This window comes from Nyctereutes procyonoides, unplaced genomic scaffold, assembly GCF_905146905.1.
Source record: "Nyctereutes procyonoides isolate TBG_1078 unplaced genomic scaffold, NYPRO_anot_genome, whole genome shotgun sequence".
Lineage (NCBI taxonomy): Eukaryota > Metazoa > Chordata > Mammalia > Carnivora > Canidae > Nyctereutes > Nyctereutes procyonoides.
This window is the reverse complement of record NW_026575052.1, coordinates 19611976-19756154: the sequence shown is the minus strand read 5'-3', so window position 1 is coordinate 19756154 and position 144179 is coordinate 19611976. Positions and strand designations below refer to the sequence as shown.

The 144179-nt window shown below is 43.5% G+C and overlaps 3 protein-coding genes and 1 long non-coding RNA gene across 4 annotated transcripts in view; 1 reads left to right on the top strand and 3 right to left on the bottom strand.

Annotated features, from left to right (window-relative positions):
• The window catches only part of CUNH16orf78 (chromosome unknown C16orf78 homolog), a 14930-nt gene extending 190 nt beyond the window's left edge, over nucleotides 1-14740 (bottom strand). Inside the window, exons 1-3 of the mRNA XM_055332642.1 lie at nucleotides 14591-14740; nucleotides 10995-11121; nucleotides 2304-2562 (exon numbers count right to left, since the gene is read on the bottom strand). Coding sequence (XP_055188617.1) covers nucleotides 2304-2562; nucleotides 10995-11121; nucleotides 14591-14740 — 536 coding nt within the window. The remainder of the gene's footprint in view (nucleotides 1-2303; nucleotides 2563-10994; nucleotides 11122-14590) is intronic.
• Nucleotides 4819-5236, bottom strand: LOC129514008 (short transmembrane mitochondrial protein 1). The gene has a single exon (XM_055332524.1). The coding sequence runs from the start codon at nucleotides 5201-5203 to the stop codon at nucleotides 5060-5062; it is 144 nt and encodes a 47-aa protein (XP_055188499.1). The 5' UTR covers nucleotides 5204-5236; the 3' UTR covers nucleotides 4819-5059.
• A 39138-nt stretch (nucleotides 14741-53878) lies between the features above and the next one.
• LOC129513787 (uncharacterized) lies at nucleotides 53879-108234 on the bottom strand. The gene is made up of 4 exons (XR_008665300.1): nucleotides 108080-108234; nucleotides 91802-92006; nucleotides 82094-82192; nucleotides 53879-54071 (listed from the first exon to the last, which is right to left on the bottom strand). It is a non-coding gene; the product is annotated as an uncharacterized LOC129513787 (long non-coding RNA).
• A 617-nt stretch (nucleotides 108235-108851) lies between these two features.
• On the top strand, nucleotides 108852-112309 carry CBLN1 (cerebellin 1 precursor). The gene is made up of 3 exons (XM_055332090.1): nucleotides 108852-109115; nucleotides 109255-109374; nucleotides 110654-112309. Exons 1-3 carry the CDS (start codon nucleotides 108852-108854, stop codon nucleotides 110849-110851), a joined length of 582 nt encoding a protein of 193 aa, XP_055188065.1. The 3' UTR covers nucleotides 110852-112309.
• The last annotated feature ends 31870 nt before the right edge of the window (nucleotides 112310-144179 follow it).

Below are 144179 nucleotides of genomic sequence, written 5' to 3'. Positions count from 1 at the left end.
AGTCCTCGTAGCTTCAACCTTTATTGAAAAGAGCTTAGATTTAAGCAGTGTGGGGTCTCTAAAGAGAACTGATTCTGTAGATGTTTCTGGAACTGACAGAGGTCTTATCAAAGAGTGGGACACCCCACAGAGTTGGTAGGAGTTTTTACCGGTATAACTCTTTTGGAAATTAATTCGGCAACATCTGTTCCAGGCACCGTCCCCATCCCCACAAGTCCCCCCAAAAAGTTCAGTATCTTTGACTCAGGAACTCCACTCAGGCCTTCAACTAATCCCAAGAAAAGAAGCCAATGGAATGAAAAGCTATATAAATGAAAGTGTTCGTTTCGGGGTTACCAACAACAGGAAAAGAGGAAATTCCATCCACAGAGGAGTGGTTAAGCAAATAATGGAATATCCATCTCAAGGACTCTTCTGCCAGCATTAACATGGCATTGGAAGAAGCAGGTGCACTATGGTGATGGCGATGCATTATGCCACATGGGGAGAGATGCAGTGGTCAGGGCTTCCATCACTGCCAGGTGTGTCTAATCTCAGTGATGCCAAGGCCTGGGCAAAATACAGAACAGTGGCAATAAAAGCTGAGTAAAATTGTAGGAAAGGTGAGTATTTTCTTTTAATAATATTCAAACAAAAAATTAGGCCGTTGATTTAAAATCTTAGCTAAAGCCCCACAATCCTGACTTGTACTGGAGAGAAGTGATGCCGTCAATGCTGTGTTGTCCAGAGAGATGCTCTACCATCATATCCTCAGAGCTCCTAGTTCTACAAGGGGCTTTGACCTCGTTCTCAGCTCTAAATAAGGAGACGGGTCTCCTACTCAGGCCACCTGCTGCTTAGTCACTTTGCTACAGACGATGGAGGAGGAGCTGCATATTCTACCCACTGGGAATGGTCTCCTTGTCATTCAAGATCTGCCCAGAGCTTACCTGTTCTTACAGACATCTTACACCCCTCTCCACAGCCCCATGTCTGGACTACCTTTCCCTGATAGCACCAGGCAGGGTCTGTCCCGTTCCCTTCCCAGCCAACCCAGCCCTACAGGGTCTCACACAAATGTACACGTGAGCACTCACTAGGATCCCATTCTGGACGATTTCGTCTTTATCTTGAATGTTTTTCTTTCTTTTTTTTTTTTTTTTGAATGTTTTTCTAATGGCTCATCAGAGGCCATCTTTCCCAATATTCTCCCTCTCTCCTTGGTGGGCAGGGGCCCTGCCCAAATCTCTTTTCTGCCCACCCTGAAGCCCAGGTAGGCTGTCCATTGGCCGGAGTCAATGAGAATCACCCCGTCAAAGTGAAAGCCATAACCAAAGTCATCCATCCATGGAAAGGTCAAGCAAAAAGCTCCCTTCAGGGCAGCCTGGGTGGCTCAGCGGTTTAGTGCCATCTTCGGTCCAGGGCATGGTCCTGGAGACTTGGGATCAAGTCCCATGTCGGGCTCTCTGCATGGAGCCTGCTTCTCCCTCTGCCTATGTCTCTGCCTCTCTCTCGCTGTGTCTCTCATAAATAAATAAATAAAATCTTTTTTTTTTAAGCCCCCTCCTGCTAGGGAGGTTGCCACATCCATCTCTCAGCCAGTCAGCAGAGTAGGACTTTGTAATGGGGTCACCGGATGCCTGGCATCTGAGGCCATCTGAAACCTACAGATGAGCTCACTGATGTTCAGTCTACAAGGACATGCACATCATTGTGTTGTCTGTTTCTTCTACTGAAGTTTCTGAGCCTTGCTAGCATTGGGCTTGGGGGGGGGGGTCCTGATAAATAAGACGAAGGGCAAGTGAGGAGGAAGACCTCTGGTAAGAGCGGTAAATACCAAAGGGCTTCACCCGTAGTACCCTGGGGAGTCTAAAACCCCACACATAGCAGGTAGCCATGTGTGGGTGGATGGTGGCCACAATCTGGGGGATGGTGGCTACAATCACCAGCAACTCAACAACACCAGCAACCCAAGGCCGCCAACAGCTCAACCAGCAAATCATAGGGGGATTTTTCTCTTAACACTAGGCCACAGACAACTCATTTTTTCTTTTTGATAATGATGTCTATTGTGAGACATGTGGAAATACTGGAAGGGTGGTGCACGGGTCCAACAGTGTGGCATCAGAATGGCAGGACCCAAATGTCATGCCCATCCCAGAGCTCATCCACCAACTAGCAGGCGAGGCTGCGGGGAACCCACTGCTTCAGCCCTGGAAGGGCCCCTCGGGACACAAAGAGCGGGGTCCGCCAGCCCCGGGGGCCCCAGCCCAGGCTCAGCCCAGGCTCAGCCCAGGCGTCTGGAGCAGTGGGGACCTGCTCACCGGCAGCTCAGCACCTCCTCAGGCTTCAGCATCCTCACGGCCTCGGCCTTGGGCTCCACGCCCTTCTCCATGAGGCTCCTCAGCTTGCGCTCGTAGGACACGTCGGACGTCCTGCTCATTACCCAGTCTCTCAGGAGGGTGGACTTCCGAGCGCTGAAGGCAGGCGGCTCCTGCAGCAGGGAGTCCGCGATGCTTTGGTGGCGGTAGGACAGGGGCCGCTGCGTGGACTCCAGGGCGATGGCGTCCTTGATGTTGATGTCTGAAACGGGAGTTAGAGCTGGCCTGGGGGGCGGGGGGGGGGCCACAAAGCCCTGTCCCGGGGCCCCTGTCCGCAGGGTTCAGCTCCCGCAGCCTTTTCCTCCCTCCCGCGTGGCCCCAGCTCCCCGCCGCCCCGCCCCTCCTCCCCCAAGGAACCCCCAGATGGACTTGGACCTGGTGGTTGTTTGGGTGGTTGCTCGACATGCGTTGTTGATGTTTTATTTTTTTTTAAGATTTTATTTATTTATTCATGAGAGACACGCAGAGAGAGAGAGAGGCAGAGACACAGGCAGAGGGAGAAGCAGGCTCCATGCAGGGAGCCCGAATGTGAGACTCGATCCAGGGACTCCAGGATCACCACCTGAGCCAAAGGCAGATGCTCAACCGCTGAGCCACCCTCGTGCCCCAAGATGGGGTTTTTAAAGGAAAAACAGTTTATTGGATGAAAGAGGAGAATAGTAGGTGCAGGCAGGAGGAACAGCATGTACAGGTGTGAGGAACAGCAGGTGTAGGCAGGAGGAACAACATGTACAGGTGTGAGGAACAGCATGTACAGATGAGAAATAGCACCTGTGAGAAATAGCAGGTGCAGGCAGGGGGAACAGCATGTACAAGTGTGAGGAACAGCATATGCAGCCAGGGGGAACAGCATGTACAGGTGTGAGGAGCAGCATATGCAGCCAGGGGGAACAGCATGTACAGGTGTGAGGAGCAGCAGGTGCAGGCAGGGGGAACAGCATGTACAGGTGTGAGGAACAGCAGGACAGCTGCACACAGACACAAATATATGAACTGTGATGGTGTCTGATGTTACCCAAATACGGGACTTGTACTGAATTAAACACTGTAGGGCTAGTGGGTAAAGAACTTAATTTTTTTCTTCTTTCTAAATTTACCACTAAGTATTTTATAAAATTTTACTGATAAGAATGTGATATTTCGTTCCCATTTCCATTTCTAGAAATGGTACTAGTACAGAGAAAAGGCTATCGTCTTTCAATGTATTTTTTCTAGTACACTAACGACAAAACCATATTTTATTATTTCTTTACTAGAATTTCTTGAATTTTATGGCTGTGTAATCATATCAAGGGAAAAAATGAAAATATCTTCCTTCTAACATTTAGGAAAATGATATGCTCTTCTTGACATACTGCATTTGACAGACTTTCTAACAGTGTCAATAATGATGATAGCAGTCATGCCTCATTTTGTTCCTGATTTTAATTAAAATAACTAGTATTTCATCATTCAGAATGATACTTGACACTACTTTTGGTATGTTCTATAATATTTAGCAGCTTAATTCTTAGTTTTTATAAGCAATAATTGCTTGATTCTACTTTTTGCTTTTCTGTCATTTACTGACAAGCTCTTATGGTTTTTCCTTTACTTTCTTGATGGAATAAATTATGTTCTTAGATATTCTGATATTGAAAACCTAACCATTCCTAACCTGCTATAAGAAATCCCATTTGTCACTAAATTCTACACCTGAAACTAATACTGCACTATATGTGAGCTAACAAATTTATATAAAATCTTGAAAATAAATAAATGAATAAACATCATTCTCTTCAAAAAAAAAAAAAGAAATCCCATTTGGTCATGGCATGTTATTGATTTCATACACTGATGTATTTTCATACATGTATTTAGTATATTTGCTAAAATTTTTAATATATTTTTTGCATCGGGATCCCTGGGTAGCGCAGCGGTTTGGCGCCTGCCTTTGGCCCAGGGCGCGATCCTGGAGACCCGGGATCGAATCCCACGTCGGGCTCCCGGTGCATGGAGCCTGCTTCTCCCTCTGCCTGTGTCTCTGCCTCTCTCTCTCTCTCTCTCTCTCTCTCTCTCTCCCTCTGTATGACTATAAATAAATAAAAATTAAAAAATAAATATTTTTTGCATCTATATTATTTCTTTGCAAATATTTTAATATTGTGGTTCTGATGGCTTGTTGGATTAATGCAGAAGTGTCTGTAGTTTACATGGTCTGGAGTAGCTGAAGCAACATTAGGGTTGTTTGTTCCTGAAAAGGCAAACAGAACCAGGTGTGAAGCCTTTTGTCTTGGTGACTTGTTTTTTTTTTTTTTTTAGTACCAAATGTTTAAACAGCAATTATAATTGCTAAACTGTGAAATTAGCATTATTTATGTCTGATCAGCTATACAAAACTCATCAATTTTTCTTTAGAAAAGAGTAGAAATTCCAAAGAATAAAGAAGAGACTACTAATTAAAGGTCACGTTTACTAATCTAGCACCATGATTCCAGTCAGGCCTTCTCAAGTGGCTGGGAGGAAGAAGGGATAAGGTGAGGAAGATGGAAAGGGTGGTTCTTAACATCTGGCCCCATCTGTGCTCTCAGGCAAGGCAGGATCTAGCAGAGAGGAAAATGGTTGAGGCTGGAATTTAAAACAAAAGCTTCTGGTTCAGATAAGGAGGCCCTCAAGAACAGCAGAATCAATGTATCCAAAAGGCAGTGCTGGAATTCGCCTCATGAACTAGGGGGTTTCTTCTTGGCATCCAAGTCCTTTTTAATTTCTTCTAGTTTTTTAGCCACGTTTGGTATGTCATAGTTCTGAGCCAGATACATTCCAACCACGTTGCCAAAAGTAAATCCAAGCAGGAACTGGAGCATGGCGTCGGCGCGGCGGGCGGCGCAGCTCGGCGGGGGGGTGTCTTGGTGACTTGTTCAGTGATAAAGCGACAATCACCTTTCAGTTTTTACTTCAGAAATTACTGTCTTCAAATTTCTTTATTCTATCGATTTAAATAATTTATTGTGGGAGAGGAACTTATCTATCCTAGGTTTTCAAATATATCGTAGAGAGGTGCATCTAGTGTTCTATTATAGCTCAGTTAACATATTTCTCATCTTTGCTTATGTATTCTTTCTCATATCAAATCTTGGATTGATTGATTGATTGATTGATTGATTTAGCATGAGCAGGAGGAGGGGCAGAGGGAGGGAATCTCAAGCAGACTCCCTGCTGAGCTCAGAGCCTGTTGCAGGGCTGGATCTCACAACTCTGAGATCATGAGCTCAGCTGAAACCAAGAGCCACCTAGGCACCCCTTTACTCTTCTTTTGAACAGTTGTCATGAGGTGTTTATACTATTTATCACTTGCTTTTCAAAAAGCTAGCTTTGGATTTATCCTTTTGACTACTTTTTATCTTGGGTTTCATTAATCTCAGCTGGTATTTAATGTATGAAAACTCTCTCATATTATTTCTCCTATCTTATTGTAAATAAAAAATTGCTAAAAGTATTCATTTTTTCTTTTTTTTGTATTATAAAGACAAGAATTATTCATTTTAGTTGTTACCATAAATTTTCCTCTGAGAATAGATTTTGTCTTTGTTCTCATAGGCTTTGGTAAGAAACAGGAGCATATTTATGAGCTTTGTTTTCTCTGGTACAGGGTATTTTAGGAGTTTTTCCTTAATTTCTGACTGTTAAGTTGGGAATATCGTTTAATTTAAACAGTATTTCTAGTTATTGCTTTTTTTTTTAAAGATTTTATTTATTTATTCATGACAGAGAGAGAGAGAGAAAGGCAGAGACACAGGCAGAGGGAGAAGCAGGCTCCATGCAGGGAGCCTGACGTGGGACTCGATCCCAGGTCTCCAGGATCACACCCCATGCTGAAGGCGGCGCTAAACCGCTGAGCCACCGGGGCTGCCCCTCTAGTTATTGCTTTAAGACAATGTAGGTTGCCTTAAAATCTTTACTTTCTCAATGTAAATATTTTCTTAGTGGTAAATATGCGGATGAACTTTGTAGATATTCTTTGGCCACACAAAAATGCCTTCTGTATTCAAATATAAAGTTATGTCTATTTGATTCTAAAAGAGGTATATTAAAATCTCCCACTATACCTGTAGTTTTATTAGGTTCTTTTTGCAGTCTCAATAGTTATCTACTTAATTACTGTATTTTTTGGTATGTGTAGGCTTATGATTATTACTTATTCTCCTTAACATTTAAAAATATCCTTCTTTTACTCTATGTGTTTCCTTTATCCTTAATTCCACCTCATGTGTTTGCACTTCTTGTTAAGTCTTGGCTTATCCTTTTGTTTTCAAACTTTCTATACTAAATCTGATTTTAAGTGTATCTAGATTCTGATTTTTAAACCAATTATTTCTAGTTTAGTACCTCTGCTCTCACCTAGAGCATTTGTTTTCCCTTTGTAAGTAAGTCATTCTTCCTGTAAGGCTACAAGATTTCATCAATAAAGTTCAAGAATTTTACTGAGATCTGTCTAGGGGGAATGAGTCTAGACCTCCCACAGTTATATAAATGGAGGAGTAGCCACCTGGAAAGAGGCTGTGATTTGCCCAAGGTCTCATATGAATTAGTGGCTGAATTGGGACTCTGTATACCCAGTTTGGTGCTCTGGACTGCCAGCAGGTCCCTGGCCAGGGAGCCTTAACAGATTCTGTTTATACATAGTGAAAACTGGTGCAATGTTCCAGAGGAATCATGAGCTGCCTATCCTGATCAACACAAACGGAAAATCCCTTGGAGAAAGAACCATAGCTTTTTCTGAGATATCTGAGCATCGCCTGCGTCCACATAGGTCTCATGTAGAAAAGAAGAACACTACTATAAATTGTAATGATAATTAAACACATGAACTAATATTTATTGAGTGACTTGTGTGCCAGGCAGTGCTCAAAGAGCTTTCCAGAGAGGGTGGCACTACAGTCTCACAACCATATCATGCCCATTTAACAAATGAGAAAGTGAGGATCAGAGAGATTAAGTCATGTGCCCTAGACGCCAGAGCTGATTAGTGGTGGATCCAGGGAAATGTGAACATAGGATATGGTCCCTTTTTCTGGGCACCCATCCTGGGTACTGTCTGGGCAAAAATGACATATTCCTGAATCTGCAGCTGAATAGTCGGCTGTGTTTGAGACTCCAGAGGCTGACTGTGCTCATGGAGACAGAGGATATTATTGCCCTCTAGACCTTGGCAATAGGGATGCACTCCTGCTCTGGCATCTACAGAATGACTTTCTCTCCCTGGGCATAGGTACCCGGGGAGAGAAAGCCAAGTGAATTCCATTTTTTTAGTCCAGCTTCTCAGACTTTGCCAAGATTTACTTTGGAAAAATGTTCCAATTGCTTTCCCAGGCTCTTCTGCTGGCCCAAAGATGGAGTGACCTTTCACGAATTCAAAATCAACATGGTGGCCCTCAGAAGGGCCCAGGAGGGTGGTGAAAAAGGAAGGGAAAACAGAAAAGACTGTTTTCAGGGAACTAAAGGGAGGAGAGGCCGCAGGGAGAGGGCAGTGGCCCTGGAGCACAGTGTCAGTGTGGCAGCAGGCTGTTGCCTCCTGGATATGGTGGTGTGGGGGTCAGTGGCGGGATGTGGGATGTGGTGGGAGGTGGCATTTCAGCTATTAAGAGAAGTGAACGGGAGGTTTGTGAAAATGAGGAGGGGGACAAAGATGAAATGGTCAGCTTCGAGGAGCACTGTGTTCCACATCGGGGCTGTCACTGCTGTTTTCAATTAGCTTTGGGGTTCTGGAGCTGGAGACACTTATATGTCACTCATTTGGGACACAAGAGTTTTTCACACAGATTTTGATTTTGTGGCCGTCACAACACTAAAACTGTGGACGAGTGGGAGTTGTTGTGTCTGTACAGATGGAGGGGTCACATTCAGTGTTGAGGCTGATGGTCATTCCTCACAGACTCTTGCTCACTGGATCACACAGAAACTTGGCATCGAGAATGCAAGGGGCTCACTCTGCTGAGAGGGAAACCTGGACAGGCGGGGGATCCGGCTCTTGACAAGGACTCCGATGGTTCCAGTACTGACTGGGGCGGGAAAGGCCAGAACTAGGAGTCTGGTCTAGAATACCCTTCCTTGATCCACGGGTATCTCCACTTGGACTCCTGCCATCGCCCTTTAACTGGCTCCTGCCCTTCCTAGGCGCTGCCTTGTGTTGAACTTGACTCCCACTCATTGTAGGCCTCTTGCTGGCCTGCACAGGAAGCTCCCCTTGCTGTGCTCAGACTCAGCCCTGACCCAGTTCCTGGGTCCCCCACTCGGATGCCCAGGTGGTTCCTGGGTGCCTCCGAGCACCTGCGGCGACTGAGCACCTGCTGCCCTCCAGTGGCTATTTGTTGCGTTACATTAGGTCGGACAAAACCGACCCTCTTTGAACCGGGTGGACCTGTCTTACCTGTCTTGGGGGAGGGGGGGTACTGCAGAGAAACCAAAGAACTGCTAAGTCAGTCCGCCCCGCTGGCATTTTTGTGCAGTTATGAAAAGGATTATTTAATCAGCTGGTACGTGAGTTTCTCTTAGGGAAGGAACTGCCTTTGTTTAGGAAAATATCTTGATAGACATCTTTTGAGGGTCTAAGACAGTGGAACAAAGGAAAGTAAGTGGTCCTTCCAGGTAGCAAGCCGGTGGGAACCGTGGCGTGAGGACAACAGAGCCTGGAGGAAAGGGAAGAGGAAGAGAGAGGAAGATGTGGAGAGAGGCAGGCCCAGGACACCAGCCAAGCGCCCAGGGGGGTGCAAAATTTAAGGAGGTGTTCACCCTGAGGCTCCCACAAGCGCAGAGTCCAGAGGGGGAGTGACTCCGAAACCTTGCGCCTTGGGTGCCTGGCTCGGCTCCTTCAGGTTCCTGTGCTGGGGCAAGGGAAACTCCGGGAGGTCACCCCTGCAGGCAAATGCAGCCAGGGAACTCCTGGTGGCAGGGGAGGAAGGACTCGAAGAACCCTTGAGGGGGTTTTGTGATCAACTTCTGTTTTTTTTTTATTTTTTATTTTTTAAAGATCTTATTTATGTATTCATGACACTCACAGAGAGAGGCAGAGACCCAGGCAGAGGGAGAAGCAGGCTCCATGCAGGGAGCCCGACGTGGGACTCGATCCCTGGACTCCAGGATCACACCCTGGGCTGAAGGCGGCGCTAAACCGCTGAGCCACCCAGGGATCCCTCAACTTCTGCTTTCTGTATAAATCTGCCACGAAATTCTTTCCCTCTGCTGCTCCAAGCCTTCAGTAAAGTCTGTTTACAGACAAAGGCTTCACGTGAGAGGTTTGGGGGGAAATGAAGGGAACGGGGCTGTGTTCTGTGTCTGTGTCTGCGGTGGCAAGGAGCAGGGAAAAGGGAACGACCGCCGGAATCCAGAGCCGCAGGTGCTCAGAGGCTCAGCCGAGCTAGGACTTGGGAGCCAGACTTGCGCCCGGAGTCACAGAAAACTTGGGAAAGGTGTCGGGCCCCCGTAGGCCGTATGTCAATCTATCTGTAACTATATCTAAACTTTTTATTTTGGGGTAATTTTAGATTTGCTGACGGGTTGCAAAAATGGTTTCCCGAATGCTAACATCTTACGCAAGCAGAGCGCGTTTATCAAAACTCAGAAATTAACACTGGCGCATAACAGCTTTTTTGGATTTTGCCAGTTTTCCCACTAAAGCGCGGTTCCAGGATTCAGTCCAGGACCCTGCGCAGCATTCAGAGCCAATCATTTTTAAATCTGACAGGCAAGTGAGCGTAGTTTGGTTTCACTGGCTTCGGTGTATTAAATGAGAAGGAAAGGAAAGGACGTTTTGCTGGGCACAGTGGGAGCAGTTCTGCGCAGGCGAACTGGCAGCGGCTGCTCAAACGCTTTTGCCCGCTCCCCCTTTGGGCTAACTGGGATCCCTTCCACCGTTCTTTAACCTCACACCTCGCTCCCAAGAAGCCAGGCACAATTAAAGCAATTGTCTTTCCAGCACCAGGGTCCAGCCCACCTGAGCATTTTAGCAAATTTTTCTTTTCTTGGAAATTGCTATTTGCCCCTGTTTATTGAGCACCTAGTCTGTATCAGGCTACATGCTTTATATGCCTCATCTCACGGATACGCTACTGCGAGGCGAGTCGTGTTTCCGTCCCATATTGTAGACGTGAACGCTGAGCCCCGGAGATGGAGCGGCTGACTCACCCCAGATTGCACGACTCTGAGTTCGCTGCAGAGTGGCAGGGCCAAGGTTCGAACCCGGGCAGCCCTGGGAACCGGAGATCTAGCATGACCTAAGCTTGCCTCTTCTTGGGTGTGAGCAACACCTGGTAGGTCTCGAGTCAGCAGGTGAGGTCCCTTTGTGCTACTCTGATGTTGCCACGTACCTAATTAGAAAATTTGGAGCTCACGGACTGGGGCAGGCCCACGAAGTCTGGCCTCCTGAGCAGAGAGCCCCAGGTGTGGGCCGAGCCTAGACATCCCCTCGTCTGCTGCCTGGGTCATACCCGGCTGGTGGTGTCATCCCTACAGAGCCGTGTGGCCTCTACGACCATCCACAGTGGCCAGGTTGTCGCGGACACTGCTGCCCTAAGGGCAGAGTGAGCCTCACGTCCCTCTGAGAGGCAGGTGATCGTGGGGGACGATCCTGGCACTGCAGGACCGAGGTGCGTCCCTTACCGGATTTCCTGGGGCCGTCCTTGGTGTAGTTGCCAGGAATTATGCTGAGGCGGGGTCCCTTCGGGTCTATACTGTAGAGCCTTCGGTACATGATGGGGTCCCCGTTCTTGGTGACGTGACTGGAGGGCTTGGAGGGGAGCGGGGGGAGAAGTCAAGGCATGAGGAATAGGACTGGGCAGGGCCCCTCCACCCCCGAAATGAGTGACTGCAAGGGTTTGCTGAAAGGCAAAGTGGCCCAAGGAGAGGCCTCTCTGGGCCCTGGGACAGGTCAGGGGGGCAGGGATGGCATGTTGGTGGCTGCTCAGCCACGTCTCGCTTTCCGGTGTGCTATCTCAGAGGGGGGCAGGAGCAAATGGACCGCACCTGGGAAGAAGGCCCCTAAGCACAGGAGTGCCAGACTCCACGGGGTAGGCAGTTTTTTGGGGGGAGATGCGAAGCGGGGTGGGGGGTGCGGTGACTCATTTGGGTATTCCTGTGGGACAGGAGCAGACTTCAGAGCCTTAAATTTAAGAAACGCAGCCCGGCACTGTGCAGGAGCAGAGCAGGTACCCCTCCTGAATGTGGGGGGGGGGGGCCCGTGTTACCTTCTTGATGAATGCCCCCTGGGGTTTTCCTTTCTGCTGTTTCTGGATGTTTTGGGTTTTCTTTTCTTCCTTTCCATTTACTTTCGGTAGCACTATCCCCTTGGGTTTCTGCTTTTGAAAAAAGAGGATTGCCCTGTGACTGCCAAGTGGTCAGAGGCCACCTTCGGCCCCCACAGAGGGGTGGCCCCCTGGCCAGCGGGCTGCCCCCTCCCACCACCAGATTTGGCCCCCACTCTGGTACTTCGGGCCCCCTCACCATTGTCTTGCTTCCAGACATGCCCCGGTGTAATGTCACTGCCCTCCCAGAACAACCTTCTAAACCTCAGGTCTGGCTGTGCCTCCCAACCTCAGAAGCCATCACTGGCTCCCTATTACCCTCTACACAAGGGCCCCCCTCTCCCCAAGCTGGTGGGAATTCCATATGGCCTGCATAGCTGTTGCCATGGCCTGTAGTCTGAAGCCACAGGAGGGCTGCCCTGTCTCAGAGTCGGGCCAGGACACTCCCTCTGTCCCCAGAGCTCCCTTCTGGACTGACCTCTCCCCATCCAGCCCGTCATCACAATTCATCCTACCTTTCTCTTTCCCTAGGTGCTCCTCGGGGCATATGTGACTTTCTTTCTTTCTTTCTTTCTTTCTTTCTTTCTTTCTTTCTTTCTTTCTTTCTTTCTTTCTTTCTTTCTTTCTTTCTTTCTTTCTTTCTATTTTATTTATTTATTTATTTATTTATTTATTTATTTATTTATTTATTTATTTATTTTATTTATTCATGAGAGACACAGAAAGAGGCAGAGACACAGGCAGAGGGAGAAACGGGTTCCTCATAAGGAGCCCGATATGGGACTCGATCCCCAGACCTGGGATCACGGCCTGAGCCAAAGGCAGATGCTCAACTGCTGAGCCTCCCAGGTGGCCCATATATGGACTTTCTTGTGCACCTGCCTGGCCCTCTACTCCCACCAGGCAGGCAGGGAGGACGCATTTGTTAGGGAGCTCCAGGGTCCAGGGGGGAGGGGCCGCAGAGGGCATCCAGGCCAATCTGCGAGGGCTGGGGGGACAAAGCCCCTCAAGGAAGGCTGAATCTACATGGTCTCTGCTTAGGGTGTGCTGCTTGTGGTTGTGTGAACATGCTGGCTGGGACTGGTCTCCAGGTCAGGTGCCTGGTGAGGATCCTGCTTGGCTGCTTGGTGGCAGAGGAACCGTGGCTTGGTTTCCTCATCCGAAGATGGAAGGAATAGTAGGATCTACGTCCTAGGGTTATTTTGAGAAATTAATGAATCACTATGTGGAGACCAGGAGAAGGGAGAGGACACCACAGACAGGCTCCCTCCAACCAGCTCCACTAAAGGGCACCCTCCACCTGTGCTGCCTGAGAACTGCCACGGAACCATTGACTTTCTCAGGAGCTTCTTTCATTAAAATAAAATAAATTAAATTAAATTTGCCAACATATAGTATAACACCCAGTGCTCATCTCATCAAGTGCCCATCACTCAGTTACCCCACAGGAGCTGCTTTCAAAAGCCAGGTGCCTTTGGGAAGGATAATAACGCCTGAAGATTTCATTGTATTTTCAATTTAAATTTGTTCCCTCCCTGAGTCCAAAATTATTTCCAGTAAAAGCCACATAAGAGGGAAAGCTGTGAAAACATTATTAGAATATGATCTTCGTGAGAAGAGACGCATGTTAATCACAGAAGTGAATATAAAATTTCCGTGATTGATACTGAGTTCCAAGCGACTTAGCAGTTGAAATGGGGGGCAGGGGGTAGCCCATCCATAAATCATTAAATTCACCTTAATGTAAAATATGTTTATCAGATGTGTTTTTGTATGTTTGATGGAACTGGCACTCCAGATCTCTCTGAACATAAATTTCAAGTAAGCATATAAACAGATGGGAGCTTTTTGGAAAGGCAGGGGTACGATAGTGGTTGGAGCAGAGAAGGTGGGGGTGGCTATGGGGAGTTGCTCTGACAAAGCCCATGAGCTTGAGAACAGGAGAAATCTGAGTTCGAGCCCCGGCTTGTCCCTTTATTAATTCTATGAGCTCAAGCAAATGACTACTCTGCCCCCCACTCAGCTTCCTTATTACCTCACTTGAGCTGAGGGGTAAGAATGGTGCCTACCTTGTAGCCCCGCGGGGAGCAGCCAACAAGCTAGCTCAATGCGATGCTAAGCTCAGGGCCTGGCACACAGTAGATGCTTAATAAACATTGTCATTAGGAATGCCATGTTTCACCCATTTTTCTCAGGGGGCTGGGGAATTCAAGGTCCAGTGGCATCCTCTACAGAGGGGACCATTTTCTAAGGACATGGCTTGAGTTTCCATAGATGATGGGCCTGGGGATCTCTGGGGGAAACTGAGGCAAAACTGCCATAGTTCCTCGAGAAAGAGGGAAGGGCAGTACACAGACTGATAGTTTGTCTCCCCCCACCCCAACTCATATGTTGAAATTCTAACTTCTAGTGTGATGGTGTTAGGAGGTGGGGCCTTGGGAAGGTGGTTAGATTGTGAGGGGGGAGCCCTCATGAATGGGCTCTGTGCCCTTATAAGAGACCAGGGACACTGGGTGGCTCCATGGTTGAGCATCTGCCTTCAGCTCAGGGCGTGATCCTGGGGTCCTGGGATCGAGTCCTGCATCGGGCTCCCCACAGGGAGCCTGCCTTGCCCTCTGTCTATGTCTCTGCCTCTCTCTGTGTGTCTCTCATGAATAAATAAATGAAATCTTAAAAAATAAATAATAAAGGAAAGAAATGTAGTCACCTGGAAAGATAGCATCCGCTTCTTCAGGCTCTGTGGGAGGGTAGGAGCCTAACTACTTGAGCGACAGCTGGCAAACACAGCCCGCCCCCATGGACAACCTCCCCTCTCCCCGAGGATTATTCTTCCCATTTACTCCCATGCTTAAAGCTCCTCCCACCTCCTGGTTTCTGGGAATCAAGTTCCATCTCTCCCTTCTTGTAATAGTCTGGAGTCCATCTGCCCTACAGTTTTGCTTGGACAGCACACACCTGGAAAATGAGTCTTTTCTTCCCCTGTCTCCGCTCCAGCCACTCCAGCACCCGGGTGAGGTCGGACATCCGCCTCTCCTCGGCGGTCCTCCACATGGACTTCCTCTCTGTGGGTGCCACGTCCTTTAGGTGCTCCGATTTCTCTGTCATTTTGAAGTCCTGGCTGTGTGTTTGGTGGGAAGGTGGCACGCTCTGGCTTGGCTGACCCCTGTGTCTCCAGAAGCTGGCCCGGAGGGCCTCAGATGTGACCTTTAGGATGTGAATGTAAAAGGCAGATGTAGGCCAACAGTTGGAATGATGGCTTTCAAGGGTGGGAGGACTGGAGGGTGATTGTGAGGTCACTGTCCGGCTGGCCCGTGGGGTCAGAGTGGGGCACAACATCGGCTTCCCCACATGGCCACTGCCCCTCTGTAGGCACTGTCCCTCATCTGGAACCTACCACAGCCTCCCTTATGGCCTCTCCACCTCCACTTCCATAGAGATCTTAAACAAAGGTCACGTATCTCCGTTTCTCAAAAAAACTTCAGTGGCTCCCTGCAGCCTATAAAAAAATCTAAATTCCTCAGTTTGGTACCCAGGCTTTTCACAATGTGTTAGAATGAAGATTTTTATAGTCTCAATAACTTTCGCGTTCATTGAGCAGATAGTTATCAGATATCTACTATATGCCAGGCACAGTCTTGGCGACACAATGCAAAATAACATAGCCAGACTTCCTAAAACATACAGGCTAGTGGGAAAGAGAAAGCTGCTGTCAAATGACTCTATGAATCCATAATGGCAAGTGAAAATGAGCACCCTGAAGGAAAGAAATGTGATTCTGGAAGCTAGGCCAAACAAGAGAATTACATTTGGATGTGTGGTGGGTGGGTTACCACTCAAGCTCTGAGCTAAAGGGTAAGTAGGTCTCTCTGGGGCCTCAAGCACATGCAAAGGTCCTGTGGCAGGATGGAAGCACAACAGACTTGAAGACTAACAGAAGGGCAAAGTCTAGAGCACCAGGTAGTGCTGGAGACGTGTGCAAAAGCCAGAGAAGATGACCTTGGAAGCCACAGATGTGCTCAAATGGTGAAGGAAGGGGAAAACAAAAAAGGGGTTCAAAAAGAGAGGAAAAGAGTGATAATACCAATCTTCCTTTTTTTTTTTTTTTTTTTTTTTTTTTTTTTTAGTAAACTTTTATGGAAGGAAACAATGTACACAGAAATGTTCCAGAATCAGGGACACCTGGGTGGCTCAGCGGTTGAACATCTGCCTTCAGCTTGGGCGGTGATCCCAGGGTCCTGGTCATGATCTCCCTCTAAGGGTAAACACTATCCTCACTGCTAATTTCATAGGTTTGTTTTGTCCATTAGAGTTTTACAAATGGAAATGTTCACATGTAGTCTTTGGTAGCTGGCTTCATTCATTTTACAAATATATCTTCAGGGTTTTAACAATGGATTCTATTAGCCTTTATGTATGTGGAAATGTCTATGTTTTATCTTCATTTTTGGAGAAAGATTTGCTGGGTAGTAGAATTCCTGGTTAACAGTCCCCCAACCCGCCAGCATTTTGCACATGTCATTTCACTGCCTTCTGTTCTCCATTGTTTCGAGGGGGAAGTTCGCTGTTAATCATGTCACTCCCCTGCACATGCAAGTAATTTTCCTTTTGCTGATTTTTTCTCTCTGTTCTTGTCTTTTAAATTTTACTATGGTGTGTCTGGGTGTGGCTCTCTTTGTGTTTATTCTCCTTGGGGCTTGCTGAACTTTTGGGATATGTGTTTAATGTTTTCCATCAGATTCTGGAAAACCTTGGCCATTGTTTTTCCCCTTATTTTTCTCTGTTCCTTTTCCTCTCTACTTCTGGAACACTCATTACATATCTGTTGATGTGCTTAATGTCCCATTTTGGGGGGACAAAAAATTAAAGTTTTCTTTTTTCTAAGCTTTAAAAAATTTGATACTGAGAGTGATAGCAAGAGAGCATGAATGGGGGGAGGGGCAGAGGGAGAGACTCTCAAGCAGACTCCCCACTGAGTGCAGAGCCTTACAAGGGGCTCGATCTCATGATCCTGAGATCATGACGTGAGCCGAAACCAAGAATCAGATGCCTAACCAACTGAGGCACCCAAGTGCCCCTGCGCTCTAAAGTTTTGTTTATTTTTATTCAATAATTTTTCCCTGTTTTTAGATTTTTCTAAGATAATTTCTATCATCTTAGAAAGTTCCTATCAATCTATCTCCAAGTACACTAATTCTTTCTTCCTAATATAATCTTTTGCTGAATCTTTATAGTATAATTTTCATTTCAATTTTATTTTTCAACCCCAGAATTTCCCTGTCTTGAAAAATAATTTGTCCTCTTATTTAGAATTTATGTTTATTCATTGTTGTCATACTTTCATTTAAAATTTTAAGCATCATTAATTTTAATTCTTTGGCCATATTTATAAGTAGTTATTTGAGGTGTTTGCTAAATCCAACATCTGAGAAAACTCAGAGACAGTGTCTATTGACAGATGTTTTTCTGAGCATGTCTCAGACTTTCCTATTTCTTTGCATATCTTGTAATTTTTTTTGTTGAAAACTGGACACTAAAAAATATTGTAGCAACTTTGGATTCTGATTCCTGCCAGGTTTATCATTGCTGGGTTTTTTCCTGTGTTTATTTATTTAATAACTTACCCAGACTCTGTGAATCAGACAATTCCTGTCTGGGAATCTGGGAATCCTGTCTTCCTCATGGTGTGAAGCCATTAAAGTTTCTGATTAGTTTTTTTTTTAATTTTTCTTTTTATACTTTAGTCTGGCTTCCTAAGCATTGTTTCCATGTCCACATATCTGACTGGACATAGATTGTGCTCAAATACCTCAAGCCACTAAGCTATCTGTCCTTTGCTGAGGAATCTGTGTGTGGGTAGGGGAGCTGTGTCAGTCATCCTATTGCTGTATAACAAATCATCCCAAAGTTTAGTGGCTTAAAACAAAAACATTGATTTTTGCAGTTTCCATGGGTCAGGATTCTGGGTATACCTTAGCCAGGTGCTCTGACTCAGGCTAAAATCAGGGTGTTGGCCAGGTTGCAGTTATCTGGAGGCTTGACTGGAGGAGGATCTTCCTCCAAGTTCCAATCTGATCTGGTGGTCGGCAGGCCTGGGTTGCTTGCAGGTCACTGAACTGAGTTTGTTCTTCACTGGCTGTTGGCAGAATGCCACATTCACTGGCTGTTGTGACATGTGACTCTCCATAGGGAGGCTCACAATATGGCAGCTTGCTTCATCAGAGCAGCCAAGGAGAGGAAGCAGAGGGAGAATGAGGGTGAGGCGGAAGTCATTTTTTTTATAACCTAGCCTCAGAAGTGACACCCATCACTCTGCTATGTTCTGTTTATAAGAAGCTGATCACTACGTGCCGGCCTCACCCAGAGTAAGGATTACACAGGGCACCAATCCTAGGAGGTGAGGGTCAGTGGGAGTCATTTTAGAAGCAGCTGATTAACAAGAGCACACTCCAAATGCAGGCCATTTTCATGTGTTTCCTACCGTTTACTTTCTGCTGGACTCATTCCCATCTTTGTGCACATGCACAGCTTAGGGGTTAGCCAGGAGGGCGTGGCTGGGTTGGGCTTTCTCTAGTTTCCACAGCACATGCTTGCAAGTTTAGCTAGGGATATATTTGCCCCCACAACTGGCAACCTGAATCTGGGGGAGCTGCTGGCCCTCCTGCGTTTCCGCCTTGGAGATTTTCATTTAAACCTATAAGGCTGCCAAGAGCGGGGCTGCCTACTGCCCCAAATCCAGTGATCCCCTTGTAACCAAAGCAGAGAAACTTCTCCACACTAGCGGAAGCTGTCTGCTGGGAGCTAGGAAGAGAGAATGCCACAGATTCTCACTGTTATTGCCCAAATTTCTAGCTTTCAAGCACAAACACTGCTCCCATTGTGATATGCCTTTGGTTGGTGTCCAGTGTGCGACACGGTTGTTTTGACCAATTTTGTCCAGCTTTATTATTGCTTTTAGGGAAGAGGACTCATTATCTCCTTGATCAGCCATTGGCAGAAGTCTTCTGCCAATACACTCTTATATGTTCTGTTAAGACCCCCTTTGCCATCTTGACATACAATTCATATACAACTTAGCCTGTTTGCATACATGTATTTTTAAAAGTTACTGTAATCCTCCAAACTAGTATAAAGGGGAAATTTTTCAAAAACATACAGTCTCCCCTTGGGTCTATCTCAATATTTTAATGCTTGGTCACAACTAAAATAGAAGGCAATCCTTCAAATTTTCTAAATGCCTCTTAGGGAATGGAACCACCCCATTAAGAACCAATGAAATAATTAATTGTAACCAATTAAGGGTGGTTGGGATAGTGGTGGTGGTGTACAGTCATATGGTCTGTCCCCATTGAGGAGGGACTGTGTGTGTATGGGCGGGTGGCAATGATAAATAGGCATCAATACAGTGAGTAGGTCAATCAGTGAGTGAGTGAATGGACAATACATCGGGGCCTCCTCATCTCTGGATTCTTATCCCCAAATCTGCAGTGGAAATCAGTGTCTACATTCTTGAAGCCCTCTTCTGGAGTGGAAATTGATACCCTGCGTTCCCCAGGCTGGAGTGATTGATACAAGAGGGACCCAATAGGCAAAGAATTGGGAGCTTCTGCTGGCAATGTGAGGAAAAAGCCTCCTCTTGGGAATAGTGGGGCATTTATTTGGATGTGAAGCCCGGAATGGTGGTGGTCATTTTGCTCTGATGAGGGAGGGAAGCTATGGTGAAGATGAATGCCGTTCAGAGAGCAGAGCAGAGCAGAGCCAAGGGACTCACTGAGAAATGGAGCCATTGTCTGAGCTTTTCAGATCTTTAATGAGCCTCGTGTTTTCTCTTACTTGCAATACAAATCTTTCATGTGAAACAGATAGCTAATAATATAGGGGAGATGGTAATGGTACAAGAGTGGCATCACGAAAATGTGCTACAGGAACAAGAGAGGGCACTGTGAAGTCTGCTGGTGGGGGGGGGGGTTGTCAGAGGACATTCCATCGAGAAAGCTCGAAGGAATCAGAGGCTTCGACAATAGGGGAGTGGCATCCACCTGGAGGGAACAGCAGCTGCCAAGGGCTGCAGGTGTGTAGGGAGGAGGAACAACCTGTGTGTTAAGAGTGGAGGCGTGAAAAAAAAAAGAGTGGAGGCGTGGGGACAGGGAGTGGAGAATTAGCTCAGAGCCAGAGAACGAAGATGTTGAGGTGCTCTGCTGTTTTAGAGCTCATTCATTCATTCATTCATTCATTCAACAATCGGCTCTTGAATGCTTCCAATGGGCCGGGTACCTCTGAGTGATGTAAGCAGAAATGGGGGCTGGTGAGGAGGAGAGTGGGCAGGCTGAGCCAGAGAAACACCCAGAGGACTCCATGCATATATATAGAGGCAGCATCAAATAGAGCACTGTTGCTGGCAAGCTGGCATCCCGAGTCCAGAGTAGGGCCTGGGTTTTGAGAAAGGAACAAAGCCGTGGGGGGATATTAAGGTAGAGCGGGGACAGTGTTCCCCTCACCCCCATCACCAAGTGGTACTTAGTGAGACAAACTGCAAATTGAGGAAACTTCCAGGGTCAGGAAAACTTTGAATACACCTGCAACCTCACAGCTCAGGCTGCAGGGACATATGGAGGCAAATCAGTGGGTTTTTCCACTTGGTGCTACATCGTTTCTGTAGAGATGGGCTAGCTGTCTGTTCTCACTTTGCCCTCCTTTCTGGCATTTTAATACCCAGTATCATGGCAGTACTCAAGGGCCATTAAAAAAAATACACACACACACACACACACACATATGATCTTATTAGCAAAAACTCCCTGTGGCTGGTCCAAGTTCCAGAGAACAGCCATTGGTCCCCAGTCTCGGCAGGCTATCCGAGGAGGGTGGCTCTGATTCTCAGAACGCCACATCTGCCCTAGTTTTCCAGGACACTCCAAGCAAATGTCTCAATTAGGCCGCAGGATGGATGTGCTGTGGAGTGGGCTGTGATTTACATATTCAGAGCCCTGCAGTCTCCTGCGGCCTGAGAATGTCCTTCCTTCACTCTGCAGGGCCTCAAGGAGGCTCCAGGGCTTTCCAGGGGCCAGGCCTCAGCCCTGGATGGCTCTGGGGGTGCCCTGAGCAGCATGGGGCTGGGGAGACTGTGCTGGTCAGGGAGCCAGAGGCCCAGGAGGGGGCCCCCTGGCCCTGCTTCCTGGCTGTGTAACCTTGGGTTTGCCCTCTGGCCTCTGTAGTCTTAGAGGGAATAGGGCTCAGGGAGGGGTTGCAAACTGGTGCAGGCGATATTCCGCCCGCAGATGTATTTCATTCAGCCTGCCTAAGTATTTTGGAAATCAGGGCATGTCATAAACAAAATCAGATTTCTGGTCTGTTTAATGAATGATGCAGTATGACAGGGTTAGCATCTTCCCTTTTGAAATGGGGCACACATCACACAGGTAGACCTCCATCCTGCACAGAGCCTGTGTGCTGTCAGGCCCTCCATGCATTCTCTGCATCCCCCACCGGCTTCCCCCACCCCCAAACCCAAGTCACCTGGGAAGCCTACCAGGTCCCAGGTCCCAGGCCCTGTGCCCATGGACGTAACACTCCCTACGCCTCAGCGTCTCTTGTAGGGGCTCCCCTGGGGGCAGCGTTTGCCTCTGTGGACATTTAGTGATGTCTGGAGATATTTTTGGCTTGTCAGCGGGAGAGGTGGTGCTACTGACATCTAGCAGGTAGAGGCCAGGCATGCTGCTGAACATCCTAGAGCACACGGGACAGCTCCTGCACTGAGGGATTATCCAACCCCAAATGCTAATAGTGCGAGGGTTGGGGAATCTTGATCTATCAGGCAACACAGACACGTGAACAAATGGTTAAAATGAAATGTAGTAAGGCTCTGATAGAAATAGGGCCAGAATTAGTTGGAAGCCCAGAGGTGGGAGGGAATAGCTAAATCAGAAAGAAGAAAGAGAAATCCCTGTTTGGAGAAGCCACAACATTGCTATCTTGCTCATGCCTCATGTGAGCTCCTGGTATGCACTTCACTCACCCAGGATGCAACTGCTGCTGCTCTGGTGATTTCACTTGCACCCCTGGATCCAGCCATGCCTGAAGTCTCATACTTTCTGGTTATGTGGCACCTATAGGTTTGCTTTTTGTGCCTTACACTTATTTGAGTTGAGTTACTTTTCATCTATAGGTAGATACCACAGCCACATTTGCACAGTCACAGATCTTGTGCAGACTTCCCCTTTCACCCTTATTTGATGCTTCCCCCACCCCAACTGACCGCCGGGCCTTCTTTTCTCCTTCCTGTAGCTGGCAGGTCCCGTCAGGGCTGCAGCAGTGGCATTTGCCATCCCTGAAGCATCAAAATATCCAAGCGTCAGTTGCGGGATGGAAGTGTTCCGTCGGTTCGGACTGGGGGAGCCGCGAGCTGATGTGGTTCGTGGAACAGCTGCCCGCCTGCGCAGGGCTGGCAGTTAATTAAAAGCCCCATGCACTTAGTGATTAACTAATCACAGCATGATGGCAGTCGGTGACAGTGCGGCGAATTCTCTGCTGGAGTCGGCTGAGAAGCTCTAAATGTCTGCCTTTGGGCGGCGGTGGCAGCGGGAGGCCTGGGTGGCCCCTGTGGCCGTCCCAAGTAGGTTGCAGAGCAGATTCCCAGCTGTCTATCCTGCTTAACGCTTCTAGGAGAAACAGTTGAAAGGGGCCCGGGGTGGAGGGTGAAGACATGGTAATCACTGTGGGGGGCTGCGAATAGGGGTGTAGGGTGGGGTTGGAGGGGGCTGGAAGGGAGCAGAGGCTGTCAGGATTTTGGAGCCACTGTTAGGGCTGGGGGTGGGGGGTTGATGGGACTTCAGGAAGGCGGGGAGGGAGCTGGCCACAGGGACTGGGCAGGTCTGGGGATAGCTCTGTGGTGTGCGGATGATGAGCCCCCTTTCGTTTCAGGCACTGTGGTACCTGGTCAGGTCTGCGGTAGAGCCAGAGCGCTATTGAGTCATGGCCCTGCCACTGATGGGCCCCGGGTGACCATGGACATGATTTCCAACCTGTCAGGCCCAGTGTCCTTCCCTGTAAAATCTAGGATTCATAACCACGCCTATAAGCGCCCCCCGCCCCCACCAGGTTGTGGCAAGGATTAATCCATGTGAACGTTTCCTAACCCAATGAGCACTTGAAAAATACTAATATAATAGCATTAGCTTACAAAGCAGAGGGCTACTGCCTCCGGAGAGATAAAGGGCCAATGCCCTTAGAAGGGATTGGGGCGCTCCGACCCCTCCCGTCCCCTCTTGTCCCCTCCCCTAGGAGAGGCCTTGGGGTTCTCAAGGGGATAGAAAGACAGGCTGGAACTGCCTTCTCCTGTGCTCTGCAAGGACATGGAGCTGGGAGGAGCAGCTCCAGGAGGAGCAGCCTCCCCGCAGTGCCCTCAGTTGGCCCCCCTTGAGCTGCCACTTTACCCTCTGTCATGCTCCGGGGCCTGGCCCGCTCAGGTCTCTGACCCTGCCCATCATGGTGACCTTGCAGGACCGCAAGTACCGAGACTGTGCTGTCTTTAATGTCGGCCCTGGATGTCCGATTACCTCACAGGAGAAACTCCTATGTCCTTACCATCCTTACCTGGCTCTCACACCCCCCACTGTCTGCTCCAGCTCATCTTTCCAGTTCTCTTCTCTCTCTCCTTACTTCCACGCTGCCTCAGGTCCCTGAGTCGCCACCAACCTTGGCTGGTTCCCTTCCCACCGACAGGGGCTTTCTCTACCATCTTCGCCCTTCACCTCTGTTTCCAGAGTATAGCCTGCAGGGATGACCCCTTCAGCCCCGTCTTGCCCTGGTGGCACTGCTTTCAAGCAGGCCTGGGGTGGCGGTGGGGGGGCGAGGTAGAGTTCCATCTTTCGGGGGTCCTGGAAGGCCTCACTGAGAAGGTGTTGCTGGAACTCACACCCAAAGGGTGAACAAGAGAAGCGAAAGGTTGTGGCTCTAGGAGGGGTCCTAGGATGGCAGGGGGCCTGGGGTGCCTGCTAAAGGGAGGAGGCTGGAGTGAGCGGGCACTAGCATGAGGCCAGGAGGCAGCAGGACAAGCAAGGGCCCACAGGGATGGGTCATCTCTCACTGGGGCAAGGTGGGAGACCTCACCAGCCGCTGGCCATCTGTGCGGCCTGCTGGCTGGACATCATAAGGCCTGTGAAAGTCCATGGGGAGGCTGGGTTCCCAGAAATAGATCTGCATCCAGGGTTCCTATGAAAGTGATTCATCAAAAATCCCAGAAAAGACAAGTGGGGTCTGGGGAGTGTTGCCCTGAGAGGGGGGGAGGTCAGGGCGGCAGCTGGAGGGCTTGTGGCCTGTGCCCTGCTGGGAACTCCTGAGCCCTGAGAGTCTCCCTTTGTTGGGCCTGGCTGGGTTATCCAGAAGGTGCTTGGGTTGGGAGCCAAGGCTAACTTGAACCAGGTAGGCATCTATTGGAAGGATCTGGAGTAGCTCTCAGAGTAGGAGGAAGAGGTAGAAAATTAGGTCTTAGGGAGCCTGAGATGCAGGCAGACCCCGATGCTGTCTGTGTGTCCCTCTGCTTGAAGGTCCAGGGGAAACAGAGCTAACTGTCTGGGTCACCATTACATGGCCACCCCTCTGCCAAGAAGTGGGGGCGGGACCCTCGACGAATGACTCAAAGTGTCTCCTGTGAGGAGGGCTGGCTCTCCAAAGCAATCCTGGGGTGCTAGCACCAGAAGAGGGGAGCGGGCCCACATATGCGTCCCCTCCACTGAGCCAGTCTACGTTTCTGGGACGGGCATGTGTTGTCCACATCTGTGAGGGGAGGCGTGTCGGACCCCAGGGAAGTTGCTCTGCCTCGGCCCCAACATCTGTCCAGATCCTCCCCGAAGGGCCAGGTCACAGCTGGGAAAAGTCAGGTTGCCCCCAAGTCTACCGTTAAAGGGCCCAAGGGTCCAGAATGTTCTCCAAAGTCTGAGGGATGTCTAAGGTGCGTCAACGCAGTCTCTCTGGCTGCCTTGTGACCATGGGCAAACTGGCTGCCTTCTCTGTCTCCTTGCTGGGAATAAGGAGCATAGAAGGAAAAGTGCTTGGAGAGACCACTCACGACTGCTTTGGTCTCTGGTGAGGACTCAGGAGGAAGCTGCCCGTTTGCCACCTGACCATCAGCTCCCTTGGCCATCTCTCCCCCCAGGGCCCTCCTCTGCCTTCTCCCTGCCTTCACCCTTAGGGCTCACACCTGCCTGTGTTCCTGTAGGGAGACTTTTCCAGGGTCTTGTCCCTTTTCCCTCATCTGGAGGGGAGAGGTGCTGGGAGTCGGCAGAGTGGGGTGAGGGGCCGAGGTGGCCCCAGGATGGGGTGTGTGGGGGATGTGGTGAGGACTGGGAGTGTGGTGGCAGGTCCTCAGCCACTTCCCGATAGGCTGGTCCCCACAGCTGTGCTCTGAATAGACAACATTCAGGTCACATTCCCTGTAACAAAGTCTGAGGGACCCGATTTCTCAGCCAGAACTTCTGGGAATAAAGCAAATATCTGGGGTTTGCAGTTGATCATTGATCTTTGGGGGAGCTCTTGGTTTTGGGACTGGCCACTCACCAGATAATACAAACAAGTGCCTTGTCTTAGCTCTGGTCGTTATAACAAAAATACTATAGACTGGCTGGCTTAAAGAACAGAAATGTATTTCTCACGGTTCTGGAGGCTGGAAGCCCCAAATCAGAGTGCCAACTTGTTCGAGCTCTGGCGAGAGCCCTCTTGACTAGTTTGCAGACGGTTGTCTTCTGGCCGTGTCCTGCCATACTAGAGAGCAGAGGGGAAGCCAGCTCTCCTGTGTTCTTCTTATAGGGACACTAATCACATCTTGACCTCATTAACTCCTCAAGGGCCCCACCTCCTAATGCTGTCACATTGGGGGTTAGGATTTCAACATAATGAATTTGGAGGTTGGGGGTACGAATACTCAGTCTGTAACCTCCTACGCCTTACAGAATGCATTCGTGTTCATTTTCTCACTTGGCTTTATCTGCATTTTACAGAAATGAAACTTAAAGCCAGAGAGGTCAAGGGATTTGCCCAGGTTCACGCACCAGTGACTTAAGCTTGATAGAAGTTTCTCTGTCATTTATAGAAGTGTGCAAGTTGATGGCCCAGGGCAGGCCCTTAGGCCCAGCTATATTACCGCCCTGCTGGCCTATATCATACAGGCTGTGAAGGGAGGAATGTTGCAGGTTGGGTTCCCAGAAGGACCCTTCATCTTAGACTCCTGTGAAAATAATTCATTAGGAAGTGTTGCTGAAATGATCAGTAGGGGCTGGGGTGTGATCTACATGGAGAGAGAGGACTTGTCCTGTGGAGAGGGAGGCTGGGCACCTCACTTGTGGCCTATGTCCTGCTGGGAACTGAACCTGTGTGTGGGGGGCGTCCAGGGCTGCTCTGGCCTTGCCCCGGTCAGGGACCCAGCCCCCTTTTATCCTGGGCCTGCCAGCCTCCAATATGGCAGCACAGGATCCAGCCATCACACCTGGTCTTCCAGCCAACAGGAGGGAGGAGGGGGTAGAAAGGTGGTGCCACTCTCTGTAAGGTCACATCTTCAAATGTGCACATGATGCTTTGGCTTCCAAGCTTGGGGCCACATCTAAAGTGTGTCAGCACATCCAGCTAGCAAGGAAACTAGGAAATGAATGCTTTTTTCTAGGTAGCCTATGTCCAGCTAAATTTGGATTCTGTTACTGGGCAGGAGGGGGCATAGATGCTGGGGGAAAAGTAGCAGCCATTGGCATACGTAGCTAGGGAGTGTAAAAATAGGCTTGGCCCCTTCGCCTACACTATCTGCCCAATGGCCCTGCCCTCTGCCTAGAGATTTGTCTGCAAGGGGAATAGTAGCTTCAGATGAGGGGTCTCCATAAGAGGAGGGTGGGCTGGGGCTGGGTCCACTGAGCTCCTTATTTGTGGGGTAAGACTTCACCCCAGGTTCAGCTGACTCTGGCAGGATGGTGGTACCTGCAGAGCTCCCTGGAAGCACCTGGCAGGCAGGGGGAGCTGTACTGAATGAAGTCCTTAGCTGGAAGCCTGGGCCTTGGCTTTTGACTTCCTGGTTCAGGAATAATCTTCTAGGGCACCTTGAGCAAGCCTGTTAATCCCTAATATCCCCCAGGCTGGGTTCCTTTGTTGGTAAGATGGGGACAATGTGAAGCATTCAGGGTCAGGCAAGGGTGAGGCCAGAGGCTTTGGACTCAGGCATATAATTTCAGAGGGTGCCAAAAAGCTCGGCAAGTAGGCTCAATAATATTTTAATGCAGTTTTTTATTATGGTAAAATATACTATAAAATTGATCATTTTAACCATCTTTAAGTGTGCAGTCCAGTGGAGTTCAATTCAGTCACACCATCCCCTCCATTCATCTCCAGAATGTTCCTATCCTCCCCAACTGAAGCTCTATCCCCATGAAACACTGACTGCATATTCCCTGCTCCCCCAACCCTGGGCCCAACCCCAGGCAACCTCCATTCGGCTTACTGTCTCTATGACGTCGACTACACTAGGTACGTCATCGTACAGTCTTTGTCTTTTTGTGTCTGGCTTATTTCACTTAGCATGATGTTCTCCGGGTTTGTCTATTTGGAAGCAGGGGTCAGAACTTCCTTCTTTTTTTTTTAAGGTGGAATCATATTTGATTGTGGATATACCACATTTTGATTATCCACTCACCCATCGATGGACACGTGGGGTGCTTTCTACCTTTTGACTGTTATAAATAATGCTGTCATGAACGTGAGTGTACAGATACTGTTTAAGTCCCCATTTTCATTTCTACAATATTTTATAAAAATCACAACTCATGCAAAAAAGTCCGTGATGAATAAACTGTCAACATGTGAAAGACAAGATCAGGATCGGCACTGTGCTGAGCCACGCAAGAGTCTGAGGCGAAAGGAGGTGTGGGTAATTAGCACCTGCCATGAGTCTGTTTGTGGTGCCCCCTTAAATCCTCTCCCCAAACAAGCGCTTCACCTCCTCACCCAGTCCTGGCTCTGGTGGGGATGAGTGGGGCCTGGCTGAGCCCACTGGGCCTGGGAGTCTCCTCTCCCCCAGCCACTCTGGGCTGTTTTAGGAGCTGGAGTGATAGAGGAGCCTCTAGGTTGGAAAGCTGGAGCTGGAGCTTCTTCCCCCATTGGACAGATTCATCTTAATTAGCCCCCTCAGATAGCAGTTCTTTCTGAGGCTGAGGCAGCTGACTTACAGACACAGTTACTGTGTCTTCTTTCCCTTTGAGTTGTTTTGCCAAGTGACAAACCAGGAGACACATGTCCCCGCTAAGGGTTGGCCTGCAGAGCTGGGTTTGAGGCCATTTTAATGAGACAGGAGACGGTGCTCCTGGTCCATGACCTGTTGACCCAGCCAAGTGGGCACCTGGCACCGCACATGGGGGCCAGAGTCTGGGCGTGAGCTCATGTGAGTGTGGTGCTATGGGATCCCACCAGGAGGAAGAGCCGTTCCTTAGTCCCAGCCCCCCAAAGTTAGGGACCATGAATGAAATCCCTAAAAGGGAGTCTCTTACCTTCATCATGTGAGGAGCATTTAGTGAGCACCTACTGTGTGCCGGGGCAGTTAGTAGGTGGGAATGAGGGTTGACAGAGATGGGTCACTTGCGGCCCTGACTCTAAGGAGCTTTTTTCAAAAAATTTAAAAAAGATTTTATTTATTCGAGAGGGAGAGGGAGAGGGAGAAGCAGACTCTTTGCTGAGCAGGGAGCTAGGTGCAGGGCTGGATCCCAGGACCCTGAGATCATGACCCTGGGTGAAGGCAGATGCCCAAAGGGCTGAGCCACCGAGGTGCCCCACTCTAAGGAGCTTATAACGAAAAATAAGGGTTCATGTCAGGAGTTGAGGTATGTCAGGTTACAGGGTATGAGAGAGGACAAACGAAGGAGAGTGAGAAGCCATCTCAGCTCTCCTCCTTGGCTGCTGAGTGTGTGTGTGTGTGTGTGTGTGTGTGTGTGTGTGTCTCTGCCCTGGAGGAGGCCCCGCCTCCCTGAGACCGGCACTTGTCTGCTATCTTAAGACTGACCAGCAGATGGCGGGAGTGCTACGGGAAAGTCAGGGACAGCGGGTGGGGGGTGAGGAGGAGAGAGACAGTGCATTGGTCTCTTTGGGCCTTCACAGCAAAATACCATAGGCCAGCTGGTTTATTTATTTTATTTTATTTTTAATTAAAGATTTTATTTGTTTATTCATGAGAGACAGAGAGAGGGAGACAGAGGGAGTCTGATGCTGGACTCGATCCCAGGACCCTGGGATCAGGACCTGGGCCGAAGGCAGATGTTCCACCCTGCGCCACCCAGGCGCCCCTGGCTGGCTGGTTTAAACAACAGAAATGTCTTACAATTCTGGAGGCAAGGATGTCTCGGGTCAAAGTGCCAGCAAGGTGGGTTTCATTCTGCGTCTTCTCTTGGCTCGAGGTGGCTTCCTTCCCACCTCGTGCTCACAGGCCTTTCTTCAGTGTGTGTAGGTGTGTGTGGGGCATGGGGGAGAGAGAGAGACAGACAGATCTTCCTATTCATATAAGGCAACCAGTCCTTTTGGATTAGGGCCACATCCTCATGACCTCATTTAACCTTAATTACCTCCTAAAGACCCGCTCCCAGAAAACAGATGCAGTCACATTGGGCTTCAACATATGAATTTCAGGGGGACATAACTGAATCCATTGGAGAGAGAGAGAGAGAGGAAGAAAGGGGGAGAGAGAGGGAAGGAGGAAGGGAGAGACAGAGAGAGGCAAAGGGTGGGGGTGGGGTGGGGAGGGGGGAGAGAAGGAGGGAAGAGCCGGTGGCACTGGGTGGAGGTCTGGATTACTGGTCCTGGCTGGCTTTGCTGTTTACCTTATTGCAATCCTGAGTGGTCACTCTTCCCTTTGATTGTCCCATCCTTACCTCCAAAGGGGATCATGGTACACCCCACACCCCATACACACTGAAGTAGTGACAAGGTCACAGAGAGGAGCTCTCAAGAGCTTCCCCCATTTCCTCACTCAGTGATACCGCAACCTATGAGATGGGCATTACATTATCTCCATCTTTCAGATGAGGAGACCAAGGGTCAGGGGGTTAAGTGGCTTGCCTAAGGTCTGAGCTGAGACTCAAACCGGGTCTTCTGACTCCATGGTCCATCTAGTAAGGCGAGAGCCTTGACAGGGTAGAAGATACAATGCAGATGTGAAGGAAACTTGGAACACCTTGGCACAGCCAAGGCTGACAGATTGGTCTCCCATTGGGGGCCTTGTGGGGAGCCTGCTCAAAGCCCCCAAGAATGGATAGGTTTGGTGGGGTGCACTTGTAGGGAACACAGACACTGGAAGGAACGGCCTGGAAGCTGGACCCTAGGCAACCAAAGAAAGCTGTCCAAGAGGGGCATCTATCCTGCTTTGGTTCGCTGACAGTGAAGGCCATGCAGCTCTTAGCTTCCACTGTATGGTGTGTGCAGGGCCGTATGCAGAGGAGAGAATGTACTCCTTTTCTCTCAGAGACACACAAGGGACACCTAAATCTAATAAGTTAATCTAGACTCCTAGAAACAAGATTAAATTTTCAAATAAAAGCAGGCTCTGACAGCTAAGGCATAAATCTTTTATTTAAAATAGAGACTAAACCCATTCAAATGCAATCAGCGATGACAGATGCAGATAGAAACAAGCTCTGATAGAGTAGACGCAGCGTGGAGTTGTTGGCTTTTGGTGACATACTACAAAGGGTGACCTTAAGGACAGTCTGCAAGCGTCAGCAAATAGTGTGGCCTTTGCATCCATTTCCATGTGGTTTTTCAGCCCAAGGTGGTGCCAGGGTAGTTTCTGGGGCACATGGGAAGTTGCTGGCCTCGGAGGTCATGGTCCAGCTGCCATCACCCCAGCTGCCCCAAGAGGGCAGGGAAGAGGGTCAGCAGCATTTGGACATATCTGGAGCATAAGCAAAGCAGCTCGAGGAGGAGAGAGTGGGGAGCTGTCAAGAGCAGGTGAGAGATGGTTGAGGCAAGAGGATAAGGGAGGTAAGAACAACGGGAGAATTTCCTGGAGCTTCCAGAACAAAGGGTAAAGAATCAAGACCGTTTTTTTTTGCCTCAGCTGCTATGGAGGAGCATTTCTGTGTGCCAGACACTGTACATTCAGTACCCGATCTCATTTAATCCTCACATCAGATCCTTTTACAGATAACTGGCAGATGCTCAGAGGGGTTAAGCCCATGCCTTAATTACACAGTCAGTCAGTGGCAGAGCCAGGAGTCTGCCCAAGGCATGCTGACCCCAGCCCCTTGCTCTTTCTACCTGACACTCCACAGCTCACAGATACAGAGATGCCATGGAGCCTCGCAAACATCCTGACACCTCGTTTGTTCTAATTCAGGCAAAGAACAGAGAACGATTTCTCTTAAATATTGCCCCTTTTGAAGCCTTTCCATGCTTGGCTCCCAGATCCCTTCACAGCACAAACTCAAAGCTGCTACTACAAACATACATCCCTTGAGGACAAGGGGGTTCCCAAATGGCTAATCCCATGAGTCCTTTTCAGGGAAATATTTAACAGGATGCTGCAAACATAGCAAAGCCCCATACAAGACTGCTTGTGGTAAGTCAGTCTGGGAAACGGTGCCTGCTACAACCCCTCCTGGGTAGTCACTTGACACATTAGAACATTAAAGAACATTATGACAAGTCCTGCAGAAAAGAAGTCTGTTTCACCCAGCATTTCCCCAACTTATTTGAACATGAAAATATTTTTGTTTCTCTTGCTGGACATAAAATCACATCAACCTATCTTCCAGAGAGCCCATTTCAGGAAATACTGACCTAAGAGCATCATTTCAATTTGGCCCATAGCTTCCTGCTTCTCTAGAATAAGTACTACAGAACATGAAACTTCACCACTAAATACTTGAAACAGATGTCCAGAGAAGCCACAATTGACATTGGTAGTTCTTAAGTTCTTTTTAGGTTAAGTGTCCTTAGGTAATTTGAAGGAAGTTGTGAATTTTTTCCCTTGATAAGGAGGAGAAACACTCACATACTTTATGTCCATACACACACAGAATGTTGAATTCATATTTAGGAGTTCATAGGTCCTCTGTTGCCCATAGGCCTGAAGTCAGAAATCTCTGTTTTAAGTCATTATTAGCTTAAGTCCTCAGTGATGTTGGTAACCAAGCACTAGGCCTTGACTGGGGGCAGGGAGGGGCAAGCCTGCTGGGGGCAGGGCCACTGAGAGGATCTAGGTGAAAGGGCCAAGTAGATTCCTGGCCTTCTGATAAAGAAAGCCTGAGAGTCACACCAGCTTCATGTGTTCAAGCATGGGGAACTCCACAGGGGGTCTGGGATGGGGTGGGTGGAAGGCATCGAGCAGCTTGGTGAGTGGAGGCCCTTATGCAGGTCTGAGGGATTGCTCCTTCCCACAGTCCTTCCCACAGAAGCTCCCACTTCTCTTGGAACCTCCTACAACTTAGTGTATGAGAATCCTGTTGTTGATGCTTGCCTAACATCCCTTCCCTGCCCCCATTCTCTCTTCAGGAGCTACCCCTGCTGCCCACTGGTCTACATTTGTGATATGGGTCTAACCTTACCTTCAGATTCAGGATGGTCTCATGACCCAGGCCTGGACAATCAGAGGATATTTTTTTTTTGTCACAGTGATTGCTTCAGGAACAGGCATGGGATCCAAACCAGGACAATTAGTGCCAAAGGGATAAATTATGGGACTTTTACTGAGAGAGTAGTTCTCATGGGGCTGTTCATAAAAACATATGCCTGAAGCTGCTAATGGCTACCTTGACCCATGACAGGAGATGGCCCAAAACTGGATCCTTTACTGAGGAGATCAGGTGAGAAATGGAGAGCGGGATTGACCCAATGAGACTCTTCATGTCTATATCCATCTATGCCCCAAAGTAGTCCCACCACTGGCACAGTCTCATGAACTAATATATTTCCTTTGGTGCTTAAGACCATGTGAATTGGACTTCTGTCACTTGCAACTGAGTCTTAATTCCCTTATGTTAAAAACACATCCCCAAGTTCACTGAATTAGAATTCCCTGGTAGTTGAATTAGAATCTCCAGGAATGTGGAGGCAATAGATAAATGATAGACAGATAGATTGATCTTTCTGGAGAATCTAATGTTCTAACAGCTCTAGCTTTTGATAATCTCAATTATCAATTACCACGGAAGGATGCAAGATGCTCATTTAGGGAATCTAAAATTACCCACACATGCATCCAATGAAAACCCAGTAGTCAAAATATTTTATAAAATTGGTCCTTAGTTTATTCCCATTCTCAAGCTCTTGCATGGGGCTAAGAACCACGTAATTGTGACAATTTCTCAGCTTTGTACAAGACTGGGAGACTGCTCTGTGTTCCTCAAAGCTTGTTTATCTTCCTGTACCAACAGCTAGACTATACTTCCCAGACCCTTTCTGGTAGGTGTAGCCATGAGCTGGGTTCTAACCAATAGAATGTGAGCAAAAGGGATGTGTGCCACTTCCAGACTTGGCTTATAAAAATCTTCTTGGATATTCTTCATGATTTTTACTCTTCTAGATTGATGCAGATAAACATGAGGATCTTCAAAGCCATGATGTAAGGTGCCAGAGTCACAAGGAGCAAGGATCCTGGGTACCAGAATCACTCTTGGAGGCAAGCTTCATGACAATCAGGAATCCCTGCTTAGGGCACACACAAATGAGAATTAAGGGTCTGTTATATTAAATCACTGGAATTTGAGGGGTTGTTACAGTTGTTTTTTTAACAGTGAATTTTTATGAATTTCAGATAACTTTTCCATTCATTGATTCATCTTTGCTTTACAAAAACTCTGGGTGGCAGTCTGGGAATGGCATTTTACAGATGAAAATGCTTTTCCTAGCTTAACTAGTTGACGGAAGGTTAGAAATCGGTTCCAAAAAGAGCAGTTTGATATGAATGTGAAAGGATTATGATGATGGGCCCTTCCTTGGCCCTGGCCCAATCCTATTAGTTCAGGTATTTCTGTAGTTTTAGCTCTTCTCTGGGATTCAATACCCACCTTCCCACCCACTCTGCCCCCATCCCTTCCCCAGTGAAGACTCTAGGGACTCTGCCTCTGTCCACGGTGCTGAATCTAGTGGGATTTACAGAGCGGAGTAGTGGAAATGATCCTGGACTCAAACATTAGACCTGGATTTTACTTCTAAATATATATTCCCTTGGAAAGTCTTTAAACCTCTGATAATTTTCTTACCTGTAAAATGGGAAATTGTACTTTCCCCATGAGATTCTTGTGGACTTTAAATAATGCAGAAAAACTATTAGTGTAATAGGTGTGGGTTTTTTTTTTTACATCCCCTTTCCCCCCTTTAAAAAAAATCCAACCTTTTCTTTCCCCTCCCTACCAAAAGTAGCAGCTAAAGATGACAATTTCATACTTTTGTGCAATATTGACTTCAAGAGCCAGTTATTCACTGAAGTTTGAGTGAATTAAGAGAATAAAACAAACAGATTCTAGAGATACTAACTCTAATTACTATAGCTGCTACTGGCTATATGGGGTTACAGAATATTCTAAAAGTTTAAAAGAAATTTGAAGCTTGAATAAAAGTCTGGGGTTTTTTGCTCTCCCCCTTAGTTTCTTCATTTACAAAATGGTTGGTAGTGGGATGGTACCTTGGTGGTTTCCAACCTCGTAGAACAAGGGTATCTTTTAGTATTCTCAACACTCATTGATCCCTATCTTGGTAATCATTTTGTCAACTAAATACACTGCACTTATTAAGGAATAACAAATTCATTTCCCCAATTTTATTAATAAAAGACATTTAGAAGTGATTGTGCAATAAAAACAGTATTAAGCTTCCCAGTTTAATGAGGTGGCTGATGCTTTAGATAGTCTGTGTGGCCTCATTATCGGCTAATGTGTGGATTCCCTTAGGTTTTCTGAATTTTTGCCAAGAATTCACAGAACCCGGTGCTACTTCTGTGAACCTCAGAGCAGGAGTCATTGTTTTCTTTTTTTTTTTTTTAAAGGATTGCCTTTAGCTTTGGATGGTCTTTTTTTTTTTTAAATTATATTTATTTATTTATGATAGTCACAGAGAGAAAGAGAGAGAGACAGAGACACAGGCAGAGGGAGAAGCAGGCTCCATGCACCGGGAGCTCGATGTGGGATTCGATCCCGGGTCTCCAGGATCGCGCCCTGGGCCAAAGGCAGGCGCCAAACCGCTGCGCCACCCAGGGATCCCCAGGAGTCATTGTTTTCAATAGACTCTCAGGATCCTTCTAGCTCTGACCTGATTCTGCTGAGCTCTGAAGTACCAAGAAGGGCGGAGTAGAGCAGGCACAGAAGAGGTGAAAGGAGACGCAGTTGTTGTGGGCCAGCGACATTTACCTTGGGGATTGGGACCATTGAGATATCCCCTGGTGTTTGGATTAATCCACACCTGGAAGATGAAATTCATAACCCCCTCGACTCCCTCCACTGTGAATATAGTGAGAGGCATTCTGAATGTGTGTGTGTGTGTGTGTGTGTGTGTGTGTGTGTGAGAGAGAGAGAGAGAGAGAGAGAGAGAGAAATTAACTAGAAGGTTGGTTTACTAATGAAAAACATGCCTGCCAAGGGAAATAATTAGTTGGCCTCATTTCTGTCAACACCTTCTCTCCCTATTGCACATGACATGGGAAACTAATCTGAAACCAGACAAATGCTTGGTGGGCACAAAACTAGAGTTAAATTCATTGGATAGTTTTAATGACGTGGTCTCCAAACTATGATGGCTGTTGGGATATAACTTCCTGGAGGTTTTATTCAGGGCCTTTCAGGAATGATGACCCCACTCTGTCCCAGATAATGCTGGAAGCAATCCACTAACACTTTACCTTTGGGGTCTGCTGCTGACTTGCACCTGTTAGCAATGGGACCTGCCTGAGACACTCAAGCTGCTGCCTCTCTTACCTGCTTCAGGGTTTAGTGGCAGTTGAGAATCTGTTCTCTCAGCATGGTACAAACCTTGGGGTGGCCCTCTAGCATTGGTACAATGGGAGGAACAAGCCCCTTCCTCGTGCTGATGGACTCCTTTTGGAATATCTTATTGGTTGTTTATAGCCTCAGTGGTGCCATCCTCAAGGTAAAATGACAGTCAGGATTTGAATTGATATCATTGAGTCCAGGGCCCATTCTCTGCAGTCAGCCCAACCCAATACTGCTTCTCTAAGGGGTCTTGACTTTAAACTCTGGAGGCATAGTGCCTCCTAGCCCACTCTGTACAGAAAGCTAAGCCAGAGGGCCCAGGGTGCTGGAGCAGATGGAGCTGTCCCCCTGGATGGGCTGACTCTGACCCCAGCTCTACAGGCCCCAACATGTGGGATGATTTACTCTCCTCCTGAGGTCTCAGTGCTCAGCCTTTCCCCTGGTTTAAGAGCTGAGTAGGTGAAGGGCATGTTTGACCTTTTCAGTTACTTCTCTCTGCTCATCACTGTAGCTGCCACAGAGAAATGAACTTCTTTCACGTTTTTCCCACTGCCAAAAACCATGGCAGCCACTGCTGAGGACAAGATGTGTGGCTTGCTGTAAGCCTGGGAACTCAGTCTTCCAACAGCCTGATGGCCATGACAGCAGCCCACGTACCAAGCAGAGGTCTGGGAAGACCTCCCTGGGCCTGGCACTGAGGTTTCCCTAAGAGGGTAGAGGCCGATGGGGCCACATGAGGTCCACAACAGCCAATTAACTTTACATCTGCCTTCAGACCCCGCTCTTCTCCACACGCCCTGCCGCTGGTCTTCCTGCCAACTCCAAGAGCAGGCACATCTCTCCCCACCTCTGTGAGCCCACCTCCCCCTCCCCGCCCCCCCACCTCCGCTCAAGCCTCTTGGCTCAGGATGAACTGCTCTGGCCTTGGTGCTGCTCTTCACTTTGTGTGTTGTGTTGCTCCCTCCTTTACTTTCCATCTGGGGCTCTGTATATTTGCTGGCTTTCTCTCCCCCCTTCCCCTTCCCCCCTTTTTTAGAAAAACAAAATGCCATGTTTGGAATCTTGAGAAATAGACTCCCCTCATCTTTTTAGAACCATTTCTGGTTTCTACCCAAATGAACTGCTAAGGTGAGAATGTTAATTTATCCGAGTAGGAGTATGTCACCATCACCCGGAAATAAAGGTGCCGGCACCCAGAATAAAACCCCAGCTCCTCATGATCTGGCTATGCTCACCCTGACCTCACCTCCCATTTCTGCCCATTACTAAGCCCTAGCCACACAAACCTTGATTCTGGTCTTCAGGTGGGCCAAGCTCCCTTCTGCTCAGGGCCTTTGCACCCACCCTCCTTTCTGCCTCGGGCACACTTCCCTGCATCTCTGCAGCTGGCTCCTTCCCAGGATGAGCAGCATATGGGTCTCATTTTGGCCTCTCCTGATCTCTCCATCTTGCTCCTTACTCCCCAGTACCTCTCTTGTAATAGCTCTCTCTGATGTATTTTCCCTGCTGCACCTATCAATTTCAGAAATCATTGTTTTTTTTATTAAAAAAATTTTAGGGCAGCCCTGGTGGCCCAGCGGTTTAGCGCCGCCTTCGGCCCAGAGCGTGATCCTGGAGACCCGGGATCGAGTCACATGTTAGGCTCCCTGCATGGAGCCTGCTTCTCCCTCTGCCTGTCTCCACCTCTCTCTCTCTCTGTGTCTCTTATGAATAGATAAATAAAATCTTAAAGAAAAAATTTTTAAGTTTTGATTTTAGTTGGTTAGTATATAGAGTTATATGAGTTTTAGGCATACAACATAGTAATTCAACACTTCCATACATCATCCCATGCTCATCACAACAAGTGCACTCCTTAATCCCCAACACCTGTTTCATCCATCCCCCCCCCACTTCCCCTCTGGTAACCAGCAGTTTGTTCTCTAGAGTTAAGAGTTGTTTTTTTTTCTCTTTCTCGCCCTTTCTTATTTTTTCCCTCTGCTTGTTTGTTTCTTAAATTTCACATGCGAGTGAAATCATATGGTATTTGTCTTTCTCCGGCCGATTTACCTTGCTTAGCATTATACTCTAGCTCCATCTGTTGTTGTAAGTGGCAAGATTTCATTCTTTTGATGGGTGAGTAATATTCCATTGCATGTATACATCTTCTTTATCCAGTCATCAATCCATGGACACTTGGGCTGTTTCCATATCTTGGCTATTGTAGATAACGCTGCTATAAACATAGGAGGGCGTTATCCCTTTTAATTAATGTTTTGTATTCTTTTGGTAAACACCCAATAGTTCATCTCTGGATCATAGGGTAGCTCTCTTCTTTTTACTTTTTGAGGAAGCTCCATACTGTTTTCTCACATGGCTGCACCAGTTTGCATTCCCATCAACAGTGCACATGGGTTCCCTTCTCCCCACATCCTCGCCAACACCTTCGTTTCTTGTGTTGTTGATTTTAGCCATTATGACAGGTGTGAGGTGATATCTCCTTGTAGTTTTGATTTGCATTTCCCTGATAATAAGTGATAAGGGGCATTTTTTCATGAGTCTGTTAGCTCTGCTTTGGAGAAATGTCTGTTCATGTCTTCTGCCCATTTTGTAACTGGATTATTTGTTTTTTGAATGTTGAGATTTAGAAATTCTTTACATATTTTGGATATTAACCCTTGACCGAATATGTCATTTGCAAATATGATTTCCTATTCTGTAGGTTGCCCTTTAGATTTGTTGATTGTTTCCTTCACTGTGTAGAGCTTTTTATTTTATTTATTTATTTTAAATAAATAATTTATTTTTGCTTTTGTTTCCTTTGCCTCAGGAGACATTTCTAGAAAGAAGTTGCTATGGCCAATGTCAAAGAAGTTCCTGCCTATCTTCTCTTTTAGGATTCTTATGGCTTCAGATCTCACATTTAGGTCTTTAATAGATTTTGAATTTATTTTTGCATGTGGTGTAAGAAAGTGGTCCAGGTTCATTATTCTGAAGGCTGTTGTCCAGTTTTCCCAACACCATTTGTTGAAGAGACTGTCTTGTTCCCATTGGATATTGCTTCCTGCTTTGTCAAAGATTAATTGACCATATAATTGTGGGTTTATTTCTGGATTTTATATTTTGTTCTGTTGATCTGTGTATCTATTTTTGACTACTATGGTTTTATAATATAACCTGAAGTCCAGAATTGTGATGCCTCCAGCTTTGCTTTTTTCTCAAGATTGCTTTGGCTATTTGGGGTCATTTGTGGTTCTATACAAATTTTAGGATTGTTTGTTCCAGGTCCGTGAAAAATACAGAGGTATTTTTGGTATTTGGATGGGGTTATTAAATGTATATATAGATTGCTTTGGGGGTAGTATAGATATTTTAATGATATTTGTTCTTCCAATCCATGAACATGGAATGTCTTTCTATTTCTTTCTGTCATCTTCAATTTCTTTCATCAATGTTTTATAGTTTACAGAGTACAGGTCTTTCACCTCTTTCATTAGGTTTATTCCTATGTATCTTACTATTTTTCGTACAGTCGTAAATAGGATTGTTTTCTTAATTCCTCTTTCTGTTGCTTCATTATTGGTATATAGAAATGCAACAGACTTCTGTATGTTGATTTTGTATCCTGTGACTTTACTGAATTTATCAGTTCTAGCTGTTTTTTGGTGGGGTCCTTCAGGTTTTCTACATAGAGTATCATGTCATCTGCAGATAGTGAAAGTCTTACATCTTCCTTGCCAATTTGGATGCCTTTTATTTCTTTTTGTTGTTTGGCTGCTGTGGCTAGGACTTCTAGTACTGTGCTAAATAACAGTGGTGAGAGTGGACATCCTGTCTTGTTCCTGACCATAGAGGAAAAGCTCTCAGTCTTTCCCCATTGAGGATGATATTAGCTGTAAGTTTTTTTTGTATATGGGTTTTATCATGTTGAGGTAAGTTTCCCCTAAACCTACTTTATTGAGGGTTTTTTAAATCATGAATGGATGTTGTACTTTGTCAAATGCTCTTTCTGCATCTATTGAAATGATCATATGGTTCTTATCCTTTCTCTTATTGATGTGATGTATCACGTTGATTGATTTGCAAATAATGAACCACCCTTGAAACCCAGGAATAAATCTTTCTTGATTGTGGTGAATTTTTGCATCTATGTTCATCAGGGATATTGGCTTGTAGTTTTCTTAGCAGAGTCTTTATCTGATTTTAGTATCAGCGTAATGCTAACCCCATAGAATGAATTTGAAAGTTTTCATTGCTTTTCTATTTTTTGGAATAGTTTGAGAAGAATAGGTATTAATTCTTTAAGTGTTTGGTAGAATTTGCCTGTGAAGCCATCTGGTCCTGGACTTTTGTTTGTTGGGAGTTTTTTTGAATACTGACTCAATTTCTTCACTGGTTATCAGTCTGTTCAAATTTTCTAATTCTTCCTGTTTTAGTTTTGGTAGTTTACATATTTCTAGGAATTTACCCATTTCTTCCAGGCTTTTGAATTTGTTGGCATATAGTTTTCCATAATATTCTTTTATAATTGGGGCACCTGAGTGGCTCAGTTGGTGCAGCATCTGCCTTTGGCTCAGGTCATGATACCAGGGTCCTGGGCTCAAGCCCTGCATCAGGCTCCCTGCTCAATGGGCGGCCTGCTTCTCCCTCTCCTGCTCTCCCTGCTTGTGCTCTCTCTCTCTCTCTCAAATCAATAAATAATATTCTCTTATTATTGTTTGTTTTGGTAGTGTTTGTTGTTACTTCTCCTCTCCTATTTGTGATTTTCTTTGAGTCCTTTCTCTTTTTTCCTAATAAGTCTGGCTAGAGGTTTATCAGTTTTATTAATTTTTTTTCAAAGAATCACCTCCTGTTTTCGTTGGTCTGTTCTATTTTTTTTCGTTTCTATATCCTTTATTTATGCTCTAATCTTTATTACTTGCTTCCTTCTGCTGGCTTTAGGTTTGTTTGTTCTTTTTCTAGCTCTCTTCGGTGTAAGATTGTTTATTCACAATTTCTCTTGCTTCTTGTGGAAGGCTTGTAATACTATATACTTTCCTCTTAGGACCGCTTTTGCTGCACCCCAGAGGTTTTGGGCTGTTGTGTTTTCTTTTTTTGTGTGTGTGTGTTTTCATTTTCATTTGTTTCCATGTACTTTTTTATTTCTTCTTTTATTTCCTGATTGACCCTCATTGTTTAGTAATATAGTATTTAGCCCCATGTATTTGTGGTCTTTCCAGGTTTTTTCTAGTGTTTGACTTCTAGTTTCATAGAGACATGATCAGAAAATGTGCATGGCATGACTTTGTTTTTCTGGAATCTGTTGAGGCTTGTTCTGTGGGCTAATATGTGATCTATTCCAGACAGTGTTCCATAAGCAGTTGAGAATAAAGAGTATTCTGCTGTTTTAGGATGGAATGTTCTGATGTCTCTTAAATCCACCTGTTCCAGTATTTCATTCAAAGCCACTGTTTCTTTGTTGATTTTCTATTTAGATGGTCTGTCTGTTGATGTAAGTGGGGTGTTAAAGTCCCCTACTATCATTGTACTGTTCCCAGTTCCTTTATGTTTTATGTATTTGGGTGCTCCTGTGTTGGGTGCATAAATATCAGTTGTTACATCTTCTTTTTTGGATCGTCCCCTTTATGATTATATAGAGTCCTTCTTTGTCTCTTGTTACAGTCTTTGTTTTAAAGTCTATTTTGTCCTACATAAGCACTGCTACTCTGGCTTCCTTTTGATATCCATTTACGTGACAGATGTTTCTCCATCCCCTCACTTTCAATTTTCAGGTGCCTTTAGGTCTAAAATGAGTCTCTTGTGAAGCAATTTGGGCATTTGGGAGGACATTCATCATTTTATTTTCTCTTAGAGAAGAGTTGGTGTGTGATGCTGCAGTTCCTACAAGTGGCCACATGAGGGCAACTGCAGGAAAGCCACAGGTGGCCACAGTCCCAGGGAGTGAGATGAGTGAGGATTGGCCTCTGTAGTGCCTGGGGCACTCTCTTTCCTGCAGGGCCTGAGGGCCAACAGGGCTGGGACTTGGATGGTGACAGCTGACCAAGTAGGATGGAGGGAAATAAATAGGTAAATAACTGGTGTGGCAGTAGAGGTGTGTACCTGCTGGATTTCAGCACTGAGTATATCTTGTTCTTCTCAGCCTCTTCACACTGTCTAGGGACCACTAAACCAGTGGAAGTTCATTAAACATATCAATCACAATATTGATGGACATTGGAAAATAATCTACTTTCATGCCTGATTGATACTGATAAGATTTCACCCCAGAACAAATTAGCAAAAGCTTCCCTAGATTCTGCAGAGTATCGTGGGCATTGATTCTCTGCTAGAGGCTCCTGGAAGTTGAATCAACATCTGCTTGCGGGGTGAGGGGTTCTCAGCATGCAGATACATGGTGATTCTGCTGTACAATTTTGGAAGCCAATACAGAATGATAAATTCACTTGTGTTTTGCTTGAACCATTTACTACTTATCATTGAATTAATGTCCACATTAAAAAATAATGAGACTAAAATAAATAAATAAATAAATAAATAAATAAATAAATAAATAAATAAATGAGTCTCTTGTAGGCAGCATATGGAAGTGTGGTTTTTTTTCTAGTTTTGTTTTGTTTGTTTTAGAGAAAGAGAGAGAGCATTAGTGGGGTGGGGAGGGGCTGAGGGAGAGGGAGAGGAAGAGACAATCTTAAGCAGGTTCCATGCCCAACACAGAGCCTGGCCGTGGGGCTTGATCTCACAAGACTGAGATCATGATCTGAGCTGAAATCAAGAATCGGACATTTAACCAACTAAGTCACCCAGGTGCCCTGAGTCTTGTTTTTTTTAATCCATTCTGTCACCTTATGTCTTTTGATAGGAGCATTTAGTTCATTTACATTCAAAGTAATTATTGATAGATATGTATTTATTGCCATCTTATTACTTGTTTTGTGGTTGTTTCTGAAGACTTCCTTTGATCCTTTCTGGTCTCTCTTTCATGTTTTGCTGACAGAAATCATCTTTTTTTTTAAATTAGTGTCAAGGTGCCTGGATGGCTCATTTGGTTGGGTGTCTGACTCTTGATCTCAGTTCAGGTTGTGGGATCGAGCCCCCTGTTGGGCTCATCACTCAGCGCAGAGTCTGCTTGAGATTCTCTCTCCCTCTGCTTCTTTCTTTCTTTCTTTCTTTCTTTCTTTCTTTCTTTCTTCCTTCCTTCCTTCCTTCCTTCCTTCCTTCCTTCCTTCCTTCTTTCTTTCTTTCTTTCTTTCTTTCTTTCTTTCTTTCTTTCTTTCTTTCTTTCTCTTTCTCTCTCTAAAATAAATAAATCTTAAAAAAATTAGTGTCGCTTTATTGTCTGTCTACACCATAGGTCATAAGATCCGCATGAATTGAGGTCTTGCCTATCTTGCTGGATGCTGTAACCTCATTACCTAAAAGAGTGCTGGGCTCTCTTACTGAAGAGTGCAAGGCGCACTTACTTCACATTTGCTGAATGAATAATGATGAGTGGTCACATACAAAGTACTCACATGTGAATGTCTGTCCTTCCCCTGTTTGGGGAATCTCTACTCCACACCCAGTGTCTTGCCTTTAGCATGGAATACACATGCAATGAATCAAAGGACCCCTCACTCACTAGATTATCTGCCTCTTAAGGGGACAGACCAAGTTGTGTTTGTCTCTGGCTCTCTGACATCTTAAAGAACAACCACGCAAAGTACCTGCTGAATTGAACAGATTCCTTTCAAAGTGTTGTGTTGACAATGTGGGTAATTGAAGAAGAGGGCCTGTCTGGTCCCTCAAATGTGACTTAGTGGAAAACCTAACACCTGGAGTTCTTGCTCTCAGCTGTGGGTTCCGGATCATGTGAGTGCAAAGGGCATACGTCACACAGTAGATGTGTTGATGAAAAATGGGGAGAATCTGCGTGAGATGCTAAGTGTCAGAGGAGCGGCGCAATATCCTTCTGACACTTGAAAATTGCAAATTTGAAAGGTTCCTTCTCACTTGTCAGCTGTCCAGGCCTTCTGCATAGACAGATTCCAGGCCTCGCCCTCCCAGCTAGATTTCCCACTGCTTGAGAGCCAGCCAGCCGGTATCTCTGAGATCCACCATGGGCACAGCAACTCAGGTGTCCTAAGCCCTCGGGTTTCAGGGCTCTCGAGGGAGCAGAGGTCATAGACAGCAAGGGGACAGAGTTCCTGCCCTGTTCCTTACCTCGGACCAGCTGCCAAGGTTGGCCCTCCATCCCGGAATATTCCTCAACTCAATGACAGCCACATATAGAATCAATACCAGTGCAAGAGGGAGGGAAGGGAAGCAAAAGGAAGTTAACAGACCATTGCTCATCTTATTTCATAGATGGAGAAACTGAGACCACACCGCAAGGAGCAGATAGATGCAGGGCTAAACTCATAAAAACCAGCAGGGACTCGTTCAGTGACAAGTGATTTTAAAAAGGGAATATATTGGCTCAAGCACTGATAAGATGTGGGCTAGAAGTTGCTTCAGGGGTGGCTGGATCCGGGGACTGTTTGTCTCTGCTTATTCTTCACATGAGCTCTCCCCAGGGGGCAGCTGTTGAGGGCAAGGTGGTCTGTGGGTACCTCAGAATCACCCCTTTCATTGTCTTAACATTCTCTTCACTCCATCTAGCCACCCACTTTTCTCTGTGTTTTTAAAAAATAAGCCAGGGATATTCCTGTCTTGGGAAGTGTGCTCTACTCCAGTGCCTGAAAATCCTTACCTCCCCTGCATTCTCATTTGCTGACCTCCTACAAGACTCTGCTGGAATCTACCATCTCATGCAGGCTGAACCTGACCACCTGATCTAGAAACAGAATCTGTGTCCCCAGCATTCCAGTTCTTACTTTGCTCTTCCACCTTATCAATCATTGCCTTCTAATACATACTATTTACTATCTTTACTGCCCTACAGCCCACTAGAATGGTGTTTATTTTATTCACTTATTGGGAAGAGTGTGCATATGCATGCACGTGTGCGAGAATCAGAGAAAGAGAATATGTGTGGGGAGGGGCAGAGGCAGAGGGAGAAGCAGACTCCTTGCTGAGCAGGGATTCCAACACGGGGCTTGATCCCAGGACCCTGGGATCATGACCTGAGCTGAAGGCAGGGACTTAAAACTGACTGAGCCACCCAGGCACCCCTAGAATGTCTGTTTTATTCACTGGTGTATCATAAGAACCCAGTAGAATCCTGTCACATAGTAGCTGCTCAATTTATTGGATGAACGCATGAAGCAGAAAGAAATTAATTCAACATCCAGACATTAGAAATACAGCAGTGATCGGATGCCTGGGTGGCTCAGTGGTTGAGCATCTGCCTTTGGCTCAGGGTGTGATCCTGAGGTCCGGGGACTGAGTCCTACATGGGGCTCCCTGCAGGGAGCCTGCTTCTCCCTCTGCCTATGTCTCTGGCTCTCTGTGTGTCTCTTATGAATAAATAAATAAAATCTTTAAAAAAATACAGCAGTGAATAAAACAAAAAACCCTCTGTCCCTTTGGATCTCACTTTCTGGTGTGGAAGGCAGACAATAAACGAGATTTTTCAGAAGTACTAAATATATGGAGTTTCAGGTGATGATTAAGTGCCAGGCAGGCAAACACAGCAGATACAGTCAAGACGAGCCCTAGTATCTGTCACATGCTGAGAACCTAACAAAGATGGAGATGATTCTTGTTTCTTCTGCTGTTTTAATTTTACTCTTTTTGAAACTGAGAGAAGACAAGCACACTGCTAATGACAGTAATAAAGCTTCTCCCAGACTTATTTACAGGTTGTGCTTGCTTTTATTTTCCTTCCTTTCTCAATTTGGGAGCAGGCATGGGCAGCCCCCTGCCAGTCCACATTCCCCTGACATTTCCCACTCACATGATATAAATGAAGAAATATGCAGACTGGCTAGGAGCTGGTGGTGTTTGAAAACCCCTCTTGGAGTCTGCTGCATGGAGAAGCAGCAACCCAAACCAATAAACAGGTATTGACTTGCATTGGCATTAATGTCTTTTTGTATCGACAGCAGCATTTTATCAAAACTTGCCAGGGGGGAACATCCATCTTCATATTGACTTAAAATAGAAGATATTACAGGGTGGGTGTTTATCTACACAGCACAGACCTCTGAATACAAATATAGATGTTTAATCAATATTCCATCATCAAATCATGATCTAGCTCTCAATGTTTTGCAAAAGAACCTCAAGATGAATATTAAAGCACAGTAATAATTTTGAAATGCAGCATTTTTTCCACTTTATTTTATTTTTAAAGATTTTATTTATTCATTAGAGACACACAGAGAGAGGCAGAGACATAGGCAGAGGGAGAAGACCGGTCCCTGCGTCAGGAGCCCAACGCAGGACTCGATCCCAGGACCCCGGGATCACGCCCTGAGCAAAGGCAGATGCTCAACCACTGAGCCACGCAGGCATCCCCAATTTTTTTCCATGTTAATAAGATTTGGGGAGCCCCATTGGCCATCCTGTGTGGGCCGCAGAAAAAGACACCCCCCTCATAGGAGGGTTGGTGGGGGGAGGATTTGCAGACCAGAAGGCAGCTTCAGCTTTGCTATTTGTTTGAGAATCAATTGTGGAAGCACCCATAGCCTGTTCATTCTTCTACGCTGTGGCCCACATTTAGATCCTCTTTGATCCCTCTATCATTTCTATGTATCCTTCTGGTAGTGTCACTATACTTTTGCCTCCAGTGGTCAACAGGTGTCCCTCTTGGGTTCCTAGAACCATTATAAGAGCTGAGAGCTGGGAGGAGGCTTGGTGTTTATATTCTCCTGGGATGACCCTCAGCCAGAGATGGAGGAGTGGGATTAGGAAGACCAGCCCCCTTGTTGAAGGTGGAACAACTCAGGAGGAGGGGCTTACACTCCAGAGTTACCTGGGGATCAGGTGAAAGTTGCCTCCAGGGGGCTTTGGTTAAACTTCCTCTCTGTGCTTGGCTTTCCCCTTTTCTCACTTCCTTTTATTAGTCCCCTGGGAGCATTTCCATAACATAGCAGTTTCACAGGAAGCCTGTCTCCAAGGTCTGCCTCTGGGGAATCTGACTTTAGACATACTATTCATTCCACAAGTATTTATTGAGCATCTACTATGTATCAGTCACCAGGGTCAGAGCTAGAGACAAAGCAGCGAAGTCCATGTCTCCAGTGCTTTCCATGGGCTATATAAAAAAAAAGGGACATTAAACAATAACTTTTGATCTACCCTGGATGGGAAGTCTGAGGCCTCCAGGACTGGGTGATAGAGCAGCTCACTCAGGTTTCTGCCTCTTCGCTCAGCCGGTGTGGGGTTGGCTTCACCCTCTGCTGGGAGCAAGTGGCTGCAGCAGTTCTAGTCATCACATCTGAACATAACAACATCCAGAGGAAAAGAGAAGCCATTCTTCTGTGGTTTTAAAGCAAGGACACTCTCCCTAGAAGTTTCTAGCCCCTTGGAGGAACTATCTGGCTTGAAGTGACTCATATGCTCTTTCTTAAGCCCATCACTGTCAAGGGGGTGAAAGTACCATTGGGACAATCTGGTCCACCCTGGGACGTGGGGGTCAGGGTGGTTTCTCCTGAGGCTCAAGGGGATGCTTGAGGGGGTGACCATTGAAAGCAATTGGGGTTCTGTTAGGAAGGAGGAAGGAACGGGGAACTGCCTACTGCTTCCTCCATCACACTGCTCTCCTGGTTTCCTTCCCAGCACCTCTGAGTGCCAGCCAACATTCTCTGATCTGTTTACGTGATTCGGTCTGTGGTTTTTACTACCTGGTGACTCCCTGAGGACAGCAACCTGTCTGTCCCACTCAACACTGTGTCCCTATGAATAGTACAATGCCACACATGTAATTGAGCTCAATAAATATTTGATAAATAGGCAAATGGTAATAGGGAGGGGGATGGACAAATGGATGGGCAAACAGGTGCAGATTCATGAGAAGACACGAAAGGAAGGATAGGGAAGGCGGTGTCCTGTGACAGTGGCAGGGGCAAGGGGACTTCCCTCTCCTTGACGATGGAGCCTAAGGATGAAGCAGGAGGAGATTCCTTCCTGAAGCAGCAGCTTTGGATGAGAAAGACCATGGCTCTGGCTCTGATAGTGACCCATGGAATGACTTTAGGTGTTGACCCCTCTGGGTCTCCCTTCTTTCTCAAGAGATACGGGGGAATATGAACACTTTGCTGAACATCTATTATGTGGAGATGCTAGGGCTGCACTCAGGAAAAAATAGGGTGTTAGGCAAGCATTTATGGGGATCGAGGGTGGGGTTCAGGGCCCAGGCCTCACGCTGAGGTGTAAAGGATGGGGGCAAAGCAGCAGACAACAAGGCAGTCAGACAACAAGGCAGGTTGAGTGGCCCTGAGGTGGGGCCCTGGCTCGTTTGAGGAAAACAGGTTAGCATAGCAGAACTCGGGGTGGGGTTGGGGAGTGTGGTGTGAGAGCTGGCAGTGAGGTCAGTGGGCGCTGGTCGGGGAAGGGTGGCATGGGCCAGAGCATGGACTATACACCTCATTCCAGGGTCATCGAACATCACTGATAAGGTTCGCCTGTTGAGTGCAGGAGGCAAGAACGGAGGGCAGAGGCCATCTAGGACCAGGTGAGGGGCTGTTGCCATGTCCCAGTGAGAGTGGAGGAGGCCAGGTCTGGTACATGACAGTGGCAAAGCACAGAAAGAGGCTGATCCTTGAAATGTTTGAGAGGAAGGTCTGGCAGCCCAGAGTCTGAAATCCTGCCCTGGTGGGGCTTCAAGGATACTTGTTCTCACCTGCTTACTGAGCAGCATAAAGCAGGCCACCAAGGAGGATAAAATCCAGGGGTTTCCAGAGGGAAGCTTTCTTCCACCCTGTGCCAGGGTATGAAGCGAGAATCAAGCATAATGCAGTTAAGAACTACTATGCAATCAATCACGCTAGCTTAAATTAAATGCAAGGTCCAAATACGTTGCCTAGCATTCTTCTACATCAAAGAGAGGCCAAGGAGGAAAATCCAGCATATCTAGAGTATCACTGTTTGAAGCAGGAGAATAGGAGCCTCGTTATTTTTGGTGGATAGCAAGTTGGTAGGGAAAAAAGAAGGGAAGTGTTGAGGGACATAAGTTCTGGAAAACTTAACACTCTGGCCAAAATGTCACAGAAAGTATGTGGAACTTGGAGTTGGAAGACCTGCCTTGGAATCCCAGTCATGCTACTTATTAGCTGTGTGACCTTGGGTGGGTCACTTGGCTTCTCTGATTCTTCTGTTCCTCATCTATACGGCCAGGATGATAACAAATGCTTCAGAAGGTGACTGTGGTATGAAATGAAAAAACATAGGTGGGAGTGCTTTGTTAGCAAAAAGCTCAAATGTCAGGAATTATCAAGAAAGGATTTTTAAAAAGATTTTATTTATTTATTTGACAGAAAGAGAGAGAGGGAGAGAGAGAACGAACAAGCAGGAATGGCAGAGGGAGAGGGAGAAGCAGACTCTCTGCCAAGCAGGGAGCCTGATGTGGGGCTTGGTCCCAGGTTAATTTGTTGGTTTGGCAGGGTCGTAGCAGAGGGAAGAAATATGTCAACTTCTCTCCTACTCCCTCTCATCTTCTCCTGGGCCTCCCCTGGGCTGAACCCTATCAAAAGCCAAAGGGCAAAGTCTGGTGGTGAATCTGTAGATACCGACCTCCAAGAGCATGGAGTAAGGAGCAGGGCAGAAAAGGGCAGAGGATGAATCCAAAGGGGCAACTGGAGAATAACCAGTACCCTCCTTTTGCTGGCAGGCAGAAGCCAAAAATGCCAGATAATACTTGTCCTCAATCTTCCTTAAAACAAAGTAATGGAAAAATGATACCTGGCTAACCCTTCACCTAAAGAGTCTGTGCCTGGCTCTGGCAGATATTTTCCTTTTTGATTGGAGGATGATGTGTGAGGAAAAGCCAATCTCTCCCTCCCTGATTTTGGACATTTTTGTGTGAGGACGTGATGTTAGAAGCCATGCAACCACCATGAAGGACAGAAGGCCAAGAGGATGGCAGAGAGCCCTTTATAATTCTGCACCCAATTTCAACATGTGTGTGTTTGGGGGTAGGGGGCAGCTCCCCCACCAATAAGTAGTCCTCCAATACCAGCTGGCGTCCTACAAGTATTCAACTCAGTTCTTACACATCTACCTGGAGATAGCATCTGATCCCACAGGTTAGGGGCTCAGTTTCCCAAGACTGCCCCTTCCCCTCCCCCACTTCAGATGCCAATTGCATGTTCATGTTGTCACCTGTGCTTGTGATCAATCAGCTACAGACAGGAGGTTCTAAAGATGTTCTCCTCGGGTTCAATTTGTTAGAGCAGCTCACAGAACGCAGAGGAACATTTTACCTAGATTACTAGTTTGTTATAAAAGGATGGAACTCAGGAACAGCCAGATGGGAGAGATGCACGGGCAAGGTCCTGGGAAAGAGTGAGGGGCTTGCATGCTATCTCTGAGTGTACCACCCTCCCTAAATCTCCATGTGTTCACCAAACCCCATCCTTTTGGGTTTTTATGGGTACTTCATTAACAAGGCTGACTGATTAGATCACTGGCCACTGGTGACTGAACTCAACCTCCAGCCCCTTTCCCCTCCTTAGGGCTTGGGGGTGGGGCTGAAATTTCCCCCATCCTTAAGGTGGGATCCAAAAGTTGCCTGATTAACATAACAAAATCACCTGTAGCTCTCTTCAGTTAGGAAGTTCCAAGTTTTAGGAAGTCTGTACCTGAAGCATGGAACAAAGACCAAATACATATTTCTTACTATATAAATCAGAATATCACACCCTTACTAAGAGTCCTGACGTTGCTGAGCAACTGAGTCAAACCTGGGCCACCTGCTGCCCGATTTCTTGTGTTGAGAAAAAGTCTCCCATTACAAGGGCCCTTTTGGTTGGGTGTCTAGTCTCTGGCTGCAGAGAGCATCACAGCTGTGCGCAGGTCAGAGTGGCCTCCTTGTCCCATTTCCCTTAGTGGCACCCTCCAGGCTTCCTTGATGTCCCACACTGATCACAAGAAACAGAAAACAATGAAAACAAGGAACCAGACAGTAAGGAAGAGAAAGGTTATGAGAGGAAATCTACTGAGTCAGAGGAGGGAATGTAGAAACATGATCTATGATTTGTCAATAGAAATACAGGGAGCTAGGAGGTGATGCTTTGGCTGGGGAAGCAGGTAGTTAGCACCCTGCCCAGACCCCTCTGGATCCCTTTATCAGCTTGTGCACCTATCTCCCAGTTTCTGTAGGCTATGCTGCTACCAGCTCCCACCTATGACCTTCAGGGGATGCTCCTTGGGCCTTGGGGTTACCTTTCCTAAAATGAACCCACCAAGCCTCAGATGGCCTTTAGCCGATGCATGGCCCCTTTGGGAGTACACAGACCTCACACTCCTCTGCCACAAGGCTGGACAAGCCCCAAGGTGTAATTTGTGCCCAGGCTCCTCTTGGGACCAGGTTGCATTTGAGATGTCACCTCTATTGCATCCTTGTTTGGCTTCTTCCCCTTCCCTATCTTCTCCCTGCCTCTGATTTGTCCTGGGAAAATGGAGGAGGTGTGAAATCACATGGCATCCCCAAACCCTGGAGCCCTAGCCAGCATTGACCTGTGGTGCCCCAGGCTGCCCTGGATCTCTGCATAAACCTCCCAAAAGACCCTACCTGTTCTCCTACAAAGTGGAGCTTACCAGGCCCACTATCACCCCACTTCTTCTTTTTTAAAAATGTTTTATTTATTCATGAGAGACACAGAGAGAGAAGCAAAGACATAGGCAGAGGGGGAGGCAGACTCCTGACTCCTTGCGGGGAGGCTGATGTGAGACTTGATCCCAGGACACCAGGATCACGCCCTGAGCCAAAGGCAGAGGCTCAACCACTGAGCCACGCAGGCATTCTATCACCCTGCTTCTGATTCTCTCTCACGTTATTCCCTTCATCTGCAAGTGGCTTTTCTCACCATAGTATCATTAACTGGAGGAGGGACCTGCACGACAGGAATTTATTTATCTGAAAGACATGTCTGTCCTGCATGTTGCAATTTCTGCAGGAAATTGCAGTCAAGAAGTCACAGGAGGAAGGGGACAATGGCCCCACTGTGGATATATTCAGTTTTTCCCACCAAAGTGTCTCCCTTGATGATGAGTCTTTGTCCCCTGCTGACCCCCAAATGTGCCAAGACCTTGAACTCAGGGGATTGTGCCATCAATGGTACTTCCCTGGTGACCCATTGTGGTAACTAATCTGGGATGTCATCTGTGGTTCCCAATCCTGGCTGCACGTTCAGGTCCCTTGGGAGCTTTTACAAAGTATGCTTAGACCCAGTACCCCTGACCCTCAGGAATCTGGGCAGGGGGAATCAGTATTTTTTAGGACCTTAGGTGACTGCAGTGTGCAGCCAGTATTGAGATCTGCCACTTCCTTGGATGGAGTGTGTCCCCAGGGAGCCACATGCCTGGGGCCGGCCTTCTTGGTCACCTTCATTTCTAGAGAGGCCCCATTTCATTGCTTCCCTCTTCCACTCTCCCAGGTCACCCCTCTGTTTTGTAAAATATCACTTTCTTTAAGTATTTGAGTATGAGGTTTCTGTGAAACTGAGTGTTTCTCAAGATCATCAACTGTTGGTAACTCAAATCCAAGGAGACAGAGTGGCAGAGTGGATATTTGGAGGTTTGGGTGGCTGTTCCTTCTACCATCAAAGGCGTTCATCTGAGTTTATGCGGTGGATGGAAACTTCAGTCTTCCCTACGAAGAGCGGAGAGCGTGGTAGAGCAAGGGAGGCCAAAGCCTGAGGACAAGACGCTGCCTGCAGACTTCCTGACAACATGATAGCTGACTTTTGTGAAGTACCTATCTGATGGCAAAGACTGCTTTTTAAAACCTCACCTTTCATCACTAGACAAGACAGGAATATTTTACCAATATTTTACTTAGAAGTGCCATTCAGAACAACATGTTAGCCCTTATGAAATCATTCTCACTTTCTTGTTCTTTTTCACCCAACTCAAGGGGGGAACAAGCAAAGCTTGATCTTCAGCTGAATAACCTAAACCTCAATTAATTACTCAGAAAGATCTGCCTTTTTTCCAGTCTAAACACTTCAATGCCCACCATCAAAGGCACAGGCAGGGCAAGGAACAGTTTCAGATCACCTTCACCACTGCACTTCGGGAAATTCTGACCTTTTAAAATCATTTTAGAGGACATGTTAATTCCTTCCCTTTGACGGTTACCCTGTGGATTCTCATATTTTCCTTTCTCTCATGTCTGCCGGTTAGGGAAGACACTATGTTTTAATTAAAAATCTTTATTTGCTAAGGACACAATAGCCAGCTCCTGACTTATAGAGAAAAATAAAATCATCTGCTTGGCCCCATATAGGAAAAATAATCATTTAATACATGGTATTTGCCATTTTTTATCAGTTTTTTTGGGGGGTAGGAGTGGATAATAAATACATGTAACATTTATCTTCTGTGTAACCAGGTCATCTGGCCTCTGGATCCCTAAAAACATTTCTTTCTGAGTTGCAGTTACGCACCAAAGAGAAATATCAGGCCATTGCCTGTGGTTTGCTCTATATACATCCATTCTTCTACTAGATCAGTGGGTCCCAACTTCGGATGCTCATGAGCAGCATGTAGGGTTTAAAAAATATGAATGTGTAAGTCCCTGGGCCAGAGATTTTGAACCAATTGGCCTCCTGGAAGGGGGTTCAGACATAGGTATATACAGGGGACCCCCAGGTGATTCTAGTGTGTGTGTGAGGGGGTGTTTGAGAACCACTGCTATTGACCATCAGCTCTTCCTGGTGGTAGGGAGCAATATTGCCTCCTTCACCTGGTACCCCAGAACCTGCCACAGAGTCTGTTACATGATAGATACTCATAAGTCTGTTACGAACCATATCCTGGAATGAACGTGGGGTCTGGAACCACCACACAACATCACCCTCTCCTGATGTATTTTCCAGATGCTATGTGTTAAGTAAGGATTCTTAGATCATCGATTCTAAAAAGCATAATTGCCATAAAACCCCTTTGCCATGGTTCACCTGGGCCCCCATTCTATCACCAGCAAATAATCAAAGACAGTAACATACCATTTTAGCCTGTAGAAATGAATCAATGCATTGAAAATAAATTTTAAGTTACTTAAAAAGGTATAGCAAGAGATCCTAGACACATGAGCCAAATAGTACAAATATAATGTTACCTAATTACTTTCCTTTGCCCCAAACTGTAGATAGCACTGCTCAGAATGTACACCCATTTCTTCCATGTGGATTTCAGGCAAAATTTGAAAATAGCTACCTGAATAAAAAAGGCAGACATCAAACTGTCCATTTTTACCTTTATTTTGTCTGCTTAGCAGATTGATTGATTGACTCATTCATTAATGCACTCATCTCTTCCTTCATCTTGGGCCTTTGAGACTCTTCCGTGTGCCAGGCACTGCTTCAGGCACCAGAATATAGCAGTGAACTCAGGTGGGGAGTGTCTGGTCTCAGGGAGTGTGTACTCAGATATGGGAGCTACACAAGAAACAAACAAGCAGAGAGCATGCACTTCAGGCAACAGTAAGGACCGTGATGAAAATAAAGCAGGAGGACCTCATAGCAAGGGACCAAGAAACAACTTTGGCCTGCTAGTCAGGAAGGGCTTCTCTGAGTCTGAGGGCAGATTACAGCAGAGGACAGAGCTAGCAGTGAGCAACAGGCCAGGGGTTAGAACTTAGCAAGAGAGAGGAGACTGGTATGAAATGAGAGACAGGAGCCAGATCACCTCAGGCTTTGTGAGCCATGATGAGAGCTTTATTTTTTATTTTTATTTTTATTTTATTTGTGATGAGCGCTTTAGATGCTAGCAATTAAAATGCTAACTAAAGCCATCAGTTTTCACTTTAACAGGACTGCTAGCACAGAAGGGGGCAGTAGTGAGACAATTGCTATTGATAGACTTTGTAGCTCTGGAGAAGTGATTCCATTGGGTAAAGCCAATACAAAGAATTACAAGGACTCCTGTATTCTTGAGAGTTAGATAAAAGTTGAGGTGTTAGACCAATTCATATGAATGAAATACCCTTCCTTGGCCCGAGAGCCATATGGCTTGTCTTCTCTCTTCATTTAAACCTCTGTTCACATGTCACTTCCCCAAAGAGGCCTGCCCCCCTACCATCCATCACGCTCAATGCCCTTCTCTTGTTTTGGTGCTCTTCACGGGTCTTACCACTACCAGATATTATATATCTGTGTTAAGTATTTAGCTCTACATATTTTGCATCATTTCACAGTTCTCCCTCCCCACCTGCATATAAGCCTCCTGAGGTCAAAGACTTCACTTACTTTGTTTTCTGCTGTATTCCCAACACTCAGCACAGCCCCTGGCACACAGCATGTGCTCAACAAACACTTGTTGAATGAATTTGCTGAAATAAATGCCGTTGGCTTTTGCTGCATTTATGTGGGCACGAGGCACTTGGGAGCACCCCAGTGTTCCTGGGCTTCTACTTCCCAAGCACATTCATGTCCCTTCTAATTTTTCTGCCTTAATCACTTTAAATGTACTGACAAGCACAATTGACCAATTAATAGTGCTTATGCTCTTGTTACATCATTTGTAATCCATGGTGCTCCTTCTATTTGTAATGGCCTTTCAATTTTTCATGACTCAAAATGGAGGACATACATAATGAATACAAATAGCAAATTGATTAAATGTAATGCATATTCTACTGCTTGCTGGGTTTATGCCTGTTATTAATGACAGAAATCCAGCAAATTCTCATGAAAACACCGATGACATACAACCTTTAATGCAAGATGTTGGAGCGCTAGGGGTCCTAAATTTTCCTAATTACTGAGCAGCAGCAGACACTAATTTCCCAGACGGCAACCTTTGTAAATAAGAACATCAGCATGGCTGCTTTGTCCAAGTTCTTTTTGCTGAGCACAAAACCCATCATGCAACCCATTTTTACTTCACCAGACTATTTGTGTTGTGTTTCAAAAAAAAATACACTTGAGAGATTGCCTTATGAGCAAAGTATAAAGGATGCCACTTGTGCAAAATCAAATTTATTGTCTACTCAGAGATTGCATGTATTTTGGAATGCTAATATACTGTGATACAGATTTCACAGAGCTTCAGCTGGTGTGCTGAGGATTAAAGCATCACAAAGGTGATAAAGCAAAACAGGAAAGAAGATAGGGATAAGTCTGAAACGGAGAATATGGTAAAGGAGATGCTTTTAAAAGATCCACCTGTCTAAATGTGCAATCTTGGTTTCCAATTGCCAAAGGATGAGCTGGCTTGCAGTAAGAGACCACATGAACTAACCTGTTTTCCCCATTAGCTAGAGAATCTTATAGGAAGCAGGTGTTTTCTTTGACACAATAGTGGGTATGGTGACTGGTTTAGCTAGGTTGGTACTAGAATAACAGCAAAGTACTTGTCTCAAAAGTCTGTCTGCAAAGAGAGTGGATGAAATGGATAGCAGCATTTGCTGAGGCCCACTCATGCTGAGAAACCAGCACTCACAGTATGCTGGATGCTAGAAGCCAGTCTGCTGCTACTAAAATTTTCCTCCCCCAAGACAAATTGGCTGTCCTGCTGTCCCAGTTGAGTAAGTCAATGAGTGGCTATGGTCCTCGCCCACTTTCCAACAGTCTAAACCTTGACAGGTTGGCATCCATGATAAGCTGTTCTCTGAGTGGGTAGAGAATTTCAAACCCAGGGAAAGCAATGGTCTACTAATTGTGCCAAGACAGGGCACAAAGTGGTTTTGGCAAAACCCAATCCAGGCTTAGCAGATGCCCTTCTGCCTTTACAGTGTGTATACCATCTTAGAAGAGACTCAGAGCCAAGGATCTGAGAGCTAAGTGGTTTCTGGGGTGGCGCAGGGAGTTTGGGGGAAGTGAGGGGAGACATGAGACAAAGAAGGGAAGGTGGACAGGGGAAGAGGGACAGTGGGAAGCCAGCCATCCCAGTGGGTGACTCAGAGGGAAACTGGAAAACTGCAACATACATGCCTCAGAATTCCCTCAGCCAAAGTGCAAGGAAGCTGGGGGTATTTACACTCATACCTGGCAGTTGTTGGTTAAAGATTCCAAGGAGATCCTAACTTTGCAGATACTTGCAGCTTCCCATGCTTAAGGACAAAAGGTATTCCAGTAGCCTAGGGGTGGGCTGTCTGACAGTGAATATTAGCACAGTCCCCAAATAGACCACTTCAAAAGATACCCCAAGGATTCTCTCTAATATATACAAAGTCCAAAGCCCACCCCAAACCTCTGAAGGCTGCACATTACTCACGTGGAAATGTCTGGTTAACCTGGATCATGCATTAAGTACACTGTTGAATGGGACTTGAAAGGGGAATGAAATTAACAGACTCTAAATTTTCTACTCTACGGAGACGGCAAGACAGATTTCTTACTGAAATTTAAGAAATACACACCCCTCCTCCCCCACTATCATATGTCTATGTGAGAGAACAAAGAGTTCACAACTAGTTCTAAAAAAAGGGCCAAACTCGGAAGAGAGATACACTCACAGACCATAGAGTAAGAGATAGTGCCAGGAGAGAGAAAGTTAAGACAGGAATGAGGATATCCTGTATTATAATTTGAAAAAAAAACCCACAAAGTAATTTTTGGCACCTTTAAACATTTTCCCCCTCTGAAGCCATTATGTCATATGGGATTTGGTTGTTGGACAGGGCCTCATTCCATACTGGAATTTATCCTTGAAAGCCAAACAGTTCCTCAACATCTCCACTTCTTTTGATACCTTAGCTGTGAAAGTCCTTTCTTCACACATATTAATAAAATCATAATAATTCACATTTATTTAGTGCATATTATTTGTGAATTGTTTTGCACATAACAACTCATTTAACACTCATTATAAATGTGTGATTATCCAATATTTCCCTCCTTTTATACAGAAAGAATCTGAGGCCCAGAGAGTTTAAGTCACTAGCCTGAGATCACTCAGCAAGTAGAACTGGGATTTGAAACGAGGTTGTCTGACTTCAGAACCCATATCTCTGCATTATCTTTTTTCCAAGTACCCTGATTACTTACTTTGATAATCAAATGTTTTTACAAACATAAATCTTGTTCTAATTGCTTCCATCCCAAGGATGTGATGATCTGACATTTAACTCCATGGTAAGTGCAATACCCTCACATGGGGGAACATCCTAGAACAGAGCCCATTCAAGGAGAGGAAAGGCTTCAACTTTCCCAGGACTGCATTTGGTTTCTCCAGCAGCATGTCCAGGTCACTGTACTAGCAAAACCTTTTCAGTCTTAACTTGTACCCCAAAACACTTGTTCCCTAGGTCTGGAGACACTCACTAGGGGATTCAGGAAATCAGTTCTGTTTGCCTCTCTTAGCTCCCAGATGAGACTATTCAACTACTGGACTCCATACAGAGTAAGAGCATGAAACATGCAAATAGCACTACTTTCTTATTAGCTTTTATGGGCATTTACTAAACAAAAGAAGGATGTGTGTGATTATCGGAATCATTGCTTAGAAAGCACTTGAGCCATTGCTTAGATTCACATTTACTATCATGTGATTCTGAGTCTAAAAAGGCACTGACATTTTTTTCCAGTAAGGCTTATAAACACCGAGCCAGAGAGGCCTCTTGTTCTTCTAAACATCAATTTAGGAGAAGATAAGAAGGAGAAGCTCATGCCTGACAACGTTAAAAGCTGATGGTTTGCTTTTCCACAGTGTTTCAATTACAGTGTAAGTGTGTAGATGGCATAAGCATGTATGCACACAAATGCTATTTGCTAAATTCAAAAGAAGGATGATTTTCTCACTTCTAACACTTGGGGATTTATAAAAGATAATGTTTTAAGAGCCAGCAAAATCCACTACTGCACACATATAGAAGATACCCTCTTATTTCTCCAAATATTTAGAGAATTCATCTAGAGAAGGACCACAGTAGGAATGACCAGCGTTTGGCTGGATAAAATGATAAGAAGTGCACCCAGGGAACAGTTCACATACGCAGGTGCGTGGATGTGGGGGAGGGGTTTGTGTGTGTGTGTGTGTGTGTGTGCCTGTGTCCATACACACATACAAGAGAGTAATTTTAAACAAAAGCATTCCAGAATTTCATCATTCTGGGGATGCCTGGGCAGCTCAGGGGTTGAGCATCTGCCTTTGGCTCAGGGTGTGGTCCCAGAGTCCCAGGATCAAGACCTACATCGGGCTCCCCTTGAGGAGCCTGCTTTTCCCTCTGCCTATGTCTTTGCCTCCCTCTCTGTGTCTCTCACGAATAAATAATAAAAATAAAATCTTAAAAAAAAGGATTTCATCATTCTGTCTTGACTCTTCTTTCCACATGTTCAAGTGCAGTCATACCAGCAGCTTTCAAAGTGTCAGGCCCAAATCAGCCAGGAAGGTTTGTTTAGAAACTGTGACCCATCACAATATGGCTTTATTTAATCTACACTTTATCCCATCCTCATAATAAGTACTTGTTATTGCGCAGGGCTGCTGTGTGATGATGTAAGTGTAGCCTGCATAACTGAGGTTCTCTTGTCAGATACCCACAGAGCCTTTGCCATCTACACACTGAGAACAGTGACTGCCCCAGTGGGGCAGGCAGGCAGAAGTATCTGTGATGTGTGTTTGAGATGCCCTTTTGATAGCTGTCAAGTCTTCTGATGTTGGACGGGACTGGGCTGAATTGAAATTAATTCTAATTAGGGGGGCGCCTGGATGGCTCAGTCAGCTAAGCAGTTAGGCATCTGCCTTCAGCTCAGGTCATGATCCCAGAGTCCTGGGATGGAGCCCCATATAGGGCTCCCTGCTCAGCAGGAAGTCTTCTTCTCCTTCCCCCTCTGCACCTCTCCACCACTCATGCTTTCTCTTTCTCTCTGAAATGAATAAGTAAAAAAATCTTAAAAAATTTAATTCTAATTAGGAAACCTTGATTTTAGGCTCATCTTTGTTTCTGTGGACTTTTCCTTGTGGGTCTCCCTTGTCTCAAATACCCAGATAGAAACAGATATAAGGATATGCATTGTGCACAGAAGTCCCCGAAGATGGCATCAGATAGACTGAGATACAGAATAAAAACATAAATCAGTATAAATTTCAAAAAGCCATGAGCTGAGTCATATTTACAAAATAAATTCAATCACTCATTGCTGACTAAGCTTTTTTAAACAACTTTTTAATAATCTGGACAATGATATGCTAGGACAATCATAATGCAGACAGATGGTGCTAAATAATAAAACATATTTAATTAAACATTATTATTATTTATTATTTAATAAAACAAGTACTTTAGATGCATACTAAAAATCATATTATATAAAATAGAGAATATTATACATATTATAATAGCAAATTAAATAATATAACAGATAAATAAGCTTAAAAATGGAAAAGGGATAGTAAATCAAAAGTATGCCTCTAACAACCCAAAATAATGCTGTAAGCCTTAGATACCTGTGAAATCAGAATACCGTAGAAAATAAGGATATTAAATTAGGAAGGAACCCAGTGAGGATGGAAAGCATATTTGTGTTAAAGCATGCCAGGTAATAGCCACATAACAAAGGTGAGGGTAGATTGGACATTATGATGGGAAATCCCTAGCATCTACTTGGTGCTGGGGAGGGGACAGCGCAGAGGTAGAATTTATGGTATAACTGAGGAAAACTGAAGGTCTTGACTAAAGAAAACATGAAGGTACCAAAGAAAGAGCCTGATTAAACATGACTCAATGAAATAAACAGAGACAGGAATCATTGTTGCATAAAAGATCTAGAAAAGGAAATTAGGAAAGGTTCTTTTATCTTCAATAGCCAACTGATTTCCAAAAATGCAATCTATTAAAGCAGGAAATACTTTGATAAAGCACTGGAGTTTTTACCTTTGGGAGAGGTAGAATGAGACAAAATGCTAAATGATGGAGTAAGGTTTTATTCTTATTCTATCTCACTTCATTTTGTCTTATTTTAATTTTCTTACACTTACCTACTACTTGCCATGTATCAGGCACCATTTAAAGCATTTCATTAGCAATAACCATTTTGATTTTTGTAACAACAGAGAATGTGCTATTGCTAGCCCATTTTTACATAAGGTACACTGGGGCTTGGAAAGGTTAAGTGACTTGCTCAAGGTCAGACAGCTAGTAAAAGGTGAAAGTGTACACAAGCAATCGGGCTCCATAGTTACTTGAGACCATGATGCTATGCTACCTTTATAATCCAAGGAATTAAGAAGTGACATACTTAGATGATTTCACTCACATTTCTCAGTTTCTGAGTCTCTGAAAGATTCAATAAGTATATGATACAGTTCCATACTCTTTAGAAAAGGATAATTTGGTCTTAAAATATATCCATTTGTCTTTATAACTATACATTGAACCTTAAGGAACTCTTAAAATATTAAATTGATATTACACGAAAATAAAACAAGCGAATAGATGGGTTGGAAAGATATATTTTTCTGTTATTCTACAATAATTTTCACAGTGAGATCAGATTAGAAAACTACCAGGATTAATGGCCAAGAATAAAATTTCCCCAAGTGTTTTGGACATGTTCCACCAGAACAATGTATGACAGCATTTTAAAGAAGTGTTTCCTGCCATAAAGGCAGAAGCAAGTGCTAATGCTAATGTCTCCCAAAAAGCTGCAGCCTAAAAGAATAATGTTCTGGAGGGTAAACTGCATTTCCCTACAAAGATCTTAACTTACCTGCAGTCTCAACTCCTAATATCTGCAACCTTACCGATATTAAGGATGCTGCAACCTTATAGATATTAATGATGCTGAAGTAACAGCATCATTCATTCACTCACTCATTCAACAAACATCTATAGGTCTCCCATTTAGCACTAAGATAATCCCAAAATCAATGAGACACAGTTTCCACTCTTCAAGAAGTCCATTCAGAGGTTATGAATTTGAATAAATAATTACAAGGCCATGAGCTTGTGTTAATAGAGGCTCTAATACAATAAGCAGCAGCATCCTTTTAAAAAAAATGTGCCCTCTGCGCTTCTGGTTCAATACGGTGAAATGAGTACATGTATTATTTCCTCTTTTGACTGAAACCCCAATAAAATGAGAGTAAATGCCAAATGTCTAGTTCTAACCAAAATGGAATAACAGGAACCTGATTTACCCTCCTATCTAGGACAACCTAGAAAAAATGGACAAAATGTAGGAAACAATAGGATGCCAGACACTAGACATTGGTCAAAAAAAACTAGTGGTCCTTGAGAACAGGGGAACAAATGAGGTAACCCTCTGATTCCCCAAGCTTACTGCCTGGAAGGAGGTTCCAGGCCACAGCACAAAGAGGGTGAACCCAGGTGGGAGTCCTGGAGTTAAGTGGATGCAGATGAATATAAGAACTGACATTGGGGGCAGCCTGGGTGGGTCAGCGGTTTAGTGCTGCCTTCAGCCCAGGGCCTGATCCTGGAGTCCTGATATCGAGTCCCACATCAGGCTCCCTTCATGGAGCCTGCTTCTCCCTCTGCTTGTGTCTCTGCCTCTCTCTCTGTGTCTCTCATGAATAAATAAAATCTTAAAAAAAAAGACTCATTAAAAAAAAAAAAAAAGAACTGACCTTGGCAGCCAGAGCTTACAGAGAAGAGTACCAGAGAGAGAGAGCTGAACAGAGAGAACTCCAAAGATCTTAACATGGTTCTACTTGAGTATTCAGCTGAGGAAATAAAAGTGTGTGCATGGGGAGATGCTACCCAAGGCCAGGTAAAAATCCATTCAAAAGGATAGAGAACAGTGTCAATTGCTGACACAGGCCTGGAAATAATGCCTATTTCCAACCACTGAGATTGGAAAACTTTAAGATTTGCAGTACCTTGTGTACATATGCAGAATGGTTTGCCTCAATTGTGGGGAATAATTACCCCCAAACCAAACACTTCTTTGATCTTACCTAACACATCTTTAAACATTTTATTTATTTGAGAGAGAGAGAAGCATGAGCAGGTGGAGGAGCAGAGAAACAGGGACAAACAGACTCCACACTGTGTATGGAGCCTGATGTGGGGCTTGACCCCATCACCTGGAGATCACCACCTGAGCTGAAATCATGAGACAGACACTTAACCAACTGTATCACTCAGATGACCCTTACCTAACAAATCTTTAGAACAAACTACAAAATCTAAGACAAAAATTACATTGGCTAGGATTAATGGCAGATTAGAGACTGCAGAAGAAAATACTAGTGAATTTGAAGACAAGGCAATGGGAAACATTCAGAACAAAAGACCAGGAGAAAGAGAATTTTATAAAATGAGCAGAGCACCCATAAGCCATGGGATAACTTGAAGCCACTGAATACATGGGAATTTGGAGTTCCTGAAATACAGTAGAGAAAGGGTGGGACAGAAAAAAATGTTGAGGAACAAATGGCAAAAAAACTTCCAAATTTGATTAAAAAAAAAAAACAAACAATAAAACCACGGATCCACAAAGCTCAGTGAGTCCTGAGTATGAGAAACATGAAGAATGAGACAACAAAAAAGTATATCCTAATCAACTTTCTTAAAACCAGTGATGGGAAGAAAATCATGAAAGCAGCTTTAGATAAAGAGACACAATATACAGAGATAATCAAAGGCTAAGGATTATAGTGGCTTTCTAGATAGAAATAATGCATGTGAGAAGACAGTGGAATCACATTTTTTAAGTATTAAAAGGAAAACAAAAACCTGTCAACCTAGAATTCTATATGTAGTGAACCTATCCTTTTTAAATGAAAGGGCAAGAAGAGACTCTGAATGGGCTGGGTGCCTATAGCCCGTGAGAGATCCATGAGTACTGGTGTAGTCCCTTGAGGAAGAGTATCTGGCCATCCACATCTTTCCTCTGCAGAGACTGCTACAGCACCCATGCTGTGACATCTGCAGCTGACTGGCTCATGGAAACAGAACTAGTTCAAGGAAGATGTTCAGTAGCTTCGTGCCTGCCCAGAGCAGGAATCTGTGGAAAGCCTCTGGCTTTTAACAAGTGCTTTGAGTGTCCTTATAGAATTCTTAAATTCAGAAATATTTTATCTGAAGGAAATGAAATGAAATGGCACCAAAACCAACGCCACCATGGCCAGCAGCACCAATCAGGCAGTACCAAAACCAGGAATTTAATGTGCAAAATGGCAATTATATCGGATTGGCATACTTCGCATCCTTATAAAAATTTACATATTTAAGACCCCACTCTTCATCATGTAAAGTGTATTCAAGAAGTAGTTTCCAAAATATGTTCAGTCTTTCTTTTTCAAGTGAGTATTCATGATCAAATAACATTAACCATAGATATCATTATGTGTATTTAGCATGTACCAGGGTTTGTTCAAAGGCTTCACATGTGATTTAATCCTCATAACAACTGTGAAATATCCTATTATTGTTTTTCAAAACTATTTATTTGTGAGAGAGAGAGAGAGCACACACACATGAGCAGGGAGGAGGGGCATAGGGGGAGGGAGAAGCAGACTCCCTACTGAGCAGGGAGCCTGATGACTCAGGGCTCAATCCCAGAACCCTGGCATCACAACCTGAGCCAAAGGCAGATACTTAACTCACTGAGTCACCCTGATTCTATTATTGTTTTATTTTTATCATTTTATTATTATTTTTCTATGTGGGGACACTGAGGCACAAAGTTTTTAAGCCACCTGCCTAAAAGTCACAGAGTTTTTGAGTGGCAGGGTCAGGATTTGAGCCCAGACAATGTGATTCCAGAATCCATGGGCTTAACTACTATGTTAAGTAGTATATATCAACATAATAAATAAATACATACTTTATTTTTTTAATATATACTTTACACACACACACACACACATACTCTGTAACTACAATGTATACTATTTAACTCAATTTTTTAAAAATAGATTTCATTTTTTTTAATCAATTTTAATTTTAGGGAAAAATTGAACTAAGGTACAGAGTTCCCATGTACCCTGCCACTCCTTACTCATTACCCTATTATTAACATCTTACATTACTGTGATATGTTTGTTACAATTGATAAGTGTCATTATTAATATGTTATTAAAGTCCATAGTTTACATTAGGGTTCACTCTTTGTGTTGTACATTCTATGGGTTTTTTTAAATTTTTTTTTAAAGTTTTATTTATTTATGAGAGACACACACACACACAGAGAGAGAGAGAGAGAGAGAGAGAGAGAGAGAGAATGAGAGAGGCAGAGGGAGAAGTAGGCTCCATGCAGGGAGGCGGATGTGGGACTCGATCCCGGGTCTCCAGGATCACGCCCTGGGCTGAAGGCGGCGCTAAATGCTGAGCCACCATTCTATGGGTTTTGGCAAAGGTATAATGACATATGCCCACCATTCTGATACCACACAGAATAGTTCTACTGCCCTAAAAGCTCTCTTTTTCTTGTTTTTTACACCAATTTTATTCATTAAAATTGTGTTAGATGGGTATTTTCTTATAACAAAGGAAAATATTCCTAATGTTTGAAAATAAAAAATACACTTAAAATTTCCCAGTAGTCTGTGTAGTGTACTTATGAGTGATTTTCTTTGTTTTCTTTCTTATTTTGCTTTTTCTTTGTCCTTCTAAGTATCCGTGTGTCATTTGATATTTGGGGGAAAGTAAATTTGATTGTAGAAAAAAAAAGGGTGATGTTGTGACTCTTGACAAGCCCCTTTTTCTTCCTAAAAGCCCTCTGTGCTCTGCTTGTTCATCCCTCCCTCCCAACTAGCATGTCTGCCTCACCCCCTCTGCCTGCCCCACTGATCTTTTTTACTGCCCCCTAGTTTGCCTTTTCCAGAACATCATAGAGTTGGAATTATATAGCTTGTAGCCTTTTCAGATTGGCTTCTTTCACTTAACAGTGTGTTACAGGCTCCTTTATGTCTTTCTGTTGCTTGATAGTTCACTTCTTTTTATTGCTGAATAATATTCCATTATTGAAAGTACCACAGTTCATTCATCTATTCACTGCTGAAAGATCTCTTGGCTGCTCCCATGTTTTGGCAATTATTAATAAAGCTGTTGTAAACATTTATATGCAGGGTTTTATGTGGACATAAGTTTTCAACTCATGGACACCTCATTCAGTTTTATAGGAATAAAATTGGACATTATAATTTTAAAAAAGGTAAATAATGCTTTTTCAGTCATATAAAAGCTAAAAGAACTCAATACTAGCAGACTGCACTATAAGAAATGTTAAAGAAAATAATTTAAGCAAAAGAAAAATGATGTGAGATGGAAATACGAATTTACAAAAAGGAGAGAAGAATAATGGAAATGGATATACACATATATATACACATACATACATACATATATACATATGTGTATATATACATATATAGACCCTTATTGAAAATATCTTTGAAAGATAATTGTCTAAATAAAATTAATAATATAATGTGGGGTTTGTAACATTTCTAGAGGTTAAAGGTATGGTAATAATGACAAAAAAGGTTGGCAGGGGAGAAACAGGAATATACTACTTCAAGATTCTTACCCCAAATGTGCAGTGGCATAAAATCACTAGAAAGTGGACTATGATAAGCTAAATATATACTCATAAACCCTAAAGTAACAAGTAAAATAACAAAAAGCAGAGTTAGAGCTGATAAGCCAACAAAGGACATAAAATAGAATTGTAAAAAAATTCAATTAATCCAAAGTAAGGGAGGAAAAGAGGAAGAAAGGAAAAAATAGGGGATGCAACAAATAAAAAAGAAATAGCATTTAAACCTATACATCACCTGTCACATTAAATATAAATGGTCTAAATGCCACAATTAAAAGGCAGAGATTGTCAGATTAAATAAAAGCAAGACTTACCTATAAGCAACACATTCCAAATATAATGACAGAGTAGGTTAAAAGTAAAAGAATGGAAAAACATATATTCAGAACAATCAAAGGAAAGCTAAATTAACATTAAATAAAGGATATTTCACATCAAAGAGTATCACTTGGGATGAAGAATGTCATTGCATATTGATAAAGGGTTTCATCCATCAAGAGCACATAATAATCACAAACCTAATAACAGAGCTTCAAAATACATGAGATAAAACTAGTATAATTGCAAGAAGAAATTGACTAACCATAAATGTAGCCAGATATTTCAATACTCTTGTCTCAATGATATATAGAACAAGTAGACAGAAAATCAATAAGGAAATAGAAGATCTAAACAACCCTATCAAACAACTTATTTAATTGACATTTATAGAACAATTTCACCCAACAGCAGAACACACATTCTTTTCACGAGCATATGGACATTTACAACAATAGACCATATTGGGCTATAAAACAAGTCTCAGTAAATTAAAGAAGATTCTAGTCACACAAAGCATATTCTAGGATCATAATGGAGTTAAATTAAAAATCAGCAACAGAATAGTCCCTGGAAAATCACTAAATATTTGGAAACAAAATAATATACTTTTGAATTTCTCATAGGTCAAAAGTGAATTGGAATTTAGAAAGTTATTTTTAACTGAATGAAAATTAAGATAACAGAATTTGGAGGATGCCACTAAAGCAGTATGGAGGGGGAAATTTATAGTACCAGCTGCCTATATTAGAAAAGAAGACAAGTCTTAATTTTCCCTGTACAAAACTTAAAAATCAAAAGCAAATTATTTCTTAAAAATATTTTATTGATTGATTCATGAGAGACACACAGAGAGAGTCAGAGACACAGACAGAGGGAGAATCAGCCTCCCTGCAGGGAGACCAATGCGGGACTTGACCCCAGGACCTGGGGATCACAACTTGAGCCAAAGGCAAATGCTCAACCCCTAGCCACCGAGGCATCCTAGCAAAAGGAAATTAAACCTAACTATGTAGAAGGAAGGAAATAATAAAGACAGGAACATAAGACAATGACATAGAAAAAAGAATAACAATAGAAAAAAATCAATGAGACCAAAAACTGGTTCTTTGAAAATATGAATAAAAATGATAAACCTGTAGTCAGTTTTATCAAGAAAAAAAAAGAAGACAGAATTGCAGATAATAGGACCAAGAGAAGTGACATCACTATATACTCTACAGAGAATAAAAAGATAACAAGGAGAATATTGTGAAGAACTTTATGCCAACAAATTTGATAACTAGATGAAATGGACAAATTCTTTGAAAGACACAAATTATTAGCAAAGTTCACTGAGAGTGAAACAGATAACCTAAGAGCCCTATATCTACTAAAGACATTTTTAATTAAAAAATAACATTCCACAAAGAAAACTCCAGGCCAGAGAACTCACTGATGAATTACATTAAATATTAAGAAAGAAATAATACCAAGTCTATACAACTTTTCCAGAAAATTGGAATGGAGGAGATAATTTCCAATTTTTTGTATGAGCTCAATATTGCCCTAATACCAAAACTAGACAAAGATGTTGACAGAAGAAAAAACAACAAAACAGACCAATATCCCTCAAGAGCCTACAAAAATTCCAAAAAAATTTCAGTGTATCAAATCCAACAATACATAGAGAGACAAAGAAAGCTTTGTCCCAGAAACATAAAGTTGGCTTAACATTTAAAAATCAATCGGTGTAATTCACTATATTAATAAGCTGTAAAAAAAACCATATGGTCACCTTAATAGACACAGAAAAGTCTCTTATAAAATCTAACATACATTTCGTTTTTATTTATTGAGTTTTAAATTTTTATCCCAGTGTAGTTAACATATAGTGTTATACCAACTTCAGGTGTACAAGAGAGTGAGTCAACGGTTGCATTCATCACCCAATGCTCAGCACAAGTGCACTTCTTAATCCCCACCACCTACTTAACTCATCCTCCACACCGTTCCGCTCGGGTAACCATCAGTTTGTTCTCTATAGTTAAGAGTCTCTTTCTTGCTTTGTTCGTCTGTCTCTTATTTCCCTTTGTTCATTTTTTTTCTTAAATTCCATATGTGAGTGAAATCATATGGTATTTGTCTTTCCCCACAGACTTTTGCTTAGCATTATACTCTCTAGCTCCAACCTATGTTGTTGCAAATGGAAACATTTCATTCTTTTTTTTTTCATGGATGAAATAGTATTCCATTGTATATACATACCACATCTTTTTAAAATTTAAATTCAATTTGCCAACATATACTATAACTCCCAGTGGTCATCACATCAAGTGCCCTCCTTAGTGCCATCACTCTGTCACCCATACCCCCCTCCTCCCCTTCTGCAACCCTTTGTTTCCCAGAGTTAGGAGTCTCTCATGGTTTGTCTTCCTCTCTAATTCCCACCCCGCCACAGTTTCCTTTCTTTCCATTATAATTCCTTTCATTATTTCTTATATTCCACATATGAGTGAAACCATATGATGACTGTCTTTCTCCAATTGACTTATTTCACTCAGCATAATACCCTCTAGTTCCATCCACATCGAAGCAAATGGTGGGTATTCGTCTTTTCTGATGGTTTAGTATTCCATTGTATACATATACCATATCTTCTTTATCCATTCATCAGTTGATGGATACTTGGGCGGCTTCCATATCTTAGCTATTGTAAATAATGCCATATAAATATAGAGGTGCATGTATCCCTTTGAATTAGTGTCTTTGTGTTTTTTTTCAGGTAAATACCCAGTAGTGCAATTATTGGATGCTAGGGTAGTTCTATTTTTAACTTAAAAAAAAAAGATTTTACTTATTTATTTGAGAGAAAAAGAGAAAAAAAAAACAAGTGGGGTGGGGCAAGTAGAGGGAGAGGGAGAAGCTGCTTCCTTGCTAAGCAGGAAGTCTGTCCTGGGGCTTCATCCCAGGACCCTGGGATAATGATCTGAGCTGAAGAAAGATGCTTAACTGACTGAGCAACCCAGGTGCCCCTATTTTTAACTTTTAAAGGAACCTCTATACTGTATTCCAGAGTGGCTGCACCAATTTGCATTCCCACCAGAAGTGCAAGAGGGTTCCTTTCTCTCCACATCCTTGCCAACACTTGTTTCTTATGTTGTTGATTTTAGCTGTTCTGACAGATGTGAAGCGATATTTCCTTGTAGTTTTGATTTGCATTTCCAAGATGATAAGCGTTGTTGATTACCTTTTCATGTGTCTGTTGGCCATCTCTAGGTCTTCTTTGGAGAAATGTCTGTTCACATCTTCTGCCCATTTTTTTTAAAGATTTTATTTATTCATGAGAGACACACAGAGGGAGGCTAAGACACAGGCAGAGGGAGAAGCAGGCTTCCTGCAGGGAGCCTGATGCAGGACTCAATCCCAGAACTCTGGAATCATACCCTGAGCCAAAGGCAGACTGCTCAATCGCTGAGCGACCCAGGCATCCCTCTGCCCATTTTTAATTGGATTGTTTTTTGGGTGTTGAATTATATAAGTTTTTTATATATTGTAACATACATTCCTGATAAGAGCTCTCAAAAAGTAGGAATTAAAAAGGAATACATCCACATGAAAAAACGTATCTACCAAAAACATATACTAGTATCATACTTAATGGTAACAGACTGAACATTTCCCCCCAAGACCAGAAACAAGACAAAGATGTCTACCCTCACCCCTCCTATTCAATAGTGCCCTTGAGTTTCTAGCCAATGGATGAGGTTAAGTAAAAGAAACAAAAGGACAGATTGGAAAGGAAGAAGTAAAATGGTCTTTATTTAGATGACATGATTGTCTAGGTAGAAAATCCAAGAGAATGTACAAAAATGCTAATGTAATTAATATGAGTCTAACAATGTTGTAAGGTACATCATTATGCAATTTCAATTATATTTGCATATGCTAAAATGAATACTCAGAAATTAAAATGTAAAAAAAGATAGTGTTACTAATAGCATCAAAAGATATGAAATACTAAGAAATTACTGGAGATAACTGAATTGGTATCTTTATAAAAATCTGAAATACGTGGGCATAAATTATGTATACATCATAATGAAATTTCAGAACCATAAAAATAAGGGATCCTGGGCAGCCAGGTGGCTCAGCAGTTTAGCGCTGCCTTCAGCCCAGGGTGTGATCCTGGAGCCCCAGGACTGAGTCCCACGTTGGGCTCCCGGCATGCAGCCTGCTTCTCCCTCTGCCTGTGTCTCTGCCTCTCTCTCTCTCTCATCTCTCTCTCTGTGTCTCTCATGAATAAATAAATAAAATCTTTAAAAAAAAATAAGGGATCCTGAGGTTTCCACAGGAACTAAACAGACTGCCTATAAAGGACTGAAAATCAGATTATCATTAGACTTCTCAACAGCCAAAACACAATGGAGCAAGAGGAAAAGGGGAGGGTGATGCTATTACTTATATTTTCATCCCAAATAGCAAGAAGTAGATAGACATTGTTTAAAGGTAGTAAATGGCCAAACAAAAGTGGGAGCATATTATATAGAAACGTGGAGCTTATCAGCAGAAGACCTACAAACAGAATGGGTTAAAATTGGCTGGCTCCCTAGGAGTAGGGCTAGAAGGGAAGGAATATGGGGTAGGAAATAAGTGCAATCATTAAAAAACCCCTTTTTATTGCTTATTTTTAAAGTCCATGGGGATCCCTGGGTGGCGCAGCAGTTTAGCGCCTGCCTTTGGCCCAGGGCACGATCCTGGAGACCGGGATCGAATCCCACGTTGGGCTCCCGGTGCATGGAGCCTGCTTCTCCCTCTGCCCGTGTCTCTGCCTCTCTCTCTCTCTCTCTCTCTCTCTCTCTCTGTGTGTGTGTGTGTGACTATCATAAATAAATAAAAATTAAAAAAAAATAAAGTCCATGCATGGTTTCCAAATATTTAAAAAATAAAATGGGTACATGATGGCATCTGAACCCAAAGGAAGGTAAGTAGACTCTAAGGTCACCTAGATGTACTTTTCAAAATATGGCCATGACATCTTATGTCACTGCATGTTGCCACTTGTTTTCTTCTTAAAATAGGCATCAATTCCACTGAATAGGTTTCTGATCCTTCCTACTCTCTCCCTCCTCCCACCTTATGCTCTCTGTGAAAAACAGCATTTGTTGGGTGTGACTCTGATGGAACACTGCTTCTGGGTGAGGCTCACTGGTTTAGGACCAAGCAAAACCCAACAGAGTATCTGATCTGGATACACAGCAATGGCCTCACACCAATAAAAGCATGCAGGTACCCAAAGGTCTGTACAATCAATCAATTCATTCGAAGGTGATGTGTTCAATCAATGGCACTAGATTTAAGGGGAGATAGGACAAAGCAAGTGTTTTGGAGGAAGAGGCAACTTGGCCTCAGAATTACTAAGAAAAGTATTAGGGACATACCTTGCACTAAACAGATTAAGGATACTCTACTTCACCTGGCTACTCCAATCCATTGGCCATACCAACATTTTCCTGAATGTGGGATAGTGGTGATTCCCAACATGATTTTGGCAGCACAACATTGGATCTCATTTCAATCTTCTTTCCATTCCATTTACATCCGAAAGAAAAATCTTAGTTTGGTACCATTATGTATTTAACACCTTTTTCTCTTTGTAATAGTTGCTAAATCTCCCCCTTTAAATTTTTTTTAATTTAAAGATTTTACTTATTTATTTGTGTGAGAGGGAGGGTGTGTGTGTGTGTTGAGTGGGAGGGAGAGGTGGGGGCGGGGAGAGGGAGAAGCTGGCTTCCCACTGAGCAGGTTGTCCCACTTGGGGTTTGATTCCAGAGCTCTGAGATCATGACCTGAGCCGAAGGCAGATGCTTAAATCGCTGGGCCAGCCATGTGCCCCTCTCCCCCTTAAAAAATATTTCATGTGTGTGTGTATGTATGTATGTATGTATGTATTTGAAAGAGAGAGAGAGAGCACGCACACCCACACATTTGTGCACCCCCGCAGGCATGGGGAAGAGCACAGGGAGAGAATCTCCAGCAGACTCCCGCCTGAGTGGAGCCAGGCTCAATCTCACAACCCTGAGATCATGACCTGAGCTGAAATCAAGAGTTGGACGCTCATCTGACTGAGCCACCCAAGTGCCCTAACTGAAACTCCTCTTTAAACAAGAGCTAGCAGACTGCAGGTGCAGAGTATTTTCCTGCTACATAATTACTGTGTTTGTATTTATTTTCATGGTTACAATCTATTTTATATATGACAAGTGAAACACTTGTGGTAGTGGTAAAGGTTAAATATATCCTCTTCAATGAAGTTATTTACAATCAGAGATTAGGTGATTTAAGAAGACTATTAAGTAAATAATAGCACAGGAGGAAAGTTATTATGGCAATATTTGGAAAGGTGGTTTTCAAATCACTGAAGTTTGGGGGACAGCAGTGTAACCAAAGCTCTGTCCTGGTTTACCCTCTCTATGTGTTTCCTTGCTGGACAGTGGAACACAGAGGGAAGAATAACTTCATTTAGGCTGGATATCAGCTGCATTTTCTGGGTGAGAAACTCTGAATTTGTGCATGCTTCTTAATAATCTCCCAATTAAATGCAACTGTTGTGAGATATATCCCAATTTGAAGTGTACAATAAAACCCAGAATACAGCCTTGGGAGTCGTGGCCCATAGCTTCTGAAAAGTAGATGGCAGGTAAACTGCTGAGTTGGTTTTTTTCCCCTTCCCAATTATACTTTAAAAAAAAAAAAAACCTCAACCTCCCACATATAATTGCACTCACCATCCCCATATATACGTTTCCTCAAACTTCAAAGCCTCAACGTAGATAAATATGTGGAAGAAAAGTTGCATCCAAGGTAGGCTGCTGCTAATGGGTTTTAGTAGCAATTACTATTTCCTTCTCACTTGAGCTTCTCCTACAGCTATGAATGGGAGGTGGCAACAAAGTCATCAAACCCCACTCTGATAGGAAAAAGTAACCAATGTACCATGTGCTCAGGATGATAATCACTGCATGTTTACAAGGAAGTTGGGGGAAAAGAACAGTAAGATTGAGAAAAAAAAATCGAAGTCAAAAACAATGGTGAGAAAAAAGATACCAGAAACACATTTAAATGAAGGCCATGGTCCCAGAGACAGTAATGCATCCAACAGATACAAGATTACAATACAGTGTGTGTGTAAAAATATAGGTGTACATGTACATATACACATGTATATGTCCATATATATACATGTACACACACACACAAAACTCCTACAAATCCATAAGGCAAGTAACCCAATAGAATAAACAAATCATACGGAGGAAATGCCAATAGCTAATAAACATGTAATAAGTGGCTTAATCTCATTAGTAATAAGAGAAATATTATAAAAGACACCATTTCGTACCCATTCAAGTCACATAACTTCTAATGTCTGATAATATTGGTGAGGATGCAGAGAAATGCAAACCCCCATACCTTGCTGGTTGGAATGTAAATTGGTGCCTCCAGTTTGGAGAGCAATTTGGCCCTACCTGTTAAACCCTAAAATGTGTGTTCTGTGGTCCAGCAATCCTGCCTGTAGGTATGGACCTAGAGAAGCACTCTTGTGCACAAGAAGTCACAGACTACTGCAGAATTTTTAATAGAGAAAAATTGGAAAAACAATTAAATGAGCCCGTCTAGGATAAAAGCTGAATAACTACAGCACAGACACACCATGAAATATCATGAAGCAATTAAAACAAATGAAGTAGATCTATATGGATTAACATGGAAAGATCTCCAGGAAATATTAATGAATTTAAAAAGCAGAAAGATACACAGAATATTATACCAATATGGGAGAGGGGAACCTTTTAAAAGCAGTTCTATCTAGTTGTTTAATGCTAATGATTGTGCTTAAATGTATCTAAGACATTTCCAAGGATGCAGACTAAACTGAGCATGGTTGCTGAAATGGGGGATAGAGGTACAGGGAGAGGAGGGCAAACAGGAACATGTATTAGTGGTAGGGGGTCTGAGAGGACTTTAACTTCTCTGTAATGTTTTAATTTCTTCAAGGAGTTGATATTTATGTATTACTTGAGTAATTTAGATAATACAAAAAAAAATTCAAGAGAATAACAGTAATGCCCTGAGAAGGTCAGAGAGGAGACAGAGAAGTTAGCTGAACAATAAAGAGAGTGTCTATTATCTTACTGAAATGCACGAGAACATCACACATCTTAAATTCATTCTGTGGAAGGCTGTCCATGTGGTGTTCCCCTTCCCTTTATCAAGGAGTCCTCTCTGTGACCCTGCAGGGCTCCCAAGCTCCTGTATCATGTCTCCTTCATTCAAGGTGACATAGGTTGAGACCTCAGCAACAAGACTCTAGGCCAGTCTGAGAGCCCCTGATTGGAGGAAACGCAAAATGAAAACACACATGCGGTGTAAGGGAATCTTTCTCTGCTCTTTTATTAAATTGTTATATCCTCCTACAGCACTTCAGCAGCCAAAATCAAGTCCCCTAATGTGGTTTCCTTGCAATAATATTGTAAAACAATACAAAATGGCAATAACTCCACCATTTCTTAGGGTGGAGGTCTCAAATCTGCAGTGCTTTTCCCAAGAACTACAATTTGGTCAAATGCAGGGCTACTGGAAAGCAGAGCCTCTTCCTAAATGTCTTGAAATTCATGTCCTTTTTAATTGCCTGGAATTCATGTCACTTGTGTGAAGAAGCTATAAACATACACAATCATAAAAATGCATTTAGACACCCTGAACAAAATCAATGCCATATTATTTTAGTTTATTATTCCTTGTAGAGTTCACACTGGTCTTCCTACTTTGATATTTATTTATACCAAAGAAGCGAAAGAACATAAATGCCACACTTGGGATAACGCTAATGCTAGAATTGAGTAGAATACATACAGCTTCTGCCTTAATTTAAAAAACTAAAGCGGTCTTTATGAATCAACCTCACATAATACAGGACAAAACTGAAGGTCACTGTATTATTCATTTAAAAAGGCACTGATAAAGATTAAAATTAAGGTTCATAAGATTTGAAGAACTGTTAGTTTGCATAAATGGCTTCTTCCTTCTTAACAGGGCATGAAGGGGTTGGGGGAATGATAAATAGTATAAGAAAGAATACACTTTTCCTCCCCCCTGGGCTTTGTTATTCTTCTTTCTTTGGAACCTCTAAGCTCTTTATTCAAGAGGTCCTCTGCTATTCACAACTTTGCTGCTCTTATGAAAAATTAATGATTGCTTTCTCTTCAACAGAAAACTGCCTTATTTTGCAGAAGATTAACAAAGAGGACTTGGTGCAGAAGTGAGTCCCTCAGCGGGAGAAGCTTCTCTCACACCAACCCATTTATGGTTGGGGGAAAAGACCCCCCGTTAGTTCAAGGACAGCAAGTAAATAGATGGTGTGCAGCCCGGTACAGACTGTAGAACAATGACTACATCCTTCACAAAAGGGACGTGCCAACAAAACCAGCCTGCCCCCAACAGCAGGCTGACCCCACACCCTGCCCACTGACTTCTTTATGCAGCACACACAGAGTGCCACGCTGTGTTTTGCAAGCTATTGTGCGGTGGGCGGATTTTCTGCGAGGGGGTTAACAGGTGAGAGCAGTTATCCCATATGCAATAGCAAGAAGAAAAAATAGAGAGGATGCTTTTAGTTTAAGCTGCCAATGCTCAGAAAACACTTCTGAAAACATCACAGGTCAGGATTGCATCATTCTTGAATGGAGAAGCTGCGGGGTGGGGGTGAGCTTGTTTCAGAATGATTTACCAAGGTAAAAGGAGAGTGTAGACTGCAAACATAAAAATCATTCGAGTTCATATCCTGTCATACGTAATACATCAGTCTTTGTTTTAATATCCAGCTACTGTCATCAAAGGAATTTCTAGTGAATTCCACGTTCACCATTTAAAACCCTACATTTTTACAACACTTTACATATTAATTTCACTCAATCTTTAATGATAGCATCTCCTTTATGGTTGAAAAAATTGGAACGTACAGAGGTTGTGTCAATTCCTGTTCAGTTAGTGGAGGACCAGGTCTCAGACTCAGCTCTTGTCACTCCAGACCCTGTGCCCTATGGTAAGCTGATGGAAGGGTGTCCACAACCAGGCATCCAGCCAGCTGGGGACTGTGGGCAGAACAGAGGGTCATCAAGCTGCTGTAAATACATATGAATGAGTGAATGCAACTGATACACAATTTGGCATTTCTATTGCCTTCGCCTTCATGGAGCTTACAGATGAGTAGGGGAGGGAGAAGTGGACAAATATTTACACCAAACAATTGTACAATTACACGTGTGAAGGGCCAGGCTTTTGGAGGTGTGGTTCAAAGTCATACCTTTTGTGTTTTGGTTTTTAAATTGTTGATTTCACGTGTTTGGAGGAGACAAGGACTGAGCTTTGGGGACTGAAAGGTGTCAAAAAGAATCTATAAAAGAGTTCTGGGTTAATCAGCACTCTCAGAATTTTTTGTATTTGTACATTTTCTGGTATCACTAATAGCACATCACATGATATTTAGGAAAATTAGCTGCTCTTCAGCTTGAATATATTTTCCAGAGAGCACTAAATCTACAATGTATTTCCTCATTTATAATAATCTTGAAAGATCTGAGAAACAGTGACTGCCAGCATCTGTAGAGGGTTTTCCCTGTGCCAAACCACTACCCTGGGATGTTCCGAAGTGTGTTATCCCTTATACCAGTCCCAAGATCAGTACTATTATTACCCCATCTTACAGATGAGGAAACTGAAAAACAAAGAACACAAGTGGCTTGCCAAAGGTTTTTGCTTAATAAGTGGAGAGCTGGGATTCAAAGCTGGTGGACTGGTTCCAGCATGCTATGATTTCTGTCCATAAAGAGACATTATTTAAGATATTTTTAAACAGTCTGAAATCATTGGCAGCATAATCATAGATAGAAGATCCGAATAAATACAAAATCCAGGAAAAAGAGCCCTAAATAAACACTTTCAAAGGGTATACAATAAAAGGCAAAATCAATTCTTATTTTAAAATCTATCATAAGGATTTTACCACTGTCAACATTTTATTATTAGATAGAAAAAATCATTACCACAACAACACAATATTCACAATATAAAAATAAACTGTTTCTTAAGGAAAATGCTATAAATATGCACAAGATAACATTTTTCTCCCCAAAATGGCAATCAGCCCATAAACCATCATCACACATCAGCTTTTGTCTCTTTTCCGAGAACTTAACACATGAAGACTTAGTAAGATCTGTAACCAGTTCAGCGGGAATGAGAGAAGCCTGCTAGAAGCCACCATTAGAGTCTAAGACTTAAAACTTTTGTATAACAGAATAAACCATAAAAAGGATAAAAGACAAGTCATAAATGAGGATTAAATTATGTTAATTGTAACATATCTAGTATGCAAAGGATTAACCAGAAGTTATAAAGAATTCCTATAAATCAATAAAATAAACAACAGAAAAAAAGCATACATGATATATCCAAGAATTTCATAGAAAAGGAAATGAGAGCAACTAATAAACAGGGAAGGATATAGAACGTAATTAGGGAAACACAAACTGAACCCACAATAGGCTACCTACTTCAGCTGGGCAAAATTTTTAAGTTGGTCAGCATCAGATGCTGGTGTAAGTGTAGGAAAAGGAATGCTTTTCTATACTACTAGTGGGATAATAAATGGCACAATTTGGAGGCATTGTAGAAGTACCTAGTAAAAGGGAAAATGAGTAAATTCTATGATCTTAAAAATTATCTGTCCTTGAGATCCACTAGCAGAATTGTCACCGCAGTATTATTTAAAATAAATTGGACATAACATAAATATTCATTAGTAAGGAAATAGATAACCAAAGTGTGGCATGTTCATATGATATAATAGGGACACTAATCTAGATTTAAATGTAGAAAAAATGCACAAAGCTCAAAAACCATAAGAAGTGAAAAAAGTTGCAGGACAGGATACAGTGTGATATTCTTGATATAAGTGTCAAAAAACCCATACAAAAATATTACATATTTCCAAGAATTTGCATATATATGTGAATGTATGTATATGTCCAATTGACTCTTGAACAATGGGGGGTGGTTAGGAATGTCAAAAATAGTAAAAAATTCACATATAACTTTTCACTCCCCAAAACTTAACTACTAGTAACTTACTGTTGACCAGAAGCTCACCACTAACATAGACAATCGACTAACACTTATTTTGTATACTATATGTATTATGTATTACATGTGTATATATGTTATACTGTATTCTTACAGTATACTAAGCTAGAGAAAAGAAAATGTTATTAAGATCATTATTAGAAAATGTTATTAAGAAAGTCACAAGGAAGAGAAGATACATTTACTGTACTGTACTATATTTATTTTTAAAAAACTGTATATAAGTGGATTTCTGCAGTTCAAGCCTGTGTTGTTCAAAGGTCAACAATATACATGCATACACATATGTACAAACATACATATATGCACACACATATATACATATACATTATATATGCAAGATACATGCATATCTTCACACATATATGTACATATGTACAATTATTTATGTGTATGTGTGTAATTATAAGCATGTATATGTAAGAGTATATAAAATAGCTGGAAGAATATATACCAAGTTCAGGTTAGTGTGTACTTCTGGGGAATAAGGCAAGGGGACTGGAATTGGAAGAAAGTGCAAAGGGAGATTTAACTCAATAAGGTGGTCTTTCAGGCAGCCCGTGTGGCTCAGTGGTTTAGCACCTGCCTTTGGCCCAGAGCGTGATCCTGGAAACCCTGATCGAGTCCCACATCGGGCTCCCTGCATGGAGCCTGCTTCTCCCTCTGCCAGTGTCTCTGCCTCTCTCTCTCTCTCTCTCTGTGTGTCTCTCATGAATAAATAAATAAAATCTTTAAAAAAATAAGGTGGTCTTTCTTCTTTTTAAAGGAAGAAACTCTTATATCACTCATATAATTTTAAAAATACTATATACATAAAAAAGCCTGAATCAAATATGCTAGTAATTAACTCCAGATGGTAAAAATATATGTTTGCTCTTTTCTTTTTTTAAAAAAACTTCCACATTTTTTCAATTTTCCAAAATAAAAAAATAGATAATTTAAAAATCAATAGAAATACAACTTGTACTTTTCAGCTGACCCTGCAGCGTCACACACTACCACTTGTCATTAGCTTTTCTTTATTTTTTCTTACAAACCTAGGCTCTTAAGTTAGAACAAACTAGGATCAGAACACTTTGGTCCTCCATTTCCTTCAATAGAAGGGAACATAATGTGTTGGGACATTTTTTTGCTTGTTTGAGAGAGTTTTAAGATCAGGCAGGCGTATGTTTCATTAAGTCATGGGTGACACTGTTTGGAGAAGGAGCTCATGGGTTGCAGCATTCCATGGAATCCCACAAAGATATTGCACCTTTGGATTTAAATCACAGTTGCAACAGAGAGTTAAATAACTCTTTGCCACTCTGCCAGTCAAAACCAAGATGCACTATAGTATAGCTGTTTAGAACGGAGCTGTCTAGGACAGTAATGACAGGCTCTTATTTAAATTTAAATTTAAATTAATCAAAAGTAAATAAAATTAAAAATTCAGTTCCTCAGTCACATTAACCACATTTCAGATGCTCATGTTAGAGGCTACCATTTTAGATAGTTCCAATATGGAACATGTCCTTCATTGCAGAAAGTTCTATTGGACAGCACTAGTTTAGAGCATGGGTTCCAGGGTCCCAACTCTACAACTTACAAACTACCTGGCCAATAAGCAAATTTCTTAATCTATATTGCCTCTGGCCTCACTCATAAAATGAGGAAAATCATAAGATCCTCTTTACTGGATTGCTGTAAGGATTAAACGTAGAGCTTATATCAATGTAATAAACATCATATACATAGGAAGTTATTATTGTCTTTCATCTGTTTTACTGATGTGCCACATGGGTCTCATCATGTCTCACTTCCAAAGCACCAGGACATGACAGAGGAAGAAGCAATGTTCTGGTCAGAGGGAGATCCTTATTCACCTTTAGGCCCAAGAGTCAGTGTGGCTCTGAATGTTTTCCTAACATTGGGACATAATTTGCTAACCTTTTCTGCTGAAATTCAAAAATTTTTCATTCATTCATTCATTCATTTGCTCAGCAAACACTTACTGAGTTCTTATTATATGCCTGGCACTATTCTAGGCACTGAGCTATACCAGTAAACAGAACAGATAAAGATCCCTATCCTTGTAGAATTTATATTCTAGTGCAAAACTCAAGCAATCAGCATGATATATAAGTAGATTATGTAATCTACATAAGTAGATTATGTAACATGATTAAAGGTTTAAAAAAGTACAATAGGAAAGATAGAGGAGTTATAGGAAATCTGAAGTTGGGGAAGGGTCAGGTTGCAATTTTTAAGGGGTGGAGGGTTGGGCTCACCGAGAAAGTGCCATTTGAGCAATTACTTGAAGGAAGTGAGAGAGCGTGCACTGCAGATATTAGAAAGAAGAGCACACCAGGCAGAGGTAAGAGCTGCTACAAGAGACCTAAGGTAGGAGTGCAGCAGAGGCTGGAGTGGAGCGAGGAGGAAAGGGGTAGGAGAGCGATCAGAGAGAAGGATGATGGAAGGGTAGGCAAGTGACAGTGTAGAAGCCTGCTGGCCATTGTAAGGATCTGGGCTTCCACTCAGATTGAGATGGGATCCTCTGGATGGTCCTGAGCAGAGCACTGGCTTATGTTTCAAAGGCTCATGATGGCAACTGTATTGAGAATAGACCATAAGGGTGGAGGGTAGAAGTGGGGACAAGGTGAAGAGGTCCTTGCATATTTTTTTAAATGGTTATTTGGAGGGAGAGCAGGGAAAGAGAGTGCAGGGAAGCTAGATTTGAATATGCCTTGCTTAGTAGATTTGACTTTGCAACCATGTTAATATTTTTACAATTATAAAATAAAATTTTAAAATGAATTATTAAAAATTTAAAGCAAAATAAAACAAATAACCTAACTATGTATATAGTTGCGGGGACAGTGACACAGATAGAGTCTATTCTAAGTGACTCTAAAACACAATAATTTATGTCCCTGGTGGGATATACCCTAGAGGAAAAGAGAAAAAAGCTTGGCTGTTTTCATTAATCATATTGTTGACTGTAGTTTTTGTATAATTACTCTGAGGCTGATTGTGTGTAGTGTGGGATGTAGCAAAATGGTAATTACATCAGGGTTATTCAGAACTGGGATTTTTGGCATGAGAGAAAGGAGACACTTCATGGATATAAGAGCCATAAAATAAGTAAAAACACTGTTGGTGCACCTGGGTGGCTCAGTTGGTTAAGCACCCAGTTCTTCATTTTGGCTCAGGTCATGATCTGAAGGTCATGAGATTGAGCTCCAGCCTCAGGCTTCATGCTGGGCACTGACCCTGCGTGAGATTCTCTTTCTCTCACTCCCTCTGCCCCTCTCTCCCTCCCCCTACTTGTGCCTGTGCACGCTCTTTCTCTCTCTCTCTAAAACAAAAAACAAAAAACCCCACTGTTGTCTTGAATTTGAATTGTATTTATCAGAACGGAGTCATCATTTTATTAAAAAACAAAAACAAAAAAAAATTTCTACCTTTTCCCACTGTAAATGGTAAACAACTGAGAAGCAATAACCTTCTACCAGAGGCTTCTATCCACTTACTATCCAGATTTCGTGGTCTCCAAACAACACTCCCAACTGAAAGGAACTGAAGAGAAATGGCTGCTTCCAGATCTGGGGCAGGATATATACAAGATGAGCCTGGAACATACCAGAAAGCAAAGAAGCTATCAAAGAGAATTATGACCATGTCAAATGAATTCCAGAGCCAACTTGAAAATCCACTGGGGGTCCCAGACAGAACCATTTAAACATCAATAACATACAGTAACTTTGACTGATACATAAAACATATTTAACACATAAACTCTTAACAATATTCACAATAAAATAATAGTAACCAATACAAATGTTCATTGGTTACCTTTAGAAGGCGCAAGGGAAATAACTCATTCTTTTGACAACTGTGTATAAGGGAAAGAATAAAGCTCTTATCCTGCCTTTCCTATATGAACTATGTCCCAAGACAGCCAAATGGGTAAAGAGATGAATTTTCTCTTAGAGAACATTTCAGTTAATAAATGAAGAAATAACAGAATTAGAATATTGCCATTTTTGCAGTCCTACTAAATAAAGAAGGTATAAGCAATAATTGTCAATGGCTGTTAACGTTACAAAAAACAGGGATTGTTAGACATTATGAACTTCCTGATGAAGGTATAAAACACCACCTATGAAACAGTCCTACTGCCCACCCCCTCCCAAAGGCAACAACAACACCACTCTTGTATCTGATAAAGTCAATTCATGGAAATAAAGGAGACACAGGAACAAGATGGACAACACCAGAGGGATGCAGTGGGATCCTGATACTATTGGGCAAACATCCAGGTTTCTTCAGCAACAATGCAACAGCAACCAAACTGGAAAAAATAACCAAGGGGATGGTGGGGGTGGGGGGCGGAGTCAAAGAGACATAGCAGATGAATTCAATGCCCAGGCTAACTTAGATCCTGAGCCAAACATACCTACAACAAAAGAAATAAAATGGGGATCCCTGGGTGGCGCAGCGGTTTGGTGCCTGCCTTTGGCCCAGGGCGCGATCCTGGAGACCCGGGATCGAATCCCACATCGGGCTCCCGGTGCATGGAGCCTGCTTCTCCCTCTGCCTGTGTCTCTGCCTCTCTCTCTCTCTCTCTCTCTGTGACTATCATAAATAATAAAAAAAAAAAAGAAATAAAATACCTGCTTTTGAAAAAAAGACAAATCAGGAAAATATGGTCACTAAATATATATCTGATGATACAAAGACACAATTTTTCAATTTTTCATTGTGTTCTTTTCCTGTTAATGTTTGTTAGGAGTGATACTGTTTGAGGCACAAGCTAGAATATTTACAGAGGAAATGATAAGAGTTTACTTCAAAATAATCCATTGTGTGTGGGGGGAAGGTGGGATATAGGGAGTACGGACGGTGTGGATAGGGTCATAAAGGGGTAGAAATGAAGTTGAGGCAAGAGTTAAAATTTACTGAAGTTGGGTGACCAGCATGTGAATTTTTTCCTTATAATTTTGCTATTGAGGCTGTCTCCTCTGATTAGAGGCTATAGCCCCCTGGATTCCTCCCATCTTCTCATTCCCACATCCACTCTTTCAGCAGGTCCTAAAAGCCCTATATTTGGAGTACATTCAAGACCTTCTTCATTCCATCCCCCAGCTACCACCCTAATTTCAGCTACCACCACCTCTCAGCTAGTCCATGTTAGCCTTCTCTAGGCGGATTTCATGCCCTGATCTATGAAGCAAGTATAGAGAAAGTGACTGTGATCACATGTTTGGCTGGTTCTTCACACCAGTGTTGTCAAGAGTGGGATTCAATGATGAGAGGTTTACCAGACAGATGGGGAAGGGTATCCAGCCCAGGGGAACAGCATGTGCAAAAGTATGAGGGTCTCCATCAGCTCCACCAGTAGAGGGATACTGAGCAGCTCAGTGTGACTGCAGACAAAAAGCCAGGAGGCATACGCCTGGGGATAAGAGATGACAAGGGATGAGTGACAAAAGGCTTTGAATGCCAGGTCACGTTTTGCTGTGAAGCCAAGGGTGGTAGCCATTATGGAGGAACTCTATAGGAAGGAGCATGGTAAGATTTGCATGTTCAAGGGGGAATTCTGGGGGCAATACAGAGAAAGATGATCTGGAGGTGCCTGAATTTTGGAACTGAAAGGCCAGTAGAGAGGCTACTGTAACCCTCCAGGGTGAGAGGTAGAGGTAACAGATGAGTGAACTAGAAAGTGGCATGGGAAGGCAGGCAAGGCACATGCAGGACAAATCAGTAGACTGAGTGGTAGGTGAGCACGGAGCCTAGGTCATACATTCAGAAAGAGGACTGGGGCTTTTGGAGGTACGAAGAGTTATATATTGCATGCGCTAGTTTTGGATTGCACAAGTAAGTACTGCACAGGTTCACTGGTGGGAAGGCCAGGCTGAGATATCCAGCAGCCAGCTGGATGTTTGCAGCAGGCTGAGTAAGAGGATCTGCATGAAAAAATGTACTTTTACACACAACATGAAGCCCGAAGGAAAATATTAAAAGAAAATGACTTTTATCAAATTCCACAGCAACAGAGCAACAGCAAAAAAGCCATTGTAGGTAGTAAATGTGGAAGTCCCTGAATAATTTTAGAAGCAAGCAGCCTAAACTGGCTTTCAACAATCTTTCACCATCCTTCCAGCCTTTTGTACTGTTTCTTCCTCTGTTCTCTCCTTTCTTTCTTTCCTTTCTTTCTTCTTTTTAAAATAAATAAGTATGAAGAGTTTATCATAGGCTAGATACAGTGTGGGGTTTACAATGATGAAGAAAAATGGACTGGGTACCTGGCCTCACAGACTTTATAGACTAGTGGAGAAGACAGACATTAAGCAAACTGTTTAATTACCAACTGTGGTAATTCCTAAGGAGGTGGTGCAGGGCAAAGTGATCCACGTACAAGGGGTCACAGTGACATCTTCACTCAGGAGGTGTCAATTTCGCTGAGATCTGAATGACAAAGAGATTTTAGTGAGTGAGGGAATGGAGAAGTTTTCCAGGCAGAGGCTCAGCATGTGCAAAGGCCTATAGTCAGGGGAGAGCATGGAGAGTCAGAGAGGCCAGTGGGACTGGAGGTCAGAGATAAAGGAGAGTACAAGTGAGATGAGGCTGGAGAGGCAGGTCCCGGGGGCAGGCTATGGTAAGAATGTTGTTCCTCTTGAATGGTAAATGGGAAGCTTTTGAAGAATTTTAAGTAAGGAGTGATATGAACACATTTGCATTTTGGAAATACAATTCTTTCTGCCATGTGGAGAACTGATGGAAGGGCTTCAGAATAGACAGGGGGAAGCCACGAGAATGGATGAGAGGAAGCCAGCTAGATGGCCACTGTAGTGTTCTAGGAGTAGGATGATGGTGGCTGGATAAAGATGTGGTCATGAAGATAGAAGTGGATGGATTTCAGAGATATTTTTCAGAGGTAAAATCTATAGATTTCATAGGTGGTGAATGAGCTATGGGTAATGAGAGACAACTGCCAATGGTGAGCTTTCTTATTCACCCAATATTGATATTTTGCCATAGCTGAAAATAAAAGAGAGGTTAAGGTACTTGTAAGAGGTCTACAGATGGGAAGGGTCAAGGAACTCACTGTTTGTGTTAGCCATGGAATAAATTCCTTGTCCTCTAGGAACTCAGAATCTAAGGTGAGCTGAGCGCCTAAGCATCTGCCCATTTACAGTGCTTGGGATCAGATAAGTAGATCAGAGATACAATAAGAAATACTGACACCACATGACCTAAAAGTCTGAAGAAGAGAAGGGCCAGGATGGGCTAGGTGAATGAGTGCCTCCTGCAGGATGAGACACGTGAGCAGCTTTCAAAATCCTTGTTAACAGATCCCTAAAGTTCATGTTAAAAACTCACTGTGTTTGGTGTAATGCTGAAAACAATTATTTCTTATACTTAATATCAAATATAAACCATACTCATTGCATGGACATCTCTTCTTAACAAAAGTGTACGTATTCTGCCCTTGGCAAGCAAATGCTCTTGGCATTTGATACCTACAAGTGCCAAAAATCATATCTAGAAATGTAAAATATTCATTAGTAGTAGAGTCCTTCACTCAAATTTTGAAAATACCGAAGGAAGGGATACCTGGGTGGCTCAGTGGCTGAGCATCTGTCTTTGGCTCAGGGCGTGATCCTGGGATCCAGGATCCAGTCCCACATCGGGCTCCTTGCAGGGAGGCTGCTTCTCCCTCTCTGCCTGTGTCTCCACCTCTCTCTCTCTCTCTCATAAATAAAATCTTAAAAAAAGGAAAATAATGAAGCAAAATCCCTATTTTGGTAGGTAAGTGGCAAATCTGAAATGTACAATTAGCCCTTAAAATAAATAATAGATGGAAGGAGCTTAGGAACCCCATGCAAGTGGCTGCCATGGACACAACTCAGGCAGGTTTGCAGCTTTGCAAATGGTTTTCGTTCTCATAAAGTGTGATGCAGCAGGATGTAGAAGGCTGCCTGGGCCTTGAAAGAGCAGCACAGTAAACACCAATTCAAGACCCTATTCTCAATGACCCATTAGAACATAGCTTATAATAATGTGGCTAGGAAAAAGTCTTCCTTTATCTGCCATACTGTAAATGTTGGTAGTGGGAAGGAAGGGACAAGGGGTAGAGAAGGAAGTGAACACAGAGAAAGGGGGACTTCTGCTTTTTGCTCAGTGTATTTCTCTATCATTTGCATTTTAAACATAAGATTTCAATTAATGTAGTTTTTTTAAGAGTAAAAAAATGAATATTCTTCTCTTATCTACACATCTCATGATACACCACAATTCCCCTATTTGAGGCTCCTGGGAATAGGAAAAACCATTGGTTTCCATATTCTGCAAAGGAACCCATAATATACTTGGAAACAACGATGAAAGTTTCCCCACAGTATTCTTTTCCAGAGTAAACAGCCAATAACTAGTTGTTCTTGTATACGTTACCATATACTTTGGAAGCACTGTTGGTTACATTGCATGAATCTTTTTGGGGGCTTATAACTAGTGATGCCATGGGGCTCATTTTAATGATAATTCTTATAACCACTTTCTTTAGTAAGGCTAGATATTAATGGGGCAGAGGCAGAGATAAGCAGCAGGGAATCTCATGTGCTGACAAAATACATATGAAGATAATACAAAGGGAGAATCTTGATGTGTGCACAGGTCCCACTTCCCACTCTTTTCCCCCAATTCTGTGAAGGAAAAAAATGGACTAGTTGGTATTCACTACCCTTTAATGGTACAGATTGGTTTTTTTTTAATTTTTTTTTAAATTTTTATTTATTTATGATAGTCACAGAGAGAGAGAGACAGAGACACAGGCAGAGGGAGAAGCAGGCTCCATGCACCGGAAGCCCGACGTGGGACTCGATCCTGGGTCTCCAGGATCGCGCCCTAGGCCAAAGGCAGGCGCCAAACCGCTGCGCCACCCAGGGATCCCTAATGGTACAGATTGTTGAACCATATGATAGAGCATTCTAAACAGCAAGCAAGGGGAAAAGAGAATCTTGTTAAATTCAATATGAGAAGGACACTTTAAGATCATCTATCTTGTAGGCTGGGGTACTAAAAATGTAAAGTGACGTCCCAAAGGGGATATTGAATAAAACGAAAAGAAAAATGTTGGTGATATATTGATTAAACCTCGTGCGCTGCATATCTTTATTTGTTCCTCCAAATCCACTTCTTTTTTCTTTTTTAAGATTTTATTTATTATTCATGAGAGACACACACACACAGAGAGAGAGAGAGGCAGAGACACAGGCAGGGGGAGAAGCAGGCTCCATGCAGGAAGCCCGACATGGGACTCCAGGATCATGCCCTGTGCTGAAGGCAGGCGCTAAACCGCTGAGCCACCCAGGGATCCCCTTCCAAATCCACTTCTATCCTTCCTCAGTACGCTTCTGCTCTACCAGACTGACAAGAATGAACAGCCCGAATGGGCTCCTCATTCTCTGGCATCTGACTGGGGCCAATGGGAGCCTTGCCTAGAGTTCATAGGAAAGGAAGGGGAAGAGTCAGGGCACTTACAACTCTTGTTCTCTCCTTGAGGGGTTGCTGAGGGCTGGCTGTGTCTCCTTTGCATGGCTATCAGGTGACACACACATATGAACACTATAACTCTCTCTCCCTCTGTGCCTCATCCCCTTTAGGTGGTAACAGCTCTTGTTATTAGTCCTAGAATATTGCATTGTCCCTTGTGGTTTCCCTATACCCAGCCTATCCTCTGTAAATACGTTCTTTACTCAGTTCTTCTCCAATCACCCATTTTGAGTGTGCCATTTTTTTTTTCCTGCTAAGACTCAGAATACGTTATCAAAGGAAGCTCTTAATCAGGTCCTTGGTGTCCAGAAAGAAAGTTCAAATAAAAACTTGTCATTCTTCTTGCACTTTCCTTAAACCCACTCCCTTCCTGTACCTGAGCTGTCTGGGGATTTCCCTACCTCATGGTTCTTGATGGGTGACAGAAACTGATTACCTCCTGGAAGCCACATGCTCACTTTCCCAACCTCCCCTGCAGCTAGGCTCAGACATGTGATCCAAGCTCAACCAACTGGATAGGAGTTTGACTCTTAACATGACATGGGACAAGTGGTGACTGCAGAGAATCCATTTTGGCTGAAGCAACAGCAGAACCAGGAGCTATGTCAGTTTCCAAAGGGAGTAGCTGAGTCTAATGTCAGGCTTGGGGTGTACGGGGTACTTCTGGTAGAACCTGCACCCAGCAGCAACAGCTACATGGTTCCCTGCAGAGATTTTATGTACTGCTCTACTACTGGGGTCCCCAGTACCTCTATGGACCTCCCAGAAAGCCTGTGAGTAACCCAACAGCCCTCAGTTCATTCTTTCCTTGCTTGAATGGGTCAGAGTTGTTTATATTGCTTGAAACTAAGAACTCTGACTAATATAAAAAGCCAAATCTTTTTGACCTAAAGATTCTGGCATTGTAAAAATCCTATCTAACTTTAAGTTAAAAATAAATCTATATTTGAGCATCTACTCGTGTTTCAATTACTATGCTAGGTGTTACCAAGCTAATTAAGATTGACAACCAATATGATAAACACTCTAATGGAAACTTAGCTTTTAGAGTATAGATGCAGAAGTGACAAATACTGCTTGGGAGGATTTTGGTCATTTCCAGACAGGTAGTGAATTGGGTAGGTAAGGGATGATGATGTGAACCGTTTGGTATGTCCAAAGAATGAAGGTGAGGTCAGTCAGAGTAACAGGTATGGAGCAGAGAGAGCAAGGGGTCACTGGAGATGAAACTGGGAAAGTGAACTAAGGATTAGTTGCAAACTGTCTGGACTTTATTCTCTAGGCAAGCAGAAGTCATGCCATTGACTCTGGAAGATGAGTTGAAGAGAAGGAAGGACAGAAGCAAGAAATCTACTTGGTCTCACAAAGGCTATGACTACAGCAGAAGGAATGGGATTGAGAAGGAAGGTAGAGGCTTGAGAAACATTTAAAGAGATAAAAGTGAGGTTTGCTCCCTGCTGGCTGTAGAGAGCCAAGGAGGATCCCAAGATGGCCTCAAAGTTCCAGCCTGAAGGAGGAGGTGGGGAGTAAAGTTTCCTACTAATACAGGGAACTCATGTAGTACAGATCTGGTGTGGAGGGAGAGGAAAGTGGTGTGGCCAGATCTTCTCTTTAAGGATGTACTACTGTATGCATTTTTGTAATTTTTAATCACTGCTCCAGACAAAGAAAGGATGGAGTTGCTTCAAACCTGGTTGCTATCATTTGACTTACCTGCTATTCTTGGGACTATTCTACTTGCCATGGGTATACCATAACCTTAAATTGCATGATCATCTGGGATGTTCTATGTTGGTAGCTAGGAAAATAAAATTCTTTAAAGGGACTAAAAATAAGCTGTTTAAATTCTTTCCAGGATACCTGGGAGGCTCAGGGGTTAAGCGCTTGCCTTTGGCCCAGGGCATGATCCTGGAGTCACAGGATCAAGTTCCACATTGGGCTCCTTGCATGGAGCCTGCTTCTCCCTCAACCTGTGTCTCTGCCTCTCTCTCTCTCTCTCTCTCTCATGAATAAATAAATAAAATCTTTAAAAATAAATAAATTCTTTCAACACTAACCTCTTTCTCACTTTAGGGTGCAAATGTGACCCATATCCACTTATCTAGTCTACTGCCAGACCCACACTAGAATCCTTGGGAGGTCATTGGACTACAGGATCAACACTTATCGTGTCTCTAGCCAATCTTCTATTGACCTGCTGCATTCCATTTCTGACCCTTATTTCTCCTGCCAACAGCAATTCTGAGAGCTGACAGTGGCAGGCTTGGCTTCCCAGAACATCCTTTTTATGTAAACTTACAAACTTAAAGAACATATTTGACTCTTTCCCCTGTGATACTAAGCTTCATTCTTGATAGCATTTTACCTTTGTTGTGAATAGTAAAGTTCTTTTAGTTACTTTATTGTTAAGAAGTGCATAGACATGGAGTCTGATGGATGGCATCTTTAGACTTAGATTCTAGAAAGGGCTACCACTGTGCACTTGGCTAAAGGAAGTACATTTTACCAGTGAATGACTTTCATTTATCAAATTCCCAGCCAGCATGAAAAGCTAAGGCCATGTAATAAGCACTATCCTACAGTGCTACTCATTGTTGAAGGCACAAAATGATGACTGGTAGCTTTAGAGATGTTTTCTGGAAACCAAATATAAGAACAGCTTTGTTATTGCATACCTATGGAAACAGAAGATGCCTGGTTCTTTATTCATGTTTGCTCCCTTCCTGAAGAGTCATCTATAAGGAAGTGCTATACTCTACTAAACCATGAGACCTTTGAGGACAGATAAGTTCTAATCCACATGTAAATTCATACCATCTGAATGAATGTATTATGACTGGGGCCAAATAAATGTTGGTTGAATTAATCAGTAATATATGATGAGAGAACTCACACCATAAGGGGGGAGATCCTCTCAGCCACAATAATGGGGCAAGTGAAATTGCTTTGCCACAGGCAGTACCAGAAGCAGAGTTGGTGACTCATGTAATACGGAAATTCCAAATGAATGGATAAACTAGACTCATGGATAAGAAAGTAGTCATCAAACCAACAGTGTCTTGGAGATTTTTTAAAGTCATAACTGTGATATATAAGCAATAAATTATGAAGGTTGAGCATGCGAATAAAGCTTAATATTGTCATAAATTTTATGACAAAGTTAATCAGACACATATTTAATGACATGCATAATTATTATTATGCAGCATTGGAATAGCCATTAATAATAAGCTGTCTAAGCCAATGACTATAAGAGTCTTTACTTGTGTTCAACCAAACCAACTGCTTGGCATTTTCCCCCTTTCTTTGTTGCTAATTCTCTGTACTTAATATAACTACCAGTGATGAACGGCTTTTCAGAAATGAATAATTTAATCTTCAGTGCAGAGACACAGAAACCCTTGTTAAAGACGGGGTTTTTAGGTAGGTAAGGCTTGGTAGGTAAGGCTCTCTGCACTCCTTCGACCTCCTAAAACACGTGAAGCAGAAGCATATGGGTATTCTGCTCACAGCTACATGTCCATGTATTCCCATTTTAATGGCTGGATCTCTGCCTTTATGAGACAAAGAAACTAAAGAAAGACTCTATGACCCAAAGGGGTACGTGAGAATTGTTGGGAAATAACAACTGCTACCCAGCAGCTCTCACCAGTGACTAAAGGGAATCTGTAGAAGATTCTTACCTCTTAGACCTCAGGGAAGGGGGCAGTAATGCTGAGGCACTCCCAGAGTTCCCCAATGGGCTGTCCACGGTGCTAAATGACTCATGAATGCCCCTCTGATCGTCTTTCTTTCCTTGCTTCACTTCTCCACTCTCTCACCAGTGCTTCATGGAGTCATCTTGCATATATACCACTTGCACCTGAATCCTTATCTCCAGGTCTGCTTCTGGGGGGAACACAAAGTAAGAGAGTGCTCCAGTGATGGGGCTGCAAGTCAGATGCATTCCCTTCCTCTACGGGCTTTCCTACTCTATACACACACACACACACACACACACACACACACACACACACACACACACACACCCAATCACATCCAGCCTTCCCGTATACAGCCATCTGCTGAAGAGCTATGCTAAAAGCTTGTGCTGCTCCTGAGGGCAGCACTCATCATGCTATGGACCCCAGGAAGAGAAAAGAATATGTGATCATTAATAGAATGGAGTATGTTCTCTGGATTCCTGACAAGTTGGAAGAGGGTGAGGGCAAGAGTCTACCTGGCGCAGCAGAGAGGGGAAGAGAGAGCAGGAGCTAAGAGTCCCATTGGTTTGAAAAAGCTGCCCTAGGTGCTGATCTGCAACAATTATGCAGTCCATGTATCTCTGGGTAATAAGTCTGTGGTGGTCCTGATGTCTAGACCAACTCCCAGTTGATCCTTCTCAGGAAGGAAACCAGGATAGTCCAGAGACTTTCATTCTGCAGTTAAAGAGTTAGGCACCAGCAGCCTTGATGAAATCATGAAGGCACATTTATGCTAACGTGTAAATGACTCACAGCTTCTTTTCTATTTTTACGGTGGGGAAGTATTTATGGTATAAGGACAGTAATGAACTAAAAAAGGGGAAGGAATGTCCCTGTCAAATAAAAGCCAGAGAAGGGGGAAGGTAGTGGTCGGTGACCAAGACAAAGCACCCCTGTTATATCTAGCCAGCTCTACCTGTTATAGTTCTGGGAGTGAGGTGGGAACAAACAGATGCCATGTTTAGAGGTAGGCCATCCCTACTGCAGTAGGGTGCAGTGTAGATGGGTTACTGATCAAGATGAAGACCCACAGAATGTTTCATTCCAAACTAGAAATATCAATATATAGAACACACCCTTGCCAGTGTCAGAAGAAGAAATCTGAGGAGTTGCGGTGCTATAGGAGAGAAGACTACCTGGTATAGAGTTTATAGGCCAGTGACACTGCTCATGGTCACTAGAAATCTCTGGATCTCAGTTTTGCCATCTGTAAAATAGTAGTAATTCTATCCATACTACATATCTCATAAAGTTGGCTATGAGGCTCATGCGATGCATGCCTGGAAGAGACAAGTTGCATAACAGTTAAAGAGCACTGCATCTAGAGTCTGACTAGACAGGTTGAAATCCCTGTTCAACACATTCTGGCAGGGCTCTGGGAGGTCTTGGGCAATCTATTTATCCTGGGTTCCTCATCTGCAAAATGAGATTTAAAAAAAAACAATCATAAGATTATCCCAATGATTAACTAACCACTGCATGTAGAGAATTTAGCCTGGTACTTGGTACTTGTAGTAGCTGCTAAAAGCAATATATACAATATACAGTATACTATGGAGGTTGAAGGCACCGAAAACAACCACTTGCTGCAACAGTCATGAGTCCAGAGGGCTAAAATCAGAGCATAGAAGGTAAGTGATTTGGATATGTAAACGTGGTATGCTTCTCTTTGCTCTGGATACAGTGGGCTTATCCTATTATTAACACTTGTTTAGTTGTTGAGCTAGCTGCCATGAGGCCTAACATTTAGTTCCTGTTATTAGATAAATACGTGTTTTGAATGGTATTTGAATTACTAAGTTCTAGATTTCTCTGGTTAGTAAAGTCTCCTTTGTACTTTGTAAAGAGGCTAAAATTGGTATACTGATTTACAGAACAGATGTACCAGTTTTCAAAGTATATTAAAACCATGGTTCACTATGACATGGTGTCTGTTGGAATAGACTTCAAAGAGTAAACTGGACTTTGAGGAGGAAACACTGAGGAGAAGAAAAAGGACATTGTTTTAGATTATCAGATCATTCTGGTTTAAACATTCTGGTTTAAACTTCTGCCATTTTCTTTCCCTCTACTTTGCTAAATAAATGAGTACATTTCTAATTTACAGAGTTAACAAAAGAAAATGTAATTTGATAGCCAAATTCATAAGAATTATACAGTAAGAATTTGTAAAGTGTATAAACTAAATACACAAACGTGCCCACACTAAATTTTGTTCAAGTAAGCTCACCTACGCTATTCTCTCAGGCGCATTCTATCATGCTAGGATCCTCATATAATATAAAGATAAAGCAGATGCATTTTGGAAAGCAAAGCAAGAGTAAAACAAAAACACACCTTAAGCAAAATCTTACACATCTCAAATTTATTATTAACCAAGTTTTAAATTTTTAATAAGTTCATTATGTTAAAAGTTTAGATGTTTGGGTGTTTCTACCCGAAAACATGATCTTTGAGGGACTTCCATGTCTGTGTGATACGATAGTCACATGACACTTTCCAAAATCACTAATCTAAATGCACCACATGAAGAAAGGTCATATTCTATCTTGTTCAAAACCTCTAGGAAAATGAGCTTGGTATTTATAAGATGAGGCTCTCTGAGTAGTGTCATGGACATGTCAAGCCAGTCAGCTTGCAAATACTGGTAGGTGCAAAGGTGGGGAGGAAGAAGGGGCAACAGAATAGAGGATTTCTTATTAAGTGATGAGAAAGAAACATTCATATCTCCATGAGATGAGATTTTTAAAATTTGAAACTTAAATCTCTGAATGACAAGGTAATATAAATAATCCACAAATAAAGTCACTAGGTAGGTCATCAAATCCTGATAAATTGGTAAGAACAGTGAGTACAATCTACACATTTAAGCCCACCAGCTCATTTGGTACAGTGTCAATTTACTTCTCAGTAAAGTTGATATCAGTTTTGTAAAAGGACATATTGGTAAATGGTACAGATCTATTTGTAGGTGCCATCATGTAACCTGGCACAGAGTAAGCATTCTTCCTGCGGTTAAGACATTTAAATAGTATAGGGGTGTCTGGGAGGCTCAGTTGGTTAAGTGTCTGGCTTCACCTCAGGTCATGACCACAGGGTCCTAGTATTAAGCCCCATGTCAAGCTCCATGTGGGGCCTTGGGCTCCCTACTCAGTAGAGTGCCTGCTGTTACTTCCCCTTCTCCCTCTGCCCCTCCCCTGGCTAATGCTCACTCTCAATTTTGAATGAATGAATGAATGAATGAAATCTTTAGAAAAATAAAAGAAATTTGGATGGTGTAAAAATTAGAAAAATAAATGCCCTATCATTAAGCTATGATAAAGATTAAGGCATGTCATCCACTAAAAGGTTAAAACCTAGATAATAAAAGGTAGTTGCAGTAACAGTAACATTTCCCAAAATGTCAGATCACAAAAGTATCACTTACATAATTGCTTGTAGTTTATTCCTTTGCTCTTCTCTTTTCTCTGTGCATCTTTGTAACAATTTTTTAAAAGTGGAAATATAATTGTTGTCATGCGAACAGCTGTAGAAATGATTAAAAGGTATGGAAAAACATAACATGAATGCCAATAATCTGTTTCTGGCAGCAATATATATGGAACAGTATTTAGGAGAAACGAGGAGAAAGAAGAAAAAAGGGAGAAAGGTTTATCATCCTAAAAACTAAACGTCATTGCTTCATAGGAAAAAAAAAAGATTTCATATTTAAAGTCAACAATAGCTAACTCCTAGCTAGAACCACTACCCGACATCATTGGAGTCAGCAAGGGTGCCTTGCTGGAGGGGCAATGTTGCAGGACAAAGTATACAGGATTTTGGAGCTGGGGAACAGAAAATAATCCACCTCTGCCAGATGAATGACCTTGGGCAAATCAGTTTATCTCTACCAGACTACATTTTGGCATCCAAAAATTTGATATAACTACCCAAAAGCCTCATGCTGAGGTGAACTGACATAGTTCTCTGTGAAAGTCTTGTTCATTTTTAAATAGATAGCACAGTGCAAATGAAGACCATTTTTTTTGTATTGCTAATTGTCAAATATACTAAATTCTATCCAGCTATACAAACAGTATTGGCTCCCAATGGTCTTTTCAACAGCCAAAGATTTATGAATAAAATGATTTTCCTAATGGGATTAACGTGAGCTTTTCTTAAGCATGTAACCTTGAGCTTACCCTACAAAATAATGCTTTAACTATAGCAATGCACATAATAAAGGTTTAGTCCTAGCTTCTAAGATGTCAAACATCATTCACAAAAGAGAAATACTCTTGAAAGATATATATTTGTTTTGGATAGAAAAGACTTCTAATTACAAATGATTTATTGATGAATGCAAATCCTGGCCTATTTGAGAGGCACTCCTGTGAGCATCTTCATGTGTGGTTTACAAGGTGAAGGAAAAGGGGAAATGCCTTGATGGTACCAATGGACATTATGTCTATTTTAATATTGTTAAAGGGAAATTCTCTTTTAGGCATTTAAGAAACCTGCATTGAAAATAAGTCTGAGAATGGAAAAATACCAAAACTATAAAGAAGGTAGAAATAATTACAATCTTAACCAAAGATAATGATCAATCAACATGTTGACATACACTCTACCAGTCATCTTCCCTAAATACATCTTCTAAAAATGTGTCCTATAAATATAATTTTGTATCTGCCTTCTTCCCATTGAGTATCAGATAGACTTTTAAAGAGCAATTGTTTGGAAACTGTCTCAAGTACATGAGGAAATATGTTTCAATGGAAATAATTCAGTGGCCAATGGAAATATGAAAAGTTCCCAATTTTTCTCATCTCATTGAATAGAAACAAATCTTCTCATTTCAAATGAGTGAGAATAACCAAACTGATTTAGGACTCTACTTATCTTCTACTTTAAAAAATGTAGTTCCATCCAGCAACAATATTATGGGGAAAAGAAAAAGTAACTGTCTAAATTTGCACTGAGGGTCATTTCTTCAGACAACCAAAGCCCATCTATTTCCCAGCTCCATGCTTCAGGCTTAAAATGGATCTCTCTGAAGCAATGACAGAATTTTTGCCAAGTGACTAGGATATAAACACCCTTTTGGTTGCACAGTGAGACATATGCTCTGAAGAAAAGTGGTTCAAAATAGGCAAGTGGGTTTTTCTAGAATAAATGAGAGCCCTTGTAAGCAGCTTCATCTTCAGAGCCTCATGTCTGCACTCGCTTGGTAACTCTGTCTTCTCCATGGGTAATGGCAGCACACTGTGTTCATGATTCCTTGCACTATACTAATGAACTGCTATAAATTTGTTTTTGATGTTCCAGAGAGCCTAACTTCAGCCTTTAGGCAATGCTGAGGATGCACCCTATATTCTAGACTCACCTTTTGCAAGGTGTACTCTCAGCATTGTGGGTGATTTCCATGGGAGAATATTCTATTTAAAGAAATACTGTCCCAGCATAATACAAAAAATCACTTATGAAGATGCAAGAGACATGGAAAGCTCTCAGTTATGTTTGCACAAGCACAATGTCAGAACCTCTCTTCCCTGTTCCCTAAGGGGGTGGGGAGGGGAGTACTCAGTTGTGAGAAAAGAAAGCCATACAAAAAGTATTCATGTAGTCATAGGAGTGGGAAGATTGAAGCTCCTCCAAAGGGGATGTACACGCACACACACACTTCCTGAGTCCCAGAGTGTTCTGAAGGTCAGACAGGCATTGGCAGAAAGGAAGGAGGGAAGGAAGGCAGGCCAAAGCAGAAAAACAATCTCTATGTCCCCTATTTTTGACCTCAAACACAGACATCAAATTCTTTTTTTGGCATGTTTTAAAATGGAGTATCTTTAAAACAAGGAATATTTAAAGGGTACATTAGATTTTATTTTTAAAACTTTTCATAGACTAAAAATAAGTAAACCACTCTCAATTGACAAAATGTGCCACTGCAACATAATGAGTACCTTCACCTTTCATTTTTAGGCAGCCAGATTCATAGTCATTGAAGTCCCTTGAATTTAAAAATGGAAATGACAACATAAATTTATCAACATATATGATTTTCTGATTAAACACCAAGATAGAAATGAAAAAAAAATGGTAATGTCATTTAAAAAATAGCCAATTTCCTGAGTTGGTATATTTAAGGATATTTCACAGGAAAAAAAACCTTGTAGTCTCATAATAGTGTGCACCAACAAGATGTGGACAATTTAGCTTGATATTACAGAGAGAACACGGTTGCCACAAAAATCAAATCTCTTCCCAGGTATCGACCATAGAAGGCAGCAAGTCTTCTCAGTTTTATTCACTGATGTATCCCTGATCCCCACAATTACCTGTCACATAGTGGGTGGTCAACACACATTAGTTGAATGAATGAATAAATATAGAAAATATGAAGATAGTGCATGATGTGTTTCTGAAACTAGGTCAACTGTGTATATCGTTATTGGCTATATGTTGTCATACGTTGTCAACTATATGGCTATAAGTTGTCTTTGTTTTAAATTTGGGTGTGAGGACTTTCAATGAAATATATCTACCAAAATCAAACAAAGACATTATTGCCTGAACTTTAGTACTGCAACAGAAGGAAAACCACTGGAAAAGAGCTAGGTGGGTGCCTGGTCAACTTCAAGGTGAGTCTGGAGCAAGCCTGAGGCAGTGGAGGTTGGTACCTGGGGTTCTAATTTTGGCATTGCTTCTACCTGGACACTCAGGCAGGAGAAGAGCAGTAGCAGTAAAATGATATTTTAGTTCAGGCTAATCGTGTGGATTATCTCATTCCATCCTTAAAAATCAGCCCTTAGGGTAGATGCTTATTTTATTTCTACTCACTTGATGAGAAAACTAAACACAGAGAGTTATGTAGAATATCAAAGGGCTCTTGCCTACTAGGCATGGGCATGGGGTTTTAGCCTTTGCATTCTGACTTTAGAGCCAACATGTTGCATGGACTCAGAGAGCTTAACCTTCTTGGGTCCCAATCTGTAAAATGTAGGCAGCTAACTCAATAAAACTTAAGGTTCAGTATTTAAGGTTCAAGACACTCCATGGTGGGGGGTTGGGCAAAATGGGTGAAGGCAGTCAAAAGGTACAACATTCCAGTTATAAAATAAGTAATTCCTGGGGATGTAATGGATAGCATAGTGACCATAGTTAATAATATTGTATTGTGGGGGATCCCTGGGTAGCTCAGTGGTTTAGTGCCTGCCTTCTAGGGTGTGATCCTGGAGTCCCGGGATCGAGTCCCGCATTCGGCTCCCTGCATGGAGCCTGCTTCTCCCTCTTCCTGTGTCTCTGTCTCTCTCTCTCTCTCTGTCTCTGTCTCTCATGAATAAATAAACTCTTTTAAAAAAATAACAATATTGTATTGTGTATTTGAAAGTTGCTAAGAGTATATCTTAAAAGTTCTCATCACAAGAAAAAAATTATAACCATATTTGGTGATGGATATTAATTAGACTCATTCTGGTGATCATTCCTCAATATGTAATAAATATTGAATAATTATGTTGTACACCTAAAACTAATATAATGTTATGTGTCAATTATCTCTCAATGAAAAAAAGGATACTCCAGGTTAAAGATCCTAAATTCTGATATTTATTTATCTAAAAAGGCAAGAAAAGTCTTGCTACAATAATACTCTGTCATCTTGGTATTATTATTGGTGCCTTAGTTATTGGGATCAATTTCCCAGTAAGTGAGAATGGACTATACATGAAACTTTATAACACAGTGACAAAACCACAGATAAAATTTTGGTTCATGTATAGTTACTTAAAAACAGTTTATACTATACAGTGTGTTACCACATCAACCAGAAAAAATAGGAATTCACCTAGGCTGTTCTTCTAGACCGATAAACACCAAGACTTAATAGAGATTTTCATTAAATTCATTCTAAGTTTTGTTGCCACTTATGGATAGTTTACTTGCCAATGATTGCTTTCTAATTGCTTTATGTTTCCTAACTAGCCTTTGTTTTTTTTTTAATTTTTAATTTTTATTTATTTATGATACTCACAGAGAGAGAGAGAGAGAGAGAGAGAGAGAGAGAGAGAGAGAGGCAGAGACATAGGCAGAGGGAGAAGCAGGCTCCATGCACCGGGAGCCCGATGTGGGATTCGATCCTGGGTCTCCAGGATCGTGCCCTGGGCCAAAGGCAGGCGCCAAACCACTGCGCCACCCAGGGATCCCTAGCCTTTGTTTTGGTAAAGACCTCAAACAATACTGGGCAGTTGGTGTGAAATGGGTAATTAAATGAAATGGACCAGGGTGCACCTGGTAGCTCAGTTGGTAGGACATGTGACTCTCAATCTCAGGGTTGTGAGTTCCAGCCCCACATTGTGCCAAGAGATTACCTACAAAAAATAAACGTCTTAAAAAAATTTTTAATGGACCAATAAAGGATTCCCTCATAAGTACCTATACATTGAAATATACTTTGTCGTGGCTTCCTTTCAATCTGGTATTTTAAAATCTAAAATATTATCTATGAAAAAAATAAAATATTATCTATGTTATATAATAATAATGAAATCCTTATTGCTCAGAATATGCACAGATAGAAGTTCACAAGCTTCAAAAGTAAATAATAATTGTTATACTTTCCCAATAATAAAACACATTTTGGTAAGGTTTTCACATTTTAAAAACTCAAAATAGCTTTATGAGTTCACAAAATAATACTATATTTTTCTCAAGATATTAACATATATTCTTGTGTTGTAGTTGGATAGGATGTAATTTGCTTGGGAGATTTAGCATTTGCTACTTCAAAGAATACTTCTTTTAATATTTTCATTTTAATATTCTGAAAATAGCATATTACATTTATCAGAAGTTAATTTTTAAACTCGACATGAATGGTTTTGTTTGAAATAAACAACTTTGGTATTGTGTATCTGATTTTGCAATAAATTAGGTTTTTTTTATTATTATTTTTTTAAATTAGGGTTTAATTCATAGTGATTTTCTATGATACAACAAATAATTAAACAACTAATGGTTCACCAAGAGGATAAAATGTATCAAATTTGTTGTTTCTGAAGGTGAAGCAAGATTTTGTTCTGGTATAGTGCATCACTGAGATCCCAGGAGGAAACAGAATTAAACACAGATAGTTCAGATGGAGAGATTTTTAATGAAGGGACAACCTACAGAGGTGTTGGCAGGGTCAGGGGAAATCAACACAAGATGCTAAGAACCCAGGGACTGGAAAATTCCCCCAACCTCAGGCAGAAGATACAAAGGGAGGAGAATGCTACTGGCATGAGAGCTGGAGCCCAAGAAAAGAGGAAGGGTCACTGAACAGAAGCTATAATCCTGAAAAGGGGAAGCAACCACCAGATTGCTTCAGGGTCATTGCTTCATACTACCTGCACTGAGGCAGGGAGAGAGCAGGAAGAAATATCCCAACTTCTCTCTGCTCCTCTGTTTATACCTTCCATTGGCAAAAATTGAAGCCAATTGGAAGGGATCAGCTTCTAGGGGCGAGAAGAGAGAAGGCAGAGTGTGGCTCAGCGGTAGGGGAGCCCAGCACTAGAGAGCTCAATCACATAACTATCGCTGAGGCCTGATGCAAAAAAAGCAAAACTAAGCATGCTCCTCTGACCTAATTTCTAAGAAGTCTACCAGAAAATATCATTTTGGGCAAATAATTTTTCAAAACACAAAAACCCTAAACAAATAATCTGATTAAAAGTGGGTAGAGGACCTGAATACACATTTCCCAAAGAAGATATATTGAGGACCAACAGACACATGAATCATCATCAGGGAAATGCAAATCAAAACCATAACGAGATATCACCTCACACCTGTCAGAATGGCTACTACCAAAAAGAGAAGAAATAACAAGCGCTGGTGATGATGTAGAGGAAAAGGAATCCTTATGCACTCTTGGTGGGAATGTAAATTGGTGCAGCCATTGTGGAGAACAGTATGGAGGTTTCTCGAAAACTTAAAAACAGAAATACCATATGATCCAATAATTCTCCTACTGGTAAATACCCAAAGAAAATGAAAGCACTAATTCAAAACGATATAGACATTATTATGTTTATTGAAGCATTATTTATAATAGTCAAGATATGGAAGCAATCTCAGTGTCCATCAATAGATAAATGGGAAAAGAAGATGTTATATATATAAACACATATAGATGTAGTAGAATACTACGCAGCCACAAAATGGAATATTATGCAGCCATAAAAAAGAATAAGATCTTGCCATTTGCAACAACATGGATGGACCTAGACAGTATTATGCTAAGTGAAAAGATCAGAGGAAGACAATACTATATGATTTCACCTATATGTACTATCTGAAAAACAAATGAACATAAAAAGCAGAAACAGACACACAAGTGAGAGAACAGGGGTTGCTAGAGGGGAGAAACGTGAGAAAAATGGGTGAAGGGGAGGGGGAGGTGGAGGCTTTGAGTTACAGAATGCATAAGTCATGGGACAAAAGGTACACAGCAGAGAAAATATAGTCAGTGGTACTGGAATAGTGTTGTATGGTGACAGATAGCAGCTGTGCTTGTGGTGAGCACATCATAATGTATAGACTTGTCGAATCACTATGTTGTACAGATAAAACTAATGTGACATTGCGTGTCAACTACACTTCAACTTTAAAAAATAAAAAACAAAAGCTCTGCTTTCTTCTGCATTTCCCCCTTCAAGTTCTATTTAAATTCTTCCTTTTGTTTACATCCTGGTAACACAGAAGCCTATGGTCCAAAGAGTCCTCCAGTTCAATAGACTTTTCTCTAAGATCCCATCCTGAGAGCATGCTGAGCTGCATGACGTCTATATGATTGTTAATGAATGCAAAATCCAGGAAATTTCCCTAAGATCCCTATTAAGTTTGGGAAAAGGTTAGCCCAGCCAGCCACCAATGATGACAATGCTCACCACATCTTTGACAAATGTCAAATGCATATGAAGTACATACCTGAAAGATTTATTTGAATGGTCTCTAATCTATTAATTTCGTGTGTGTGTGTGTGTGTGTGTGTGTGTAATTTTTGCTTACCTTCTGATTACAGCTTAAAAGTAAACAAATACAGAGAATAATCAAAGCTACCACATGAGAACTTAGGTAGTCCCACTACTCAGAAGCCTTCTGAGGACACCTAGAATTCTTAAGTGGAGGTTCTCCAGGTACGAATCTCTGGCTACCACTACGGCAAGATGCTGGAGGGCCGGAAGCATGTGTGATTCATCTTTGCAGCAGCCACAGATCCAAAACAGTGTCTCAAGCAATGCAGGCACTCAATAAATGTTTGCTGAATTGGCCAAACCTTGCTTTGTCCCCCTCATCAACCACCCCAAAAGCACACAGATAATTACTTCTTGGAAAAATTCCAACTACTGTTTGATGTTACCTATGTGACTTTTCTCTCAAGAGCAGCTCTGTAGGATTACATTATTTTCTGTGTTGTTTTTTTTTTCCGTTGATCTTAATGGCATGTATGTGAACAACAGCTTCATATAAAATTCCTAACAGCACATACCACAGCAGATTCAGGGTATCATTTTAAAAATGGTGCCAGCATCTCCCAAATTAGAAGACACACAGTCTCTCCTTTTGAACAGAGGCTAGAAAATGCATAATTTGGTATTAACATAAGAACTAAAGATATTTTGAATATACCCTTTGATCTTTTTAAGATCCAAGTTTTTTTTTAAAGAATTAAAATGTTACCACAAAACTGGCCTTCATTAAAAAGTAATCCTGCATTTAATAAGTGTCCAATTATAAAGTTTATTTTGTAATGTAACTTTTAAAACTTAAACAGAAGAAATGTTGCATTTAAAAATGAATCTGAGTAGGTAATGAAGAAGAAGAAGAAGAAGAAGAAGAAGAAGAAGAAGAAGAAGAAGAAGAAGAAGAAATAATTTAAAATTTTATTTCATACTTTGTAGAACTTAGAATCATTTTTATATAGTATAGATCCAAGCTTTAATTTGAAATGACCTTGACCCTCAAAAGCCTAAACTTAACACTTCAGAACAAACTAGCCATTCTCTTCTGCTTTATGGGCAAATCAACTAAATAGTAGGGAATTACACCGTTTGGGCCTTTGAACCACAGGACTAAGAAGAAATGCTGCTTGATGTATATAAACACTAGAGAATCCATTTTGATTTAATAAAAGGATGAGTTCGCTGCACATCCTATGACAAAATATTCCCCCTTTCCTAAAAATGTTCCCTTATTCCAACAATAGAGGATTGCTTTTTTCCCAAGGTGTGAGGTGGGCGGGATCAAGAAAGCTGTTATATTCATTTCTCAAAATGCACTGTGGTGGGAAATTCAGGATGCAGTGAAGAGTAATAAACCTTTTGCTTCACTGAAACAGAAATCCAAATTTAAAGCACCAGGTAAAGGCTATAACAGCAACAGTACACATTCATTATTTGCAATCTTGTAGTTGCCTAAATCTCTATAATACATTACTTTAAAAGGTCCAGATAGATTTTTTTTATAATATTTTACCAATATTTCAACACCAGAAGAATCTTAGTAGGTTAAACCCTATAGTCTTAAATTTCAAATATGACCTAACTCAATCGTTTTATTTCCAGGACTTTCTCTCTCAAATTTCCATTTGTTTTTATTAATGGATAAATGATGAAGAATTTTAGGAGCCTATCCACAAAGAAATGAAATTTTTCTCTTTTTAGGAGCCTAAAAAATAAATAGAAAAAAGTCAATTCCAACATAATGTTGTCAAAATAACCTTTTTAGAATAGAATGTTACAATTACTTAATTATTTACATTTATCTAGCTCTACCATTCAAAGTGCACGCAGGCTTTAAAGCTAACCCTTAAGTAACGTCATGGTTGATAGCATCTAATTTCATGTTTAACTGACATCTCGAAGATTGAAAAGGATCAAGACAAACATATCTATTGTTTTGGCTACTGTATCCGTCTTCATCACTGGCTGTTTTTGGGTGAAATATATTGCAGCTGACCCTCTGAGAGAGACTAAAATAGACATGTACTGTTTCTGCTGCCCAGCATCCCTTCTGCAATTTTCCTTTGGAGAATCCCTTCCCCCCGCCCCGGGCTAGACAGTGTGCAGCTAACACCAAATCCATTTTCAGAGGAAAACACCTAAATCCAAATTTACTCAGGAGAACAGTCCATTCTCCATGTTCAAAAAGGGGCAAGTGACTCAGACTGCCCCTGTAAGAAGAGTCCTGAGACTTTTGCTGCAAATATTGAAGAAAAAGTAGTCTCTCTTGCTAGGACTAAGTTGATAGTAGCATCTAGGGGGCTATCATTAGCAAACAGGTTGTCTGAAAATGAAGCCAAAACCAGAAAGCAGATCTTGATAACCCTGACTGGTAGATCCAGCCATATTTCCACTGGCAAGATGTACTTGTAGGCTTTTTGTGTTAACCAGATAAAGTCCTTTATACTTAAGCCAGTTTGAATCTGTTTCCTCACTTGCAGCTAAAAGAATCCTGAGTCTGAAATGAGACAATGCTAAAAATAAACATGACTGCTTTTGAGATTTTTTTTAAAAGATTTTATTTATTTATTTATTTATTTATTTATTTATTTATTTATTTATTTATTTATGAAAGACACACACACAGAGAGAGAGAGGCAGAGACACAGGCAGAGGGAGAAGCAGGCTCCATGCAGGGAGCCCCATGTGGGACTCGATCCCAGGATCACACCCTGGCCTGAAGGCAGGTGCTAAACCACTGAGCCACCCAGGAATCCCGGTTTTGGGGTTTCAAATGGATTTTCCTCTCTATATATTATTTCATTTAATCATCATAACTCAGGAAGTAAATATCTATCAACATTAAATTAATATTCATTATTTTTTGAACACATACTATGTGGAAGAGAGATGGAGAATGCCAGAGGAGTGATCAATCTGAAATATGGTGGCCACAGAAGTCTTACCTACACTGGAAAAAAGTGGAGGTTACATATCTCTAGGCTTCAATAGACATTCATCAAATGGAAGATAAATGGTATACAGCAGAGCCAGGGTGCAATTATTGCACTAATCCCTCAGTGATAAATTAGAAGGCTCTTGAAATAGCCCAGGCCAGACAAATGAATGCCAAACAGGTAGCCCTATGAGAATGATTCAAACAACAGGACAGAGATGGAATCAGTTTAGGTGTGGGGGTCCCAGGTGGATGCAGCTGTTGTCACTGGAACAGGAGGAGAAGGAAGGGGCAGAGTTTGGAAGGCAAGAAAGGAGACAAGGTATGGGTCAGGTAAACATACCTGTAGGTATGAGGGCCCTCCAAAAGGTCCAGAGGGCCCTCAGTACGATAGGTGTGGGCTGCAGAGAGGCTGAGATAGGAAATGCAAGATGGAGCATTACTGGCATGTAGATGGCAGCTCAGGCTTGGGCACTGCCGTGCTACAGCCCTGCCAGGAAGAGAAGAGGAAGGGGCTGGCACCAACCTCCTCTGGGTAATCTCAGTCCTGCCTGTGAGCTCCACGGAAGCAGGCTACACGGGACAGGGCCGGTCCTGGTGAAATGACCGAGTAGGTTCTACGTGAGTGCATCTCCAGGGACCCTCCACCGCTGCAGCTGCCAGCTCTACTGCATGGCCCCTATCCTGGATGCAGTCTCATTATTCAGCTCTCACTTCTTAAATTAGTTCGTGCTCTCACATTAGGTGTAATCACAGCTGGCAACGCTTTCTGGGGATGTCTCCAAAAGATCAGAGTCGGAAAAAAAAATTTGTGTGTGTGTCATTTTAATCTAAAGTAAAATTGTTGCCTCTTTTCCCATCCCTTCCCCGTTTCTCCAGGCGAGCCTGAGTGACTGCAAACGGAGGCGGGTGTCGGGGATGGGGTTCCCCGCAGGTGATTCTTTAGACGGCTATCAAAGTCTCAAAGAAACAAAGGAGGTTGACAAGCTGAAAGGCGTGGCTATTGGCGATTCCAAGGCAGGCTTCCCCGCGTGGGGGAGCGCGTACCCATGGGCGGCAGACCTCGCTGGTGGCAAATCCTGAGGTTGAAAGGAAGCGCAGTCGGTCCGAGCCCCCAGGTCTTGCCAGATTCCCCGGCTTGCGCTGGGCTGCCGCCTGCCGCTCGTCGGCTCTGGCTCTGCGGAGCGCGGAGCTCGCAGATTCAAGGTCGCCCGGGGGTGACCGCGGCGCCAGGTGCCCCGGGGGCGGGGGCAGCATCCCTCCCCGCCCGCCTCCGCGTGGGGTCCGGAGCCGGCACCTCCGCTCTGGCTGTGGCCGGGAGGTCCGGTCCGCTCGTCCTCCGCTTCCGCCCGGTTAACCGCCCGCGATCCTCCAGCAGGTCTCCGCCCGCCGCACCTCGGGCTCCAGCGCGCCCTTCCTCTTACCCTCTCCGCAGTTCCCTTCTCCCTGCCACTTGGACAAACTGTATTTTTGCTTCCTGGTTTGTGACTGCAAACACCCGTTTGTGTGTGCAAAGTTCTAAGTCAACGTGTGCGGCAAAAATTCTCGTAGGGTCAGAATCACTCCTGGAAAATCGCCCACGAATCGCAAGATTTGGGGTCTACAACTCAGCTCTAAGGTACAGGTCACGTAGATAAAACACGCAGTAAAGATGCACGGCACAGACAAAAAATACGCATGCAACGGATCAACCGTGAAGTGCCAAAGGGAAAATGCGATCCGGTAAATGGGCCTGCGTGCGACGCCACCGTGCTTGTCACTGCCCAGTGTGCTGGGCTGTGGAGGGCACGAAGGCAGGCCTCGTCCGCGTCGGTTCCCGGGCCTGGCGCTTCACAGGCGTGCAAGGATCCATCCCGAATAGAAGGAAGGACCGCGGCCCGCAGGCCAGGGGCTGTGAGAGGCAGGCGGGGGCAGCCGGGCGAGCTCCACCCCGGCGGCCGCGGGCCGGGGGCGCGGGCGGGGAGCGCGGGCCGGGAGCGCGGGCCGGGAGCGGGCCTGGCGCCCCGCGAGCCCGCCTGGGCCCGCGGTCCCCGCACCTCCCGGGAGGCTGCCGCGCTCGCCTCGCCCCGCCCCGCCCCGCCCCGCCCCGCCGCGCCGCGCCGCGCCCCGCCGCGCACGCACGCGCCCTGCGGCCCGGCCGCCCGGCCCGCCGCTCGCTCGCCCAAACTCACCCGCGCGCCGGCTGCCCCGCGCGCCCGCGCCCGCTGGGGGGCGCTCCCCTCCCACCCCGCGCGCCCACACGCGGCGCCTCCCGCGCCCCTGCTTCTACTCCCGACCCTGGGCGCGCGCGCCGCCTCCTACCTGCGGGCCGGCGGCTGGAGGCGGGCGGAAGGGCCGAGGGGGCTGAACGAGACGGTGGCACGAGGCGGGAGACGGAAGAGCGAGCGGCCGCGGCGGACGGTCCGGGCACGGGCGCGCGCGCGCGCCCCCAGCCCTCGCTCCCCCGGTAGACTCCCGGCCAGAGCCCAACCCTGCTGCCGCGCGCCGCCCGCCTCGCCGCGCCTAATAACAACGGCGCCCGGGGTCAGGTGGCCGCGCGCGGACAGCGCCGCCATTGGCTCAGCGGGGAGCGCGGCGCGCCAGGATTGGCTGGGAGGCGGAGCCTAGGCCGGCGAGGGGGCGGGGCCGCGGAGGGAGGCGGGCCGGGAGGCCGCGGGGGCGGGGCCAGGCCGCGGTCCGCGCCTTTGTGCCCGGCGCGCGCTCTCCGCCGGCTCCGGCTGCAGCGCCGGCTGCATCAATAATTCAGAGCGGCGGCGGCGGCGGCGGCGGCTGCGGGTGCGAGCAGGAGGCGGCGGCGGCAGCGGCAGCGGCAGCGGGGACCGAGCGGCAGCGGCTATGCATCCAAGTGCGTCTGGGCAGCCGCGGCACCCCTGAGGCCCGGGCGGGGCTCCGGGAGCATCGCTCGGGGGGCACGCTTGCCTGGGAGTGCAAGGAAGAGCAGTAATATCCAGAGCGGTGTCTGCGAAGCTGCGCACGGAGCAGAGGAGGGGGCTTCGGAGTGGGGCTGGGGCGGGGGGGGCGGCTGGCGCAAGCAGCCCCCGGGGTGGGGGGCGGGGTGGGCGCCGGCGCCGCGATGCTGGGCGTCGTGGAGCTGCTGCTGCTGGGGGCTGCGTGGCTGGCGGGCCCGGCCCGCGGGCAGAATGAGACGGAGCCCATCGTGCTGGAAGGCAAGTGCCTGGTGGTGTGCGACTCCAACCCCACGTCCGATCCCACGGGCACAGCTCTGGGCATCTCGGTGCGCTCCGGCAGCGCCAAGGTGGCTTTCTCTGCCATCAGAAGCACCAACCACGAGCCGTCCGAGATGAGTAATCGCACTATGATCATCTACTTTGACCAGGTGAGTGCTCCGTGCATATTGGCTTTGGGGGAGACGTGGAAGGCTGATGTTCGCTCCACTCCAAGGCTCCGCAGAGGCTCGGGGACAGGAGTTCGGGACTGACTCTTGTCTACTCCCCTTCGTTCCCGTCTCGTTATAGGTACTAGTGAACATCGGGAACAACTTTGATTCAGAACGCAGCACTTTCATCGCCCCGCGCAAAGGGATCTACAGTTTTAACTTCCACGTGGTTAAAGTCTACAACAGACAGACCATTCAGGTCAGCCACCGCGTCTGGGTCAGGCCCCGGGCCGGGAGGGGGCTGTTAGCCACCGGAGTGAGCGGGCCGTTTCGGGAGGGGTGGGAGATAGATAGAGGGGCAGCTGCATGTGCCTGGGGTTACTTGGATGGACGAGGAGCAGGGCCTCACAGTTCTGTGGCTTGGACTGTCTCTGGCTTCTCTCACCGGCGCTTGGAACCTTAGTCCCCTCCCGCACAGAGTTTCCCTGCCTTTGCCTTCTGGGCCCCTCCAAAGAGGTTCTCCCCCTTTCGGATGGGACTCTAGGGATTTCCCATAGTGGTTGCTGGCTAGCATCAGAGACAGTTCCCTCCGTCCAGCAGCTTCCTGCCACCGGCCTTCAGCACCACAGACAGGATCCCCACCCCCTGTCCCAGCTTGAAAGCCTGGACTCCTGTGTGCTTGCCTTCAGTACCATGCTCAGGGGGCTCCTGGCATCGCTTGGGGACCGACTCTGGGGTTTTGAACTACCAGCACCCGAGCCCAAGCAGTTGAAGGGTGGAGAGAGAATGGCGGGGGTGTAATGCTACTCCCTCTGGGCTCTAGTTGGGCTCCAGCCAGCACTCACCAGCTCTCCAGGTTCCTGAAGGTGTCCAGGTTTCCTTTGGGCCGACAGAAGGCAGGGTGCACGGGGGCCAGGGAGAGGGCGCTGGGCCTTTGGCTGCTGATGCCACCCAAGGGCAAACAAAACCAGGCAGCGGCCGCACGGCTAGATCTGGGATAGGAATTGAGCCCGGGTTCGGGGATGAAGCACAGAGTGCAGCTCTGGCGAAATTTCTCATCAGCCAGAAGCTTTGCTGGTCTTTTCCACTGTGTCTCCACAGTGTGCAGGCAACTAGGACCAGGAGGAGCCAGGTTTTTTTGTTTGTTTGTTTGTTTGTTTTTTGTTTTATTTGTTTTCCCAGAAACCCCAGTTGCCCGATTGTCTCTTTGAAACGGTGGGGGGGGCGGCGGCTGCGGGGTGGGGGGAGGCCGGGAAAGTCTCAGGGCACCTGAGCCGCCTACGGGTTCATTAAACTGGCTAAAAGTGCAATCGGGATTTGCTTGGTGCGCCCAAGAAATGAAAGTGACTCCCGTTTTAGGGGGGCAGACCCTTCCTGTCACCCAGTTGGGCTGCAAAGCCCCTTTCTCATCCCCGGCCCCTTCCCCCAGGTTCCCAGCCCTTTGTGGCTGTTAGCCAAGCCGCGAAGGTTCGCGTCCTTACCGCCGCTTCGGTACCCGCCTAGGTTGCTCCTCTGAAGCAGGCCTTTCTCTTTCCCAGGTGAGCCTCATGTTAAACGGGTGGCCGGTGATTTCAGCCTTTGCTGGTGACCAGGACGTGACCCGGGAGGCCGCCAGCAATGGAGTTCTAATCCAGATGGAGAAAGGCGACCGAGCATACCTCAAGCTGGAGCGGGGGAACTTGATGGGGGGCTGGAAGTACTCGACCTTCTCCGGATTCTTGGTGTTTCCCCTCTGACTGGCTCATTGCCGGAATGGAGGCAGGGAGAGGGCCAAGGCAGGAGGAAGGCAGGAGGGGGAATAAGAAAGAGGCTGAAATTTAGAGGACGAGAAAGCGGCGCGACTCGAAACTTCCTACGTGTTCCCCAGCGGTGTCCCGGTAAAAGGTGCGCGCGGGCGGTCGGGCGGACTACTTTGTCCGTTTCCCCGTTAGGAGAAGTGAATTCCGCTTAGCTCTGCGCACTCCCATTTCCAAAAACAAACTCGTTTCTCCCATGCCGGTTGAAGTAATCGGGAAAGAGAGACTACCTTGTCTTTGTTTCTACCCCCATGTTCCTGTTCCCTACAATTTATACAAAAGAAACTTTGTATTTCACTGTATAATGTGAAATATCTTCCTCCTCAGATCCCCTCTGAATCTTTCCACCCGCTGAACTCTAATACGCCCCTCCCCTCCTTTTAGTTTGGAGAGGGGATAAGGTTTTTGTTTGCTTTTGTTTTGAATGGGGGAGGTAGTTTTAATTTGGCAAGTATTGCTCTGAAAACACTGCTCAAGAGTTAATTAGCTGAAGATACTTTTGTGTCCTCCGCTGCTTGTTAGCAGAGAAAGGACTCACCTTGGGGGTGACTGGTTCAAAAATACATATAAATATATATCATTTGTATTCAAAGAACTCTTCCCAGTGGAAACTGGCTGTATTTCCGTATTTCTATGTCCTATTCGGAGTGATCGTGAAATCTAAGGCTGCTTGATGTCTTGATGCTTGTCAATGCCCTCGTGTTCTGTGGCTCCACTAAATGCCAGGAGGTTCTTCCGGACGCTTCCTCGTCCTCTGTAACATACGTGTGAATAGCCAAGATTTAATTTTGCTTTAACCCAATAAAGTTGAAATGGGACTTTTATTTTTCTGGAATAGCTTTCTAAACTCCGCATCTTCCCCTGCTGCGAGGTTAGGGGGCGGGCTGTGGACCTGCGAGGCTCAGAGGCACGGGAAGTCGACTTGGTGAGAATGCACCGGGGAAGGGGGCCCGAAAGGCCGGGGCGCGAGCGCTTCCTTGCGAAGCCTGCCTGCACCCCTTTTTGCGCCAGGCCTAGAGCCAGCCCCGCATTCGCCTGTGCTCCCTGCTTTGGCCGAAGTCTTGCTAGGCCCGGAGCCACTACCGGCCTGGAAGCGAAGTCTGGATTTTTCGAAGTCCAAATGCCATCAGGAATAATCCTAATTGGAGGAGCCGGCACGATCTCCACGCCTCTGCCCCCGGATTTCCCCCAACCGGCCGCCCCACAGTTCCCGAAGCAGCAGCGTCTGTTTTATACCAGCGCCTCTGAATCCCGAGTCCACCCGCCGTATTACCCGGGCGTCCAGGACCTGGTGATTGCGCTCAACGCAGGACTTTCATTCAAGAGGTTCGTCCAGGAGTTTTGATTGTACCGGAACATAATGTGAAAGCAAAATTGAAATAAACGACTTCGTTTTAAGTCTGGAAGTCTGACCCAGTCGCTTCAGCAGCGGGGAGGTCGGGCGCCAGGGAGCGGGTGGCTGCCGAGGGCCTGGGGCAAGAGTCTGGGCCTGGATAGGCAACTCCGGCTTTGGTCCTTTTAGAAGTTTTTTTCGCTGGCCGACAAGCAGGGGTGAATTTAATTGGCTCCTGGAGGGTGGAGAGAAGGGGGTAGTACTAGCACAATAAGCAACGTTTCTCTTATTCCAGCGGCTTCTCTGATTGAAATTCGCCGAGCACCCGGCCTTCCTTGAAATGCCGACCTGTCTCTCGATCCTGGGGGCCGCATCCCCAGCTGGGCGCTCGGAAGCCCCCAAGGCCCCAGGTCCCACGGGGATAGCTGGGGACTTCAGGACTGAGGAGTGCTCTTCTCTTCTTGTCCCACAGTTCTCTCCCAACATAGTTGGTCCCCAGTGAAGGGAGGATGAAGTGCAATTCAGAACCCTAGAGAGGTTTAAAAAGAAAAGCTATTCTTTTTAAAAAGGGGCATTTAAAAAAAAAGAAAAAGAAAGCCCCGCATTCTTCCTGTTTCAAGGGAGGTATCTGGGAGAACTGGAGCCTTTGGCGGAAGTAGCTGGACCCTAAGGCTCTGTCCTGAACAGCCAGCCTGCCAAGCAGGCACACACGGTGCAGCGGGCACCCCTTTCCACCTAGGATGAGGGCTCCTTGGCCTTGCCGGCTGGGTGGGTAGTCACCGCCCAAGAAGGCAGCGCCTCTAACGCACTATCAGCTTGCCCGCTGTGGGTGGTGGGTGGTCACTCCTCTTCCTGGGGAGGGTGCCACCAGCGTGTCTATCGAGGCTATGGGACCACCAGGCTGTGCTCCAGCTGGGTGACTTTGGCAAGTCCTTTCCCTGGCCTCAGTTTGCCCAACTGTATAAAGACAAAGAGGAATTAAAAAATCTCCAGGAGTCCCTCCTGCTCTGAGATTCCAGCCATCCTTGAACATGGGCCTGCAGTTCTTTTGCCTGAGCTTAATGAGTCCTGGCTGTCACCTTCCCTGATCTGACTCCTGGGGGCAGTCTCCTGAATGCTAGATCTGAGGCGGGGGTAGAGACAAAGAGGAAGCCTGCCTATCCAGGAACTCAGGCTCACCTGGAGGCTGGAAGGTGAACCAGAAGGGAGCAAGTGGGCCCCTAGTGAGACAGAGAAGTTATCCCTGGATTTTGTCCTGGCTCCGGTGGAGGGAGTGCCTCAGTCTTCCCAAAGGTTTGATTTTGGCACTCGAGATCCTTCTCAGACTGGCTCTAGCCACTGCTTCTTCCACCTGCTGATCCTTTCCCTCTGCCATTGGATGAGCCCATCTTCACTCCTGTCTTCATGCCTCTGCACCTGCTGTTTCTTTACTTCAATTGGAAGTACCCTTTCTCTCATCTCCTCTTTAAAATCTTGTCTTTCAAAAAAAAAAATATTGTCTTTCTTGGGGATCTGAGCAGTTCAAGTAAGAGGCCGTCTCCTCTGGGAAGCCATTCTGTAGCTGCTTTTCCAAGGTTCACTACTCCCTCCTCACTCTCCCAGCAGGCCTTGCTTGGCACTGGTTGGCAAGGAAACTGTCTGGGCCTGGGCCTGCCTCCCGCTCTGCAGTGGGTTCCAGGGGATAGTGGTGCCCACCCCAGCAAGTTTTCAAAGTGCTAAGCAGGCAGTCCTGTCCCAGGGTCCTCAGGGGGAAATGTAGGGCTCTCCACCCCTAAACTACCTGAGCCTCCCGTTAGTCTGGGTGGAGATGTGGACAGCTCTCCCCAAGAGACCTGGAGTTGGAGTTAGAGATCTCATTGAGGCTGGGTACTTGTCAATTGGGCCACCACCCTCACCTCTGGGATAGAGGTGAGGATGACTATTACCTGTGCCAGAGATAGGTGACTCAAGCTTTATCTGAAAATTGTGCTCCAGCTGAGAGGGAACCAGATACTCCCAACTGGTGTGTTGGAAACTGAGAGGATAGAGAAAAAAAAAAAAAAGGCCAATGGCTCAGTAGAAACTATATCCCTGCCCCCAACCAGAGGCTAGGGAGGGGGCCTATCTTCAAGCCTATACCTCACTGCCGTTCCCTTTAATACTTAGAACTTTCTAGACCTTTTCAGATCTGGGCCCTGCCTTCTGCTTTCATCTCACATAAACCTGATCAGAATAGAGCCTGTAGGGGATCCAGGACCACCCCTTCATTCAGCCTCCCTCTCAAAAGTCTCAAAGACTCCTCCCCTGCCCAGGTCACCTTGGTTACTTCCTCCACTCCAGCCTTCTGGAAGCCTTCCTCATCCAGGAAAGGCAGAGTGATTACCGCTTCCCGGCCTTCCTCTTTGCACCGTGGCCTCTCTTACCTCCCTCTCCCCAGCCTCCAACCCGTTTCCCTCGGGCTGCAGCAGTGTTAGGGGTCTGGTGCGGGGGAGCCCAGGGAGGTTTCTAGGACCCAACGAGCCCAGATCTGACTTCCAGGCCCGGGTTTTCCAAGCGCGCCGAGTGCCTGTGGGAGCGGCGGAGCGGGCGCGGGTTCGTGGCGGGGAGCCGGGGTCACCCGAGCTTGCTGTGTCGGGCCGCGCCGGGCTCCGCTAGGTCCTGCGCGCCCCCCTCGGCTCGCTCCCTCGCCCGCCGCGGCTTCCACGGTCCCCAGAGTGCGGAGGGCTCCCCCCGAGCTGCGCCGGAGCGCTGATGCTCCAACCCCGGGTGGACCGGCGCCTAATGAGAACATAATTACCCAGATGGAGAGGGAACCTCACCCCGTTCTTTAATTGTGCCTTGATGGAGGGAGTGGGGATGCGGAGCGAAGGGTCAGGACGCTCCCGCGGGTCCCGGACGGGGTCCTTGGGCCCTGCGGACCCAGCGGAGAAGGAGAGACCACGCGTTTTGGAGCGCACCCCGTACCCCAACCCCTGGCTTAATGTGCAACCTGAGACTGCCCTCCTGGCACCACCACCTACCTCTCCCCCACCCCCAGCTTTGTCCTCAACTCCCAAGTGTGAAGGGTGGGCTAGATGTCTAGGGTTTGCTTCGAGACATCTTTTCTGATAAACTGGTCGGTGAGTCTAAGCCTTCCCCCTCGCCCCATCCAGCCATAAAACTCCAGGCGTGTGCTTGGCCTGGTCCTTGTCACCCCCAATGGCTTTCAAACAAAACTGAAACTTATTACCGACTCTGACTCTGCAGGAGGCCAGCATTGCCCTGGAACTGAGAGGTCAAGCCTGGAGGGAAAGCGCAGGTACACCTTCCTTTGAGCCAATTTAATTTGGAGGAAAAGGTTTCCCAGGAGCGATTACAAAGGTCTCTTGATCTCTTTGCACAGACTCCTCATTGAAGATACATCCACAGTCTCTCTGAGCCTCAGTTTGCTCATATTTCAAATGGGGATAGTAATGCCTTCACAACAGGGTGGCTGAGAAGGCTGTGCTAAAAGGTATAAAAATGCTCAGCGCTGCCCTAGCGCTACCGTAGTAGGAGCAGGATAAATGGTAGCAACAGTAAGGAGCAGTGAACATCAGGGCATCCCACTATCACAGAAGCAGGACATAGGGGAACATCTGTGTAGATCCCTACATCAAATAAATGATAAAACTGAAACCAGGTAGGGAGAGGAACACAGAGCAAGTGATTGGTATAATTAGGATCCTGCTTCCTTTTTTTAAAAAAAAATTATATTAAAAATTTTTATTGGAGTTAATTTGCCAACATATAGCATAACACCCAGTGCTTGTCCCACCAAATGCCCCCCTCAGTGCCCATCACCCAGTCACCCCAAACCCCACCCACTTCCCCTTCTACTAACCCTTGTTCATTTCCCAGAGTTAGGCGTCTCTTGTGTTTTGTCATCCTCACTGATATTTTCACTCATTTTCTCTCCTTTCCCTTTATTCTCTTTCACTAATTTTTATATTCCCCAAATGAATGAGCTTCCTGCTTCCTTCCCCCCCACCCCGAACACCTGTATCCCCACTCCCTCTAGTCAATAACCAGAATAGACACCTGTATTCCATAAGTGTCTATCATCTCCATCCCTGTTGCTCATATTATTTGCATTGGTCTCTATGGGTGAATAGTCTCTGGTTGCATGTCTGAAGGCTTCCCCATTAGGGCATGAGCTCTGTTTCCATGTCTGTGTCCCTTCTGAGGGTGAGCCCTTTTAAGGTGGGTACCACATCCTGTTGATCTTGCTTGGCCCAGTGCCTCCCACGGTGCCTGGCACAGAACAGATGTCTGTGATGGTGTCATGAATGAAACCAAACTGTTGCCTGGTGTGACTGCAGGACATGGACTCAATCAGTGAAACTGCCCTTTAGGGCAGCTTCTCAGATTCTTCAGTCCTCCACCCCTCATCAGTGGCAGGAATGCTAACATGGAAGTACTTTCCGACTCTGTGCAGGCAGAAAAACCTTCCCAGGTACCTATACTTGCTCTCATCTCTCCCATTCTACTTTGAGCTCAGGCTGTCCCCAAGGAGTTCCAGCTTTGACCCTGGAATAGCAGCAAGCAGGGCCAGTGAGGAAGAGGCCAAGATTAGATGTACAGGCAGTGTTTGAATTTGTTGCTAGGTCTTCTGTTTGGGAAAATACTTTTAACTGGGAAAATACTTTAGGCAGCAGTGAGGAGACAGTGTAGCTTAAATCAAAAAGGAGAATTTCATGATTATAAAGAAAGGACTTCCAGTTGTGTAGCCACAGCCCAGAGCCTAGGGAGGTCTTTGTTCATCTTGCTAAACTCTGAAGAGGTCAGGAAAGAGGTGCAGGGGAGGGACCAGTGACTCCAATCTGACCTTTGAGGCTTAGCTTGAGCTTTATCCACCTCATTTGTACAGTTGTCGCTGATGCCCACACATCAGGGCCTCACTCTCTGCTGACCACCTGACCTCTCCTATTCAGATGACATCCTGACCACTACTCTGCTGGGGGCACTGAGCTCCAGAAGGATAAATCCTCATCTGCTGTTCCCCAGAGCACCTAATTCCTGGCACAGTGTCAGGACTGGTAGATACTCTATAAATGTTCCTTGAATGAATGAGTGAGTGAACATATGAATGGGTGGGCTGACAAAGGAGGGATTGTTGGTTGCATCATGAGCATATCTGCTTTATGCTCATGAACTCTGTGAACTCTGCAAAGGTACTTAACCTTGTTATTGGCCTCACTTATAATTATATCCTCAGTGCCTAGCACATTGCCTGGAATAGAGTCAGTATGAAAAGTATTTCTTGAATGAATGGATGGATTGATGGGTAGATGGATGAGGAATTACAGTACTCTGGCAATAAGATTTCTTGGACTGTGATTCTGAAGTGCAGGCTTGGCATGGTGCTCCTCTCTAAATCTCTACCATCACCCCAGATGGCCACATTTATTCTAAAATCGAATGGAATTGCACCTGTTGTCTGTAGTTGACCTTATACCATAAGTTTTCCTTGATGCTCTTGCCCCACCCCACCCCCAATATGTGCCTCAAGGGCAGGGACAATATTTTATTTTTCTTAAAGGTCAGGAATACCCTCCCTTTCCTCCAGTACCTAATGATATGATTCAATATTGGTTGATTGGTTGCTTAAGCCAAGATCAAGCCATGATGTCTCTGGAAATGGGTGGGGTTGAAGCCCTTGGTGATGTTGACAATGATGGTGAAGCCCAGAAGGTTTTTCAATGGTGCTAGAAGAGTGGTAAGGTGTCACAGCAGCCACACAACGCCTTGCTAATGAGGGAGCTGGTATTTCCCCAGCAGACCCTAGCCATGGGGTCTCTGTGTTTTTGTTCCAGCTGAAAGCAGAATGACCTCTAAAATCCCCTCATGGCTTTGGGTTCTGCTGCAGACCATGGAGGTGGAGTGGGCTCAGTTGTTTCCTCTGAAGAAAATAAAGGATTACGCAAATCCTTCTCCTTCCTCAGACCCAGTGTCCAGCTGGGAGTTCAGCCCAACAAAGAATTCTCTAGAATGCTCTGCTAGCCAGCAGCAACCTGCTTACTCAGGTGAGGCTCCAAGAGCCTTTTCTTCCATCATCAGAAATTACTGCCTACTTTCAGGGAAACTTTCAAAGAGAGAAGAGGGAATTACTAACAAAGGAGAGGCCACTGGGCATCTCGTTCTCCTCATTTAAAAGGAAGCTGTGTGCTCTGCCCAGATCTGGTATTGGATAGGCTCTTCTTTGTATTCTGAGAGACTCAAAAATAAACTCCCCAATGTGTACTTCTGCTGAGAAGTTCAGATGATTTTATAATGACTGAATGGCTCCAAATATGCAGCTGATGTGGAGACTGCTATTTTACTAACTCATCTTGATCAGAGTTGGTCAATTTAGGTCTCAGAAATGTTCCAAATGCTCTCTCCCTCTCTCTCTTTCTCTCTTTTTGAAGGAGTTCATTTCAGGTAGATGGATTATTTGCTTATTCTGAAGATGCCAAGGGAGAGGGCACGTTAGCAATACCAATTGAGCTGGGGGTGCAGGCTCACAGCTCATCCTTCACATGGCATCTGAGTGTCTGGTGCTTTTCCTTCCTTCTCCTCTGGGCTCTCCGATGCTGGCCAAGTGGGAACTTGCTTGGCAGGTTCACCAGAATGTGGGCCTAAATAATCTCCTGCATCAATCTGAGTGACAGTGGTGCTCCTTGAGGCTGTAAAGTTGGCAGCTCTTTTCTTTGATTGCCTAAATGTGTCCCCATCTCTGTCATGAGAAGCTGGGGTCCAGGCTGAGGGCATAAGCGAGTCTGTTCCCCCAGAAATGAAACTAGATGACTTCTAGGGTGCCATTCTAACTAGAAGCCTATGAAATGCAAGATCCTCTGGATGGTAGTTGGGGTCTTCTGACTTTCCAGCTTAAAAATATCCCCAGAATCCTACTTTCAAGGTTTAACCCACAGGAAAAGCTCTGTGGTGACTAGCTCTTAGAGCTGTGATATGAATCTTCTTTAGGCCCCTTTTAATTCTCTGTCCCCTGAGTAGCCAGAGTGAGCTTCTCAAACATAAACCAAACCACACCACATGAATCCTCTGGTTGAAATCTACCAGTGCCTTCACAATGCACTGTGACTCTTTGTAGTGGCTTTCCAGGCTTCCGTGATCTGGTCCCTATTGACCCCTACTACCTCATCTTCTGCTGTTTTCCTCTACTGCAGTTAGCTCATTCCACCATTAGTCCCTACAATATGCTAAGCTCTCTCTTGTCTCAGAACTTTTGTACATGTTGATCTTTTGGGGGCGAGGAGTACTCTTCCATCCCTATGCTTTGCATGGCTCTTTCCTCTTTCATATCTCAGCTGGCCATCCCTGAGCCACTTCCTCTCTTACCAGTTGAGCTTCATTCATCTCTCCAAAATGCTCATTTACCTGAATACTGTCCCTCCCTGGGAACAGGCACCTGGCCTGTCCTTGGTGTTACCTTATCCTTAGAGTTTGGAACAGAAGCTGGAATGGTAGGGGCTTGATTCATACATGGACAACTGAATGGCAAATCAGCCATCCAATCTTGTATCAGAGCTCGGGGCTTCTGCTCCATCAGGGCAAAGCCATTTTTCCTTGGTTAGAAGCTCAAGGGAGCCATTAAACATGTCACCTACCTGAAGCTATATCCATCTAGAGGGAAAGCAGGCTGGAAGCCATGAAGTCAACGATGGAGGCTAGAAAATTGGTCTGTTATCATCCACAGGCCCAATGAATGAGTCTTTTACTTGTTAATATCTGTTGTTAAAATTGCTTAATTCAGCTAGCCTTGCAGTTGAGCGAGGGAAAACTGACATGAACTGTGAATTATTGAATTTTTCCCACTGAAGGTATTCTGCAACAAACACAAACAAGCACCTTAGTCTGGGGCAGGGGTGAAGAGCAGTTTGGATGCTGTTCCTGGAACTGTAACTCTGCTTGGAACAAAGAAGGGCAATGAGGTGGGGACTGAAGGAGGAGAGTGAGGGCTGGAAAGTCACATGCACAAGAGAGAAGACAGCTTCTTAATCCTCCCCAAGATGGGAGAAGGCAGCAATGTGAGTCTGAGGCTGTTGAAAAAAGACATATGAGCTCAGCCTGCAGAATATCCACCACAGAAGTATCCAGGTAGCTTGGAGTTACCAATCAAACATTTATGCAACAATGCTTAGCTCTCAATCACTGACAGTATGTGCAGCAAGGCTGTTCTGAACAGGTCTGATAGAGAAACTGAGGCAGGGGGACTGCCTACCCTGTGGCCCAGATGGAGGGAGAGTAGTGCAGAGAAAGATAAGAAATTAGGGTGAGGGGCTTGGCTGTCTGTCTTGTTTGCTTTAATCCTCTCTCTCCCACACTGTTGTGAACTTCTCATGGACCAAGTAAATTTTCATGATCTTTGGGTTTCAGCCTCCTTTATAGGGCAGAGTAGGGGGTGCTCATCAAGGAAATAGCCTTTGAATAAAGCAGAGCTGGTTTTGAGGGCTTTCTTTGACACTGGATTCATCGGTACTCTAGAAACTCAACTCAAACCACACTTAGTACCACCTTCCCCAAATAATATATTGGCCTCCGTAATGACAACAACAATAACAACAACAACAACATCCAAGGATGATTCAATTCACATGTGTCTGGTCCAGGCAGCTCAATGTCACCAGGGATCTGCCTCTTTTCATATCTGGGGCAATTTGACTCCAGCAGCCCCACAGGCCCACATCTATCTATCTAGTTTCCCTATTAGGAAAAGAGTCCTTTTTCAACAGAACTCCAGAAAGAAAATCCAGAGCTAATGAATATCCGACTGAATTAAAGTCAGATGCACTGCCAAAACCAGTCTCTTTAATCAAAGAAATAAAATGAGCTAATTGCCAGGTATGTAGCCAGGTTGGGGGCAGAGTTGGGGAGAGCAGGCCTATCCAGGGACAGCTGGTGCCAAAGAAGGTAGAATGCACATAGAGGTGAACAAAAACAGTAGATGTCTACCACTATAGCCACTCCCTAGCTGTGTGACTAGGTGAGAAGTTTCATGTCTCTGAGCTTTGGGTTCCTCATCTGTTAAAATGAGATGAGTAGGGCACCTGGCTCAGTGGTTGAGTGTCTGCCTTTGGCTCAGATTATTGTCCCCAGGGTGCTGGGTTTGAGTCCTGTATCAGACTTCCCAGGGGTAGTCTACCTCTCCCTCTGCCTATATCTCTGCTTCTCATGAATAAGTAAATAAAATCTTTTTTAAAAAATACAATGAGATGAGTAATGATATTTAATTCTTTTAGGTTAAAGGTGGTAATACCTATGAAAGATTTAAAAGGGTAAAGGACGTAGTAAGTGCAAAGTGAATAGTAGTTATTGTTATTGCTCCCAGGATAATTTTTGCCCACAGACCTCGGCAATGTTATTTAATCAATATCACAAAGGTATCTTTTTTCTCCTGAAGAAAGCACAAGCTACTTGTGGCCTAACAATGTTTATTGCATTCAGATCATCTGGACATCTTGTTAAAATGCAGATTTTATAGATGTTAGTGAGGATGTGGAAAAAAAGGGACCCTTGTACACTGTTGATGAGAATGCAGACTGGTGCTTTCACTCTGGAAAATAGTATGGGGGTTTCTCAAAAAGTTAAAAATAGAACTACCCTACAATCAAATAATTGCATTACTGGGTATTTACCCAAAGAATTCAAGAACACTAACTCAAAAGGGTACATGCAGCCCTGTGTTTATAGCAGCATTATCTACAATAGCCAAGACATGGGAGCTGCCCAAGTGCCCATCAATTGATGAATGAATAAAGAAGATGTGATATATATACACAGTGGAATATTATTCAGCCATAAAAGAGAATGAAATCTTGCCATTTGCAATGACATGGATGGAGCTAGAGAGTATAATGCTAAGAAAAATAAGTCAGTCAGGGAAATACCATATAATTTCACTCATATGTGGAGTTTAAGAAACAAAACAAATTAACAAAGGGGGAAAAAAAAGAAAGAGAGGCAAAGCAAGAAAGAGACTCTAAACTGTAGAGAACAAATGGATGGTTACTAGAGGGGCTGGGGTTGGGGGATGAGGTTAAATATGTGAGGGGGATTGAAGAGTGCACCTATTACGATGGGAACTGGGTGATATATGGAATTGTTGAATCACTCTATTATACCCCTGAAACTAATATAACACTGTATGTTAACTAACAGGAATTAAAATAAAATGTTAAAAAAATGCAGTTTCTAATTCTTCAAATCTGACTGGGGCTTAAGATTTTTCAATTCTAATAAGCTTTTTAGAATTGACTTTTTTAAGGAAATTTTCCAATTCTAATAGCCTTTGCAAAATTCCATGTGATGAACTCACAGACCACACTTGAGTATCAAGGACCATGTATATTGGACATGGACATGTATATTCCACAATTATTATTGAATACCAGTTCGTAGATGTGTTGTACCAGAACCACCTGGGTGGGTATTTTTTTTGTGTTTTTTTGGAAGAGAATTTACTGGTGTCTCACATAACATAACAGAAACTTAAGTATGAGAGACAGAGATTGCTTCAGGTATACTTTGATCATTAGTACCTGGTCTCTGTCTCCCTCTTTCCTGTGCTTAATTCTTTTCATTCTTCACATCCACATTATAGCTACAGAAGCTTGAGCCCTTTCATTGTCGCTGCTTCAAGTTCTCTATCCCAGAAGTCTTTGCAAAATTCTGAGGATACCTCATTGGCTCTGAAGGGGTTCCATGCTAATCTCTAAATCAATTTCTATGGAAAGGCAATGCAGGCTCTGATTGGCCAGGACTAAATCTTATCCGCCTTGTGAAGTCCAAGTGGGGGCTCCTTCACTGAAGTATCCAGAATGAAGAATATGTGTTGTGTGTGTGGGCGGGGGTGCAGGAGGATTTCCAAACTAAAATTGAAAACTAGCACAGAAATTCAAGGGCCACTGAGCCTCAATCCCAACCCCAGGACTCTTATATCCAACTTTTCACATAGCTAATGGACATCTCAGATATGACATGTTCAAAAGAAGCATCTGATCTTCTCTGTTCAAATCTGTTACTGCCAATCTTTCTTATACCAGTTAATGGTAACCCCAATCTTCTGATAGCCCAGACCAGAAAGCATCATCCTTTCCTCTGCCTTATCTCTTATACCTGACATTTAATCCATCAGCAAATTCTATCAGCTCTACCTTCAAGATAATCCAGCAGTCAGCTAGTCCAGGCCACCAGCATCTTGCCCTTGGACAGTGGTAGTTGTCCGACTTGTACTCTTGCTGCTCCACGTCTATTCTCCCCACAGCAGCCACAGTAGCCACAGTTCTATCCTGCTAGGATATGAGTCAGATCATGGCGCTTCTTTGCTAAAACTTCCAAATGGGTTCCCTGCTTTAGAATAAAATCTAAACTATTTATCAAGGCTGTTCAAGATGTGCCCCTCACCCTACTCCACCTGATTACTTGTCTGATCTCATTACCATTCACTTGGGAGCTTGTTAAAGTGCACCTGCCACTTCTTGCCCCAGATATTCTGATTCAGTAACTCTGGGCTGGGTCTGAGGTTCTGCATTATCACAAGTGCCACGTGTGATTTTGATAGGCAGCCCAGTTTTGCAAACAACAGCTCCCAACACCTAGGCTGGGCTGAGGTATGGAAGGAGTGAACAAACATCTGCTGGATCAGCATCTCATCTTTCCCTTTGTGTGTGGTCTTCAGGCTGAAGCAGAAGTGATTGGGGAACAGGGTTATCTATAATTTCCAGTAATGAAATTCGATTATACATAGTTTGTTACTTCTATAATACTGAAGAGATCACTTGAGAAGTGTAATTAGCATTAGCTTGCTTCACAGGAGAAGGGGTGTCCTGCCTGTGCTGGTATTGGTGAACCATGATTGTCTCTCTGTAGGATGCCTGGGAGTCTCTTTGGTGACCACATCCTTCACTTTCACTTAATGGTGACAGCCCATTGCAGCCCACAGTGTTTCTGCCTAGTGTCTGCATTGATAATGAAGGCAGCTTCACCAGAGCCCTTGTACAATCTGTCCCTGCTGGAGAGCCTGCCTGCCTGCCTGACTCGTGTCATTTAAATTTGGCCCTTCACGCTGCCAAAGCCACCTTGCTTGCTGTCTCTTTCTGTCTATTGCCATTCTTGGGTCTGCCTATCTCCTGCAGTGTGTGGTCCCAGCATTTTCCTTTCCTCACCTGTACCTTCCAGGCCATGCAACCCCGCCATCATGACCTGGTCTTGGGGGCCCCTGCCCACCTTCCACCAGCAACTACAGCTGTCCCTGTGACAGGCTCTGAGCCCCCTGCTGCCCTGCTTTTGTTAGGATGTTGGCTTACTTTCCAAGTGTAAGAAAACCTGCATCAAAGGTCCATTGGACCTTCTCATTGGAGCCTCAACCTGAAGTCCTGAAAAGTGTCTATGGGGACACTTTGGTTGTAAGAAACAGAAATTGGCTATTTTAAGCAAAGGAGGAATTTCTTAATATGCTTTATGGCAGCAAAGCCTGGAGAAATAGACTCAGGAAAAGGCAGGAAACAGGGCAGCACTGAGGGGAGGGTCTTGGGAGCAGGAACTAATGGCAGGCAGAGCCTTCAGGAGTACCTACCTCCAGGATGCATGGATGATACTAGTGTCATCCATTCCTGTGTCACAAGGTTCAACATTTAACATCCCTGGAGAAAGGATTACCTCACAAGCTTACCCCTTATCTAGGGAAGCACTGCACGTCATGATTGTCCATCATACCAAGGGTGTTGATAACACAGTTGAGCAAGTTCCTTAGGATGAAGCACCACTGAAGTGTGGACTCCGGAGCCTGGCTGCCTGGGTTCCTCTCCCATGGGGTTCAGCTATGATTCATGGAGTAGCTCTCAGCAAGTTATTTATTAATTTTGGTGTGGGCCTCAGTTTTCTCATCTGAAAAAAATGGGGGTAATAATAATATCTACCTTATTAGATTCTGGTGAGCCTCAAATAAATGAATATATGTAAAACACTTAAACCAGTGCCAGGCACAGAGTAGACAATCAGCATTCATTACCATTGATGAGACCAAAAGGAGGGGGTATGACTACACGGATGCTCAGAGTGCTCTCTCCATGGGATTATTGCACATCTTTCCTCAACCTGTAGCTCTGATTTCCTTGTGGTTTGTCATCCTCTCCCCCAGTGTGGGTAGTACCTGGTCAGGAGGAAAGAAGCTTTGGGAACTTCCTGGCCCATTGGAACACAGAGGGACAGGTCAGGACAAAATATTGATCAGTTGCATAGGCTTTAGAGGCAACTTGACCTTGTTCAAATTCTGGCTCTGGTACAAACAGTTGTGTGACGTAGGTTAGTTGTGGAGTGTCTCTGTGCTGTATAGAAAGCAGGATAATAAAAAGCCTACTTCTTTGAGAGAGTCCATCCACTTAAGCAAAAAATAATTATTGAGCCCCTAATAGGAACCAGGCACTGTTTCAAGGCTAGGATGATAGCAGGAACTAAAGAGACATACCTCTGTCCTTGGGAAATTACGCATACCTTATTCCAGCTATCACAGAGCTGCATAATTCCTGAGTGTTACGGATATGGAAAAACCACCTGCATACGGAACTGTGAGCTATGAGGAGGTCCCATTCTGAGCTGAGATTTGAAGCGTGACTAGGAATGAGCTAGGCCAGGGTTGAGAGTGGGACAAAGTATAGCATTCCAGGTAAGAGAAGCTGCAGGTGCAAAACTCCCAAGGTGGAAAACATCATAGATCTGTGGGAACTTTGGGAGGACTGCTGAAGGGCTAATGTTGCCCCAGGTTGGGGAGGAAAAGGGTGTCTTTCTGGCCAGAAAGGGGACAGGAGTGGAGGCAGGCAATCCAGTGACAAGTCATCTGTGGCAGTCATCCAGGCTTAGGTATAGAGATGGCTAGGACCATGGCACTGACAGTGAGGTTGGAGACCAAGTAGATGGATTTGAGAGATATTTGGAAGTTAAATATTTGTGATTAGTGAACAATTAGGATACAGAGGTGAGGGCAAGAGGGTGTTAAGGGTGGTCTCCAAGATTTCTGGTTATGCTGTAGGATGGTAATGTTGCCACTCCCAGAGAGGAGAGCTAGGTCTGGTGGTAGGAGGGGTTATGAGGCCAGTGTGAGACACGTTGCATTTGAAGTTCCTTTGAGACATCATACATCAATGTCAAAGAGGCTACTGGGTATCTAGGTCTGGAGGCCAGAGGACAGAGGAACAAATTTGGCCCTCACAGGCATTAAGGTAAGTCAGAAGCCCTGAGAAGAGATGAACTGGCTGAAGGGAGACAATTTGGGGAAAGCTCTTAGAAAGTGCTGCTGTGTTACAAAGACTTAAGTGATTGTTTAGCATGTGTGTGTGTGCACATATAGGTGCACGTGAGTACATGTGTATGCATAGGTGTATGTATATGTGCTCCTATAGCCAAATCTCTCCTCTTGAGGCTGCTGCTGTACTTGGCTTGTGGTAGGGTGAATGTCACCTCATATTTGCTTCTACTGTCACCTAATAAATGCTGAGATCCAGAAGGGGCCAAGCTATAACGGGGAGAGGAAAAGGAGACAGTGAGGTATGAAGGTGGTCTTACGAAGCTCCTTTCCCCTACATCCACCGCACACGCAACTCAGACCTGACACTTTGATTGAACTTAAATTCTTTCTTTCTAAAGGCTTCCCTGGAAGAATTATGAGCCCAACTTCCCTTGACAGCCCCAGGGGGAGGGTGACATTGGCAATGGCATAAAAGCAGAAGAGAGAGGGAAGAGCAAAAGAGGAGCATTTATCCTGAGCAGGGTCCTGGAGCACCAGCCACCTTCTGAGCAAGACAGAGAGAAACCAAGGGTTTTAAAAATAGAACCGCTACACTGCTTCAGGCAGGGAAACAACCTAGACTAAAGCCGACCTTCCTGTTCTAAGCAACTGATCCCCACTGAGGCAAAGGAGGCCCCTGAGCCCCAGGGAGGAAACGGGGAGCAGTCGGGCAAGCGGAGAGGGGGTGTAATTGAACTCTGGGCCTGGAGCTTTGTCCTGAAGTGGCCAACATGTTCTATGCCTCTGAAGAGAGAGCAGGTCCATGGGGGCACATGGGGCCCTTAATGCAGACAGCAGTGTCTCCAGAGACAGTAAGGATTGGCAATAGGCCAGGCTGTTTCTGGAACAGACTAGAACATCTGCATGCAAGCACAGGTTACAGCCTGCAAAACCATTCTCAGAAGGTACAATTCCCCTTCTTCAAAGGATAGCAGGGTTACAAAGTCAAGGATGACAGCATTGGTGCTCTGGGGAGGCTGAGGGACTGGGGAAGAGGTAGGCATGGAGAAATGCAGCCAGTGCTTTGGAAGTGAGATGTGCCAGGTCCTCTGGGAGCCTGGAGGAAGCAGAGGGCTTCAGAGAGAATATGACTTTGTTTTGTTTTTAGTAGACTTTATTTTTTAGAATAGTTTTAGACTGATAAAAAAATTATCAGAAGATAGTACAGAGAATTCTCCTATACACTCTTACCCAGTTTTCTCTACTACTAACAGCTTAAGATTAGTGTGGTACATTTATTTGTCACAATTAATGAACCAATATTAATACATTATTATTAACTAAAGTCCATGTTTCCCTTAGATTTCTTGATTTTTTGGGGGTCTGGGATCCCATCTAGAATGCTTCATAATATTCAGTTGTCATATCTCCTTGAGTTCCTCTTGGCTGTTACAGTTTCTCAGAACTTCTCTTGTTTTTGATGACTTTGATAGTTTTGAGGAGTACTCGTCAAGGGCACTTTGTAGAATGCCCTTTTATCAGAATTTGTCTAATATTTTTCTTATTATTAGAGTGGAGTTGTGGGTTTTTAGGAGGAAGACCACAGGAGTCAGTGTCTTTCAGCACATTATATATTAAGTGTACATCCAACCAACATGTTTTATCACGTTGATACCAACCTTAGTCACCTAGCTGAGGGAATGTTTGTCAAGTTTCTCCATGGTAAAGTTAATCTTCTCATTTCCAGGCTATATTCTTTTTTTTTAAGATTTATTTATGTATTTATTTGAGAGAGAAAGTGAGCGAGAGTGAGCTTATAGGGAGGAGGGCAGGCAGAGGGAGACACAGAGAGAATCTCAAGCAGACTCCCAGCTGAGTGTGGACCGCCCCTCCTCCCTCAACACAGAGCTTGATCTCAAGATCCTGAGATTATGAGCGGAGCCAAAATCAAGAATCAGAAGCTTAACTGACTGAGGCACTCCTCCAGGCTGTATTCTTTGGAACGAAGTCAATATGTACAGCCTATATTTAAAAAGTGGAGAGTTCTTCTTCCTCATCTTGAGAGCTGAATATGTATCTACATGAATTTTTTGAAATTCTTCTGCAAGGAAATTTGTCTCTTCTCCCTCATTTACTCATTTATTCAATCATTTATTTATATCAGTATGGGCTCTTGGATATTTACTTTATAGTTTGGGTTATAATCTAATACTATTTCATTTTATTGGTCATATCATTATAGCTTTGGCTATTAGAAGCTCTTTCAATTGTCTCCTATTTCTTTGACACACATTTTTAACTTCCTCCCCCTTTTTGGTACTATAAGATGCATAAGGCTCATCTCGGACATTTCCCACCCTGGTCCTAGAATCAACCATTGCTTCAAGGAGCTCTGGTTCCTTTATTGGAGAATAGTATTAGAAACCAAGATCTGGGCATCAGGTGTGCTCACTGCTGCTGGGGTGTCATTGCTTCTGGGCCTCTCAGCTAGCTGACAGAGCAAGAAAATGTATATATGTATACTAACCCATGCATATGCACACATTTGTAACTATTTCTATATGTAACCACTTATATCTATATTAAATGAAAAGTGAGTTCATGCTAATGTTCATACTAATTTTAATCTCTTCAATCACATGGACATCCATATACTTAGTTATTCAATTTCAGTATACATTCAGAGTGGTTTCAGAATTATTACCCTACAGTACCTGCATAGGAAAAATCTTTATCAAGTAGAGCACAGTTCTTATGTGAAGGTCTTCTTCCCTTTAGTTTTACAGACTCCATTCATTTCCAAAGCTACTTAGGTCAGCACCTTTTCTACATATTCTCTGAGGTTGTTCCATACATTTGTAATATAGGTAGACTCTTGTCACAATCTGTATGCCTTCCTGTGATCCCCCAACCAACTAATGTTTAAAATTTGCATACATTAAAGTTCACTCTTTGTACTGTAAACTCTTACAAGTTTTAACAAATGTATAATGTCATGTATCCACTATTAAAAAGTATTTTCACTGCTCTAAAATATTTTAGTTTCCTGTGGTTTATATATTCATCCCTCCCCCCTACGCCCATCCCCCCAACTCCCAGGAAAACACTTTTTTTTTGCTGTCTTTATAGTTTCATCTTTTACAAAATATTGTATAATTGGAATCATATAGCATGCAGCCTTCTCAACTGGCTTCTTTTACTTAGCAATACATATTTAAGGTTCCATGTCTTTTCATGCTTGACAGCACATTTATTTTTATTGATGAATAATATCCCACTATATGGGTGTAGCAGTTTGTTTATTCATTCACTGATTGAAGGGTATCTTGAATGCTTCTAGATTTTGGCTCTTATAGATAAAGATTCTATAAGCATTTGCAGGTGGGTTTTTGTGTGGACATACATTTTTAAATATTTGAGATATACCCAGGAGAATAATTGCTGGTCATGTGGTAAGATCATGTTTAGTCTGTCAGAAACTGCCAAGCTATCTTCCAAGGTGGCTGCACCATTTTGCATTTCCTCCAGCAATGAATGAGAATTACTGTTGCTCTACATCATCACCAGCATTTGGCATTGTTAATTTTTTGGAGTGTAGCCATTCTAATAATTGTATAATGGTTCCCAATTATTGTTTTAATATATAATTCAATAATGGCAAATGATGTGGATTTTTAAATATGCTTATTTTCCATTTGTATGTTTTAAAATTGGATTATTTGATGCATTACTGTTGCATTTTAAAAGTTCTTTATATATTTTGAAAATATTTTCTCCCAGTCCATGGCTTGTCTTTTCATTCTGTTCACAGTGACTTCTGAAGAGCATAAGTTTTAAATTTTAATAAAGTCTAACTTACCAATTTTCTCTCTCATGAGTTGTACTTCAGGAGCTGTACTTAACTTACCACCAAATGCATAGTCACCTAGAATTTCTTCCCATTTTTTTTCATTGGATCCATTTTTTTAAAAAGAAATTTGGCCCTTTGCATTTAGATATATGATCCATTTTGGGTTAATTTTTGGAAAAGGTGTAAGGTTTCTATCTAGATAATATTTCTACATCTGGTTATCCAATTGTTCAAGAACTATTTGTTGGAAAGATGATTCTTTGTTGATGTGGCTTTGCTCTTTTGTCAAAGATTGATTGACTATATTTGTGTGGATCTACTTTTGGGTTCTTTATTCCACTCTATTAATCTATGTGTCCATTCTTTCACCAATACTACCTTGTCCTGATGATTTCAGTTTTATAGTAAGTCTTAAAGTTTGAGTATTGTCAGTTCTCCAACTTCATTGTTGTTAGTATTATGTTGTTGTTATGGATCTTTTGCCTATCCATATAAACTTTAGAAACATTTTGTCAAAATCTACAAATAGTTCTCTGAGATTTTGAGTGAGATTGCATTGAATCTACTGATCAAGCTGGGAAGAATTAACATCTTAGTAATATTGAGCTTTCCAATCTAACATGGAGTATTCATTTATTTAGCTCTTGATTTCTTTAATCAGTTTTGTAGTTTAATGCATATAGATACTGTACATATTTTGTTAGATTTGTAGCCAAATATTTAATATTTTTGAGTATTTTAAATGGTATTATGTTTTTAATTTTAAATTCCAATTATTCATTGCTGTCATATAGGAAAGCAATTGATTTTTTGAGTATTAACCTTGTAACTTGAAACCTTACTTCTGAGGTCCAGGAGTTTTTCTATTAATTCTTTCGAGTTTTCTACATAGAAAATCTTATCATCTGCAAACAAAGACTGTTTTATTTCCTTCTTTCCAATCTGCACAACTTTTATTTCCTATTCTGTTTTATTCCATTAGCTAAGACTTCCATCACAATGTTGAATAAGAGTGGTGAGAAGAAATATTCTTGCTTTGCTTAGGGGGAAAGCATCTAGGTATTTTTTTTGTTGTTTGTTTGTTTTTTACCACTATGTTTAATTTTAGCTGTAGGATTTTTGTAAATGTCCTCTACCAAGTTGAGAAAATTATCTTCTATTCCCAGTTCTTGAGAGTTTTTGTAACAAATGAGTGTTGGAATTTTTCAAATGCCTTTTCTGGATCAATTGATATGATATGATTTTTTTCTACTTTAACCTGTTGATGTGGTGGCTTAGAGAAAGGGTTGGGGATTCTAAAAATGAGAAATATTGGTTGATTAATCTTTGAATGTTGAATCAGGCTTGCATACCTAGAATGAATGCCACTTGATTATGGTCTATAACTTTTTTATATGCTGTTGGATTAGGTTTGGTAATATTTTATTGAGGATTTTTTTTTTTTATCTATGCTCATGAGAGATGTTGGTCTGTGGTCTTTCTTTTAAAGTCTTTGTAGGGTTTTGGTATTAGGATAATGCTGTCCTCATGGAATGAGCTAGGAAGTGTCTCCTCTGCTTTTATTTTCTAGAAGAGACTGTAGAGAATTGATATTACGTTTTTTCTCAAACCTTGGTAGAATTCGCAAGTGGAACTATTTGGGCCTGGTGCTTTCTTCTGGAATGGCTATTAATTATTTCTCAACTTTCTTTAATAAATATAGTTTTTAATTATTTATTACATTTCATTAGTAGATATTGATTATCCATTCAGATGATCTATTTATGCTTGTGTGAGTTTTGATAGTTTGTATCTTTCAAGTAGTTGGCTCAGTTCATCTAAATTATCGAATTTGTGGGCATACTTACTCCTTTATGATTCTCCTTAAGGTCCATGGAAGCAGTAATGATGGTTCCTTTTTATTTCTGTTAGGAATCTGTGTCTTCTCTCTTATTTCTTTTTGAGCCTGACTAGAGATTTATCAAAGTTATCAATATTTTCAAGGAACCAGATTTTGGTTTTATTGATTTTTAATTTTTTTTCTATTTTAGTTCTTTCTTAAAAATTTTTAAAATTTATTTTTATTTATTCATGAGAGAGGTAGACACACAGGCAGAGGGAAAGTAGGCTCCCTGTGGGGACCCTGATGTGGGGCTCCATCCCAGGTCCCTGGGGATCACACCCTGAGCCAAAGGCAGATGCTCAACCACTGAGCCATCCAGGTGCCCTTGTTTTATTTATTTCTAATCTAATTTTTATTGTTTTTCTTCTGATTTTTTCTGGGCTTAAAATCCTTCTCTCTATAGTTTCCTAATGTGAAAGCTTAGGTTATTGATTTTAGATCTTTCTTCTTTTCTAATATATGCTATTATTTATTAAATTATAATGTTATAAATTTCTCTCTAAATACTGCTTTTGCTACGTTTCACACATTTTGGTAAGCTGTATTTTTACTTTCATCTAATTCAAAATATATTTTAATTTCTCCTGAGACTGCTTCTTTAACAAAAGTTTTATTTATTTGTTTATTTATTTATTTATTTATAGATTTTATTTATTCATTCATGAGAGAGAGAGTGAGAGAGAGGCAGAGACACAGGTAGAGGGAGAAGCAGGCTCCATGCAGGGAGCCTGATATGGGACTCGATCCTGGGGCCTCCAGGATCATGTCCTGGGCCGAAGGCAGGCTCCAAACAGGGATCCCCAACGTTCTCTCGTTTTAATTGAACATTTTATATGATTTTATTTTCTCATCTCTCTTTGAATATCAATTAAACTTCTTTTAAAAAAATTTAGTGGCTTCCTTAGAGTTTGAAATATACATTTACAACTGATCTAAGTCTACTTTCAAATAACACTATTATGACTGTTAACAACATGGGGTTTAGAAGTGCTAATCCTCCCTGATTTGAAAATCTATATATAACTTTTGATTTCCCCCAAATTCAAATATAATAGCCTACTTTGAGCTAGAAGCTTTATCAATATCATAGTCAATTAACCAATATTCTCTTTATGTGTATTGTCTACTGTATTCTTACAATAAGCTGGAAAAAAGGAAATGTTATTAAGAAAATCATAAGGAAGAGAAAATACACTTATACTACAGTATTTATCAAGAAAAATCCACATAAGTGGACCTCTGCAGTTCAAAACCATGTTGTTCAGAGTTCAACAGTGTACCACTTCACAGGTAGTGCCGTTGCCTTATGGCAGGATATTCCCAATTCTGCCCACTATTCACTTATAAAACTATTGTTATTGATTTCATTTATCCAAATTCTATACACATACACTACATTGTTAGTATTATTTGAAAAAATACCTATTTGGCCAATTAAGAATAAGAAAAATAAAATATTTTACCTTATTCTTTCTCTGATGCTTTTCCTTTTGTCATGCAGATCTGAGGTTTTAACCTATATTATTTTCCTGCTTCCTGAATAGCATTTTATTTTATTTTTTATTTTTTTCTGAATAACATTTTAAAATAATTTTTGCAGAGCAGATGTGTTGGTGATGAATTTTCTAATTTCTGTTTGCCTGAGAAAATCTTCATTTCCTCTTCCTCTTAGGAGATAATTTCACTGGATATAGAATTCTAAGTTGGTGAGGTTTTTACTACACTTTTTTGTTGCTTGCATGGTTTCTGATGAGAGGTCCACTATAATACTTATCCTTGCTTCTCTGTAGGTAAGATGTTTATTCTTCTCTGGTTTCTTTCAGGATTCTGTCTTTGGTTTTCTGAAGTTTGATATGATATTCATAGGCATAGAGAGTTTTGGTATTATTCATGCTTGGTGTGCCTCTGAGCTTCCCAGATTGTACTTTGATGCCTACTGTTAATTTTGGAAAGTTCTCAATCAGTTTTACTTTGTTTTTCTGCTCTATTCTCTTTTTCTGCACCTTCTATTCCAATCACATGTATGTTAAACTTTCTGAAATTGCCCCAAAGTTCTGGGGTATTTTGTTATGAACTTTTTCATTCTTTTTTCTCTTTATATATTATAGTTTGGGAAGTTTCTATTGACATGTCTTCAGGCTTACAAATTCTTTTCTCATCTGTGTCCAATCCACAGATGAGCCCATGAAATACATCCTTCAGTTGTTTCAGTGTCTTTTATTTCTAGCATCTCCTTTTGATTTTTTCTTAAAGTTTCCATCTTTCTGTTTACATTACCCATTTGTTCTTAGATGCTGTTTACCTTTTCCATTAGAGATCTTAACATATTAATAATTGTTATTTTAAATTTCCTATCTAAAAAAATAGATTTCCTATCTGATAATTCCAAAATCCATGTCATATATGAGTCTAGTACAGATACTTGCTTTGTCTCTTCAGTCTGTGTTTTTCCTGCCTTTTGTGATGTCTTGTAATTGTTTGAAAGCCATACATGATATGTTAGGTACAGGAACTGAGATAGATAGGCCTTACATCAATCTATCTAGATATTTAATGTTTTACATCATTCTATCTAGATATTTAATGTTTGCATAGGTGTCATGGGTTTCAGATTCTTCTAGTGTCCTTGTTTTTGTCTTTCTTATTGTCTATGGATTTTCCTATAATTGTCTTAAGTGGAATCTGAGCCTTTGCAGCTCTTTCAGCTGTGATTCAGTATTATTACATTGGAGCCCTATTACTGTGGTGTAAGGTGTAAGGGGAGAGTAGACATTCTATAATTTTATGATTCAATCTCAGTGCTTTAGTTTCCCTGGACTGTGACCTTTACAAGAGTTTCTCATCTTTCTTTTTCTCTCTCCTTCTTTAGGTAAGATAGGGAGTCTAGAGGGAACTACAGTTGGGTAAGTGCCCTTTTGCCTTTGTGAGATAACACTTTGGTAAAATTCTTTTAACTGGAAAATAAGCCTTTGTTATGGAGAATGCACTGGGCAAATTTAAAAATGTTATTTTCCCCTTTCTTTGCCAGCAATATGAAGGATTTGTCTTGGTTTTCCACTATGGAACTGATGGGGTTTCTGGAGTTAAAATACATGAATGTGTGAGATCAAATGTAAGATTGGCCCCCATGATTTTCTCATTCTCAAGGTAGTTTGCACTCATCCTCTAGCAATTAAATATAAATATATTATAATTTAATATAAATGCAAAATTTGCATTATATGTTATATTGGTTTAAGACTCCAGTGGCTTCTGCTTCAAGTAAGATGATTTTGGCTGTGTTTTTCTGTATTTGCCTGTCTCCTCTCATTTCAGGACACCACAACCTCAATTCTCTAATGGGTCCAAAAAAATACATTGATTTTTCAGTTAGTTTAGATTTTTTCTTGTTGTAAGGGTGAGAATGATGACATCTAAGCTCTTTGTATGTCAGAACTGAGAATAGAAGCCCAAGAAATGGGCAGCCTTGGTGGCTCAGTGGTTTAGCACCTGCCTTTAGTCCAGGGTATGATCCTGGAGACCCAGGATCGAGTCCCATGTTGGGCTCCCTGCATGGATCCTGTTTATCCCTCTGCCTGTGTCTCTGCCTCTCTCTCTGTGTCTCTCATGAATAAATAAATAAAATTTAAAAAATATTAAAAAAAAAGAAGTCCAAGAAGTGACTTTTCAGATGGACCCTGAAGGATTATTTCCCCAATAGTCAAGGTGATTGGTTACATGCAGCTGGAAACATATGGACCCATCCATACCTGTCTTCCTTGGACAATGCCTCTATCTTTCCACCTTTTACTCTTAGGACGTTATTACCAGGAATTTACCTACAAAAAGAAGTCATGTCAGAATGGCCACTGGTTGTATTTTGACCACCCAATCATCCATTCACTCTATCTTTTGTAATAGCACTCATTTTTTCAGTTAGAGATACATCCCTTCCCTACCCCTTCCTCCAGCAGTAAACTGCATGCTTTGGATGAAGCCAACTCCTCCACTTTCTCCAGGCACATGACTCTTGTTTGGCCAAACAGATTAATAAGTTTTCCTGGACACATTGATTTTTTTCTTGTGATCCTACTGGAGCCAATGAGATGTGAAAGGAAATATGTTGTGTAGTTATGAGAAGGCATTATGGGATCAAAAGGGAGGAGCTTGATGACAATCACACTAATATAGAGGTAAGCAAATAGGAAAACCTTGCCTAGTGATATTGTTAAGGTTTTTGCTCCCATCTGTGCCTGAAAATGCTTGATTTATAAGTTTTTCACTTATAGGATTCATTCATTACATGATTTCCTCCTCCTCCTCCTTCTTCTTCTTCCTTCTTCTTCTTCTTCTTCTTCTTCTTCTTCTTCTTCTTCTTCTTCTTTTTTAAATTTATTTATGATAGTCACAGAGAGAGAGAGAGAGAGAGAGAGAGAGAGAGAGAGGCAGAGACACAGGCAGAGGGAGAAGCAGGCTCCATGCACCGGGAGCCCGACGTGGGACTCGATCCTGGGTCTCCAGGATCACGCCCTGGGCCAAAGGCAGGCGCCAAACCGCTGCGCCACCCAGGGATCCCTCTTCTTCTTCTTCTTTTTGCATAGGCCATATGGGTTCAGTTTACTGTTGTTGCTGACTAAAATCCTAAGTGATATAGAAATCTTTGGTCAATCAACTATATTAATACCAGAGAATGATGCCTTACCTAAAGAGATGACTTTTTCATGAGGATTTCAGACCTCATAAGGGGATATACAATTGAAGTTGATATACAATTGAAGTTGATATACAATTGAAGTTCTGCCAAATACATGCTCACACTCAAGGTGACTGTTCCTCCATTATGTGGTGCTGGGGTGAGTACTTGTTTGCTGACATATCAACATATATTGGAATTCTTTCCATCTTTTTATTATCTGCTCATTACCAATGTTTATGGGGCAATTTTCCCAGGATTCTATTCATTCATGTATGGGATTTTGAGACATCTGTGATACTTCCTTGAAGATGAGTCTGTCTTTCCCTGTCATTTTATATCCTCAGCCTCTTCACACAAATTTACATTTAATGTGAGGTTAAACTTACTTCTGCAGCTTTTACTTTGAGGGAGCCAACCAGAGCCATAACAAAATACCATAGACTGATGGCTTAACAACAGAAATTTATTTCATTCCAGTTCTGGATGCTGGAAGTCCAAGATCAAGGTGTTGGCAGGTTTGGTGTCTCCTGAAGCTTCTCTCCTTGGCTTGTAGATGATCACCTTCTCGCTCTGCTTCCTGTGGTCTTCCCTATGTGCATACATCTCTAGATCTCTCCTCTTATAAGGACATTGGTCATAGTGGATTAGAACCTTGTAACCTCATTTAGCCTTAATTACCTCTCTAAAGGCCCTGTCTCCAAACATAATCACTTTGGGGGTTAGGGTTTTGATTAGTGAATTTTGAAGGGATACGATTCAGTTCATGACACCACTTTTTAGCCAGACTCAGTGATTTCTCTTCATATTGGATAGAGTTTAATTGCTTAAGTCAAATTATGATCAGGAGAAGTTCTAGTGTTGAAATGCTATTCAGCAAACAGGTTATGCATCATGTCTTCCTCCATTGAGCCAGCAGGACTTCATCTCATGGACTGCAGGGCAAACGGAAGTTAGACTGGCCTTCAATGGGGCAGTTCAGCCCCACTGTTCTTCTCTCTCAAGCCCCATCCACTCCTGTTTTCCTTGGACCATCTGATGTCCCCGGTCCAGGCCTCCTGCCCCTACAAAACACCCCCATGTTTTCAACTAATGCACACTTGCTACTTGAGCCTGACCTTAGCTATTTATTTCTCCCTAGGAAAAGTGATTCTGTAAACTAATCCACATGGACAGACTGGTGATGGATAATTGCTTAGGGAACTACCTCTCCCAGGAGCTCAGATCAAAAGCCAAATAAAAAAACCCCAGTGGTGGAGTTGGAGGCATTGCAGAGAGGCTGGTGCAGTATCCATTCTATTGTCCTTCTCACTATTCCAAGAAAGGGCAATCTTACAGATTCTGGAAACAGTAGCCACTGGACAATGTGGAGACAGCTGAATAAAAGACCACCAATAAAGATACAAGTTTTAATCCACATATTGGCCCTAATGTGCTATGAAATCTGGGGCAAACTCTCTTCCTTTTTCCCAGCCTCAACTTCTCCACCTTCAGAATGGAGAAAAAAAAATCCTGTCTGGCTCAACTCTCCTGAGACACTGAGAATGAATGCCATAACAGCCAGAAAAGTGTTTTAGATAGAAAATGGTATAAAAGAAATTCAAGGTGTTATTATTTTAAGGTGCAAAATCAGAACTTATAAAACCAGGCATAAAAATGTCCTGGTAGATATATTTTCATTCTGGAGAAAATTAAAGGCTACATCTTGGGCTTGAATTTTCTACAGAGTCAGTCCCAGAATGTTGGAGTTGGAAGTGCCTTTAAGTGATATTTAGTTCCATCTCTTCAGAGGAAGAGTCTATGGCCCAGAGAGGGAAGGGACTTGGTCAGGGTCACACAGCAGGTTAGGAACTCATTTGGGACTGGGAGCCTGTAGTCATGACACCCTTGATTCTATTCTTCCTTTTTATGGGGATGGCAGAGAGTGGCAGGGCTAAAACATATGAACCATCTCTAAACAGGCCCATTTCAGCATCTGAGTGTATCTGTCTCTGATGGAGATCTCTGACTTCCAGGCCCAGTGGATTCTCAGATGAAATTCCTGCCACAATTGCTGACCTCAGCAACTTAGCGCAACAGATTGGCTTGACCTGGAAACTCTACTACAGGTCACATCTCCTCTACTAGGCTGGCTCCTGTACAGTGTGGCTTGGTCTGGTTTGAGTGCAGAGGTAATTGCAATATATTGAGGTTTGGTATTGTAATAAAAATAGGGGCCATTACAGCTAGCATTTATGTCATTAGTATTTAGTGGTGGTGTGTTGCAGCTTTTTTAGTGCTCATAAAACTGTCGCTGCTTGCAGATATGTCACGGCGCTGATATAAATTTAAAGGGTTGGAAATCCATAAGTCATAAAAACTAGATAGTAAATAGCAACAGAACAGGGTGGACAAGAACTGTTGCATTAGGCATGCAAATGCTTATGGATTTGCATGTCTAGTGCTTGCATTAGCATAATGAGAAGCACATTTACATTACAGATGGACTTGATTAACTAGGCCCTTGTAAATAAAGTCCACTCAGCCTAAATAGAGAGTGTTCAGACCCCAGAGAAGGGATGGTTATAGGGGCCAAAGGGCAAGTAGAGTCATTTCTTGCTTCCCTTCTGGCATTGACCATTGAAGAGAAATCTTCAGAATCATTGATAATGACCAGAAGGGAATACATTTGAACTCATTTGATGTAACAATAACAGCTAACATGCATTGAGTGCTTACTATGTACTGGCCACTATTTAAGTATTTTATACATATTAGCTCACTGAATCCTCACAAGAGCCTTATTATTATAATTCCCCTTTTGCAGACGAGGAAGCTGAGATAAGGGAAGGATAAGGGAATTTATCAGAGTCCAACTATTAGTCAGTGGCAGAACCAGGATACAAACCCAGGCCGTGTAGCTCAAAGCCTGTGCTTTTAACCACTACACTAGCTATCTTGTATCCAGTCAATTTATATAGGCATGCAGCTAACACTGTTGAAGTATCTGCTGCATATCAGACCCCAGGATACAATAAGATGAAGGCTTGCTCTCTTTCTAAAAAGCTCCTGTATTCTAGTTTGAGAAATTTAGAAGAAAGCAAAAATTCCCATATTGTGCTCAGGAACTCAGAGAGGGACACTTAGCCTCCAGGAAAAGTGGGTCAAGAGGATATACTTCTTAGATTGAGACTTGAAGTATGTGTAGGAGTCCAACAGGTGAGGAATGGAGGATTAGGGCACTTGCTTAGGGAACTACAAGCACAAAATCATGGAAATGGGGGGTATTCTCAGACCCTAAGTCATTTCACATGAGAATGTAGGGAACTATTAATGCAAGGCAGAAGAAGCAGGAACTTGTCATCAGGACTTGTGGGACATGGAAGGGCCAATCAACCATGTGGGCATACAGCCCTCTCCAGATAGAAACCTCTCTCCAGACTAGGACTAGGATTAACATCTCAAATACCAACTTCCTATTTGGCTCCCCAATTCATGATATAAACCGTATTCCGAAGTACTGTGCCTTATCCATCATGTCATAGATTCATACACTCACAGAATTGGTTAGGACATCAGGGCCATTCAGACCAGCCTTTTCAGGATACATGAATCTGATCACAAGCTCCTCATAACTGGTGAGTTGTTTCGCCTCTACCTGAAGATTTCCATCTGCAGTTGGGCAGCGGGGGATTTGAGCTGGCTTATTTTTTTTATTTTTAAATTTATGATAGTCATACAGAGAGAGAGAGAGAGAGAGAGAGAGAGGCAGAGACACAGGCAGAGGGAGAAGCAGGCTCCATGCACCGGGAGCCCGACATGAGATTCGATCCCGGGTCTCCAGGATCGCGCCCTGGGCCAAAGGCAGGTGCCAAACTGCTGCGCCACCCAGGGATCCCCTGAGCTGGCTTATTTTGGGGAGCCCAGTTGCGTGAGAAGTCCAAGGGAGTACCCAATATTTTAGAGTATTGTCTATTAAAATTTATCTGTTCTATGAGTTCTTCTTGTGGTAACAGCTCCTAAAAGTAAATATACTGCTCATTCCAGGTACTTTTGAATGGAAGCCTCCCATAAATGATTTTTATGATGCCAGACAACTTGAGGAATTCCTGAATGCTGAGAATGCTCTTTGAATCATTCTGGGGAATCAAGATAGGACACATTCTATTTTGCACTTCCAGATAACAGGCAAAGTAGATTATTTTAGGCTGAGTCTTCTGGGAGCGCGGTAATATTGGTCATCTCCTTCATAATTCGGAAACTTTATTCACCTTGATGGTGACTCTGGGGCCTTTATGAATAGGCAAAAGTTGAAGTAGGCAATAGGTGCCCTGTGAGGATGCTGGTCCTGGGGCTGTAGCCCTGAGTGAAGGGCAGAAGGAAGGCATGTGGGAACAGTGAGCCATGAGTGTTGAAGAATCAATAAAACCTCAGGGAGAAATGTGGCAGAAATCCTCCAGACAGAACTTTCTCTGAGGAGCAGTGGAAGCTATGCTGCAGATTCCATAGGATCATGACTCTCCCCAGTCTTCTTCCTCTCCTGCCCCTGCCTCCTGGTGAATTCTGGTTAAAGCCCATCTGAGTTTCCTCTTTTTAAAAATTTGTTTTTATTGAAGTTTGATTTACCAACAAAACATATAGTATAACATGCAGTGCTCATCCCATCAAGTGCCCTCCACAGTGTCTATCACCCAGTTACCCCAAGCCCCTCCCACCTCCCCTTCCACATGGGTTTCCTCTTTTTCTTCCAGTGAATCCAATCATGATGAAGTTTTCCATACTCGCAGCTGGTTCTGCTTTTGGGCAGACAGGAGCTCCTCAGAAATTTGAAATTCCTTTTCATTGCTGGTGGAAAAGCTGGGTTTGGAGTCAGGAGCTCTAAGAAAGAGCCCTGCCTATCCTCTGACCAGCAAAGCCTGATGTCTACTTCTATGGTTTCTGACAACTAGACCTTCCCAGAGCCTGTGGGACACTGTCTCCTGTGACCTGCCTCTGTATGCCACTCTGGGTCCTTAACACAGCTACAAAGCTGGGTCTGTGTAGTGTTGACTTTGAACTAGAACTAAGGGATGAGGTAATGGTTTCCTGTTTCTTCAAGTTGCTGGACGTGTGCTCTAGTTCATGGAGGTACAGTTTGTGACAGTGTAACCATGTGCCAAGTGATATTGTACCAGTGTAGATACTTATGTGAATGTTTGTCTTTTCCTAGGTGTATGTACATTAGTACATAACTCTATGTGTACCTTCATATATTCTGTGTGAGTGTGTTTGTGTACATGTTTGGTATGTCATTTTCTTTCTCTGCGGATCTGTATAAGTGTATATAGGTGCTTATGTCTATGAACATGTATAGATGTGTATATATACAAACCTGTGAGTATAGGTGCATCTGTGAATATACACATCTGAAGATGCTAGGGAGTGTTAGGCAGGTGCTTGGGGCAAAGCTAAGAGCTGACATTGTAATTTCTTCCCTGGAATTTTAGAGCCTCTAAGGACAAAATTCTCCTATAGGAGGCAGGAGCTTGAATTGCCAGTTGGGCCATAAATCCCTTTTATGTTGTCCAAGGCCATTGTCTGAGACACTGTCTTAGGCCTGGCAGCCTAAGTGATGTCAGGATCTGTAAGAAAGTGTGGTAAGAGCATAGGGGGCTATATCCATAGGACAGGGGAATCAGGTTTCCTCTCCCTGACCCTCCCCTCCTCACTCATCATGGAATAGAAACACAGGGGCAGAGGGGGAAATAATAGTGATCAGAAACCCTCATTGAGCTAAATTTTATGTGTATGAACTCATTTGACTCATGATGGTTCTGTGAGAATTATTAGTTCCAATTTCCAGATGAAGGCATGAAAGTACAGTGAGTTTAAGCAACTTGTTGGGATTGGATGTCAGGCAGCATGGCTCCAAATGTACAGAATAGCTCTTATGCATGAAGTTCTGGGATGAACCGCATGGAGCCCAAATTTCTTGTTTCCAGTGACCAGAGGCCATTTCTGGACAAAAGGTCAACATAGAAAAGTTTTTTTTTTCAATTATTCCTTTCCTTCTTCATTTTTCTCTTTACTTTGAATATGTCCACACCTCATGCTTCAATAGCCAGAGCTTCCCACTGAAGTGCCATGCTAGAACTTGTCTTCCCAGAGCCACCTCACTCCCCAAGAAATAGATTTCCTGTCTTAACAGTCATACTCTCATTGACCTGCTCTCTTCTTTTCAAGGTGTTTCCATATTGAGCAAACTAAGCAGTGCTAAGGTGATTATGGCTACTAATGAAATTACATGTCTCACTTCCCCCATATAGAATGCACAGAAATGTGCTGAATGTGCACTTACAGTTCATGAAATCCAATGTCCTGTCTTAGAGTCACAGAAGGGAAGGGACCTATCCAAGGGACCAACAGCTAGTAAGATGGTGCCTTGGCCTTGAATTCAATTCTTGTGGTTTCAAGTCCAACACTTCTTTCACTTTACCAAATTCTGGGTTTGCAGTAATCCCAAAGAAATGTGATGGTGGTGGGACCTACCTGCATTGAGGTTAGTCAGTGATGGAGATAGTCTGGTTATACTATAGGTCTCCACCTGTGAGTAAAGCTGGCTTTCTTAAAGTGTTGGAATGGGAGCCCTCTTGAATGGCTTCAGCATGACAACTTGCCTACACCTTTCCCAGATACTTACCTAAGTTCATAAAAATCTCAACCTGAAATGTGACCTCTTGCACAAATTCAAGATGACTACAAGTGTCAGCCACCCAAGTACCAAAATTCTCTCAAGAGTAAGATACAGGAAAGGAGGATAAAAAATAACTTTTATTGTGATATTTGGGCTAGTCATTGGTGCAGAAACCCCTGTCTGAAAAAGTCCAGCCAGAGGGTAAGTCTGACAGGGAGAAAGCAAACAGCAGGTACGACTTAACTATAGTACACAGGATATAACTATTGTGTATAACCACTGTGGCAGTTCCCACCTGCCACTCTGAAGCTCCTCAGTAGCAATCCTTGTGATATTTTAAATAAACATGGGCAACCAAATCACCTGGTTACAGTATCCTTGATTCATTTTCTGGGTGGAACATCTTAAAATACATGGCACAAGTGGCAAGAATCTACAAATCTCAATCTTGGGGAGAGGAATTTGGAGGCAGTTTTAAAAAAAGATTTTATTTATTTATTCATGAAAGATACAGAGAAAGGCAGAGACACAGGTGGAGGGAGAAGCAGGCTCCCTACAGGGACCTCGATGTGGGACTTGATCCCAGAACTCCGGGATCATGCCCTGAGCCAAAGGTAGACACACTCAACCACTGAGCCACCCAGACATCTGAAGGAGG

Excerpts from the sequence above, each read along its gene's own strand:
- LOC129514008 (XM_055332524.1), bottom strand. The coding sequence starts at position 5,203 with ATGCTCCAGTTCCTGCTTGGATTTACTTTTGGCAACGTGGTTGGAATG.
- CBLN1 (XM_055332090.1), top strand. The coding sequence starts at position 108,852 with ATGCTGGGCGTCGTGGAGCTGCTGCTGCTGGGGGCTGCGTGGCTGGCG. Across the intron at positions 109,116-109,254 it reads TGATCATCTACTTTGACCAG|GTACTAGTGAACATCGGGAA; the intron begins GTGAGTGCTCCG and ends GTCTCGTTATAG. Across the intron at positions 109,375-110,653 it reads ACAACAGACAGACCATTCAG|GTGAGCCTCATGTTAAACGG; the intron begins GTCAGCCACCGC and ends TCTCTTTCCCAG.